The sequence below is a fragment of the Carettochelys insculpta genome, chromosome 2, assembly GCF_033958435.1.
Source record: "Carettochelys insculpta isolate YL-2023 chromosome 2, ASM3395843v1, whole genome shotgun sequence".
In the NCBI taxonomy this organism is placed as follows: domain Eukaryota; kingdom Metazoa; phylum Chordata; order Testudines; family Carettochelyidae; genus Carettochelys; species Carettochelys insculpta.
The window spans coordinates 151,351,532-151,454,650 of NC_134138.1; the positions used below are offsets into that span (position 1 = coordinate 151,351,532).

The 103,119-nt window shown below is 48.0% G+C and overlaps 3 protein-coding genes across 5 annotated transcripts; all 3 read left to right on the top strand.

Annotated features, from left to right (window-relative positions):
- Nucleotides 1–263: 263 nt before the first annotated feature.
- Nucleotides 264–34,832, top strand: LOC142008696 (carboxymethylenebutenolidase homolog). Its single transcript, XM_074985962.1, has 7 exons — nucleotides 264–292; nucleotides 22,464–22,498; nucleotides 22,666–22,888; nucleotides 23,795–23,902; nucleotides 28,612–28,754; nucleotides 30,316–30,407; nucleotides 34,653–34,832. The coding sequence occupies exons 3-7, from the start codon at nucleotides 22,674–22,676 to the stop codon at nucleotides 34,830–34,832; spliced, it is 738 nt and encodes a 245-aa protein (XP_074842063.1). The 5' UTR covers nucleotides 264–292; nucleotides 22,464–22,498; nucleotides 22,666–22,673.
- Nucleotides 34,833–40,434: 5,602 nt separating this feature from the next.
- On the top strand, nucleotides 40,435–57,500 carry LOC142008697 (carboxymethylenebutenolidase homolog). Of its 3 annotated transcripts, none has more exons than XM_074985963.1 (6): nucleotides 40,435–40,661; nucleotides 48,102–48,324; nucleotides 50,748–50,855; nucleotides 54,268–54,410; nucleotides 54,923–55,014; nucleotides 56,921–57,500. In XM_074985963.1, the coding sequence occupies exons 2-6, from the start codon at nucleotides 48,110–48,112 to the stop codon at nucleotides 57,098–57,100; spliced, it is 738 nt and encodes a 245-aa protein (XP_074842064.1). In that variant the 5' UTR covers nucleotides 40,435–40,661; nucleotides 48,102–48,109; the 3' UTR covers nucleotides 57,101–57,500. The 3 variants fall into 3 exon arrangements, with proteins under 3 accessions (XP_074842064.1, XP_074842065.1, XP_074842066.1); XM_074985964.1 differs by lacking the exon at nucleotides 40,435–40,661 and adding an exon at nucleotides 40,668–40,815; XM_074985965.1 differs by lacking the exon at nucleotides 40,435–40,661 and adding an exon at nucleotides 41,019–41,252.
- A 20,063-nt stretch (nucleotides 57,501–77,563) lies between these two features.
- On the top strand, nucleotides 77,564–91,034 carry LOC142008699 (serine/threonine-protein kinase SBK2-like). The gene is given in 5 exon segments (XM_074985966.1): nucleotides 77,564–77,625; nucleotides 77,627–77,669; nucleotides 86,372–86,546; nucleotides 87,516–87,718; nucleotides 88,106–91,034. Coding segments are annotated over 5 exon segments (1,053 nt in total). The 3' UTR covers nucleotides 88,676–91,034.
- Nucleotides 91,035–103,119: the final 12,085 nt, after the last annotated feature.

The window sequence follows — 103,119 nt, forward strand, 5'->3', positions numbered from 1 at the left end:
CCAATGAATCACAGAGGTTAACATGACTCTGCCACTGTCCAACATTAAACAGTGTTAAAGAAGGTCTTGGGTTTGGTACACGGCATGGTTTCCCAAACTGGGGAGCGTGAAGAAATTCCAGGGGGGGCGTGAGGTTACCCAGGCTCCTCCTTCATTCTCCCCACCCCAAGAAAGATCCAGTCCTTCCTTCCAGCTCTCAGCCCCTGCCATTTCACATAGGAGACCCAGAGCAGCCACTATAAAAGCAGGCAGCTGGTGAAGGCCAACATGGAGCTAGCTGCCTCCTGGAAAGGTGAGTGAGTGTGGGTTGGAGAAGTGGGGAGGAGGAGGAAGGGGTTAGATTGGGGACTGGCAGTGCCTGGCTTTGGGGGATGGGAGGGGGTGGGCGGGTGGCTCATGGGCAGCTGTGGTGGCTGGCCTGCAGCTCAGGTGGGCAGCTCATGGGTAGCTCGGGCAGCTGTTTCCAGCAGCGCAGGGTCTTGGGCAGGTGGCCTGGGTGGCTGGCTCCAGGAGTGTGGGACTCAGGTGGTTGGCTTGGGTGGGCAGGTGGCCCCAGCAGCATGGGACTCAGACAGCTGGCCAGCTTGGCCTGCACCAGGTACCCACAAGGTGGGGCCTGTGCCATTAGCCTGGATGGTCCGTAGTTGGTCTCCTAGGATTTCCCAACTTAGGAAGAAAATGAAGCATCACCTTTCACATTAAATTTGTTTCTGATGTTAAATTATGTTTTTATTAAATTTTTGGGCCAGGAAAAGCTGTTTGTGCTTAGTTTTAATTTTAAATAAGATTTTTATATCAAGATTTTGTGTTTATTTCAAATTAGGAATTGATTTTTTTTGTTAAAAGTGGGTTTGGATAATGGTAAAGAAGAGGTGTGGGGGCGCGAGGGTTTCTCAAAATCAAAAGGGGGGTGTGATGCCAAAAAATTTGGGAACCACTGGTATACAGAGACCTCTTGGTACAAGCGCAAGGCTGTCATTACAAATTCTTTTAGCCTTTACTAAAGACATAGGACAGGCAGAAAACCAGTTAAAGTATTTGAAACGTAACATATTCAGTATGGCTTTCATTTTAATAATATCCCTCGTTCTCCTTCCCGTTAGCTGGAGAGAGTTTTAAATAGGAAAACATGCATGTGTTGGATGGTCTCCTAGATGGTAATAGCTGTCCTTTTGGGGGAAAAGAGAAAAAGTTATATGTTATTGCTGTTAAAGTCCAATCCATTTCTGAGGCTTTGTCTATGCCATACAAGGCAGTGGTGTGAATCCCCTGCTCAGGTGCACATCCTGGTGGTAGCTTGGTGAAATCTAGCATGAGACATGTAGCTGTAGTAGAACAGTTCCCAGCAGTGGAGGCTGAGCCATTCCACGTAGGTAGCTATACTCTTTCCAGGGGAGGCTGTGCTCAACGTGACTAAGCCATACCTCCACTGCACTATCTGTGCTGCTGCAGCAGGGGAGGGGAATGCTTTTTGGGTCAGGGTTCAGTATATGGGCAGGGTCTGCCAGAGATTGGGCTGGGGGCTGAGGGTACAGAGTTTGGGTAGGAGGGAAGGTGCAGAGGGTGGGTGGGAGGGAAGGTGCAGAAGCTGGTAAGGGTGGGAGGTCTGAGGGGGCGGGAGGGACAGGTATTGAGGTGACACAGCTCCAGGCAGGTGCCGGGCTCCATGTGGCTCTATGCACTTTCTTCAGACACTGGCTCCTGCTGCGCCCTTTGGCTGTGGTTCCCAGCCAGTGAGTGGCAGTGCCTGCAGGGAGTACTTCCACCCAGTACACAGAGCTGCTGCCTCCTCTCTGCCAGGCAGGGCTTAGGACTCACCCACACCTTGCAGTGAGGTGGTGGTGCTGGCACTCCAGCCATGGTGGGCCCTGCAAGGCTGGGGCACCAGTACTGGCTCATGCTGCTGCTGGGGAGGGGAGCCCTGAGCCTTGTGGTCCAGATCAAGACAAGCCAGGGGCTATCGTTCTCCATCCCTGTGCTACAGCCAAATAGCTACTTTCTTACAGTAGTTTGATGACAGCTAGCCCAAGTATGTGTATGTGAGCAGGGGCTACAATCCTCGCCCACAGAGTAGACATAGCCAGACAGCAGTCACCTGCCACCCCCTCTTGGCTGTGACCACTAGTTAGGTCTAATTTCTGACACAACAATTTTGGTTCACTGATTTCCAGTCCAACATTTCTCGTGTTTATCAGGCATGATCTTAACACAGGCCTTGAATGATAGATTCATGGATTACAAGGCCAGAAGAGCCCACTGTGATCATCTAGTCAGCTGTCCTGTACAGCACAGACCATAAAACTTCCCTAAATCACTTGACTCCAGACCTGGGCCTTTAAGAACACCAAATAGCACGAGATAAGCAATAAAATCAGAAGATCTGGCAACACCAGACTAAAGTTAATGCATGCTAGTCAGAGCCCTAAATTTATATATTCCCCTTTGTAATTAATCTGTGTTGGCGCAGCACTTTGGACAAATTGAAGGTCTAGGTTTTGCTCACTACTGCACGTTTAGCTTTTTGTCACAGGGGACTTATGCTTAAGGACAGTTGGCTCGGTGCCAGGATAAAGCATAAAAGCCTAGGATTGGGTATAGGTGCTGAAACTAGGGATGCCAGGGTTTTCCAGTTTGGTTGAAAAGCTCTGAGCACCCCTACTATAAAAATTGTTCCAACAATTAGGGGTTTGGATGGGTCCTATATGAGGAGAGGTTAAAGAGACTGGGACTCTTCAGTATAGAAAAGAAGATACTGAGGGGGGATATGACAGAGGTATATAAAATCATGAGCGGTGTGGAGAGGGTGAATAAAGAAAACTTATTTACTTGTTCCCATAATGTAAGAACTAGGGGACACCAAGTGAAATTAATGGGCAGCAAGTTTAAAACTAATAAAAGAAAGTTGTTTTTCACACAGCGCACAGTCAACCTGTGGAACTTCTTGTCAGGGGAGGCTGTGAAGGTTAGGACTATAACAGAGTTCAATGAAAAGCTAGATAAATTCATGGAGGTTAGGTCCATAAAAAGCTATTAGCCAGGGAGTTGGAATGGTGTCCCTGGCCTCTATTTGTCAAAGGCTGGAGATGGATGGCAGGAGACAAGTCATAGAATCATAGGACTGGAAGGGACCTCAGGAGGTCATCTGGTCCAGCCCCCAGCTGCACGCCGGATCAACTCCACTAAGTCATCCCAGCCAGGACCTTGCCAAACTGGGACAAAAAAAACATCTAGGGATGGAGAATCTACCACCTCTCTAGGCAACGCATTCAAGTACTTCACCACCTCCTGGTGCAGTAGTTTTTCCTAGTATCCAGCCTACCCCTCTCCTTCTGTAACTTAAGACCATTGCTCCTTGTTCTGCCAGCTGTCATCACTAAGAACAATTTGCCTCTATCATCTTTAGAGCTCCCCTTCAGGAAGTTGAAGGCTGCTATTAAATCACCCCTCAGTCTTCTCTTCTGTAAACAAAACAAGCCCAAATCCCTCAGCCTCTCCTCGTAGGTCATGTGCTCCAGCCCCTTAATCATTTTTGTTGCCCTCCGCTGAACCTGCTCCAGCACATCCACATCCTTTTTATACTGGGGGGGTGTTAGCCGATGGCCAAGGATGTTTGGTGAGGTGCCAGCTATGCCTGTTTTATACCATCCGTGACTTTAACCGCTAGGACGCACTGTCCCTTCGCGGCGGGCAGCCCGGGCTAGGCTGACGGATGCCCCAAGGTCCTAACCACCCGTGACTTTAACTGCTAGAGCTCAGAGCTCCTTCGCAGTGGGCAGTCAATACTGACTGACAGGTGCCCCAATGGCAGCACTAAGAGCCTTTCCACACCCGTGACTTTAACTGCTAGAGCTCAGAGCTCCTTCGCAGTGGGCAGTCAGGATTGACTGACAGGCGCCCCAAGAGTTTGCCCCGTGGAGGCGGCACAACTCAACGCTAGGCTCTTAGTACTCTCACCTAATGGCCAGGCTTTATAGCCAAAACGGCTGAGGTTCTTTAATTGTGTTGGCTGCTTTACAGTAAACCAGAGAAACAAGTTAGGCTTATGCACAAATGGTTACCAAAAATTTATTAAACTAGATTCTAATCATGTGGTTACAAAATTGCTAGTGCCTACTTATTTAAATATATAGATGTTACACACACAAACAAGTTACAAAGCTGAAGCCACAATCCCAAAGAAAGACAACAAAGTATAGAGCTCTATTTCAAAATATGTGTACACTAAAGATAGGAGATCAGGTGTGGGTGCTTCTTACCCTCCTTGCATCTCTCGATTCCAGCGGTGCCAAGCCAGGATCGGTCACTCAATTCCGCGGAAAGACGACTAAGGGACAAGGCTCAGGGACCCTCTTAGCTGCAGAAGCCTTGGGAGGCTGTCACTTATCTGACCAGCAGATAGATAGTGAAAAGCACTCAAAAATCATGGTGCTGTAGGTCCCATACTTATACCTCTGTACTCCTTTATTCTCTTTCTCCTTTCTTATGCCAAATTGGAGCTGGTCTGTCTGGGTGACGCCAGCTCTCGCAAGAGTAGTTTACACTTGCAAGGGAGAGAAACAATAAGTTTCGACTACTGGACATTCCTTTTATTAGGGTAAATATTTTCCCATCTAGGATGCTGGTGTGTGTGCATCACGTTATTTAGTAGGGGCTAAGAGCCATGTCTGTCACAGCTTCTCTGTCTGCTGTGAGCCTAATCGTTGTATATGTTCCCAGAGGCACATTGTAGCAGCACACCTGTGCTTCTCACAGCTTCAAAGGCTGTGCTGGAATTTATGTTAAGTGCCCTGTTGTTTTGGCTCCCTTGTGTTCCCAGCAATGCTGGTCTGAGAAGGGGCTGGCTGTCTGGCTACATTCCACCCCCTGATGCACCACACTACATCCCAGATTGCAAGGTGGCGGTGATGCCAGCACCTCTTGCCCTCCTTGGGGAAATCTAGAAATACCCAACAAACAAATTAGAGGATGAGGGTTCGCGGAATTGGTTAGGATCCCTTTTTAGCTCTAGGTATCTGATTTGTGTGGAGGAAAGAGCAGTTTGAATCAAACGCTTCATAATACATAAAGTTACACAAAAAACAATTACAATAATTAAAATGGTTAAAACAGTATTTACAACCGAATGTAAAAACGGGGAGAGGGAAAATCCCAAGTGTTGAGCTAACCATTGCATCCATGAGGTTTGTCCATTCCCCTCTTCTTTTATCAAATACAATTGTATGGGCACATTGCTGCTTATCTAGGCTGCGTCTACACGTGCACGCTACTTCGAAGTAGCGGCAGTAACTTCGAAATAGCGCCCGTCACGTCTACACGTGTTGGGCGCTATTTCGAAGTTGAAATCGACGTTAGGCGGCGAGACGTCGAAGTCGCTAACCCCATGAGGGGATGGGAATAGCGCCCTACTTCGATGTTCAACATCGAAGTAGGGACGTGTAGACGATCCGCGTCCCGCAACATCGAAATAGCGGGGTCCTCCATGGCGGCCATCAGCTGGGGGGTTGAGAGATACTCTCTCTCCAGCCCTTGCGGGGCTCTGTGGTCACCGTGGGCAGCAGCCCTTAGCCCAGGGCTTCTGGCTGCTGCTGCTGCAGCTGGGGGTCCGTGCTGCATATACAGGGTCTGCAACTAGTTGTTGGCTCTGTGTATCTTGCACTGTTTAATGAAAGTGTGTCTGGGAGGGGCCCTTTAAGGGAGCGACTTGCTGTTGAGTCCGCCCCGTGACCCTGTCTGCAGCTGTGCCTGGCTCCCTTATTTCGATGTGTGCTACTTTGCAGTGTAGACGTTCCCTCGCTGTGCCTATTTCGATGTTGGGCTGAGCAACGTCGAAGTTGAACATCGACGTTGCCGGCCCTGGAGGACGTGTAGACGTTATTCATCGCAATAGCCTATTTCGATGTTGAGACATCGAAATAAGCTATTTCGATGTTGGCTGCACGTGTAGACGTAGCCCTAGACTACCCATTTGTATGTCACCCTGAGTTTCAAAACAAATAGGGTATACTTCTTTAGATGATCCCGTTACATATTCCACAGGCCGTCCCCAAACAGTGCGATGCCATTGTCCCACCCCCCCCGAGTCAATGCGAGGGTTGTTGGTGTACCACGCTGGTCCCCACCGAAAGATGTCGCTTTTGTTCCACCAATCATTTAGGCTGAGTGGTACAAATTCAATTCCCAGTCCATTGGTTGAATTTAGCAAGGTGCACATCCAGCAATTTGTAGCACCAGCAGCTGAGGCGATGGTTTGGATTGCTCCCCGAAGAGGATGTTCTGGTATTGCCAAGGTGACTGGAGCCAACAGAAGGATCATGAGGGCTTGCAGGAACATATCTCTGGTGGGTCGGGTTCTAGCTAAAAAACTTATTTTAAAACCAAAAGCAATAATTATACCTGCTATTATAAGCAATGGCAAATATATTAACAGTTCATAGTAGTCTCTAGTGATCAAACAGGTCTGCTGCATGGTCCATTTTGCTGACAGGTTAGCTGGCAGGTTGCTCGGAACCATGGGACCATTCCTGCAATAAATCACATGGTCAGCCGGTCTTGGATGCGATCCAAGCCTCTGTAATGGTTATTAGCCTTTTATCAGCATTTAAGGCACTCCATATGCCTTTCTCTTTATAGGCGTGCAAAACACAGGTAAAGGTTCCCAGGGCTGGGTGTTTAATCACAACAGTGTCTCCAGGAGCATACTTGGAACTGTGCAGTGGTGTTCTGGCAGGGGAGATAGCTTTCCCTGTAGGGAAGAATCCCCTGCTGATTGGACTTCCTGTAGGAGTCTGTCTGTTGTTTAATCTCTGCACCACTTCGTCCAGTCTGTCTCCCCATGTGCCATCAGTAGGCTTCAAGTGATTCTTTAGCAACCCATTCCAGTGCTCGACCATGCCATTAGATTGAGGTCGATATGGAAGGTGGAAGGTCCATTGGACTCCATGGTTAAGGGTCCATTCCCTTACAAGTTTATTCTTAAAATGCGAACCATTATCTGATTGGATTTCTTGAGGCATTGGGACAATTGCTGTTAAGCGGTTTAGTCCCATAACTGTGGACAACCCTGTTGCCAATCGGGTTGGATATGCAAAACAAATCCCTGAAACAATTTCTACCCCAGTCAAGATGTATTTCCACCTCTGCCTTGTAGTGGGCAGTGGTCCGACATAGTCGACCTGCCAGGTTGCCCATAGTGTTTTCCCATCTCTTAGCCTGGCAAACCTTTGTCCTTCTGCTATATGTTTTCTAGTCTCAGCACAAATAGCGCAGGCTTGCACCAGGTCTCTAGCCTGTCTGTGGGTGATAGGCCACCCCCTGATATGTGCTTGCCGCACTAACTCATCACTTCCTGTGTGTCCTAAATTATCATGTAACCATGAATATAAGCGTTCCCATTCTACTTGTGTGGTAAAGAGCTGGGCAGCTGCATCGGCTAAATTGTTTAACTGTGCAGCTGGGGTATTGTTCCTCTGATGAGCTGAGACATGTCCTATAGACAGGGGTTGTTGCAGGGCATGCTGATATAACCACTTCCAGTATTCCAGTCCCCATACTGGTTTACCTCCTACTTCCCAGTGGTTATTTTTCCAGTTAGTGATCCACTGAGTGGCACCTGCCCACACCGCACAGGAGTCCGTATATACTGCGGTGGCTCCTGCTTCACAGGCCAGTTTAATTGCAGCCAATTCTGCAAGTTGTGCTGACCCATCAATTTCAGCAGTTAGGGGTGCTGCAGAGGTGTCTGCAGGCACTGCTGCAGCTTTTCCCTTCCATTTTCCTTTAACCAGCCTGGCACTGCCATCAGTGAACCATACTCCCTCAGGCTTAGAAGGATCAAATGGGGCAGCATCCTTAATGGGAGACTGCTGTGGAGGTAGGCGGTATTCATCAGGCATTCCTACTTCCCATAGGGATTCCTGAATCATAGTGGGGTTTTGTGCAGTGTCTGCACCACCTACCCTGTGGTGTATGTAAAGTGCCCATCTTTGGATAGTCGTTTTCTGTGCTACACCAGGTGGTAACTCTTTCCCTTCCAACATAGGTTTAATGATTGGAAGAGGAGTGTGAATTGTGATGTCCTTATCCTGAGTTAATTCCTCAGTTTCTCTCAAGGCTGTGTAAGCTGCCAGAAGCACCTTCTCATAAGGCGTGTAGTTAGCCTGTGACCCTTGCCATGACTTGGAACCAAACTGAATTGGTCGTCTGGGAGCAGTGTCACTTTCTTGCCAGAGAGCATAAGACATTCCAGTGGCTCCCACAGTTAGGTACAAATGGAATGGGGCTTCAGGATGTATGGGACCCAGAGCCTGATAGGTGTGTATCTCCCCTAGCAGTTGCCTGAGGGCTTCCTCATGGGCAGGAGCCCATTCCCAGGCAGCACTTTTCTTTAACAAATTGTACAATGGTCTGGCTACAATAGCAAAGCCAGGTACATGTTTTCTCCAAAACCCCAGGGTTCCCAAAATCTGTCTCAATTGATCTTTACTTTCAGGGGAGGGTGCCTGATTTAGCTCTTGCACAGTGTCATTAGGCACAGACCTCCTACCTCCCATCCATACAGTACCTAAGAATTTTATCTCTTGGGAGGGACCTTGGCATTTCTCAGCTGGTAACTCTAAATTAAGGGCTTCTAGTGCTCCTTTGATTTGATTCATAGCCTCCTGTACCTCTTCTGAGGTTTTCCCACCTATTAAGATGTCATCAATGTATTGCACAGTTTGTACATTGGGTGGCAGTATAAGGTCATCTAGGACCTTTGCCAGTGCCCCATGGCAAATAGTGGGTGAGTGCTTAAACCCTTGTGGCATTCGGGTAAAAGTGTATTGTACACCTCTCCAAGTAAAAGCAAATCTTTCCTGGTCAGCTGGTTGCAAAGGGACCATGAAGAACATGTCCTTTACATCTAATACTGCTAGCCAGGGTTTATCCCAGGTTTGTATGGTGTTTACAATATCTGTTATGCTAGGGACTGCTGCAGTTAATGGTCCAGTGTTACTGTTTAGCTTCCTATAGTCTATAGTGAGTCTCCATTTGCCATTTGGTTTCTTGATGGGCCACACAGGAGAATTAAAGCGAGAGTGGGTACGAATTAAAATTCCTCGCTGTTCCAAATCTTTGATCAGGTCAGTAACAGGGCTTATGGCCTCAGCTGGGACATTATACTGCTTTATGTTTGTTACTGTTGAGGGCGGGAGAGCAGGCGTGCTGCTAAGTAAGTATACAGAATAGTGGGGAGGGCTTTCCTCTTCCAGGTGGGTGGCATGAGGAACAGAACTGACTCCAAAAGCCCATCTTTCCCCATTAATCCTTCCCTCCTTTCCTCTTAAAACGTCCATGCCCAGTATGTTGGCATTGCCCAAAATCACCTCATATTTTCGGGGCTGATGGTGGGGTTGCAATGGGATATCCAGTTTTATCTTAACTAATGGGTAAGTTATGGTACTGCCATTTACTCCTGTAACAAGTACCTGCTTTCGGCCAGTAGGTGGCGAGCCCTGAAAACTTTCTCGCTTAATCATGGACATTTGAGCCCCTGTGTCCATTAAGAAAGGAATAATGTGTTTGTCATTTACAGTTACATGTATCCGGGGGTCTTTTGCTGTTGTTTTCTCCTATTTGGATTTAAGCTGGTTTATTAGGAGAGGAGATTGACCCCCGCAAGCTAGTTTCCCTGCTCTGGTAACTCTTGCAGTTGCTGCAGCAGTGGAGTATACAGGGTGTCTGCAGGAGGGGGAGGAGGTGAGAGCTGCGGAGGTGCACTGGGAGTAGCATTAGTTTTCTCCCAGTCAGCTCTTTTAAAGGTGGTTAATAATTTTAGCCGCTCTGTGGGCAGTCCATTTATCACATCTCTGGGATAACCTAAAGCCAGACATTGTCTCCACAACTTGGCTCTAAGCTCCTTTTCCTCCTGGGTTGGCTCTCGCTTGTTTTTATGTCCTTTAGATGGTGCCCCCTTGTTTCCCTGAAGGGAACGCATCTTAGCTTTGCCTGTCAGTGCTCTGATGTCTCCGAATTCTCTAAAGTATGACACCAGACGGTTTAGCAGTGCCCGAAAGGTTCTGTTATGTGCTGCAGCTTCTGATCTAAGGGACAGTGCCATAGCCCTATGATTACTCGGAGCTCCCTTAAGCAGGGGTCTGAGATCATCTACATCTACCTGACCCTCCCATGGACTTTCATAGGCTAAATCTTGAGGGTTTTGGCCAAGCATGCTAATGACAGCCACAGTTAATAGAGCTGTTTTTACCTCATCTATGTTGGTCCAGTGCATTACTGTGGGTTCATCTCGGTCTGCTGGGTAAATTCCTCTTGCCCATCGACAAGCCAGAGACCAAAGTGTTTTAGGGGTGTTCCCCTCTGAATGTTCCAGGAATATTCCTGCACCTAAGTTAAGGCGCTCAGTTTCTTGGGCTGTCAGGGGTATATATCCACCCCCAGTGTCCCAGAGGCGGACCAGCCACTCTATTATACCTTCCTCAGGCTTTTTAGCAAAATCTCCCTGGATTGTTTTTAACTCCATGGGAGTATATTGGCGGGTGGTAATTTTGGTAAAGTGTGTTGGAGCTTTACTCCCTTTTCCCTTTTTACCTCCCTTCTTTGTTTTTGAAGAGGTGGATGGATCATTGTCATCCCCTTCTTCACCCAGCTCTGCCCCACTCAAATTTCCCTCATGTTCTTCTGATTTGTGATGTGTGATAGCTGGTCTTAATTTTACAGAGGGACCTTCCTCCTCAGAGGAGGGGGACTCATCTGCTGAATCCCAAATGTCTCCGTCCCATTCCTCGGGGTCTAGCCAGAGAGCAGTCTCAACTTTAGCCTGGTTGATTCTGCATGTTTTAGTCTCCAGCTTTTCCCTTCGTTCTATCCCTTCTTTCTCAATTAAGGGAAGTAATCTTTTCTGAAGATGCTCCATATCCCTATTCAGTGTTCTTACTCGGGTATCTAAATTCTGGCATTCCTTGCACAGTGTGTCCCTTTCCTGTTGTAGCCTATTAAATTCTATTGCCAGACTATGATAATCCTTACAGGCAGCTTGCCAAATGTTAGTAAGCAGCCATATACAAGCACCTTTTCCTTTCCCTTTCTTCATCTTGCAGGCAGTTCTCCAGTTACAGAAATGCTGCCAGATCTCTGCTGGTTTTCCCCAATATTTCTCCAGCAGTTCTTTGCTCCACAGAGGATTTCCCCATCCCTCTTGGGTCAAACTTTTCTCTAGCTCAGGGAATTCTGTGGTGTTTATCATGACTGGTTTCATTGTGTTACTGTAGTGCAGCCTATATCACAATCCTGCTTCGACTACGCCAAATCTGTTAGCCGATGGCCAAGGATGTTTGGTGAGGTGCCAGCTATGCCCGTTTTATACCATCCGTGACTTTAACCGCTAGGACGCACTGTCCCTTCGCGGCGGGCAGCCCGGGCTAGGCTGACGGATGCCCCAAGGTCCTAACCACCCGTGACTTTAACTGCTAGAGCTCAGAGCTCCTTCGCAGTGGGCAGTCAACACTGACTGACAGGTGCCCCAATGGCAGCACTAAGAGCCTTTCCACACCCGTGACTTTAACTGCTAGAGCTCAGAGCTCCTTCGCAGTGGGCAGTCAGGATTGACTGACAGGCGCCCCAAGAGTTTGCCCCGTGGAGGCGGCACAACTCAACGCTAGGCTCTTAGTACTCTCACCTAATGGCCAGGCTTTATAGCCAAAACGGCTGAGGTTCTTTAATTGTGTTGGCTGCTTTACAGTAAACCAGAGAAACAAGTCAGGCTTATGCACAAATGGTTACCAAAAATTTATTAAACTAGATTCTAATCATGTGGTTACAAAATTGCTAGTGCCTACTTATTTAAATATATAGATGTTACACACACAAACAAGTTACAAAGCTGAAGCCACAATCCCAAAGAAAGACAACAAAGTATAGAGCTCTATTTCAAAATATGTGTACACTAAAGATAGGAGATCAGGTGTGGGTGCTTCTTACCCTCCTTGCATCTCTCGATTCCAGCGGTGCCAAGCCAGGATCGGTCACTCAATTCCGCGGAAAGACGACTAAGGGACAAGGCTCAGGGACCCTCTTAGCTGCAGAAGCCTTGGGAGGCTGTCACTTATCTGACCAGCAGATAGATAGTGAAAAGCACTCAAAAATCATGGTGCTGTAGGTCCCATACTTATACCTCTGTACTCCTTTATTCTCTTTCTCCTTTCTTATGCCAAATTGGAGCTGGTCTGTCTGGGTGACGCCAGCTCTCGCAAGAGTAGTTTACACTTGCAAGGGAGAGAAACAATAAGTTTCGACTACTGGACATTCCTTTTATTAGGGTAAATATTTTCCCATCTAGGATGCTGGTGTGTGTGCATCACGTTATTTAGTAGGGGCTAAGAGCCATGTCTGTCACAGCTTCTCTGTCTGCTGTGAGCCTAATCGTTGTATATGTTCCCAGAGGCACATTGTAGCAGCACACCTGTGCTTCTCACAGCTTCAAAGGCTGTGCTGGAATTTATGTTAAGTGCCCTGTTGTTTTGTCTCCCTTGTGTTCCCAGCAATGCTGGTCTGAGAAGGGGCTGGCTGTCTGGCTACAGGGGGGCCCCAAACTGGACACAATATTACAGATATGGCCTCTGCAGTGCCGAATAGAGCGGAACAACCACTTCTCTAGATCTGCTCGCCATGCTCCTCCTAATGCACCCTAATATGCCATTAGCCTTCTTATCTACAAGGGCACACTGTTCACTCATATTCAGCCTTTCATTCACCATAACCCCTAGGTCCCTTTGTGCTGTACTGCTGCTTAACCAGTCAGTCCCCAGTCTATAGTCATGCTTGGGATTCTTCTGTTCCAAGTGCAGGACTCTACACTTCTCCTTGTTGAACCTCCATCAGGTTTCTTTTGGCCCAGTACTCCAATTTATCCAGGTCACTCTGGATCCTATCTCTACCTTCCAAGCTATCTGCTTCTGCCCCTAGCTTTGTGTCATCTGCAAGCTTGCTGAGGGTGCAATCCAGTCCCTCATTCAAGTCATTAATGAATATGTTGAACAGCACCGGCCCCAAAACCGAGCGTTGGGGCACTCTGCTTGAAACCAACTGCCATCCAGATATTGAACCATTGACCACTACACTTTGGACTCGATCATCAAGCCAGCTTTCTATCCATCTTATAGTCCATGGATCCAATCCACGCTTCCTTAACTTGTGGGCAAGAATGTTGTGGGAGTCTGCGTCAAAAGCTTTGCTGAAGTCAAGGTATATTACATCCACTGACTCTCCCATGTCCACAGAGCCTGTTACCTTGTCATAGAAGTCAATCAGATTGGTCAGGCACGACATGTCCCTGGTGAATCCACGTTGACTACTCTTGTTTATTTTCCCCTCTTCCAAGTGCTCCAAAATGGATTCCTTGAGGATCCCCTCCATTATTTTCCCAGGGATTGAGGTAAGGCTGACCAGTCTATAGTTCCCTGGATTGTCCTTCTTTCCTTTTTAAAGATAGGTACTACGTTTGCCTTTTTCCAATCATCTGGGATCTCTCCCAGTCTCCAAGAGTCTTCAAACATAATGGCCAAAGGCTCAGCAATGACATCTGCCAATTCCCTCAGTACCCTTGGGTGCATTAAATCTGGACGCAGGGATTTGTGTGTGTCTAGCTTTTCTAAATAGCTCCAAACCTCTTTCCCCACCTAAGCTATCCTTGTCCTTGAAGACTGAGGCAAAAAAAGCACTGAGTACTTCGGCTTTTCTTACATCATCTGTCACTAGACTACTGCTTTCATCCAATAACGGCCCTACATCTTCCCTGATCACCCTCTTATTCTTAACATGCCTGTAGAAACCCTTCTTGTTGCCCTTCACATCCCTTGCCAGCTGCAGTTCCAATTGTGCTTTTGCTTTCCTGATTACTGCCCAGCATTCTCCAGCCATATATTTGTACTCCTCCTTAGTCAACTGTTCATGTTTCCATTTCTTATACGCATCCTTTTTTGAGTTTAAGCTGACCAAGGATTTCCCTGGTAAGCCAAGCTGGTTGCCTACCATATTTACATTTCTTACTATGCAGTGGGATGGTTTGTTCCTGTGCCTTCAGTAAGACTTTAAAATATTGTCAGTTCTCCTGAACTCCTTTCCCCTTCATCTTTGTTTCCCAAGGGATCCTCCCCATCAGTTCTCTCAGGGAGTCGAAGTCTGCTCTTTCGAAATCAAGGGTCTGTGTATTACTCACCTTTCTTCCTTTTGTCAGGATCCTGAAATCTACTATCTCATGGTCACTGCAGCCCAGGTTCCTATGCACTTCTATTTCTCCTACTAGTTCTTCCCTGTTTGTGAGCAGAAGATCAAGTCACTTGATCATTGCCTTTGATCCACCCCTTCTGGTAACCTGGCATTGGCCACTGTCAGCAGATGGGATACTGGGCTAGAAGGACCTTTGGTCTGACCCAATAATGGCCATTCTTATGTTTTTATTATGTTCACCATGGACATTAGGACCCCAAATGAAGTTCTGATTATATCCTCCAGACTGTTTAAGGCACGCAGATTTACCACTTGCAAAGTCTAATAAACAGCCCAAAGAGCACTGCAATTCAGTGGGTATCATGGGACCTGCCTTGCTGTTTGCAAGGCTTAGAACTAATGCCTGCTCTGCAAAAAGGAACTGAGTTGGAGGGAACAATAAAACATGTAATGGTAAAATAAAAGAAAACTGGGCCCTACGCCTGCAGAAAGGGAATGCGGATGTGCTGGGAAGGCGTGTGACTGGATCCAGCACTCTTGCTGCTTTACAGGGGGAATTCACTGTTGCAAACCTAGCCGTTTGTTTGGTGCAAGCCTGGCTGCTGGACTTTGGGGATCTCTGGCTGGCATCACTCTGTCCGGTTCCCTCCACAACCTGAATTGCAGGGGAGGAGCAGCTGCTGCGGGAGACTGATCCCAAACTTGCTCCTCTGCAAAGGCTGGGAAGAAAACAGCAGCAACCTCAGAGAAAGAGAGGAGATGTTTGGGGAATGCAGCCCCCAGCTCTGGATTTATAAACCCAGCAGCAGACAAAAGGGAGAGAAACAGAGCAGTTTGCTCCTCCTCCAGGGACTGAGCCAGGGGATAGTTGTTTTTTTTCCCCCTCTCTCTTACCAAATACATCTCACTATTTCCCTCCCAAACTCGCCCTTCCACCTTCTTACTTTAGGGCTTGGAAGATCTGAAAGGAGAGCAGATGGGCAAATACACTTAGTAAAGGGCAGGGAAGGAAGAAGGCTCTTTTACAAATTTCTTTCTCCAAAACAAGTGGAGGGCAGGGGGAGGAATAGATATAAGGACCCCTTGACAGGATTCTGATTTAAAGAGCAGAGGAGCTGGCTTTGCGTGTCAGCAGCGTGTCCAGGAAGTGAAGTGGCAATGGGGGTGGGGCAGGCTGACCGTGCTGTGCCCCCTTTTAGAAATTCGACACCCCTCACTTTGCGGACCCCTGCACTAGAGCATAAAGTCAATTTTAAGGGAGTTAGGTCAATTTTATAATGTACTTGTCTTCACTATAAATATCATTAGCTCAATTTTAAGGGGTCCTAAGGTCGACTTTTCTACTCCAGCTTTTTCACCAGGAGTAATGCCAAATTAGAATTTACCAGGTTGACTTAATGCTAGTGTAGACACAGTGCTATTTAATTTGATTTTATTGGCTGAAGGAGTTTTGCCTTCTCCCTCCTACATGTTTCCCAGGCCTGGCTGGGCTCTTGGCATCTAGACGGAACACCTGCTTTCGTGTAGGCAAGCCGCCGGAGCTGTGTTGTTTTGATTAGGTGTTTTTGAGAGTCCATGTTCAAGGACTGGGAGGATTGATGTGGCTTTTTTAGAGATAGAAGTGCTGAGCCAGTTATTGTAGCTAATTGCAGCTGACTGCTTTTCTCATAATAATGTGCTCTCACTTGGTTATAAAAGCTGTGAGAATAATAAACTCAGGGCCTTCAGACTATAGAACTGTTGGCCCCCTGCTGTCTATGTTCGTCTTTGTCTTTCATCCCTCGCGGTATCGCACCTCTGGGACCTGTCACTAAAAAGAAATACAACAATTGGCCTCCAGAGCTCTGAGTACACCAACGCACGCTTTCGAAAGGCGATCGTCTGGAAGATATCCTCAGAAGAGTACCTTTTGAAAGAGTGCATCCATGCACCCTAAAAGCAGCTTGCTCTTTCGACCCGCTTTTTCGAAAGATTGCGTCCACACACAAGCAGCGGACCGCTCGTCCGATCTGCTCTTCTGAAAGAGAGCGTCTACACAGCCAGAGGTGCTTTTTTGAAAGAGCAGAGCAGGAAACACTGCGGACAGGGTTGCATGGCGAACAAGCCCATCTGGGGCCTGCAGCCAGCTGCTCCCTTAGAGGACCCCTCCCAGGCACCCATGCTCTGCAGATGCTGAGGGCTGCCAAGGTTCCCGAAACACAGCAGATCCCATGCACCGGCAAGATGGAACCGCAGCAGCAGCTCCTCCTCCATGAGCTGGCCATCATCGAGGCCCTGGTCGCCCACCTGGCCCTTGTCCTGGTGGCTGCCATAGACCTCCTCCTGGGGGCAGTCCTCCCTGCTGGGGTGTTAGCCGATAGCCGGGTAATGAGTGGTCTGTGAGCCTAGTTACATCTGAGTCTTTGACTGCTAGGACTGATGGTCCCTTTGCAGCGGGCAGCCAAAATGGCTGATGGATGCCCCAGAGATCCACCCAAGTCTTTAACTGCTAGGACAGACTGTCCCTTGGCAGCTGGCTGCCAGTGCGGCTGATGGCTGCCCCAAAGGTTGGTGCAGAGAGCTTATTCCACCCGAGTCTTTAACTGCTAGGAAAGACTGTCCCTTCACAGTGGGCAGCCAGGGAGGCTGACAGGTGCCACAGGCGTCTGTCCGGTGGAGGCGACACGACTTAGCGCTCAGCTTTTACTGCACCTTACCACTGACCAAGCTGATATAGCCAAACGGCTGAGGTTCTTTGTTTTGTGTTCGGCCGAGTTACAGTAACTGGAAGGAGTCAGGCTGAAAGCTTAAATGGTTACTATTTATTAAAAGACAGATATCAAATCTTAATGGTTACAAGGTTATTGCTCTATCTTCTTAATTACTAGTAGGATGATACATATGACATGTCAATTAGATTACAAGGGAAAAGTTACCCATCTGAGGACCAGACGCCTCAGCCTAAAGAGCTCTTACTATTAAATGTGCACAAAAGTACATTGCAGGTATAATTCTCACCCCTGTGTCCTTCGACTCCTGGCATAGCCAAAGTCGTTCACCGAATCCCTCGGGAAGAACAGTACGAGGAGGGCGTCCCCTGGTACCTCAGGAGGCAAAGACCTTACCCGACCGGCAGGTATAGGTAATTGGAGCTCAGTTGGAGGGGGCTGCCGGGCTCCTTCTTTATACCCCTTGGGTCACGTACACTCTTCCTTATCTAACGGTACTAATTGTACTGGTTCGTCTTTGTGACACCAGTTTTTACAAGGGAGTTGCAACTTAATTTACACTTGTAAGATAGAGATAACTAAATCATTAAGACAGGACATTATTTTTGTATGGGCGGGAGATTCCTCTTCTGGGACGATGTGTGGGCGTATCAATTATCAGTACCAGCCAAGGGCAGTTTGAGGCCCTGTTGTCGTCAGCTAGACTGTTAGCACTCTTATCTGTGTTGTTTTGTTCAGGGTCAAGATGAGACGGCACATCTGGGCTCTGAAGCATCAAAAGACTGTAAGAACATAACATAAGAACATAAGAATGGCCATACTGGGTCAGATCAAAGGTCCATCCAGCCTAGTATCCCGTCTGCCGACAGTGGCCAATGCCAGGTGCCCCAGAGAAGGAGAACAGAAGACAATGATCAAGTGATTTATCTCCTGCCATCCATCTCCTGCCCTTGTACTGAAGGCTAGGGCACCATACTTTACCCCTGGCTAATAGCCATTTATGGACCTAACCTGCAAAAATTTATCGAGCTCTTTTTTAAACCCTAATAGAGTCCTGGCCTTCACAGCCTCCTCCGGCAAGGAGTTACACAGGTTGACTGTGCGCTGTGTGAAGAAAAATTTCCTTTTATTAGTTTTGAACCTACTACCCATTAATTTCATTTGGTGTCCCCTAGTTCTTGTATTATGGGAAAAGGTAAATAATTTTTCTATGTTCACTTTCTCCACACCATTCATGATTTTATATACCTCTATCATATCACCCCTCAATCGCCTCTTTTCCAGACTGAAAAGTCCCAGTCTCTCTAGCCTCTCCCCATATGGGACCCGTTCCAAGCCCCTAATCATCTTAGTCGCCCTTTTCTGAACCTTTTCTAATGCTAATATATCTTTTTTGAGGTGAGGAGACCACATCTGCACACAGTACTCAAGATGTGGGCGTACCATAGTTTTATATAGGGGAAGTATGATATCTTTTGTCTTATTATCGATCCCTTTTATAATAATTCCTAACATCCTATTTGCTTTACTAACTGCCGCTGCACACTGCGTGGATGTCTTCAGAGAACTATCCACTATAACTCCAAGATCCCTGTCCTGATCTGTCGTATCTAGATTTGACCCCATCATGTTGTACGTGTAATTTGGGTTATTTTTTCCAATGTGCATTACCTTACACTTACCCACATTAAATTTCATTTGCCATTTTGCTGCCCAATCACTCAGTTTGCTGAGATCTTTTTGTAGTTCTTCACAATCCGTTTTGGTTTTGACTGTCCTGAACAACTTGGTGTCATCTGCAAACTTTGCCACCTCACTGCTTACCTCATTTTCTAGATCATTGATGAACAAGTTGAACAGGATCGGTCCCAGGACTGAGCCTGGGGAACACCACTAGTTACCCCCCTCCATTGTGAAAATTTACCATTTATTCCGACCCTTTGTTTTCTGTCTTTTAACCAATTCCCGATCCATGAAAGGATCTTTCATCCTATCCCATGACCGCCTAATTTACGTAAAAGCCTTTGGTGTGGGACCGTGTCAAAGGCTTTCTGGAAATCTAGGTATATTATGTCCACTGGGTGCCCCTTGTCCGCATGTTTATTAACCCCTTCAAAGAATTCTAATAGATTAGTTAGACATGACTTCCCGCTGCAGAAACCATGCTGACTTTTGCCCAACAATTTGTGCTCTTCTACGTGCTTTGCAATTTTATTCTTTACTATTGTTTCTACTAATTTGCCTGGTACTGATGTTAGACTTATCGGTCTATAATTGCCAGGGTCTCCTCTGGAGCCTTTTTTAAATATTGGCGTTATGTTGGCCGTCTTCCAGTCATTGGGTACCGAAGCGGATTTAAAGGATAGGTTACAAACCACTGTTAATAACTCCGCAATTTCACATTTGAGTTCTTTCAGAACCCTTGGGTGAATACCGTCTGGTCCTGGAGACTTGTTACTATTCAGCTTATCAATTAACTCCAAAACCTCCTCTAATGTCACTTCAATCTGGGAGAGTTCCTCAGATTTGTCACCTAAAAAGGCTGGCTCAGATTTAGGAACCTCTGTAACATCCTCAGCCGTGAAGACTGAAGCAAAGAAATCATTTAATCGCTCCTCAATGGCATTGTCTTCCTTAATCGCTCCTTTTACATCTTTATCGTCCAAGGGCCCCACTGCTTTTTTAGCGGGCTTCCTGCTTCTAGTGTATTTAAAAAACATTTTACTATCATTTTTTGAATTTTTGGCTAGCTGTTCCTCAAAATCTTTTTTGGCTTTTCTTACTACCTTATGACACTTAATTTGGGAGTGTTTGTGTTCCTTTCTATTTTCCTCACTAGGATTTGACTTCCACTTTTTAAAAGCTGCCCTTCTCTCTCTCACTGCCTTTTTAACATGGCTGTTAAGCCATGGTGGTTCTTTGTTAGGTCTCTTACTGTGTTCTTTTATTTGGGGTATACATTTAAGTTGGGCCTCTAGTATGGTGTCTTTAAACAGTTTCCATGCAGCTTCCAGGGGTTTTAGTTTAGTTACTCTACCTTTTAGTTTCTGTTTAACTAGCTTCCTCATTTTAGTGTAATTCCCCTTTTTGAAATTAAATGCCGGAGTGTTTGACTGCTGCGGTGTTCTTCCCAACACAGGAATATTAAAAGTTATTATATTGTGGTCACTATTTCCAAGCGGTCCAGTAACAGTTACCTCTTGGACCAGATCCTGCGTTCCAGTCAGGACTAGATCGAGAATTGACTCTCCCCTTGTGGGTTCCTGTACTAGCTGCTCCAAGAAGCAGTCATTTAAGGCATCAAGAAATGTCATCTCTGAATCCCGTCCTGAGGTGACATGTACCCAATCAATATGGGGATAATTGAAATCTCCTACTATTACTGTGTTTTTTATTGTGATAGCCTCTTTAATCTCCCTTAACATTTCAGCATCACTATCACTGTCCTGGTTAGGTGGTCGGTAACATATTCCTAATGCCATATTCATATTAGAGGAATGAATTGTTATCCATAATGATTCTACGGAACATTTTGATTCCTTTAGGATTTTTGTTTCATTTGATTCTATATTATCCTTCACATATAGTACCACTCCGCCACCCGCATGACCTGTTCTGTCTTTCCGATATAATTTATATCCCGGTATGATAGTGTCCCACTGATTGTCCTCATTCCACCATGTTTCTGTGATGCCTATTATGTCAACTTCCTCCTTTGATATGAGGTACTCCAGTTCACCCATCTTATTAGACAGACTCCGAGCATTTGTGTAAAAACACTTTAAAAAACTACCACTATTTATATGTCCGCCTTTCACAGACGCCTTGGATTTTTTTATATGCGATTGTTTCACATCTGATCTTGCCCATATATTATTTCCCATGTTCCCTATCTGACTAACTTCTAGGGCATCCCTATCTATGGAGCCTCGTGTCAGAGAAGTCTCCATCTGATCCACGTGCTCCCCCGCACCAATCGGCTTTCCCCCACCTCTTAGTTTAAAAACTGCTCTACGACCTTTTTAATGTTTAATGCTTGAGATAAGCACATCTGTGCTCCTAGGCCTCTAGGACTGTGCTGCTTCTTTGTGCTTTGTGCTCTGAGGCACCTAAGAGGGGCATGATGGAGTAGAGCAGGGGGATTCTGTCTGGCTACATGGGGTTCCAGAGCCCGTTGACCTGGTACTATGCCAGGGCCCCCCAAGTGCCCCGGTGCCTGTGGAGCCACCCCAGCAACTCCGATTGGTGGGAGCGCCTGGTGCTGAGGGACTGGGTCGACGCCAGATGGTACCAGAACTTCCAGATGAGCAGGCTGACGTTCCAGCAGCTCTGCCACTGGCTCTCCCCTGCCCTGAGGCATCGGGACACCCGCATGAGGCCCGCCCTCCCCCTGGAAAAGAGAGTAGCAATCACTATCTGGAAGCTGGCCATCCCAGATAGCTACTGGTCCATAGGACACCAATTCGGGGTGGGAAAGGCCACCATTGGGATGTTCTAATGGAGGTAAGACATGCTTGGGTCAGGAGCCCACCATGGGGAGGGGGCAGGGGGCTCCTGGAAATCAGGGACACTGGGCTGTTGGGGGATGGGGGGTGGGGGCCCAAGAAGAGGGAGCCTCGGGGGAGGGATCCTGGCACAGCCTGGCATGCCCTTCTGGGAGTGCCCACCCTCTGTCCCATGTAGGTCATGAAGGCCATCAATGCGATGCTGCTCCAGAGGGTTGTCCGTGTAGCGGACCTGGACGTAGCCATAGCCGGGTTCCAGGGGCTCGGTTTCCCAGATTGTTTTGGCACCCCGGACGGGATGCATCTACCCATCCGCACCCCAGAACACAGCACTGGGACCTATGTCAACTGCATGGGCTACTGCTCGGTAGTTCTCCAGGCGCTGGTGGACCTGAGAGGGGGATTCCAGGACATCTGCATGGGCTGGGCAGGCCAGACCCCTAACACCCGCGTGTTCTGGAACTCCAGCCTCTGCTGCCACATGGAGGCCAGAATACATGTCCCCTCACAGGAACTCTTGGTTGGGGACCTGACCATGCCCCTCTGCATGGTGGCAGATGCTGCATACTCCCTGTAGTCCTGGCTGATGCAGCATTACACCAGCCACAGTCTTTTAATGCCAAGCTCAACCAGGCCTGCAAAATGGTGGAACAGGCCTTCGGGTGCCTGAAGGGGTGTTGGCACTTCCTGCTCATGTGGCTGGAGGTCAGGCTCTGGAACGTCCCTGAGGTGGATGGCACCTGCTGTGTCCTCCACAATATTGTGGAGGGAAAGGGCAAGGCACTCCCCCCTGGGTGGGTGGCTGAGTCCAACCCCAGCTATGAGTACCTGGCCCCCACCTCAAGCCGCCAGGCCCACCGGGTCTGTTTCTCCTTTCACACCAGTGGAAATCGGGAGCAACTGCTTTGAACTTAGTACTGTCGCATAAGGTTAAAAAGGCATGATATTAGAAATAGGCCCTTTAATATTTAAGATGTACAGGTCATTTGATAACTTTGCTTTAAAAAAAGCTTTCTTTCTTCATTTGCAGGTTGCTGACAAGACTGGCTGGCACCTGTTCAAAAGGTTTCTCACTTCAGAACACTAGCATTAAGTTTTAATTTTCCCTTTCAGACAGAATATACTAAAGCTACTCATAGATGTTGTAACATCATTCAAGACAGTATTTTCTGCAAATCCAATTTGTACTTAATTTTATGCTAATTTTTTTATTTATTTCTATGTTACTTTAGCTTTTTAAATGGCTTCAGCTGTTCCACCTTTCCTATATGATATCGGAAAAAGAACTAATTATGTGGACCTTGGACATGAAGAGCAAGTGGGGCACATGAAGGCATATGTTTGCAAACCATCTTCTGACACAGACAAAGCTGTGGTTGTGGTTCATGACATACTCGGATGGCAATTCCCAGACATTAGATACATAGTTGATCTAATAGCATCTGAGGGATACATGTAAGTATTGTCTTCATGATTTCTTCCCAAAGAAATGTTCTTGGGTTCACCAAATTCAGATTTCCAAATTGAGTTTTCCAAATACAATGAGAAATCACGTCATTTCAGTCTGAATTACTTGGCTTAGAACAAAGGACACATAAAAGTGATACCTCCTTGACCGATCCAGTTGTAAAATAGGTTCTCTCTCTTCAGGCTGTCAAGATTCTTAGAACATGGCGGTGACCCAAGCAGAGTTCTGAGAAATGTCAAGGCAAAGTGTATTAGCAAATGCACAATCAAAAGGTTGCTCTGTTTAAGTGTCAAGCAGTGTAGATGATTAAAAGAAAAAAATGGTTTTAACTAAAATTTCATTAGAAATACTAACAAGAAACGTATATTCACGTTAGGTTGTAAACGTTTTCTTTACAACAAAACTTCTTTGCATCTAGACAAAATGACAATATTTCTTTTAGTTTGCACTTGCAAAGATCTAGCATGCGGGAGAAAAAAAGCATAGAGATGAAAAGTTCTTTTAAATGCACAGGCCTTTGGATCTGTTTTTAAACATAAGGTGACAACGCATCTGTTTATTTTTCTATGGAAACACTATTTTTCTGACAGAGAGACAAAGTGGATGAGGTATTACTTTTTATGAACCAACTTTTGTTGACAAAAAGGGACAAGCTTTTTTCTTCCATGGACCTCTTCTTCTGGTCTGAGAAAGATATTTGGTCTTACTGAATTTTACAAAGTAATTTTCTGATGACTGGAATAGCATTATGATTGAGAGGTGATAATGACACTAACCATAAGGGTGGCCATTATGGGGCAAAAAAGGGATGAATGACTATTCAGATGTACATAGATTTTCCCTCTTTCTATTGCCTTGACCTAAAAGTTGACTCACTTTTATTTTTCATACAGAGCCACCTGCCCAGACTTTTTTGTGGGGAAAAAGCCTTGGACATCTGCTGATCACTGGGCTAAGTTTAGTGACTGGTTAAAAGATCGAGATCCAACAAAAGTGGACAGGTAAGATGTATATTTATGCTGGCACTTTCAAAGCTTCTAAACATGCCTAAACATAAATATATGGACTTAATGTAGCAATTAAAGAGCACTTACATGCCTTTAGGCATCTGCATGGCCTAGCCCAGATGTAGATAGATCAAAGCTAGCTTGGGTAATAACAGCAGCGAATCTGTTGCAACACAGGTGGCTGCACCAGCTGGCCCTGCCTGTCCTGGACCCGGGGTATATATTCAAAATAGTCCCCTTCCATATTGGTTTCACTACTACTGTTATTCAAGCTTGCTTTGATCTATCTACCTACGGTGTTGCAATCACTTCTCCAGATTACAGAGCAGACATAGTCTCAGAGGGTAGCCGTACTAGCCTGTAGCTTCACAAATAACAAGCAGTCCTGTAGTTTCTTAAAGATTAACAAATTTCTTAGGTAATGAGCTTTTGTAGGTAAGACCCAGTTCTTCAACCTGTGTGGGAGACAAACACAACAGGAGTTAATGGTTGAAGAGCTAGGCCATCCCTGGGCATACTAAGGCAGGAGAGCTGCTGCACCATGTTCTTCCTCATGGCTTGGTCAGTGTTGACAAACTCTGTTGAAACGCTCTGTCGACAGAAAACAGCCACATGCTCCAGCCACTTTTTCAACAGAACACACCCCAGAACCCCATCAGACAGGGTCGCATGGATGGCAAGCCCTTGCAGGACCACCAGCCTGGCACACCCTTAAAAGCCCCCCCACCTCCTGGTCCACGTTCCCTGGCCGTGCTGAGGCTTGCCTGCCTCCTTGAGGGAAAGCAAAGCTGTTGCAGGGCTCCCCAGCCATCTGTGAGAGACCCAGATCTTTCCTGACTACAATCATACCAGAGTAGCCCCAGGCTCACCCTGGACTGTCGAACAGTGACTGCAGGCACTGCCAGTGATTGTGCCAGCCATCTTCCTGCCAGCTGGCCAAGGAGCACACTCATGGTGCCACAGTGCCCCGCCTGCCCTTGCCCCCTCGGGTGCTCAGGCAGGTCTGGAGGTTCCCCACCAGCTCCAACTGGTGGGACCAGCTGGTCATGGGGCAATGGGACAACCAGCAGTGGCTCCAGAATTCCTAGATGGGCAAGGAGACTTTCATGGAGCTCTGCAACTGGCTTCCCCACACTCTCAGATGACAGGACATCACCAGGAGAGAAGCCACTCCAGGGCACCTCCCATGGGGGCATCAGGTCTGCAGCCCTACTCTGCCCCCACCCTCCTGCCTTTTCCCCCTAAGCCCCCCCAGCTCATCCCCAGTTGAGAGGGATGTGGGGCTGGTGAGAACGGAACTTTCACTGAACTGTAGATGAATGTAACTCAAATAAGCCTTCTTCACACTGCAAACTATTTACATATGTACAGTGTTGGGGGAGCTTGGGACATTAATCCAGGGAGAGAGTGGAGGGCCATGAGCCTACGCGGAAGCAGGACCCTAGCAGCATCGGCTGCAGGATCGCCTCCTGCCATGGGTTGGGGGGTCCCCGTTGGGGCTGGGAGCCTGGAGAGGTGTGGGCGTGGCCAAGGTGGGGTCGGGCTCAGTGGGGGGGAGTAGGGGGTAGGTGGGGAGGCCTGGAGGGGCAGGGGGGCAGGCCATGGCCATTGCCCACTGCAGGGCCTGCAGCACCACCTAGAGCACAGGGTCAGGAAGGGCAGGGGTGGGAGGGGGAGCAATGGTGGCAGGGGAAAGGGGGGCCACAGGCATGGATGCTTGCGCCACCCCGGCCTCCCAGATGGCGAGGAGGTGGTCGATTCTGGCCAACCACTGGTCCGAGGCCAGCGCCTGCTCCTGTCATCACTCCCAGTCCTCCTCAGCTGCTGCTCCTGCAGTTCATTTGGCACCGGGGGCTGTGGGGCTGCCTGAGTGGTGAGGAGGTGCCATCCCGGTGTGACACCACTCCTGGGCTGGCCAGCTCCAGGACCAGGATGGGGCTGGCTGGCCCTGGCAGTGTGGTGGGGCTGGCCCGGCTCTCGGACAGTGCAGCTGTAAGGAGAGAGGGTAAGACAGGGAGTCCTTCCTGCAGCACAGCTCCCAAGGCCCCATCCGCCCCCACGAACAGCAGCCCCCACCCCCCCAGGGCTGTGGGACGGGTTGTCCCAGGAGGGCCTGCCTGTGCCCCCTGAACAGCGGGTCCTGCCGTACAGGGCCTTGGGGTGTCTCAGGGACTGGGCTGATCACTGTGCCCTCCCCATGCCCCCACCCGATGGGCTAGTGGCCCGGAGGCGGAGTCCAGCCACAGAGGGGTCCTAGCATAGGTTGCAGGTGAGCCAGATGCAGCCTGACCCTCCCCATGCTCCCCATGTGTGTGGCCCCTGACGCTGTCCATGGAGGACAGACGCTGTCACCTGTGGGCATGCCTGCATGCCAGGGGTGCACTTCTTGGGGGAGCATCTGGGGTCCAGCGAGGGCTCATGTGGGTGGCCTGTTCACAGCCCTGGTAGGGGCAGGCACTGCCACCCGGCTCTGGGGTGTGCATCATGTGGGGTTCTTACTGGACCGTCCCCCAAAGAAGTCCAGTGACACCCTGGACGACATGGCCTGGCTCGACGAGGCTGAGCTCAGGGCGATCACCAGGGTGCCGTCTGTGGACTCCAAGTCCAGCGTCAGCTCCGGCTCCAGCATGGTCCCAGGCTGGTCCCCCTCCAGCTGTGGCTCTGGCTCACGATGGGACAGCCTCTGATGCAGTGCCCAGGGAGTTGATTTGGGGAGCTGTCCTTGGTTTGCAGATGGCTGTGCAGCTCCTTGTAATAGGGGCAGCTTGCAGGAGCTGCCCTCGATACCTGGGCCACGTTCCAGGCCCTGGCATGGCCTTGCTGAAGCTCTTTCACCTTGGCCCGGACCTTCTCCATGGTCTGGGTAGTGTGGCCATGGTCCCTGAGGCTGCTGGCCAGGTGGGCGTAGCCAGGAGCATTCTGCCCATGGCTGCGGGGTCTCTGATCTGCTCCTCATCAGCCCAGAGGCTGATGAGGTCCCAGATCTTGGGCTCGGTCCAGGATGGAGCCCTTTTCTTTGTGGTTTGGGGTGGCTCCTGGCCCCTCTCCAGCAGCTTCCTTGATGGCCCTGGGGTGTCACAGGGCTGCTGGCTCACTGCCATGGCCTAGGGAGGTGCTGCAGCATTGCTGTGAGGGTGTGGGTGCAGAGGGCATGTTGCTGGCCTGTTCTCAGGCTCTCAACTTCCTGGCACGGGGCTTCCACGGTGCCCTGCACCTTTAAAAGCAGCTGGAGGCACAGAGCGTAGAACTTTAATCATGATGGAGAGGGCACCTCCCAGGTCCAGCTGGCCCGTGTCATGGACGACCTCTCTGTCAACAGAAGGGCCCCCCAGATTGTCTATACAGCTTCTTTGTTGACAGAAACTATCATCACGGCTTCCTCAGAAGTATTAAGTCTCCTCCTGAGCCAGGGCATTTCTGTCCCTTCTTCCTGATGGACTGCAAGAAGAGTACGTAGCATGAGAGGGGATTGATGGGAACGGTAGTTTTCTGCTCATTTGATTCAATAGAATGGGATGGGAAAAAGGTTTCAGTTCTCTGTGTCTCCCTCCTGGAGCCCTGCCTGGTGGTGCTTCCAGATAGATTTTATTCTGTAGGGTTTGGTGCCAAATGGCAAGATACAAGTCTATGTTTGGCTGGACACTGTGGGACTGGATTTGCAGTTGCCCAGCGGGGCCCAGGGACGCCATGGCTGAAGTAAAGGGTCTTCCGCTTGGTGGAAAGTCTTATATTTATATGTCTGCCAGCTACTTCCTCCCTGTTTCTTCCTTTGCAATGGCCATGTCCTTTTCAAGAGTAGCCAGAGTCTGCTTCTGGAGAGGTCTTGTGTCACAGTAGGGTTCTTGTGGGGAGGTTCATCTGGTCTCCTTACTGTGCTTAAGGAAAGTGATGTAGGGAGGCACATCTTTGTTATGGACAGACATACAGATCTCAACCATCTGTCTGAATGACACTACAGGCAGGACAAAGAGTCTGCTGTGCTGTTAGGATTGTAAGGGATGTGGCTTGTGCTTGCCTGGCAAATGCACTGCTGGGATTTGCTCTGTCACATGTGGAGCTGCAACTTTTGCCGCTTGGTGATAAATGCCTCACTCTTCTCTGAAGTGGGTCTCAGGAGTAACAGTGGGGGAAGATTATGCAAAAAAAGAACTGTGAACAATATACACCTGCACCATGCTGCCCAACACTCTCATCTGGAGACAGATGGTAAATAGTCCCAGAGGGGTAGCAGTGTTCGTCTGTATCTTCGCAAAACAAAACAAGCAGACCTGTAGCACCTTAAAGACTAACCATTTTGTTTGTGAGGGAATGAGCTTTCATGGGTAAGACCCACTTCAGCAGGAATCTGATGAAGCTCAGATCCCTGACTGACAACCAGTGATGTAAAACGGTATTCTGTTTGCACACATTTACACTTGCTTGCATGTCTTTTTCTTTCTTGTTCCTTTCAGCACGTGATTAATGCATTGTACTTCTGCTGAAGCAAATGTTTCACTTTAACCATATGCTTAATTGCTGTCCTGTACAGTGATACTTTTCTGAATTAGGGCCATGGTTACTCCATATTTATGAATAGCAGTGCCTAATCTGGAGTTGGAATAATTTTAAGCAACAATTTTATGTACTTTTGTGTTTTCTTTCTAGATTTTCAGATAACAATTTTACTATAAATTTCTTAGTTCACTTTTGTTTATATGTCTTAGGGAAGCTGATACTGTCTTGAAGTATCTAAAGGAACAATATGGTGCAAAGAAGATCGGCATCGTTGGGTTCTCCTGGGGTGGAATGGCTGTACATCACCTGATGCTGAAAAATCCTGAATTAAAGACTGGGGTGTCCCTTTATGGTAGTGAAGAATGCACGTAAATTTGAGCAGACTCACTTGATTGTATGGAGTATTTGTGATGTTGTTCTATATTGATTTCTATAAGTATTCAACTTCTAGGTGACCTGTATATTTAAATATAACTGTTTATTTCAGCAATGTAATTCAATATGGTCCCACTAATGGGACAGGTCATATTTTAGATGTTCACAAAACAGAAAATCTCATATTTATTTTTCATTGAAATGTCATCACTGGCTCTACAACTACTTTGAAAATTACCATCTTTCTTTTTCTCAAAATCTTTTGTTCTTCATCAGAAGAAAATTTGTACTAATCTGTGAAATATACTAAAACCTGATCTACACTAATGCTGTGAATTTTTCTAAGTTACACTAATTAAGTTACATAAGTTATGTAACTTAAATGAGCGTGGCTTATTTTGACTTAAAATAGTGTCTACACCATGCTATGTCAGTGGGGGAGTGCTCTCCCATCAACGTACTGCTAAACTGGCACACAGTGACACAGATATAGCCTGTAATAAAGACTAGCCCTGAGAAACAAGCCTTTCCTGATTCCATGTGACTGGCTCTGTGCTGCAGCAGGGTTCTCTGCTCTCTCTGTTGCCATGGCATAATACATACATCCCAGAGCACAAGCGAACAACTTGGGATATAAAAAGGGTCTGAAAGAGGGAGGAAATCCATTGTTCATGTGCTGAATGCCCATCTGAACATAGTTTGTAGGGACATTTTAGCATTTCTGATGGTTAGGCAGGATACTGGGCACAGATGATATCAGAGAGGACTTCTGTTGTCTATCCCGAGGGGGCTACATCCACAGGCTTTTAGGGAATTTCACAGTGTAGAAGTTATGTTGGTTCCTTAATACAGTAGCAACCAATGCTTTCCTTCATATTGGCTTGGCAACGAAGCTACAGTGTTTCCTTTTGGATATGAACCTAGCCACATTTATGCATGCCTTTGCCACTGCCAGTTTAGATTGCTGTAATATGCTGAATGTCCGTCTGAGGACCATTCAATTTCAGTGACTGCAGAATGCAACTCTTACCTGCTTAGTGGTGCTTCTCACTCATTGGCACACCACAGTCGGAACCAACCCCAGAAACCAGGTAGATACAATTGCCACGATTTGCTGATTTGTAAAGCCCTATTTAACTTGGATCCCGTCTCTTACATGTCATCTTTCTCTTTATGCTCCATCCCCATTTTTCGGATGTGTACAGGGGCTGCTGACTCTAAAGTCTGCTGCCTTCACTGGTCCCAAGAACCCACCTTTGTTGACACTCAGTATATCTTGCAAGGACCGTTAAGTGGAATATGCAATGTTTTGCCTGCTGGGTTGGCTTGAGGCTAACTGAGCCTCCTGAGGTTCTCTGAGCATTTTTACACACTTTCTCTGTGAGATTTTAAAGCTAATCTACGTGTGTACATGGCATTTGTGACAGAATATTTTTATAATGAAAAATAAATGTTGCTGAAGCCAACAGAGGTTTCTTGTTTAAATTCACAACTTGAAAGATGTGTCATTTGATTTAAACTCTCAAAATGTTTTATAGGAATAATCAGGGACTCTGATGACAGATACAATTTGCTGAACCCAACATTTTTCATTTTTGGGGAAAAAGACCACACCATCTCATATGATCAAGTAAGTGTTTCTCTCAAAAAGGTTTTTTTTTTCCTTCCCTCTCATGCTTTTATCTTACCAGGCAGAATTCTAGCTATTGAGTATAATCTGTGTAGGCCTGCCAGGAAACCCATGGGGCAGTAGGAGAGCAGAGCAGTAGATGTTTTCACCTATATTTTATCTTGTCCTGGAGCTTACAGATAAACCACTTTCAGAGAGACTGAAGAGAAACATGGTGGGACCAAGGATCAGCCCCCTTATATCATGGCAAGCAAGGCTGAATGTATCCAGAGAGATGCCAGGATACAAACTATAAACTTGGCTATTCTGAGGTGGCCGGGGAGGGGGGAGGCCAAGGAGGCTTCTGCTCCAGGGGCTGGCAATTCAAAAGGACCCAAGGCTCCTGTCCACCCCGCTGTTACTGCGGCAGTGGTGGCAGCTGGAGCCCCAGTGTATTGGGGGTGTGGCATGGTCTCGGAGATGCTGATAGCTGCCTGCCCAGCCCTGCCCCTTCTGCCCAAGGCCCCGCCCCATCCAGGACCACAAAGCCCATTCTCCCTCCCCTTGCCCAGTAGCCTGGCATTTCTGCTGGCCTCTCTACCGGACACAGAGGTTCAGTTCTCAGCCCCACCTCAGAACTGATTGTGGGCAGATCACCTGTTCACCTGTCTGAACATAAATCCCGCTGCCTGTCCAGTGACAGTGGTGGTACAGCACTGCTCGCATAGTTTATCCTAAAGGAATAATCCATAATCGAGGGAGGACTGGCAGCAGGGCAGTCTGAAGTCCCAGTTCAGGAGTCCATCTCCATTCAAGAGAGCTTCTAAACACATGTGCTTTCCTGAACCAAGGCCTCCAAGAGGGTTCTCTGTCTCTGAAATTTGTTTCTCCCCTGGATTTGCAAGAGGCTGGATTTGGGTATCCATCCCGACACTCTGTAAGACAGTTGTTTTCCCAGATTTTTCCTGGGGAGTGGGAATACTGGACAGGATGAGCTGGAGTGAATGAGCTGCAGGCCTTTGGGAACAATGTTTAGAAGACCTATTCTTCTCAGATGTTCTTGTACATAAAAAAAATCTAAATGCTATACAAATACTGCATTAAGAGAACTTTGAAGCTGTAAATGAAACACTTACATGACAGGAAGTGCCAAAATTAAGGTTGTATGAAGAACGCTGACAACCTTATCTGCATTCACTAGGTTACAGGATCAAATCCCTTCAAGCATTGGTATTGACTTCATTGGGGCCTGGATTTCGCACAGACTGTTTAATTATATAAGCAGTACATTATTTTTGTTCAGCAAATATTCTCCCAGAAGCAGGGATATTGCTTAGCGAAGGAAGAAGCCAACCTATATTTATTTTAATAGGCATTAGTTAAATGTGTGGACCTATGTCTCAACCTATGCACTGATTGAACAACTCCTTCATTTACTACACACTGCCCAATTTCTAAGGTGAAGGACCCAGTATTCTTCCCCAGTTTCATTCACTATAAAGTGCTGGCTTCCACCCTGCAAAATGAGTGAGGCTTGGGCTCTTTGGAAAATATGTAATTACATAGAAAAAGACAGCATTGTAGTGCAGACACACAAGAGGGAACAACTAAGGTTGCACAGGCCATACTACCTTTATTTTTACGTTGAGGTGCTTTTATTACAAGTGCTTTTGAAATTTAGTTTCTTTATAGAAATTCCTACATTCTTAAAAAAAGAAAGAACAAAAAGTCACCAAAGAGCTTCCATCATGCGGAACATGCTGAAAGCACGTCTCGGGGTAGCCGAGTCAGCAGTGCAACTCTCTGTCCTGCACTGAGTGAGGTGGCAAACCCTAGATGGTTCCCTATTTACACTTAAAAAAAACAAAACAAACTACATGAAAAGACTACTGTGACTGCAAAGTGAAGGAAATTTACAGTTTGTCATACAACCTTAATTCAGACCATTTTTGCATAGGAATTACAGTACATTTTTAATTACACCAACACATACTATTTTGAGACCCTCCTTTCTGTTCTTTCCAACAGACCTTCCAAATTCTGCAACGAATTAAACAACTGGTTCATTCACTACCCAGCCCTGATTTTTCCCCAGAGCACAGTTATTTTGTTTACTGAATAAGCCATGGGTCATGCTAATATAGTTGGAGGTTGTATCATGATGTGTATGCACAAAAAGGCTGAATTAAGATAGCAGTGGGAACCCTAATTTCTGAGCTGTTGGTTTTGCAACCTTTAACTTTAACATGGGGTTGTTTTTTATTTTAGTGGGTGGATGGGTAGCGCAAATGGCAGAACTCCTTCACAGTCCTGCCTGCTTACATACTCACCTTCACAGATGATACTGCACAGGCATCTCAGAACTAAAGTTAAAGATGAAATTCACCTCCACATCTTGCCCATGCCTGGGTAGCTGTGGGTACAGCCACACCTCCTGCTGCAGATATGATTCCCTGCTCGAGGAGACATACCCACATTAGCGCTTGTTGAAGCACAAGACTTCTCAGTGTTTAGACGGCTAACATTCAGCTTTATTGAATTCAATAAGACAACAGATGAGCCAAACTGGACACCAGTAAAACCAGGTCCAGCAAGGCTGCTTGATGCAGCTAACTCTGGTATTTTATACCCTTACACAAACAAGCCCAGTGTCAGAGGCAATTAGTTAGAGAATCGTAAATCACTTTTCAAAGAGAAACCGTTATCAGCAAGGAAGAACAGGTACAAAGGAGCTGGATTCCCAACTCCAAACAGTTCATTAACACATTCCGTAGCGCTCATCCTCCTTGCCATTCCCAAATAGGTCAAGGGAAGTACAGGCTCTTGTACGCGTGCAGAAGTAAGGGATGTGAAATGGCTTCTGAGCTAGCCTTTTTAAGGCTAAAAGGGGGATATACAAGATGGTTTCCACACTGATCAAGCTCGTGCACTAAAAGCAGACTGTAGCTGTCACTATGGGAACAGCCGGTGGGTCTCAGGCAGGACTGTACGCAGGGCAGCTAGCCCTTCCCACTCCTAGCACTGCTGCAGCTACGTTTTGTGTTGAGCACACTAACTTGTTCTGAGGTAGTGTGTGCTGCCAGCCTTTGACCGGGGCTGTAGCCCAGGGTGATGTGCTGACAGGGGGCACATTTGATATGACCTTACCTGCAGCCAGCCCGCTGGGTTTAAGGAGGGAGCACTGCAGCCAGCCCAGCCAGGGTCAAGGAGGAAGGGAGAGAACAAACCAAACCACCCAAGCTGCAGCTTGCAGCACTTACTCTCTCAGGCCAGGTTTACAATAGCAGGTAAAACTGATTTCAGATATGCAAATCCAGCTACGAGAATTGCATAGCTGGAGTCGACTTATCTAAAATCAATGCTTGCCACTGTCCACACAGTGGGAGGTTGACGGAAAAAACTCTCCTGTTGACTTCCCTTACTCCTTGCAACTGCCAGGAGCACTGGAGTCGATGGCGGCACCATGACAGTGCCATTTAGCATGGCCCCACTATGCCTGCTGAACTGAGGCCCAGAATACTGACCGCCAGTGCATCGATCTTCCCCTAAGTGTAGGTGTACCCTCAGGTAACTTCCCCAATGGGTGCCAGGGAGGGTTCCCACTCTCCCCGTTGAAGCCATGTTGGGAGTGGGTGGGTCAGCCTGTGCTGGAAGAGGCTTGGGACGGGTGGCTGTAGGTGACGGGGGAGGGGAGTTGCAGGAGGAGTGCATATACAGATTTTGTATGTGTGTTCCGGCTGACTGGAAGCTTTGAGCAGCCCTGCTGTCTGGGTGTGAGTTAGTGTAACAAGTCCAGGTCCACTTCCTCTCCACTTAGACCCCTGTTTGTCAAGGAAAGGGCTTGCTCTTTCCCCTGGCACTGCCAGCAGAACTGGAGCACATATTTAGCTCTGCACAGTGAGCACCAATAATGGAGGTGTTGCTTGCAGACTGCCTGCTCCCATTCCAGCCGTATAAACCTGACTCACAATAATAAACTTTGTATTTGGTAGAATGGACCCCACAGATACTAAAACTTAATATACTAAGGTCTTTCAAGGATATGAGAGGAAATTGACATATCTGTTGCAGAGTCATATTCTAAAGGTGAGTATTCTTATTACATATGAGCCTGTGAAAAGAGTTTGGGTAATTGAATCTGGATTGGGTGTTAGATAAGTAGAGAAGACACTGTCCACATTTCCCAGAAAGCAGAACAATAGACAATTTGGGAGCTGACAAACAAAAATTAAAATCAGAGTAATAGAAGGATGTTCTGTTTTGCAGATCATCTTACTAGAGAAGAATCTGAAACAGTACTGTCAAGTTGAATATAGAATCAAAGTTTATCCTGGACAAGTTCATGGTTTTGCAGAGTTAAAGCCAGAAGATATGAAACCTTGGGATAAACCTTACATTGAAGAAGCAAGAAGGGATATGATGAACTGGCTGAAAGCACACATTTAACAGAAACAGAAGGCTGGCTGGTCTATATTTGGGAATTTGAGAGTAGCACCTGACTGAATTATATTTTACAGGAAATATAAAGGTCATGTTCCTGTAAGTTTGAAAAAAAAAGTCAGCACTATTTGTGGAGAATTTACAATAATAAAAAATAGTAACATTTAAATTTGTAGTTCTTAATGTTTATCACCTGATTTCACATGGAATCAATATTGAATGAGGAAATCGTTAAGCATTAAAAAGTAGTTCAAAATCAGTCAACCTGCTGGAGAAAGTTCCCCTTTTTGTATTGGGCATACTATTTTCATAAACATATTTTAATTACATTTAATACTAATGAAGTCGGTCATTCACTGAGCACGTGGACTTCTTTGACCTATACCAGGGGTCTGCAACCTGTGGCTCCTTACGGACTTCTTTGTGGCTCCCAACACTATCATTGCAAAGTTTAAAAAAAAAAAAAAAGCCCTCCTGATTATTTTCGATAAAATAAAATAAAATTGTCTAAAAGCTCAACAATGAACAACTCATATTTAAATAGCAAATGATACGTTACCTCAAAACGTTGGATAACTCTCCCCAGCATTCTCCAGAGAGAGAGAAGGTTTGGGAGTGAAAGTCAGGAAGACAGTAGTACAAACACACACATAAAATGTGCAGAAATGGAATATGTAAAAAGTTTGCGAACGTCCTGCAGTAAACATGTATGGCATTACAAATCATTGTGTGGGTGCTGTTTTTAAAATAGGGGTTACAAAAGGTATGGTTTGAGGTTACTTATTAAGGACTGTTTCATATTCATATGCATTGTGACTCTCGAATTATTGAGTTTTTTACCAAGTAGGAAAAAATGCCTCTTCTTGATATTTTGGTTGTCAACCCCTGACCTATACGATTATAACAACAGCGGCCATACATCTTAATTTCATCTGCATGGTATTTTCTATTTGATGTTCCAAGAAGTCTGTTTTGGGTCACCGTTGATGTCCTGTTTTTTTCTTTTAATCAAAGCATTTTTAACAGCTACAAAACATTTATTCAAGACATATTGTTGTCCTTAGTAGAATTTGATGTTTGTCTAACAGGAAGGAGCAGTCCAGCCAAATATGGGGAACAGTGAGCAACTGATCTAAAGAGATTAACCAAATAATTGTAGACTGTCAAAAGATATTGGTTTGCAAACATAAAATTACACCAGTCAAGTGTTCACGATAAACTCATAAAGCACACCAAACTACTGGAAAAAATTCTTCTACTCTAAAAAATATAACCATGTCATGGGCGTGTCAGAAGCAAGAGATACAGCAAAAGTGCGCTTTTAAAACAATTCTGTAAAAGGATTTTGCATCCTTAAAAACAACACTTCAAAACTTCCTGTTGGCTGGCTTTTCTGTGTGAGTTCATGGGAAGAAATAGTAACTGTCTGGTTTCATCCACATTGTTGTTAAGGCATTTGATGCAACCCATGAGATACACAGCTTGAGCACCTCGACATGTGCCCCTCCCCCTCCTGAATAGGCTCACCATGCAGGGCTTTCATGGCCTCTTCCCAGGTGCCCCTTTCTAGCCATCACTCCAAACATTCCCTCACTTGGACTGCCCTTGGTTTCGGAAGAGCAGACTTCGACTCCCTGAGAGAACTGATGGGCAGGATCCCCTCGGAAGCTGATATGAAGGGGAAAGGAGTTCAGAAGAACTGGCATTATGTTAAAGAAGTCTTATTGAAGGCACAGGAACAAACCACCCCAATATGCAGTAAAAAAAGCAAATATGGTAGGCAACCAGCTTGGTTTACCAGGGAAATCCTTGGTCAGCTTAAACTCAAAAAGGATGTGTATAAGAAGTGGAAACTTGGATAGATGACTAAGGAAAAGTATATAGATATGGCTGAAGGATGTTGGGGAGTAATCAGAAAAGCGACAGGACGATTGGAACTGCAGCTAGCAAGGAATGTGAAGGGCAACAAGAAGAGTTTCTACAAGCGTGTTAACAATAAGAGAGTTATCAGGTAGGGTGTGAGGCTGTTATTGGATGAGAAGGGTAACCTGTTGACAGATAATACGGGAAAGGCTGAAGTACTCTTTGAAGGGGTTAATAAACATGCAGACAAGGGGCACCCAGTGGACATCATATACCTAGATTTCCAGAAGGCCTTTGACACGGTCCCACACCAAAGGCTTTTATGTAAATTAGGTGGTCATGGGATAGGAGGAAAGGTCCTTTCATGGATCGGGAATTGGTTAAAAGACAGAAAACAAAGGGTGGGAATAAATGGTAAATTTTCACAACGGAGGAGGGTAACTAGTGGTGTTCCCCAGGGGTCAGTCCTGGGACCGATCCTGTTCAACTTGTTCATCAATGATCTAGAAAATGGTGTAAGCAGTGAGGTGGCAAAGTTTGCAGATGACACCAAGTTGTTCAGGACAGTCAAAAGCAAAAGGGATTGTGAAGAACTACAAAAAGATCTCAGCAAACTGAGTGATTGGGCAGCAAAATAGCAAATGAAATTTAATGTGGGTAAGTGTAAGGTAATGCATGTTGGAAAAAATAACCCAAATTACACGTACTACATGATGGGGTCAAATTTAGCTACGACAGATCAGGAAAGGGATCTTGGAGTTATAGTGGATAGTTCTCTGAAGACATCCATGCAGTGTGCAGCGGCAATTAGTAAGGCAAATAGGATGTTAGGAATTATTAAAAAAGGGATCGATAATAAGACAAAAGAGATCATACTTCCCCTATATAAAACTATGGTACGCCCACATCTCGAGTACTGCGTGCAGACGTGGTCTCCTCACCTCAAAAAAGATATATTGGCATTAGAAAAGGTTCAGAAAAGGGCGACTAAGATGATTAGGGGCTTGGAAAGGGTCCCATATGGGGAGAGGCTAGAGAGACTGGGACTTTTCAGTTTGGAAAAAAGGCGATTGAGGGGCGATATGATAGAGGTATATAAAATCATGAATGGTGTGGAGAAAGTGAATATAGAAAAATTATTTACCTTTTCCCATAATACAAGAACTAGGGGACACCAAATGAAATTGATGGGTAGTAGGTTCAAAACTAATAAAAGGAAATTTTTCTTCACACAGCGCACAGTCAACCTGTGGAACTCCTTGCCCGAGGAGGCTGTGAAGGCCAGGACTCTATTAGGGTTTAAAAAAGAGCTTGATAAATTTTTGCAGGTTAGGTCCATAAATGGCTATTAGCCAGGGATAAAGTATGGTGCCCCAGCCTTCATAACAAGGGCAGGAGATGGATGGCAGGAGATAAATCACTTGATCATTGTCTTCTGTTCTCCTTCTCTGGGGCACCTGGCATTGGCCACCGTCGGCAGATGGGATGCTGGGCTCGATGGACCTTTGGTCTGACCCAGTATGGCCATTCTTATGTTCTTATGTTCTTACTCAATGCTTTTTTGCCTCAGTCTTCACAGACAATGTCAGCTCCCCGACTTTGGCACTATGCAATGCAGTATAGTAAGGAGGTGGGTAGCCTTCTATGGGGAAAGAACAGGTTAAGAGCTATTTAGAAAAGCTAGATGCACACAAATCTATGGGTCCAGATTTAATGCATCCAAGGGTACTGAGGGAACTGGCAGATGTTATTGCAGAACCTGTGGCTATTATCTTTGAAAACTGGTGGAGATAGTGAGAGGTCCCGGATAACCGGAAAAAGGCAGATGTAATGCCCATCTTTAAAAAAGGAAAGAAGGACAATCCAGAAAACTATAAACCGGTCAGCCTTACTTGAGTCCCCAGAAAAACTGTAGAGGGTATCCTCAAGAAATCTATTTTGAAGCACATGGAAAAGGGGGAAGTGATCAAGAGTAGTCAACATGGATTCACCAAGAGCAAGTCATGCCTGACCAAGCTGATTAGCTTCCATGATGAGGTAACTGGCTCAGTGGACAATGGGAGGTCAATGGATGTGACATACCTTGACTTTAGCAAAGCTTCTGATACAGTCTCCCACAATATTCTTGCCCATAAGTTAAGGAAGTATGGATTGGATACATGGACTCTAAGATGGATAGAAAACTGGCTGGACAGACAGTCCCAACGGGTAGTCGTCAATGGCTCAGTGTCTGGTTGCAGTCAGTTTCGAGTGGAGTACTCCAAGGATCAGTTCTAGCACCAGTACTGTTCAACATCTTTATTAATGACCTGGACGAGGGGATATATTGCACCCTCAGAAAATTTGCAGATGATAGTAAACTAGGGGGAGAGGTAGATATGTTGGAGGGTAGGGATAGGGTCCAGAGTTGCTTAGAGAAACTGGAGGATTGGGCCAAAAAATCTGATAAGGTTCAACAAACACAAGTGCAGAGCCCAGCACTTAGGATGAAAAAATCCCAAGCATTGTTACAGGGTGGGGACCGACTGGCTAAGTAACAGTGCAGCAGAAAAGGACCTTGGGATTACAGTGGATGAGAGGCTGGATATGAGTCAACAGTGCGCCCTTGTAGCCAAGAAGGCTAATGGCATATTGGGGTGCATTAGGAGAAGCATTTCCAGCAAATAAAGTTATTATGCCCCTCTAAACGGCTCTGGTGAGGCCTCATCTGGACTATTGTGTCTAGTTCTGGGGCCCCCAGTATAGGAGGATGTGGACACATTGGAGAGGGTTCAGCGGAGGCCAATGAAAATGATTAGGGGTCCGAAGCACATAACTTATGACGCGAGGCTGAGATTTGGGCTTATTTAGTTTGCAGAAAAGAAGAGTTGGGGGGTGGATTTGATAGCAGTCTTCAACTTTCTGAAAGGGGGCTCTAAAGAGGATGGAGAGAGGCTGTTCTTAATGGTAACAGATGACAGAACAAGGAGCAATGGTCTGAAGTTACAGAGGGGTACGTATAGGTTAGATATTAGGACAAACTATTTCACCAGGAGGGTGGTGAAGCACTGGAATGTGTTACCTAGAGAGGTGGTGGAATCTCCCTCCCTAGAGGTTTTTAAGTCCTGGCTTGACATAGTCCTGGCTGGGATGATTTAGTTGGGGCTGATCCTGCTTGAAGCAGGGGGCTGGACTACATGGACCTCCTGAGGTCCCTTCCAGCCCTAGTACTCTATGATTCTATATCCCACACACCTGGGTGTGGTTAACTGTCCCATGTACTGGTCCCTAGATCACCTTCTCCAGCCTAACCTGAGAACCTTTAACTCCAGCTGCAGAGGCGCCTGCACTAAGCTCCACGGGTCCCAGGTTCTAGTCTGCCCGTGGGCACTTACAAAAGCAGCACATTTCTCACAGGTGCCCTCCTAATGCACCCCCAGGCAGCGGGTGCAAGACAGCCGTGCCGGGAAGAACTCGCGGGGGGCTGGGCAGTGCCAGTGCCGGCCTGGTTACCTCACCTGGCTGCTGGAGGGGTTACCGGGGGAGAGCCGCTGCTGCGGGCGGGAGGCTCACCACCGCCTGCCCCTGCGCCGCCCCGGGATGGGGTCAGGAGCCGGGCGGGGAACGTGGGCGCCTTCGGCTGCAGCCACCACACACGTGCCTTGGTGGGCTCTGGGCCGGCAGCGGGAGCTGGGCGGGAGAGCGCCCCCTAGCGGCGTGAGGCCCCGCAGCAGCGCTGCCCCTCCGCCCGCCAGCCGCCGCAGCCCACGCCCAGCTCAGGGGCTAGATGGCGCCCGCACGGCGGAAGGCCCCGGGCTCTGCGGGGTGAGGCTGAGGCTGCAGACGGCCCTCGCCGGGCTCCGTCCGCTGGCCGCAGGTCTGGGGTAGCCAGGCGCCCGCAGAGAGCGCGGCTCGGCCCCTCCCCTGCTGGGCCTGCCCGGCGCCGCCAGGGGGCGGCTCTGCGGGGCGGGCGCTGGACGTCGCGGCTCAGCGGTGAGTCTTCCCCGGGACGCTGCTGGGCGCGCCGCAGCGAGGCGTCCGCCGCCGTCGAGCCGGGGGCAGGGAGGGGGCCCGGTCCCGCCTGGCTGCCGCTGTGATCTCCGAGCCGGAGCCAACACCATCAGCTGCCACCAGGGGAGGCCCACAGGTGACCTTCCTCCCTGCACCCAAGCGCAGTAGCGCCGGCTCTTGTCACTGGGCCCTGGGGCTCGCCGGCCTGGCCTGATCGCCCGCGAGGTGCCAATGGGCCGGGGGCAGGGGACGTCAGACTTCATTGCACGGTGACAGCCCCGCACGCTGCTAAGAGAAATTAGTGCCTGGCCTCCGGGGGTGGGGGAGCGAAGCCCGAGCCCACTGGGGCCGTGTGCAGGACCCCCAGGTTGAGGGCCTATAACCTGCCCCCCCTTAGCCTGGGCACGGGCTAGAGTCTGACCTGAGCCGTGGGGCCCTCATACAACTGGGCGCAGCATTTGAGAACTGCTGCTCTGGAACAACAGCAGAGTGTGTCTTATGGATTCCCTCCCCACCCAGCAAATACCTCAGGCATTTTACTAACCATGGCAAGGAAGTGGCATTCCTAAGAAGGTGGGTGTTTCTGTTTCTGAACAGCCATGGGCTCAGCTCCTGTTGGCATCTAATGTCTCCTTCACTATTTCCTTCCATCTTTCTCTGTCAATGCTGAGTGGCTTAGTTTCTGTAGACTAGCTCCTTACCAGTCTACTACATCATCTACCCTTTCTGTGTGGATTAGTAACAGAGAGGGAGCTGTGCTAGTCTATATACTATCAAAACAAAAAAGCAGTAAAGTAGCACTTTAAAGACTAACAAAATAATTTATTAGATGAGCTTTCGTGGGACAGACCCACTTCTTCAGACCGTGGGTTTTGCCTCTCTTATTCAAACCATCCATTATGCCGAATACCAGGGTCTCGATTTTTTGTTCATCATTCATTCTGCAAATATGCCCAAATAGCTGTAGCTTCCGTTGTATAACCTCCTGCAGTAGGTTCTCTTTCAGCTGTATTTTCCTATATAATTCCTCATTGGTGACCTTCTGCATCAATCCTATTCTGAGGATCTTTCTATAACAACTCCTCTTGAATGCCAATAAAAATCTAGAGAAGAAGGGAGACAGCCAGCACCCCCACACTGCCGTCAGTCCCAACTTCAGACTGGTTTCCTGTTGGCAAGTTCTCTTAAATTAAATTAAATTAATTTAAATTAAAAAACACATCTATGAGATATAAATATAATATCTGTCATACAATCTTTCATGCAATGGAGTCCCCACAGCAGCCCAGAGTGACTTTAAAAAAACAAACAAACAGACGAAAAATAAAGAATGTTAGAAATGTGACAGCTGCCATCTTGGCCACTACTGCAGCTCCAACATAGGTGATGTGGCAGGGTGGTTCTAGGGGGGCACATGCTCTTCCACGCCAGGCGTGAGAGTGGCCAGGGGGATGACTAGCAGCTGGTGGGACTAGAGCTTCTTGACAGCCAGGGGCCCAGTGTGGGTGGCCTGGTGCCCGCAGGGGTAGTTCAGCGCCCCTGCAATCACCAGCAGCCGTGGAAGCAGAGCAGCGTGGTGCTGCTTGGGGGAGGGAGGGGACTATCTTGGAGCTAACTGATGGGAAGTGTAGCAATACAGGTGGAGGAGCAGAGTGAACCCTACTGCTGCTATTAAGTAAGGACGGGAGGCCTGGCTCCCTGCTGCTGGCACCAGACCCTAGCCCCACTAGTCCCCTGGGCTTCATCGCTCATGGAAGGGGGAAGAAGCAGAGCAAGGGCAGAGCAGAGGCAAGGCCTAGGGCAGAGAGGGGTTGTCCCAGCCCTTCCCTGAGCTGGGGAGGGTCATGTGGCTGGTGGCTCACCATGTTCCCCTTCACCAGTCACCCCTGCACTCCAATAGCAGTAGTCTGTACAGCTTGAAATCAAGTCCCATGCTCTGTAGCTGTGGACTGAGTACAGAGGAGGAGGTGTATCTTGCACTGACCAGGAAAGATACATAAGCTGATTTTTCAGAAGAGCTCACTGGCAGCTTCTCCAGCAAGGAAGTTAGCTGTTTTTTCTAAAACCAAAGCTCTAGGAAGTATTTTGGTAGATTTCCATGTCCTGTATTGTAGGGGATGTCACATGGCGTGATCACATTAGGACCTTCTGGCTTTGGAATGTATGAGCCTGTGAAACCTAGTTGTGCTGTGAGGCCTAAATCCTTCTGCACACACTGGCCAGATTTAGTGCAGAGGATTCCCCCTGGGTATTTGGGATGAGGCAATTATCACTCACACTAGATTGTGAAGCAGTAATAATGTAATGTAATGGCTGCTGTAGCCCTTAAGAAGTCACTCCCGTGTCCCAGCTCTGCAAGTATTAATGGATCTGTGCAGTATAGATCCATTGGTCTCTTTCCTCCCTACCAAAACCTGATGCGTGGGCAAAGTCAGGAAGCTTGCAGGAAGTGTTCAAACTATGTATGTGTTCCCCCAATTGTGTTCCTTTCTCCATACACCATTTTTGATTCAGACAGGATCAGGACTTGCCCGTGAGATTTTGTTTACTATGTTGTCACTTTGCTGTGGTTGCAGCAATGAAAAATGGGAGCTCAAGGCCTGGAACCAACAAACATTGCTCCATTTCCACATCACTTTAGTGCCATTTAGCAATAGAGGGAATCACACTGGCTCCCATCCTGTCCAAAGTACTCTACCTCTTTCAGAGTTGGATTTGTCTTGTGTATCCCCAGCTTTCACCTCACTTAAAAACTACTTGCTTACAGAATTTGGCATCAAATACAAAAGTATCACTGCATGCAAATCCTGAAAATTATTTTCTCTTTTTTTTACTATATAATTATAAATCAGTCAGAATATATTATACTTACTTTTGAGTTTATAGTATGCAGAGCAGTATAAACAAGTTATTGTCTGTATGAAATTTTACTTAGTGCCAGTCCTTTTCTGTAGTCTTTTGTAAAACTAGGCAAATATCTAAATGGTTTGATGTACTCCCTGGAAGACATCTGCATACGCCCGGTTTAGAAGCACTGGGAACTGGACTTAAGCTAATGTTAAAAGTTCCAATGTTTCATTAAAAGCCTGTGTATGTAAAGATGCCTTGTTCTGAGCTCTACTGACCACTAAATGTGAGGTCTGCTATAGCATCTTGGGGGAGGGGGGTGTATTCTAAAATATAGACCCCTTCAAATTATAATTCGCCACTGTTTGTCTCAGAGAATGAAAGTATCTCCTCCAGTCTGTTTTATTCCATGTATATTCTTATACCACATTCATCACTCTAGTAGGGGGTAAACAACATGTAGTCCACAGGCCAGATCTGTCCCACCACGGTCTTTTGACCCTGCAGAAGCCTCAGGCAGGCTCCCTGCCTACCACACTCCTGTATGGGATTCCTGGCCCCTCCTCTGCCCCCAGCACAATCTTGCAGCTTCCATTGTCAGGAAACCTGCCTCTGGAAACTACTTGGGCTGTGCTTGTGGTTCAAACAGCCCACAGAAGCACCCCCACCCAAAGGGCATACCGTGTGCAGAGATCATATAGCTTCTAGAGCTGGCCACTCTGAGTGGCATGTGGGGGCATGACAAGCAGAGTGCCTGTTTGAGGTCCCAGTGAGCTCCTGACTAGGAGCCAACTAAGGTAAGTGCTTCCCAGCCAGAGCCTGCATCTGCCATTGTAACTCCCTGCCCCAGTTCACAAGCCAAACCCTCTGCACCCCCATCCCAGGTCACAATCCTTTCCCAAACCCTGCATTCTCTCCTGAACCCCGATCCTCTTCCCCTGGTCACAGTTCCCTCCTGCCCTAGGTCACAACCCAAACCCCTTACTCCCTCCTGCGTCCCTATTCTAGGTCATATCTCCCTACCAGATCCCGCACCACCTCCTACATCCCTTCTCCAGGTCAGAATCCTCTTTTGCATCCATATCCCCTCCCAGACCCTACTCCCCAGTTTCCTGCTCCAGGTCACAACCCAAACCCCTGCACCCTCTCCTGCACCCCAGCCCCAAGTCTCAACTCTCCTCCTTCACCTAAACTCCTTCCCAGACTCCACATTAACTGGACCCCAATCCCCTACTCCTCTTCAGCACACAGCCTCCATCCCAGACTCAGCAACTCTTCCATTAATATCATGGACAAGCTCGGGTCTTGGCCACTTGCCAACTTCCTGGAGCAGTCCCCTGTCAAAACGTATTGTCTAGCGCTGCTGTAGTGCTGTAGAGCCTTCTAGTAATGCATTAAGCAGTGTAACTAATATCTGTCATGAATAGTTACAGGGAGCTGTGTTAGTTTGTATCTTCACAAAACAAAATAGCAATCTTGTAGCACTTTGACTAATAAAGTTAAAAATTAATACTATAAAGTGCTAGTTATTAACTATTTAACTATTTTATATATAAACTATATAGTTTAACTATTAACACTAATACAGTGTTAGTCTTTAAAGTGCTACAGGACTGATGTTTTGTTTTGTGAAGCTACTGATCAACACGGCTAATTTTCTGTGATTATTCACCATGCAAAGCACTGCATTTAACCAGTTGGGATGGAAATCCATGAACTATATGAAAAAACTAACACAGATCCAGACAAACATCATCTTTCTCTCAATTACCTTATGCATTACAAAGACAGCTTCCCCATCTTTGATAGTCGTAGTAATCTCAGGCAAGTCACTTAATAGACACCTGGAGTAAATAATTTTCTTCCCCTTCTTCCTACCATGGCTGCACGCCCAGCTGTTTTGTCAGTTTTCATATAATTTTTTGTTTGTTTTTTGTTTTCTATCTCTCTCATATATATTCATCATGCCAGTTCATTTTCACCACTATTTCCAGAAGTAGGTCTGCCCCACAAAAGCTGATCACGTAATAAATTATTTTGTTAGTCTTTAAAGTGCTACATGACTAATATCTGTCATGGGTTTGCTCATTCCAGGAGATATCCACAAGGTGGACCCACAGATCATGGCTGTCACTACTGGGCATGAGGAGAATCTCAGAAATAGCTGGTATAATCCAGCTTTAAATATAATAACTAATCCTTTGCACTGTAATAGATAGGCAATATAATATAATATGGCCAAGGGGATCTTGGCAGCTTTCTGCACCAGCTGAAGCCTCTGAATCTTGTTTACTTTTAAACCAAGGCATAGGACGTTGCCCTAACATAGCCAGCAAAATGTAGCGTTCAAGACTCCCTTCAAAACACCATGGTTAATGATCATCAGTGACCTGGCTCTGGCTAACAAATACCGCCCTGGGCTTTGTCTATTTACTTCATTTTTTCATGCTCATAAAAATGTTTATTTGCAAGATTGACCATGCCAAATATTCACTCCCCAAAGCCTGACAAATGATGTTTCCTTTGGGATATTATTAGAACTTGATAAACCAGCTAGCTCTAAAAAAACAACTTGTGAACTGTAGCCTGGGGGTATTATGTACATGGTATTCACAATAAAACAAGATTCTTTTCTACCATGGAAACAAATAGATGTAGTGATGTGCCATGCTACTAAACAGAATCCACTCTCCTGAAGTCAGCACTAATTTCAGAGGACTGGAGTTAGCTCATGGAAATAATTTATTATTTGTTAGTTACATGTTAATGAGTCAATTGGTTTAAATTCACATTAAAATGAACTTCATCAAACCAAAGTATAGCTAACAAAAGATACATCGTGTGCAACCGAGAGATATATCAATTAGGAAACAACATTAAATGGATGCTCTCATGTCAAATTTGGCCCTCGAAGCCAGTAAACTTTTTCCTCCTCTGCCTTGCAGAGCAGCGCTATTGCCAATAGGCAGGAGAACCTTTGAAGTGCCCCCTATCAAGCAACTTGGAGTCTGTCTTCAGACTGTTGTGGGGATTGTAGTTTCTTCATAATTGGTGGCTGCTACTGCTTTGGATGTTAGTTATGTGCCCTAGCCTGCTTCACCTGTTGTTGGCCAGGGTCTGATGAGAAGGTGGCCTGGGGCGGCAGGGTTACTCTGTTTCTTAGAGTAGTGCCACAGGGGCAGTAGGCTGAGGGAAGCCATGATGCGTAACACGGGTAAGAATGAGATGAAGAAGTAAGCGTAGGAAATAGTCTAGATTTTAGGATTGCCATGACTCCATCTAACCCAGCTCCAACTTGGGTGGAACAAAGGTGCGTGGGGATGAGTGTAATGTGGCCTCCCATTTACCTCTGCCAAAGCAAGATCTCAGCAAAATCCGTTTCCCATTTAGTTTTGTTTGTTGAGTGGTAGTGGTCACTGAGCATTTGCGTGGTGAGGTCCACGTTTGTGGACTGACACGGAAACACAGCTCAGGTTCATTTTCCCCCACCCCCAACCTCCCCACCACTCCCAAAAGGCACCAAGGCCCCTCTGGGCCCTACTGCTTCCTCTAAGCCATGTGAACTTGGAAAGGAGAGACCCTGCTGAGAGATGCCGACTAGAGACAGTTGGAAGGCAACACACAAGTAGGTGCAGAAGGGATCTTCAGACACTGCTAATGTCATGAGACTTTTTTTTTTAAAAACCACCTAATTTGAGTTAGGTTAAAAGTGTAACAAACCTTCTGGCTCATTACTGGGTACCTAGTACTCACCCTGATTGAGCAGAAGGGAGGGGATCTAGTCAGATGAAGGCTCTGGAATGTCTTGGGTACATGATCAGAAAGTTACACGACGAAGTTTGAAGGGTCCAGATGTGTGAGTAAAGGCAGCAGGCTGGCTGCTAGCTTTGTGGAGGGAAGGCTGGGCACCAGGCAGAATGACAGCTGGGATTGAAGGTTTGTCATACGACTCCCAGAAGCAGCAGCATGATACAGGGCCTCAGCCTACAGGCAGCAGGAGAGAGAGGACAACATATATGGGTGGCCAACACATGGCATGGAGGGATCTGAATGAAACAGTGGACTGCCCCAGGCTCAGAGCAGGGCATTGTAGCTGCTAAAGTGAGTTCACCTAGGGTATTTATTTGTGCTCCCCCCCCCCCCCCCCAACACCATATAGCTGTCTCCTGCACACTGTGACTCCAGGAGTATTTTTGAGGACCCACTGAGGGTTACTGTCTTGTGAGCAAAGTGGCTTTTCTCATGTCTCCAGAATATCCCATTGCAGGAAGGGGATTCAAAGTAAAGGGGGCGAAGCGGTGTCCCTATCCAATACTGAACAACATACTGGAAAGGAGAAAAGCCTCTCGCAAAGAGGACTGGCCAGTTCAGTACTCAATGAGTGGCCCCTGTACCATAGAGACTGGTGCATGGAGCATCTGTAGCATACGCCTTTGAGCTCCTGGTTCACAGTGTGCCCTATTAGCAGGCATCTAAAGGGCTCTGTGTATGATGGCATTCACATTGATGCTCTCTCGTCGGGCCAGTTACAGTAGCTTAAGATACATGATTTTTTTTCCTTTAACTTTGCCTCAGGTTTCCAGATGGCCAATGAAGCGAGACCTTGCCCATGTGACATTGGAGACCGGTTGGAGTATGGCAGCCTTGGGCATGAAGTGCAAGTTGAGCACATCAGGGCATATGTTTGCAAACCATCCGCCAGCACGGAGAAAGCTGTGATTGTGATTCAGGATATATTTGGGTGGCAACTCCCAAATACTAGATACATAGTCGACATGCTTGCAGCTAATGGATACATGTGATTATTTTTATTGTTTTCTTCTGAAACAGACGTTCTCAAATTCACTAGGCGCAAATTTTGACCTGGTCTGTGATGTTTTCCATACACAGAGAATGACATATTTTAGAACAAAGAATACAAAGGAATAAAAAGTGGACTCTCCCTGGAGAAACTACAGTGTACAATAGGTCTCCTCTGGATAGACTGCAGCGGTTCTCAGAACATAATAGCTGCACACTCCTCCTTTCCCCTGCTCCCAGCTAGAAACAGCATGTCCCAGTTTTCCGAGGTGCATAGGAGCTGAATCCAACTGTGGGGTACCCATCTGTAGCAAATTGATGTGCTGTACGCAGGCAATTACTGTGTAATTACAACCATACCTCAGGAGCTGGGACTTGAATTCAGCTTCAGAAAAGTGGGCCCGTGTCTTTTCTAATGGTCTGACTTCTAGTGTTGGCCCCTTTCAGTGGCTGCAACCCACTGAGGAAAATGGGTTTAAAATTAATGTCAGCTAGGGACAATTGTTAGTCTTAAAAAGCTGAGGTCTGGTTTTGGAGCTAGTACCTACCCTGTAGACTGGCTGCAGTTTAATAAATGATTGTGTCAATCAGCCAGGTAAGAATTCGCTGCTTGAATTCTGGGTGTGCTCTAGAACTGGTCTGTAGCTGGCTATCCTTCACCCATTAATTTCCGATGGGGAGATAGGCTGATGTTTGCACCTCAGCTGCAAGATGTGGGAGGGAGTGGAGGGCAGGCAGGCAGTTCTTGGCTCTCTTTCCTGTTGGTAACTGGCTGACTACACAAAGGTGTGAGTAGGGTGGGAACACAGTGAATAATATGGCTGAATGGACTGCCATATTACCAGCTAGTGGCAGGAACACAAGAGTTTATTTTAAATGTCCTCCTCCCTCCTCTCCCCCAGAGCATGACTGCATGAGGAGGCCATTGAGAGTGAATTTCAGGGTCCTAAGGAAAATGCCCTGAATTATCTCAGCAGGCTTGCTAATGTAGAGAGGAGTCTCTTCAGTATTTGTAATGCAGTTTTGGATGATAAATTCATTCTCCAAGCATCAGTCTGATTTAAGTGTTATTATGTAAACCTCAGGTTTAAATCTCATGTTGGTCGTGTCTACATTAGCCCCAAACTTCGAAATGGCCATTTCAAAGTTTACTAATGAAGTGCTGAAATGCATATTCAGCGCTTCATTAGCATGTGGGCAGCCGCAGCGCTTCAAAATTGACGCGGCTCGCTGCCGCGCGGCTCATCCAGATGGGGCTCCTTTTCAAAAGGACCCCGCCTACTTCGAAGTCCCCTTATTCCCATCTGTTCATGGGAATAAGGGGACTTCGAAGTAGGCAGGGTCCTTTCGAAAAGGAGCCCCATCTGGATGAGCCGCACGGCGGCGAGCCGCATCAATTTTGAAGCGCTGCGGCTGCCCACATGCTAATGAAGCGCTGAATATGCATTTCAGCACTTCATTAGTAAACTTTGAAATGGCCATTTGCGTGGCCATTTCGAAGTTTGGGGCTAGTGTAGACACGGCCGTTAAGATAAATAATGCGGGGCCATCTTTTGTCATCTTTGTTTAAACAGTACTTCCCATTAAAGGAGGACTTCTGTGTAGGCCCTGACGGCATGATGATGCCCACAAAAGCTGAAATTTGGACCATCAGGAATTCACTATTTGAGTTTGCCCATTTATTTTATTCAGGCATTCCTTTGAAGGCCAGTTAATTAAAATTTCATTGTTTCTGCTACTGCGGCTCCTTCAAACCCCAGTTTAGATTGGGTCCCACTGTGCTAGGCATTAAAACACATTGGCCGCTTCGACACATGCCACTTTCTCCAAAAGTGGCATGCTAATAAACTCCCCGAAATATGCTAAGGAGGCACAGATGCAAATTCCCCGTGCCTCATTAGCATAAGGTCACATGATTTGGAGTCAAGAAGACGCTCTTCCGGACTCCAAAACAAGGTGTAGAAGCGCGGCCCCCAGGGATCTTCCAGAAGGAAGTCTTCCTTCCAGAGGCCCCTTCTTCCCAACAATATTTGGGCTGTTTATTAGCATGCCACTTTCGGAGAAAGTGGCATGTGTAGGAAACGGCCATAGTAAGAAACTCTTGTCTTCCCTGGTAAGTTTTCAGTCTAAATACTCAAGACAAACAAATAGTTGGAAAAAAGGAGTATTTCCATTCCCATTGTCATGCAAATGAGTTTATGATTTAAACATTAAAGGAGTATTGTTAAGAAAATCTTATTTGTATGTATTTCAACTAATTCTTTATAATATAATGAATTATTATTCATATTTAAAAAGGAAAAATATTGAGAGGAGTGAAATCACTACCATACCACAGATAAATAGAAACATTCCTTGTTTTAAAAGACCACAAAACATCTCGGAATTTGATAAGTGAACTTATCTTGAATTTTCATACAGAGCCATCCTTCCAGACTTTTTTGTGGGAAAAGAACCTTGGAATCCTTCTGATGACTGGTCCACCTTTGGTGAATGGCTGAAAACTCGAGATGCCAGAAAAACAGACAAGTAAGATGTCAGGGGGTTGGATATTACACCCATTGTGGAATCGAGTGTTCTTCTCTTTGGTTTGAAATTGGGGTGCAGCTAGCTTATCATCCTGATGGTGATCTACCTTTGGTGGTAGAAGAGATGAGGCAGCGTTTATTATACAGGTTGAACCTCTGTGATCTGGAACTCTGTCTTCCAGCAAACTCTGTAATCTGGCATGGTTTTAGCTGGCTGGATAACCACTTGTCATGAACATGGCCAAGTTTCCTGTGGTCCCATAAAGTTTGTTTACAGCTACCAGTCCTGGTTCTCGGTGTTCTGTGCTGTTATTTAGCTGCAGTTTACCCCTAAATGTCTTCTAAGAGCCCAGTAAGCAGTGGAAGTGTTGGTAATGTGCTAGAAAATATCAACTTTTCATTGTCTGGCAAATTCTCTCGTCTGCAACCGGTCAGGTCCCAAGGGTGCCAGATGAGAGAGGATCAACCTGTACTCTCTTGCTTTCTGATGTTGATGCAATAGCTGCTTAACATTGCATCCATCAGCTTCCTCTTCCAGGTCACCAGGGCTGATCAATAACCAGTGAGGTGAAGTTGGAGAGGAGACAGGCAAAATGCAGAAGGCAGAAGTCTCTCTGAGTCTGACCCATTGAAACATATTGACATTTTAAGATTATATACCTGGGCTGTGTGGAAAGTTTCCTTGGTTTCCTCCGTAGTCTGTGAAAAGTCTCAGACGGCATAACTGTCCCAGCTGGTTGGCGTCTCAAACCTTCACTGCCTAAGTGAGTTGATATGTACTAGCAGGGTCGCTGACCTTTTCCAGATTTGTGACTCTTCCCTTCATGCAGTACACTTGACACTTTTGAGAGCTAACTTACAGTGACCATCAGTTTAATCATTGTTCAGTTAATGACATTCCCTGAAGACCAATATCCTCTCTGATTTTTTCCATCTATGTGCAGAATGAATTTTGTTATGTGCACCAAATGGAGCAGGTGCGCACCCCAGTAGAAACAAAAAAAAAACCAATATATAACATATATTTTAAAAGTTACCATAGGGATAGTTATTCCAGCCAGGACAGGCAGAGCCATCCCATCCATAGAGTGAGGTGGGATGGCTGCTCCAGGCCCCGTGCTTTTGGGGGTCTCGCGGCAGCTGCCCCAGCCATCCTATCAACAGGATGGGGGGAGGATTACCTGGCGCAGGGAGGCAGTGGCCGCGAGTGGGGGCAGCAACAAAGTTTCCTCTCCTCGGCTTCCAATCACCTTGCGGGCAGCGCAGGAGGCAGCCTGCTCCCCTCCACTGCACCGTGCCTTCCCAGCCCACTAACCCCTGCTTCTCCATGGCAGTGAGCCTTGAGGGTGTGGCACAGTGGAGGGGAGGAGGCTGCTGCTCGCATAGCATGGTTAGGGGAGGCGAACCTCTCCTGCTACTGCCTGCCACTGCTGCGCCCTGCCCTAGGTAATCCCAGGCTGGGTTGGTTGAGATGGGGGTCAGAGGGTAGGATGAGGGTGGAGCTGGGGAGGGGTGGGGACTGCAGCTTGGAGAGTTGCTCCAGGCCTTGGGGCGGCCCTGAGGGCACGGCAGGCAATGTAGAATTCACTATGCAAAGAATTAAATGGCAGCATAAGAGGGGAATAAAAATTGTAACTATATGGGCCTGTTAAAAAAAAATGAACTGGAACCCTTTGAAAGAAGTACGAAGTAGTAACAAAAGCAACAACACAAGTATGTTGGGAGATGAGTGTGAAAGACTGCATGGGGGGTAATGGGGAGACAGGCACACAGGAGCAGGGAATGAGAGAGAAAGAGACACCATGTACCTTTAAGTGTGCTGCCATTTTAAGTATTTAGGCATTCACCTATCTGGAGCTTGCTGGTTCAGACACAGCAGCAGCGTAAAACAAGCTCTTGGTCTCACTCCTGAGCCCTGTGTCATGCCCCACTCGCGCGCTGTGGAGACAGAGTACAGGGTGGTGAGGTAGGGAGACAAACACCCTGATGTCAGTGTTCCCTCCCCCACTCCTGATCTGCAGGAGGCTCCCAGGAGCAGCTGGACAGGGACTAGGGATGTAAAATCCCATTTAAGTAGTTAACCAGTTAATTGTTACGTTTAGCTGATTAACCAATTAAATGCTCAGGGCTGCTCTGACCACAATGGGAGAGCCCCCTGCATGCCAGGCTCCCGAGGCCGCCGCGAATGGGGGCTGCTGTTCTGGGCTGGGCGAGCCTCTACCCACAGAACTCCCAGGGCTGCCATACATTAGGGCTGCTGCAGCCAGGCTGGCATGTCCCTGCCTGTGGTGGGCCCTGCTGGTTAGCCATAACCAATAATGAGGCTTACCAGTTAACTGGTCGACAGTTAACATCCCTAACATGGACTCCACGGCAGAGGGCAGGAGCTGTGTGGCAGTGGTGGGAGAGGAACTTAAAGCCTGGCGCGCAGCATGGAAGGAACTTAGAAGGAAAGTGTTCTATCACGTTTCAAATACTATTATATGAGATAAGAATTGAGCATCTTCACAGATCAGTTTTAATTCTTCTGCCTTTGAGATCTGTAGCATAAGAAATTACTCTATTTCCACACATTATATTGTATTATTCATAATCAAAACAAAAAGCAGTCAAGTAGCACTTTAAAGACTAGCAAAATAGTTTATTAGGTGAGCTTTCGTGGGACAGACCCACTTCTTCAGACCATAGCCAGACCAGAACAGACTCAATATTTAAGGCACAGAGAACCAAAAACAGTAAGCAAGGAGGACAAATCAGAAAAAAATGATCAAGATGAGCAAATCAGAGAGTGGAGGGGTGGGGGGGGTGTCAAGAATTAGATTAAGCCAAGTATGCAGACGAGCCCCTATAGTGACTCAGAAAGTTCCCATCCCGGTTCAAACCACGTGTTAATGTGCCAAATTTGAATATAAAAGCCAGCTCGGCTGTTTCTCTTTGAAGAGCTGTGCAAAAGTTTTTTTTTCAGTAACACACATACCTTTAGGTCATTAATAGAATGCCCCATTCCATTAAAATGTTGACTAACTGGTTTGTGGATCTGGAGTGGTTTGATGTCTGTTTTGTGCGCATTAACCCTTTGTCTAAGGGTGTTAGAAATCTGCCCAATAATAATAACAATAATACAGAAGTCTGTCTGTATTATTCATGTCTTCCTCTTATTTGCCCCCTTCTACATGAACTAATTCCATCAAATACTCATCTTTTTTTGGAAATCAAGTTATAGTTGCCAACCTGCATTTTAGCTTATCAGCCCCTAATCTTGGCCCGTAATATCTATCTTTAAAAAAAGTGTGTGTAAATTAAAAACCCAGAAAGAGAAGGTGAGGAATTTTTTATGTGGTTTTGTGTGGTCACATTTTCAGGGTGTGTTTCTACTGTCTGTTCCTCAGTTCACTTTTGTTTATACATTGTAGAGAAGCTGATGTTGTCCTGAAGTATCTAAAGGAGCAGTGCAGTGCAAAGAAGATTGGTGGTGTTGGGTTTTGCTGGGGTGGAATTGTCGTACATCATCTGATGATGAAATATCCTGAGTTAAAGACAGCTGTATCCATCTATGGTAAGTGCAGAGTGCATAGTTCTGACTAAGGTTGCCAAAATGCTTTTTTGCATCTTGAGTTGGCAAAGAAGTGGCGACATTTCCTTTCAGATAGGGACCTGCTTTGCTCAGTGTGCTTTTTCCCATAAACTGCCATCAGCTGACTTTGCCTTGCTTACAGTACTTAAGTACCACATTGTACTTCTCGAACTGTTTACTCTAGACTTTGCTTCCCAAGACCAAGCCTATTGATACACAAGATATCTTTCAAATCTTATTTATTCGAATACTCAGTCTTTTGCTTCAGGGGTTAGTTCAGAGGAGATTTAGTCTCGATGTCTCAAAGGGGTTTTTAGCTATGCTGTAAATTGTGTGATTTTAAAATTAATGTAAACCTAGTGTTTGGTGCAAAAACATTTGAATAGTGAAGCACAAATGAATACTGCTAAAGCAAAAAGAAGTTGTGTGTTTGAATGTAGATTTCACCTTGGAAGCTGTACCATTTTAAACACTTTTTTTGAAATATTTCCCAGGAATAATCAGGGACTCTGAGGACAGATACAATTTACAGAACCCGACATTTTTCATTTTTGGGGAAAATGATGATGTCATTCCTCTTGACCAAGTAAGTTGCTTTCTAAATGAAACCTCTGCTAGGAAGTATTTTCTTTTTTGGAATGTAACCCATCCCATCAGCCTTGGGAACTGAAACACAGAATAGCCTGGTGCTAGTGCATGAGAAGCAGAGAGCAAAAGAAGAAAATGGAGGTTGACTCACTTTGTTTTCATTGCCTAAGCTGAGCCAAGAACCAACAAAATTAAAACAAAACAGAAAATGTCATCTTTAAAGTTCTGCTTGTTTCCCCTCAGAATGGGTATCAGTAACACAGTTGACAGCTTTTCCCCACATCGCACCCCTCCTGTGAGATGTCATAGGAATTTCGATCCTTTGGGGTTCATGAGGCTGCACCTGCTGTAACCGGGAGTGGAGCCTTCTCCGAGCAGACTCACCTGGCTATAGAACTCACTTTCCACCTTGGTTCGCCAAAGCTTAGAGTTGGGATACTGGAAGACTCATCTGTTTTCCCAGGCGTTCCTTACTGAATAGGGACTGAGATGTGGACAACTAGATGAAGGGTGTTTGGTGACACTGACTGGAGACTGTTTTTTGTTGCTGTTTTTGTGATGACATTTGTGTTCTGTGGACCCAGCCTCGTATACTACACATAGCTTCGGTGGTGAGTGACGTAGTTCTCTTCTCAAGCCTCATTCACCATCAGATCCATGTGCTGAAAGAGACTGAGGCCTTTTAGGTTTCAAATAGCATTTTTTCCAATTGAAAACTGTATTATGGTGCATACGTACAAGGGAGTAAAGTTACAGTTTCATGGGCAACCTTAATCTGGATTTCCTAGCTTTAGTGCACTTTACTCTCTAGCTATAGTTATTTGAAAGTAAGGCTGTTTGTTTGGAAATAGCAAGACTTTTTAAATAATAAAAATAAAATTACCCTTTGTGCAACTATTTTGTAGACTGCCCTGTATTAGATGGGTGCTTAGTAAGGCAGTGGACCCTTGTCTCATTACATAATTTCCACTGAACTTCCAGTTGAGGCCGTTTTCCTTGTTGTCCTGTACTCACACTCTTACAGGGGAGGGAATGTACAAGACTTGCTTTTTCCAACAGGGTGAATTAACCTTCTTGGTGCCAGAATAAGACCACTCCACCTTGTTACCATTAGTATGACAGTTCAGTAGGTTCTGAAGTTTTCACAAATGACAGTTTCTGTGAGGAGGCTTGTCAGCCTGGTAGGGAGTCTTGGGCCTGATCCTGTGCTCTTTGGTCTACTTGAGAAAGAACAGGCAATGCAGATTGTTTGTCGAAATTTGATTTGAAGTTTGTTTTCTGTTTCCTGTGCATACACAAGTTACACTGTAGCAGCCAGTCATTCATTGTAATACAGATAATTAAGCTAAAGATAATGTGGGTAATACTGTTAGTTTCCTGCAGTATCTTACATTGTTTATCTTAAGGATAACTGTACTGTTTGCATATGTAATACAAAGCAATTAGAAACTTGAAAGATAATTAACATCTACAAGCTAATTTGGTTACATTGTTAAACTTCTAAAAGGATGTTGGTAAACACAGATAAATACACTCAGCATCAACTCTATTTCGATCACTATAAATGAACAGATAAATGATTGCTAATCTAGTATATCTCTTTGAAATTCATATACAAGTACATTGTTTTGAGTACAGTTATAATGCTGCCTGTTGTTATTGGACATAAACAGGTCAGCTGATCTGTCAGTATCACAGTGTAATTTTATAGAGTTATATTTTAGAAAGAGTTTTCTTCTGCAGCTAAAATAACCCTTATTAAAACATTGGTCTGAGTGTGAGGTTATCAGAGAGGGTGAGGCTACATCACATCTTCAGGTAGTCAAATAGTAGAAAAGATGAGAACTGGCAAAATACAATAAGGTAAATCAGTATCACTTATGAAAGAATGTTATGTATTTCAGGTCACGTTGCTGGATCAGAAGCTGAAACAACATTGTAAAGTTGCATACGAAGTTAAAATTTACCCTAAACAAACTCATGGTTTTGTACATCGCAAGAGAGAAGATATTAATCCTGAAGATAAACCTTACATTGAAGAGGCAAGAAAGGACTTGATCAGCTGGCTAAATAAATATATTTAACAGAGATATACAGCCAGACCTGGAAAACAAAATCACTTAATATACTGTGATAATCACTTGATTAATTATATGTCGGGGGAAGAGCATCTGATTGTTTTAGGGGTAAATAAATATTTGATCAATTATATTTTAGGGAAAACACAAGGGTCATATTAATAGAAATTTGACAATATTGCAGAGACTGACACTAAAATGACCTGTACATTTCATGTCGTCTGTAACAATTTCAAGCTGAACTGTTTTAAACAGTTCTCAGATTTAATTTAGTTTAATATTGTTATAATGTGCTGGGGAAAGTTCTCCAAGTTCCTTGAGATTTGTCTTCTTTACAGTGAGGGAACTTCCTACTATGCAATTGTCTACTATGATTGTTATTAATAAAGAAACTTTTATTTTATAATCTTGTCTACCTTTTTGTAATTTGATGCACTGTTTTCTGTTTCTGACGTTGGATATAATGGTGAGAAAAGAGCAGTGTGGTGAAATAAAAGGATTTCTTCCTAGGGGAGTCTCTGTGCATAAGCACACAGCATCATGTTATTGTATGTTAATATTTTTGTGTCATTTCAAAACAATACAGAAAATCATTTAACTGTATTTTTGTCTGTGCTAGTTCTTATTTCCCTTTCCCCCTCCTGCTTTCCATTTTTTGCTCCTTAGACTTCAATCCTGCAAAGAGATCAATTTGCATGAACTGTAACAAAGGTAATTTTAAAGAAGAATCTGAGTCTGGGTAAGGTTCTTCATAGGTGGATACCTTTGCTGGCTTGGTGCCTGATAGCGTGTATATTTTAGTTATTGCTATTACAGAAGAATTTTGATGACCGGTGAGATGAGCACCCCATTATCAAATTTCCCCCTAATTTTTTTTGTTATATTCATAGAGGCATGTGTGGACGTGCACCACCAATAGACACTCGTGCTGCCAGATGTGGACACTGCTAATCAGCAGGGCAGCATTTGAATCTCTCCTGGGTGACTGCCCAATGCACAGCTTACTGGGAAAACTGCCTGTTTTGCTATTCATGGTTCCTATGCAGACACAGTCCCTGCCCCAAAGGGTGTGTCTACACTACAGCTGGGAGCGTGCTCCCAGTCCAGGTAGATAGGATATGTAGTAGCTCTGATCAAGCCAGAGCATTAAAAATAGTGTGGTGGTTGTGGCATAGGTGACAGCATGAGCTAGCCACCCAAACTCGCACCATCGGGGTTGGGCAGGCTTGTACTTGGGCCACTAGTCTGATTTGCTTCCTGTGGTGCAAAAGCCACTAATAAGTTGAGCAGATTGGCTCAGGCAGAGCTGGGGTGCTTGTCTATCCAGGCTGAGGGTCACACTCCTAGCTGTAGTGGTGATATGCCCAGAAAATTCGCAGGCCGATTAAACAAGACAAAGGATAGGAGAAAGGGATAGAAGTATCTGGGCTGGGACCCCTCCACCAGATGTAAACAGGCTGTGGGACAACTGTAATACTATTGTGGGTTAGTAACAGAGAGTAAGCCGTGCTAGTCTAGATACTATCAAAACAAAAAGCAGTCAAGTAGCACTTTAAAGACTAGCAAAATAGTTTATTAGGTGAGCTTTCGTGGGACAGACCCACTTCTTCAGACCATAGCCAGACCAGAGTCTGTTCTGGTCTGGCTATGGTCTGAAGAAGTGGGTCTGTCCCACGAAAGCTCACCTAATAAACTATTTTGCTAGTCTTTAAAGTGCTACTTGACTGCTTATTGTGGGTTGTTTCTCACAAGGCCTTACTAATAACAAGCCAGAAGCCCCGCAATTCAATGGAGTTACACCAAAGTAAATGAAAGAGAAAACAGGCCATATATTTAGGAAAAAGGGTGTGTGGATTATACACTGTATTACAGAACCTGTCAATCTTGTGACTAAGCAAAAAATAAAGCTAAAATTGGCACAGCCTTTGTTTGAAATGAAAAGGTAAGATAGCTGAATATGCATTTTGTTAAGTAATGGAGATAAAATTGTGATTCATTAACCAAGGTCTGGCAATAAAAGTCCAGATTCAGCACAAATGGCAAACAACTTCATTGTCAGGGCTTGTGCAGTCTTTCTGAAGTTGGACGAGTTTTAATTAAATCCCCCTCCAAAGAAAAGACTTGCTAATTTTTTAAACAGAACTGAATCAACTACTCAGCCAAGCACAAGACACCAAAGTTAGTATTTAACCTAATTAACACATTTAGGTGGAGGGGAAAGTTTCAAAGTACACATAATTAACTGTTAGGAAAGCCAAACAAACTCAGGGAGCTCCAACACCATGGCACAGGGAAATGAAACTGCTTCAGATGAGGAAGAGGTTTTATATAGGCTGTCCTGTTGTTGTTTTTTTTCATTTTGAGTTGTCTTTATACATCTAATCCATTGAATAGGGTGTCAGCTGTATTTCAGAACACACTGTGGAACAGAAACAACTTTTTTCAGTGATTCAGAAACCAAACAAACAAATGAACAAACAAAAACAAAAACAAAACCAAAGAAATCCCAAATTAATTTCAGTCTTCACAATCTCATTCTGGAACTCTTCCCCCCGCCCTCTTCCCGATTATGTAGATAGGTACCGGGGTAGTAGAAGTCTGTGATTTAGCACATAGTACTGGTTTCTTATCGCAGTTAGAATATGCTTTCACTAAGCTAAATGATTTTGTTAATGTGTCACTAAGATATTTGTTAAAACTCTATTGTAGAAAGCCTTATATTCAAACACATTAGCTTGTAAAAATCAACTGTAGGCTCCCCTCTAGTGTAGACTGATATCAACTACTGTGTTAGAATAACAGGTTTAGGTTGCATGAGTCCAAACTTTTGAGCTTACACTGAGCTCTCAGCAATCACTAAGGCCTAGTCTACACCAGGGAACACAGTTGATCTCAGATACGCAATCCTAGTTAAGCCATTAACATAGCTAAAATCAACATATCAAAATTGACTTTCTGCCCTAGTGCAGACTGGGGGCTCTCTGGGCTTGCACCAACACCCCTTACTCCACACAATAGCGTGGAGTAACAGAGTTGATGGCTGAGCCCAGAGAAATCAATTTTGCCACAGCTTCACAGATGCAGCAAAATCAAGCTCCGGATGATCGATAACGGTGTGTCAAATATGCGGTAAGTTTAGACATACCCTAAGCCTGAAGGTTTGTCGCTCTCATCAACAGAAGTTGGTCCAAAAAAGATGTTACTCCACCCATCTTGTCTCTCTAATAGTCTCTGACAGATATTGTTATAATGGCACATCAAGAGCTAGTAAGTCAGCTCAGTTAATCAAAGTCCTATTGGAAAGTCTTGTTAGATAGCTGAAAATATCCTAGCCACAAACTATTTGGGCGGTGATTTTGGTACCAGCACTGAACAATGGATGCTTCAGTACAGATCCCTACTAATCTACTAATCAAATTATGGACAGCTTGTTGCCAAGTGTTACTCTAAAGTTAGAATTTAAAAACACAGATAATTAATAAAAATGTGAATTTGATTTAAAATATCTTCGCAAGGTGATAAATCATAGCCTTCATTCACACAATAGACCACAAATACACTATGCTGGTAATAGTGTTCCTAATTTCACTGGAAATTCACTGCCATGTTAGGCTCTTGGTCCCAGATTTTTTACAATGTTTAGGTTTTGCTCCACTCAGTATTACAAGGCCAAAATAGCTTAGATGGGTAGGTCCCATATTTAAAAGTGATATAGGCACTTAAAAGCCTTTCAGTGGGAGTTAGGTGTGTAAAGACTTCTGAAAATCCTGCAAGGCACTTACCTGAATATTTATGTATTTAAATTTTGCCCTTAGTGCCTTTCATTTCAAACTAAACAATTGAAGTTACTTTTGCCTTGGGGAGTTGTATGTTTCTTCTGGTTGTAGAATATGTTTCACTTCTAGGCTGGTTAGTTATCAAAGGCTACCAACCTGATGTAACCTGCAGTGTATCAAGCCATAAAGGGTCATGTTGTTTTCATTTAATGTTTATTAATTATTTCCATGTGATTATTTTTTGTTGCTTGTATCTGTGAATGTACCTCTAATTATTGTCAGCACACCTAGAGTCCTGTTTTCTTAGTGCTATATAAATGTAAATAAATAGTAAAAATACTATGTAAATTGCCTAGTGATTTGCATCAATATTTCTGAATATATTTAAAGTAAAATCATAGATATGTGTATATAAATAATTGTGAATTTTATATGTATCTTTGTAGCCTGCAATCTATGAAGCTTTTATAACAGAAAAAAAAGTGAAATGCATTTTTATAGTTTGATACAATATGCAGATTCATATACCATTTCACTGATAATAAAGGCACATGAAATTCATCACAATTGTGTCACAACTGTTTGGTCTGTGTCAAAATTAGATCTGTAGGCTTTTTCAGTGGGGCAAAATGCCAACACATCCAAGGCTCAAGGTAATATATACTGTTTTCATAAAAGATTGACCCAAGCATGGATTTTGGACTGCAGTTGAATCAGATATCCCCACAGGTCATGGGTTTTTTGGGTCAGTGTTTCAGTGTATGTCTACAGTGGTCAAAGTCAGGTGAGTAATTCACCACCAGTGCAGCTGCACCAGGGATATAAGTGATGGACATTGTAGTATAGCTATCTTACCCAGAGCTAGATAACACAGTGATAAAAACATTGGGCTATGACACAGACTTGTCCAGTGTTGTAACTCTTGAAACTGCACTGATGGGGAAATAGATATGTAACCCACACACCTAGGTGTGGTTAACTGCTCCATGTAGTGGAAGTCGATAATGGCAGCATGGAAGGGAGAGAACCCTGCTACCATAGACCATGATACGAGGGCCTTGTTTATATCGTGGACATCTCACTAAAGCATCAGCTTCAGGAAAGAGGGGGCAGCACCTCCCTATCTCAGGTGTCCACCCCTTTTGACAATAGGTGAAAGTTTCTATTTCCAGGGTCACCATCCTCTTCAAAGCAGGAGTGACACTCTGAGTCCAAAATGAGCAGCAGCAGCTGTCAGCTGTTATGGGAAGAACAGGACATCCTAGAAGTTAACTGATGAGCTGAGATATTTCAGCATTTGCTGCACACACAAGGAGGCCCTCAGGGAGGTTCAACCTAGCATTTGCTTTTAACTGGCCCACATTCCATGTATGCTCCATGCTGTCAGAACTGTTTCTTTCATTGTTTAGTATAACAATAGACATCTGTTCCATATGCAGTAATGTAGCTGCAGAGCAGGATCTAATCTGTGCCAGAAGACAGAGCAGGCTGCTGTTCCAGCTGGTTCCCACATGAGCAGGGTAGTCAGACAGCACTAGACTATTTGCTACATAACAGCTTGGAGATATTTTAATGTAATACATTGCCAAAGACCTGACTTAGACTGAATAATGTGATGTTACATTTGCCATGTCAGCTTATTCTGTTGTGAGTGTTTGTTGTGTGTCATCTGCAAATTCACTTTCCCGGTACTAAGATCAGAAACTTCTCATTGTCAGACAAAAGACAAATCATGGAGCGCATGGGTCCTTCTCCAGGTAGCTGAGTGCCCTCACTTCTGTTAGTCTTCTCAGCAACATGTGGCTAGATCACCATTAAGTTACAGGAACAGTTGGGAACTCTGCCCCTCTCCCCCCCAGCTCTCAGGGTCCTAGAAACTGGGTTTCAGCACCGACCAAAAGCCCACTCCACAATTAAATAGCCCTTAGCCAGAGTCCCTTAGCCTAAGTCAGTTGGTGCAGGCCAGCCACAGGTTTTTAATTACAGGTGAGACATAACCAGCTGCTTGGAGTGTTAGACTGAGTGTGGAGTTTGACATGCCCCATTCCCAGCCAGAAAACCAGAGACATCTGAGCTTCAATAAGAGGGAGGCCAAGTCCATAGAGCACACTGTGGCTTCCCACCAACACTGAGAGAAGGCCAAACAGAAGGAGTCCAGCCTCATCAGTGGGAAGCCAGCTTTACAGAGCCCAGAGTGATGTGCACATTAGAAGCCAAAACTGGTGGGGGGGGGCATCCTAATTTCAGGAGCTCATCGAGGTCTGAAGGGAGTGTGGAGAAAACCTTTTCTGAGCAAGAGTGCTGTCCAGGCAGCAGTAGAGCCTGTGGGACTCAAGTTTGAGGAGCACAGTGAAGTTCAGCAGAACCCCGGAGAATCTCCAGACCCTTCTGTGGAGGAAACCCAGGCAGAAGAGTCCTTCTATGGGGGAAGCCAGGTCAGAGGAGTGCAAACAGACCATAGCCTGGCATTCAAAGGGCATCAAATCCTAGAGCAGAGTCTACGGTACAACTAATTCCCTCTATATGGGAGCCAGGTCAGATACAACTGGGAGACTAGGTAAGCCCCACTCAGGAACCAAAGCCCTGCAGCTATGGGAGATTTCAGCCCCAACAAGGAGGACCTAATTGGGTAGTGTGATTTGGAATCAGATAAAGTGAATTAGATAGTGCAGGTGATACCCAGAAACAAATGAATGAGCCTCAGGATTTTGCTACCAGCAGAATAAAACCAGAAGGAAGGTAGCAAATTGTCATCCTGGTATACATTGGGGACAGGCAAGCTCAACTAAGGTGAAGCCTTCACAGAAGCCCCATAAATGTGGCAGAGCTCCTGAAAGTATGCAGCTCCATCAATGGTTACCCAGGCCTAAAGGAAGGGTACCCAGGCTCCAGCTGCCCCACAAAGCCCAGTGGGTAACCAGCACGTCTGAGAGGTTTCCAAGCCTAGCAGGCCACATTAGCATGTTCTATACATCTGCATAATCATCTGTGAGTTGCATCTCATTTTGTTGTATCTTTTTTGAGTCTCAGGGGGGTGGAGCTGTATTTGTGGGTAGAATTTGGAACAGCACCGTGTAAGGGGCACAACTCACCACCCTGCTGCCTCCTACTGGTCACGTGGGAATTAGCTCTTCCAGTCTCCAGAGCGCCCTCTTCTGGCTAGTGTCTCACCTACTGTTGCTTATCTGTTTATTCTCCATCATATATCAAGACCTGCATACTTCCCTGACCACAAAGCCCTTCCCTCAGGCTACTGCCCCACTGCAGTGCCCCACACTCTGGGGTCCTCCCCTCCCAGGGAACCCCAAACCCCCTGTATCCACCTTGCATCAGTGACCCAATGCCAGTCTTAATCTAGCTCCTTAATTCAGGGGCAAACCACAGTCTGAAATGGCCACTCGTCATTGGCAAGGGGTTGGACCTTTTGCTGACCTGACTGCCTCCCTCGTACTCTCAGGCCTTGTCTCAGGCTCAGCTACCCGGGGCTTTCCTGGCCAGAGATCCCCTGGCTCACCCTGCCTTTCCCTAGCACTGCTTTGTCCATGGTACCCAATTCTAGCCAGCAGCGAGGCCCCTCTCCCTCCAGGGCTGGAGCAAGAGTATGCTTATGCTGGCCAGCTGTCTCTTTTACACAGCCCTCCTGGGCTCTGACTGACTGCCACAAGCTTACCCCTGATTGGTTCCCAGGGCAGTTTTTAACCCTTTTAACCCTTTCTCTACCAGGGCACGGCAACTGTCCTGTCACACACAATGACTCCTCTTTACCCGAATTGAGCCCATTTCCCAGAAGGTAGGGAGGTTGTTAGCAGGCAGAACACCTCAGGACTCATTCCTTTCCCCATGGGGTAGAATGCAAAACACAAACACTCCAGAAACATTATCACCATTGAAAAGGAAAAGGGAAAGAAATGGACGTGTTCTCTCCCTGTCACCCTTTCACTGGGGCAGCTCCTCCTGCAGCCATCTGTCACATCTGCAGAGCCACCTGGGCTTTCTCAAACAGCATGTCCATCCAAGAGAATCCAGAACTCACTGCCCTGCACAGCTCCAGGACCACGGTAAAATAAGAATGACCTATAATTTGGTGACAATCAGGAATTTCGACAACGGGAACAAAATGACCCATTTGTACTGCATGAGTGTGACCCTTAAATTTACCAATAAGCCTGATGCTATGTGATCAAACTCCCCTCGGCAGGGGGTGCAAAGTTCAGAGCAGCTAGGCCAGAGTGCAATACTCCTTAAAACATGGATGGTCTCTGACTCTGAGTAGCAGCTGAAGTCCCATTCCTCCAGCTTTTGTTTTGTACGATAATTGCTTAGTTGATGATCACAGAACCAGCTGATGGGTGCATTGAACGATTCCCTGTAAAGCTCTGTGATTTATGTGCTAATTCAACCATACTCTATCTGGCACACACTTTTTTGTGGTTTAAAATATAGATTGTCTTCTCAGGTTTGTGGTAAATATAGCTCCTCTGGCATGCAGTCTTAGATCTGCCCTCGGGGAATTGTATCAAATGCTGTTTCAGTTAATGAGGTTAGTAATTTATGACACTAGCACTGCAATGGGATACAGGAAATCCATCCGTTTAATGCCTGCTCCCATTAAGGAGAGGGAGCCTTTGGAGGGGAGAACGCATCCTAAGGAGTAGGAGGGGTCAGCTGCATTCATTCTTGATGACACTACGGGGTATATATGATATGGCAGCATGCAGCACGCTTGATGTGTCCAGAAATCCAATTCCTCCTCTTTGGTTAGACCCTGTTTGGAGCAGTGCTGACTCCCTCTGACTTATGACTAGGAACAGCCTTCCTGACAGCACTTATTGGGAAACAGATTTGTTTGGGAAACTGCAACTTCTGGTCCCTTGGCTCCCTGTGATCCTGGCTGATAACTTTGTCTGGTGGGTACCTCATGGAGTCAGCCTTAGCTGGACAGGCTGTGTTTTCTCCCAAATGCCTCTGCTGAGAGTTCAGCACACTATCTCCTCCCTTCAGTGATGTTTCTTAGGGACTGATATCTCAGAACAACTTTATTCCAGTGAAAATCATAAATCAGGAGAGAAAATGGACTGACAGGTAAAGGCTGCTGTGTCTGCATGTCTCTGCTCCTCAGGACTGATAGGGCCTGAAGCAGAGGTCACAGTGAGTATTGAAGAGGCAGAGTGTAAAGCTATGCTTGACACTGGATCTCAAGTGTCTATTATATTTCAGTCATTCTAGCAACATATGCTTAGGCACCTGCTTATACAGCCACTGGCTGGCCTTGGCCTGTGTGGCCTCAGCATAAATGAATACCCCTACTAAGGGTATGCCATAGCACAGCTGGAATTTCCAGAGGAGGTTGGTGGGGTTAGAGAAGAGGTAGACACAGTTGCCTTAATATGCCCTGACTCCAAAGTGACCTCTGATGCATCTGTAACTATAGGGATCAACTCTAGTCTCTTCAAGGTACTGGTGGACTACTGCAAATGACGGGCTGGTGGACCAATACTGGAGTACCCTGATGATTCATGCACTTCGTGCTGAAGCCTACAGAAAATTGAGAGCAGTGAAATGGAGATATCTGAGCTAGCACTGGGAGCATTGAGATATGTGGGTGTTAACCCCCTAAGTATGCCTGCATGGATGGAGCGAGAAATACATGTTATAAATGCTAAGGCTGAAAGGCAGTAAAGAGGGAATAGCAATGGTAGAGCAAACAGCTACAGGAGAGCTCCCTGAAGGAGTGCTGGTTTCCAATGGAGTCATAAACCTACCTGCCAAAACTCAGGAAAAGGTGGTTGCTAATTAAACAAGCTGTGATGTTGTTACGAAGTATGAGCAGAAGATAGCAGACCCCTTTGAGCCTGAAACCATTGTAAGACCCCAGTGTGAAACTGAAATTCTCGTAATAGAGCTTGCAAAGTTTGACTTTGGAAATTTGTCACTGTCAGAGGAGTGGAAAGATCACCCAAGGAAGAAACCCTGTAAAAGATGCAAGGTATTCTCACTGCATGAGTGGGACAGGGAACGTGCAAAAGGCATAGAGCATAATATCTTACTAAGTGATTGCCGATCCTTCAGGGAGAGGCCTAGGATGGTTGCTTTCTCAGAGATGGAAGATATCTTCAGGGAGAGGCCTAGGATGGTTGCTTTCTCAGAGATGGAAGCCATGTGACCACATTTGTCAAAACAATATCTCAAATAGCACCATTGAAGAGTTCTGCAGCCCATACACCTCACTGATGGTAGTGGTATATTAAAAGAAAGGGAAATCCAGATGTGTATCAACTACTTCACCCTAAACAGCCATATGTCAGCACACCATGTCTCAGCTACAAGATTTATTAGACTGCTTTCTGGGAAGCCAGTTGTTCTCAGGACTGGATCTTTGAAATAGATAGCACCAGATCTCTCTCTCTGGGAATAGAAGATAAGAGAAGACAAACTTCCTCTGGGTTTTTTATCAGTTTGAATGTATGCTTCAAGGGACTTCTGGAGCACCTGCCACATTCCAATGTCTTATGTGAGACATGAACATATTGCAAATGTTAGTTTTTCTGGATGACTTGATTGTATTTGGAAGAACTTTGGAGGAATATGAAGAAAGACTTCTTAGCATGCTTGACAAGTTGGAGGTCTATGGACTGAAGTTTTTCACTGATGAATGTCTGTTTTGCAGAACATCAGTGAAGTATGTAGGTCACATCATGTCCCAAGACGGTATGAGTACTGATCCAGATAAAATAGAAAGACTCACTACATGGCCATGCCCAAGAAATTATAGAAAGCTTAAGATCTTCCTTAGATTTAGTGGCTACTGTTGCAGGTTTGTAAAGAATTGGGCTTACCATTGTAAAGCCTGTGAATGATCTTACCAGGGAATACCCATGCAACAAGAACTAGGGTGACCATTACTCCCTGTCCCATATTTGGGAAAGGGAGATGAAGGGCGGGGGAGCAACTCCTCCCTGCTCCACTGAGCCTCCAGGAGCTGGGAAGGAGGCAGCAGCTGCCAGTGTTCCTTCTGGCTTCCCCAAGGTGTGAGGAGCTGGGAAGTGGGTGGCAGCCACTTCCCAGGCCCAAATCTACCCTTAATTTTGCACATGCTTACATGCTGTCCAGCCAGCAGCTGCAGCTGCGTGCCAGTAGGGGGCCAAATCCTAGGCAATTAGCGCCTTTTAAAAAATAAATTGGGATGCCTTCCTGGCACCAGAAATACAGGGCTGTCCCGCTCCAAATGGGACAGATTGTCATCCTACCTATGACAAAAGGTAAGGGGAGACCCACAGGACCCATTGAACAGAGCCCTAGAGCCCTTTGGACCACAGTGGAATGAGAGATATGAAAGGGCTTTTCAAGAAATCATTAGCTGCCTAACTCATGCTTCTGTGAGCAAGGCATTTATCCTAATTACAGATGCCAGTTTGGAGGGGTTAGGAGTGGTCCTATGTCAGAAAGTAGAAGGTAAACTTAAATCTGTGGCCTTTGCCGGCTGAGGTCTGTCTGACAATGAAACTCACTCTCCTATCCACAAGCCTTCATAGCCTCGAAGTGAGCCATCATTTAGAAGTTTTGTGACTACTTGTATGGTGCTAGGCTTCAAGTATGGACAGACAACAATCTGCTGACATAGGTGTAACCAAGTGCTAAGATGGCTGCTGCTGGGCAGAGATGGATGGCTGCCTTGGCTAGCTAAGAGTTCAGCATTCAGTACCAAGCAGGAAGAAGCAATGTAGACATGTATGCGTTGTCCTGAAATCCTCATCTATCAGAAACTGCCATTATTCCTACAGAGCCAATGACAGCTATTTGCAGTGAGAGTTGTTCAGAGCCAGAGGCCCATGAGAACCTTTTGGTTGTGTTGCAGAAACTCTTGGCCTGACCCCTGAAAGAGTGCTACCCATCACAGTGAACTATATTGTTTTGTACCTGTCTCTATTGCCCACACTCAATGCTGCTGAAAGTCCAGCTGCAAGATGCTGACATTCGTGACACGCTGCTTGCAAAAATAGAAGAGCAAAATCCTGTTGCAATTATTTCATCTATCTCACCAAGGGTAGACTATTGAGGAAATGGAGCAAAATAAAACAGGTACAGGTACAGGGACTGCTGCACTGGATCACCGTAGATCCTTTACAAAAATCAACAAATACACCTGGTGCTATCAAAAGAGTACAGAGCCACTTGGGCCCTGCATGATAATGTTGGACATTTGGGAAAAGAGAGAACCCTGGAACTTATTCATGGTAGGTTCTATGGCCTAGGGCATACACAAGAAATGCGAAAAATGTGTTGGGTGAGTTCAAAGGAAAACTCCATCCTCTAGAACAGTGTATGTGAAGAATATTACCAACCACAAACCTTTGGAGCTGGTTTGCATTGATTTCTTGTCTTTTGATGTGGACAGGAGGAATGTTGGATACATTTTAGTAGTGACTGACCATTCTATACAGTATCTGCAGGCATATCCCACCGCGAACCAGAAGACCACCCTCATTGTTCGGATATTGTAGGAGAAATATTTTTCAGCCTATGGATTCCCTGATTGGATGCACTCTAACCGTGCCTCTTCCTGGCAACCCTCTCCCCTTATTAACATTGAGACAAGTGTGGGACAATGCACTTGTCCCACCAAACTTCCCAGACCTCCTGGAAGAAAACCAGGCCTGTAATGACACACCTAGATTGGAGGGCAGAGGGGACATACAAGAGGAAGGTATTCCTTGTGCCCAGGGCATTCCAGCACCAAAGCAAGAAATGTAGGGGCCTGTACCAGTAGCAGGGGTATCCTCAAGTGAACTCTTACCATCCCTAGCCCATGAAAAGTTCCCTCTGCCCCACCATGCCCATGCTCAATAGGCGTAAGAGGATTATAAGGTCAATAAACAGACTGACTTATGAAGCACCAGGAGTAGTTAGTGAAGAAGTGATACACTTAGCTCATTGGCTCTTGGCAGCCATAATGCATTTCCCCAGCCCCTTTGAGGAGAAATCATCAGTTGGTATAACTTGGAATGTGATTCTTAGCTGGGAGAAAGATGTAAGCAGGTCTGAATGATCTCACTCCTGATGGCTAGCTGGAAGCGAGAGATATGTCAGGAGCAAATGGTATGTACACGAACACACCCATTCTAACTAGCTATCCAGCAGACGACAATTTTGCTTAAAGTAATCAACTTTGGCTGGTGTTGGGTGGCAAATCATTTTGGCACTGAATGCACGGATAGTAAAATGCTGCTATCAATACCGTTGTCATTATTGTATGAAGAAAGGGAAGAAAAACGGTGCTTAACAGCTCCCAAATGAGAGTCAACCTCAGCTGAAACAACCTCACTAAGTGAGGGGCTAGAAGTAAGAGGGGTAGAAGGGGCATCCAAGCCCGGTACGTGGACTACCCTCAAGTGTTCCTGGTGTGATTGAACTTGTTGCTTCATGCAGTTCAAAGACTAAGTAGGCTTATTTAGGAGCCTCTTTGTTATTTTCACTGCTCAGTGAGAGCAGAATTATTTGTGGTGGGACTGTGTTTCTGCTCAACCCGCTAAGAGCTAAAAAGCACTTACAGGCTGACCTGCGGAGATCAAAGCAGAAAGGCAGGTGGCAGCAAGTAGGAGTGGCCAACAGAAGCAGAAAGCAGGTGTCTAGCAGGAGCTCCCATTCAGCGGATAGGAATAAGGGGATTTCGAAGTTGGTGGGGTCTATTCGAAAAGGACCCCCGTCTAGACGAGCCACACAGCAGCAAAACGCAGCAATTTCCCAGAGCCACGGCTGGCGGCATCCTACTGAGGTGCTGAATATGCATTTCAGTTCCTCATTAGTCATCTTCAAAATGGCTATTTGCATGGCCATTTCAAAGCTTTGTGCTAGTGTAGATGTAGCCTGTGAGTGTAAGAGCACAATGGGGTACAGTAAAGAAGCCTTTGGTTGTAGAACTCAGGAACATGAGACAGAGGGTCCCGCCCCATGCACTCACTGTTTTATGTGGATGTCCTGCTTAGTTTTATGGTTATGAATCCTGCTTGTGGCATTTTCCCCAGTTATTTGTGAGTGACTTCTCTCATTTCAATAAAAGTTTCTTTTCTATACTCAGCCTTTGCTTGTGAGCGGGGAAGTATTGCTTCTCAGAGGCACCTAGGGCAGTGTTCCCTGGAAGGTGTGTGCTTGTGTGGCCACTCAGGAGAGATTCCAATGCTGTCCAACTGATTAGCGGAGCACCCACAGCTAGGGCTGCGTCTCTCCTGGTGGTGCAATTCATACATGCATCAGTGCACATAAAAATTTATTCCACACAAAGACTGAACTGAGTAGAGGGAACATTGCCTAGGAGTGGTGTATACTTTACCCAGGATACTGGATGAGGGCTCAAGCTGCTTTTGTGTTATATTGTTGAAAAAGAACACCTAGATATTGAACTTGACCCTGGCTGCTGCTGCTGGCTTCATCTGGCAAGTAGACTCAAAACTTCAAAGAAAGAGATGAGCAAGAAAGAGCAGGTTAAAATGTGTGTGAGTTTTTCAAAGCCTGTTTCATGTGATTAATTAGCTCTTTGTGGCAGAGAGGAATCTGCTGTGGGGTTTGTAAAGTGCCTGGTGTACTGGGGACAGCTGTGGTGTGTTTGTGTGTGTGGCACCGGTGATGTTATGAGCAGATAAAACTTTAGAGTGTGTGAAAGAAAAGAATGGCAGTGGCAGGAAAAACTAGTGACAATCCTCTCCTACACTATGCACAGCCATTCTGTGTCTCATCACCTAGCTGCTGGAGCCCCCAGATTAGCAATCCCTGGGCCACTCTGCAGAGGTCAGGGTCCTGAACATTAGGGGGCCATCTGGGTCAGGGGAGATGGGCGGGAGGCGTTCTGGTGGAGCAGGATCCTGACTCACACTGCATGCTGTCACTGACTTCAGTGGGGGTGGGACCTTGCCTCCAGCTTCTGGGAAGGGGCCAGCAGATTCCAAAGAGATGGCATATCGAAAGATGACCTCACAGCACAAATGGCCTGTGCAGCTGGCGGCAGCAACTGAGAGCCCTACCTATGCTTGGGTGCTGGGTGATCACACAGTCCCAGCCCTGCTTTCATGGGAACAGAGTAGCAACCCCCGTCTGCACCACTGCCTGGCTCAGCCTGGCCTCCTGCTGGGACTGGGAAGGGGTGCTGGCAGGTCAGAGATTTATTAATAGCAGGAGGAGGGAGAGAGATGGGGGGAAGCCAGGGGAATCTCTCCTACCCTAGCTTCAGGGCGCCAAGCAGGCAGGGCATCATGGGGCCATGGTACTTGTGCAGAACGGCCAATAGCGTCATTCTATGCAAATTCTAAATAGTTGTTTGCATATATGTAAATAGGTCACATATTGCCATAAACTTCATCTTAAAAATAAGGATGTAATTTTAGTGCTGGTGAAAGACAGCATGAAAGTCTTGCTGAACAAAGTCCTCGTTCCGAATGCAGGGTAGCCTTCCCTCCATATAGCTCTGTCCCCCGCCCTCAACTCTGGTGTTGGGGGGGAAGGGGAGCATTGTCACAGGGGTTCACAAGGGCAGCTTGTTCTCCACAGCCCAGGCAGTTCCTGGTGTCTCCACTCGGTGTGCTTGTTTGTGCAGCGTGAGAATGGCAGTGAGTTTGCAGAAATGAGATGAGATCCAGCAAAAACTCATTTCACACTGGGATCACAAAATGGCCGGTAGCTGGGAACAGCTGTTAGTGCTGCTGCACTGGGCTAGATTCACACTGGGGAATGGCAGATAAGAGGTTGTGTAGCACATTGGAGTTGTGCTGGGAATGTCACGCCTGTTAGATAGAGGCAGTTTTCTGTTTCTAAAGGGGCAGAGTTAAGGTTCTCCAGATAACTGTACATTTTTATCTTGTCACTTTGTGCTTCACTTTGCAGCCTTAATGTTTTTGTAATTTTGTTTGTGTGCAATATTCTAGGGGTGGTTTTAAGTCACACACAATGGTCAAGACACAGTCTATTAGATGTAACTATAACAACTTCTTTGTCATGCATTATCAACACAGAGCCTTTAGTATTGACTGTTATCTGGAAGCCACAAAAGTGAGTACGTTGGCTGGTAGCTGAAGAAGGAGGTTATCGTGGGTGGTGAGAATCAGGTGCTGGATCTGGGATGTTGTTTGTGAGGACCCCCGGCGTGGATGTCCACCCTCACTAAGCTGTCTGACAGTTCCCGGTTGTTCCAAGGGCAGTATCTGTTGCTGCTGTTGCTTTTGCAGTGTAGCCGCATGTTTGGTTCTTGAAGATGTGTATGTCCACTTAGTATTTTGATTGCTATTGCTTTTCTGACCAGGAGGTCCTTAAAGGGCATTTGCTCACCAATTTGATGACATTTGTTGTTCCTGGTGTAATGGGAGATCCTGTGAAGGGTGTCACCTTCTCCCCCGGTGCACAGAAGGTTGCGTGGACCTTAGACAATGGACAGCTCTTCCACACATGGAATATTGAAGAATCACTAAATTGTGACTGTAGTGAGGCACAAACTGTGCAACACCTCACAGACCGCTGCCCCATTCATACCTTTACAGTGATAGCATAAAGGGGATCCACTTAGCTACCCCAGAAGTATCAGAATACCTTTCAAATCGCAAAATTCAATTATGATCTCAGCCCATTGCTTTCCAAAAGGCATAAGAATGAAAATGGATTTTTTGTTGGTGCCTTTGTTTTCCTGAGCAAGGCATGAAAGAGATGGAAGGTGGCAATCATTAACACGTTATATCTTAGCCAAACACAGTAGAATTTAACAAGGCAAAGAAGACCACTTTAATTATAAGATCAGGGACTCATTCTCATGTTCCTCCACCAATATTATATATGCCATTATGTGCCAGCAATGCCCTTACATTGGACAAACTGGGCAAACACTTCGCCAAAGAATGAATGGACACAGAGCAGACATCAGGAGTTTCAATACACATCAGCTGACCAGTGAGCATTTCAATGGAGTGGGCCATTCTGTTAAAGACCTGAGAATATGCATCCTACAACAAACAGACTTTAAAAACAGATTACGTAGGAAGATTTGTGAAATGGGGTTCATATTCAGATTTGACACATTAACACTTGGTATAAACAAAGACAGCAAATATCTCACGCATTACAAGCACTGCTTCCCTTCCTTTGACATTTGTAATGATTTCAGGCAAGATACAACATCTCCCACCCCTCAAACGCCTCCTTCAGTCCTATGTGTTTGATTTGTCAGTTTTTATTGCAATTTTTTGGACCTCTGTGCTATGTATCTGGGTCGGGACTGGAACTTATATAGATCTGAAGAAGTGGGTCTGTCCCATGAAAGCCCATCACCTAATAAATCGTTTTGTTAGTGTTTAAAGTGCTATGTGACTGCTGTTTTGTTTTGTTAGAGTACAGACTAAGACGGCTACCTCTCTATTACTAAGCAAAGAAGAGGCAATGTTGTGGCTCATGGACGTTTCTGCAGTAAACTAGCAAAACTCAGCAGCACCAAAGGCTGGCAGTGGGGGAATGGATGGGAAAACTTCTCAAAGAGAGGCGTCTTTTATAACAGGAAATTGTAGGCAACCTAAATATAAGGGACATGAACAGACTCCCTGCAGAATAATTCCTGCCCTGCCCAGGGCCTATCAGCATGATCTGATTGCAGGTCCTGTTGACCTACCACACAGCGGTCTTCCAGTTCAGCCATAGGAGCAACGGTTGGCCAATTGCTGTTACCCAGCTGAAGAAGAAAACACAGCACACATTTTGCCAGTGGGATACACAACTCTTCTGAGACAGCAGACGAATGATGTGTGTTAGGATTCCTGTGTTATGGTGATGACTCCGAGTGAAGAATGTGCTCTAATGGTTGGAAAGAGTAGTGTTAGGGCCATTCCTTCTGAAAGGCAGCATGACCCAGTGGCTGAAACTTGGCTTTGCCATGTCAGAAAGCTGGGCTCTGTTTCCAGCTCTGCCTGTATGGACTGTGTCCAGTCCACCCGTTATCTGAGTGTGGAATGGGTGCATGCCAGGGCAGATAGATGTGTGAGGCCTGAATTGGTGATAGGGGTTGTGGCAGTGCACAAATGCTGTTCCCACTCAGTAGAGGAACTGGGGCTAGAACTGCGTCTCGCGACCTGGCTCCCAAATACTGCACATGGCATTTCTGCTGAGCTGCAGGAATGCGTGACGAACCTGCTGCATGTATGAATGTTATACAGGATGCACAGCATTCAGCAGCTTTGCCCCTGGCTGCCACACGCTGGCCCACTGACCTGCCCCTCAGCTTGTCTGGCATTGCAATGGCAGCTCCGTGGAAACAGGAGGACATGGGGAAAGGGGAGGGGATGGTACTGGAGGCAGGTGCATGGGTCTCACAGAGCTCCTGATGGACACTGGACTAGAGCTCCGTTGGGCATGGCTTGGAGCTCCAAGGGAAAACCTGCTCCCCACTGACAGCATTGCTGCCCCTTCTCCCTGCCAGCCCTGCACACCCAGCTGTGTTCCCTGCTGCTCCTGCCCCAGCATACATACTGCTCCCTGGCAACCTGGAGTGCTATTCTCCCATGGAGTCCCATCTATCGTCTCCTTGCCCGTCACTCTAGTAGAACCAGTAATGGGACCGTTTGCCTACAGGCCAAGGGCTGAACAGCCATGGAAAATGAGGAGTGGTGCTAGAGCAGGTACCTCCAGGTGTGGGCAGCTGCATGCGGAGGCTTGTGCACCTTCTGCCCTGAGACATGCCAGGGCACCTTCTCCAGGAGCTGCTGAGCTGGGTTCTCCCCTGCTCTGAGTGGCACCAGCACTGCTACATTCCCCCTGAGAGTCTGTGGGAGCTCTTTGGCCATCAACCCCAGTGCACCATGCTTGCAAAGCCCAAAGCCATGGCTGCAACGGGCTTTGCAGTACATCCAGCTCGGCCCTGAAGTACAGGGACACTCCCCACTCTTGGGTCTGCATGAGCTTCCCCTCCACAGCCATTGCCAGCTGCCAGGAAAGAATTAGCACTGGACAGTGGTGGATTTAGAGTCAGTGGGGCCCTGTGCTCACTTGCATGTTGCCCAACCCTTGGGACCCAGCCAGGAAAAACATTCTCATCTTTTCTCCTCCCCCATTTTTCATTCTTTTTTCTTCATTATCCTCCTATATTATAAGGTCATAGGAAGTACATAAAAATAACATAAGGGACCTTGATTGGTTTTGTAGTCTAGCTTTTTCTTCCCCCCACAGACTACTTGAAAATTACTGAGGGTTTCGGTGGACCACCTAATGGCTGTTCCAAGTGTTGTTTGTACTGTTAGCTAAATATTAGAAAGTGCTTTGGAGAACAACGCTTTATGAGAAAAACAAAACAAAAAAAAAACCCAAAAAACCTTAATAACCTTTTCCTCAGTTCACCTGAATGGAGTTCTTGGCCCATAATTTGAGAATTTATGGTCCAGATGAAAACTGATATTTGCATTACACTAATGTGAAAAAATGTGTACAAATAAAAAGTATACCTGATGTGCCTTGATGGTTGTATTATTTTCCTTAACATAACATACAGGATAGCATACAGGGCAATCAAAATCAGCCTGGGCAGAATGACATGCATGAGAACTCTCTCTGGACAGAGAAACAATTGATCAAAATCACATTCTCTGATTGCTCGCTGTGGCCAAATCCTGTTCCCAATGAAACCTAAAGGAGTTTTGCTATTGATTTCAATGGTAACAGGTTTTGACGTTTGGAGAGGGAAGAACAAACCCATTCAAACAGGGGCTGTGCTACTTATACATTCAGAGGTATCAAAGGCTGTTGACTCATGAGAAAGTCGGCAGACATCTGATTTTTGTCCATCGCAAGGGAGAAATCCACAATCAACAAGGCAAGAAGAGTCTCTGTAGCAGTGTGACCAAAGGGTCATTTGCTGCCCGGACGTCATAATGACGTTCTGGGGAGAAGTGCTGTGCACTTCCACAGGAGGGTGTGGCTCTAAAAAGACCCTTCTCTGGCGCTATCCCACTGCAATGACCATGTACAGAATCTCTGTCTTTGCAGCATCGCGGAGGGTAGGAAGCGGAGCAGGGTGCGTGTTGGAGGAGGGATACAGAAAGGAGCTTATATGGTATTCAGTGATCACCCCGGCCTGGTCTAAATACAAACTTAGGTCAGTTTAACTCCATCAGTCAAGGCCTGGAAAAATGTCATGCCCCGTGCAGTTAAGCAAGCCTGAGCCCCTGTGTAGCCACCGCTTTGTTGATGGAAAGAATTCTTCCATTGACATAGCTATTGCCTCTTGGGAAGTGGATTTACTACAGTGTGGGAAGCTCCCCTCCTGTCTCTGCAATGTGTCCCCATGACAGCGCTGCAACGGCGCCGGCTTTGTTCTGTGTCAGGCTCCAACTTGCAACTGGCTGTGCGCAACAAGTGCTTTGCAATGCCTTGCCAGGCAAGTTCAACCCTTAAAGGCACAGATCCCCAATTCCTCTGACTGCGTGAGCCCTAAACTCCAGGTGCCCTTCTAGCCCTGAGCATCCGTGAGGTCCTGGAATTAAGACTCAGTAGGTAGTACTGGCCCCATTCCAAGCGCTGTGGGGGCAGAGGGCTCTGTATCACCCTCCTTCCCATGTGCCCTATCAGATAGATAACACACCAGACACCTCCCCTCTGATGTCACCTTCAGAGCAGAAGCAGCAAGTCCCCCAGGGCCCAAAGTATGGGGAGGGGGCGGAGCGTCACGCTTAGCCCCGTAATGCCTGACAGCCCCTCCAGCTGCGCAGCACAGATTGAGCTGACCCCAGCAGCAGAAGCGGGAAGCAGGACAGCCTGCAGCATTCAATACTGTGCTGCTGGAGAAGGTGAGAGGCTCGGGGCAGGCAGGGGAGGGGGGTCATGCAGCCCAGTCACTGTCAAAGACAACAGCTAGGCACACAAAGGGGCTTGAGTAGGTACTCCCCACGTCAGCGCCGGAAAGCAGGGTCAGTGCACTGCGCAACATGGAGCCCAGCAGTTCCAGACATCTGGCAGCCAGTGCCATCTGATCAATGTTACGCGGCTCTGCTTGGGGAGGGTGTTATGTGGGTTTATTGGGTGAGATCATTATGTAGTTCTGTCTGGTGAGATATTTTAATAGCTCTGTCCTGGTGAAATTGTTGCACAGTTCGACCCTGGATGGTTTTGTCTGGTACGATTGTTAAGTAGTTTTGTCAAGTGAGATTGTTGTAGAATTCTGTCTGAATGAAAAGGTTGCACGGGTCTGTCCCAGTGAAAGCATTACTTGGTTCTGACCAGTGAGATATGGACTGGTTCACTGATTGGTCTTAAAAAGGCGATGATAGATTATGAAGACAAAAGAGACCACTGTGATCATCTAGTCTGATCCCCAGAACCTCCTTGAATTAGTTTCTTAACTGGAGCATATCTTTGAAAAAAATCTTTCAATATGGATTTTAGAAGTGCTAGGGTTGGAGAAACCACCATAACCCTGGTAAAATTGTTCCAGTGGTTGATTACCCTCATTATTAAAAATTAAAAATAAATTACAATACAATACAATACAATAAAAATAAAAACTACACCTTATTCTGAGTCTGAATTTGTCTGGCTTCAGTTTCCAGCCATTGGATCATTTTATGCCTTTGCCAAATTGAAGATCTTGTCACCAAACCATTTCCCATATGAATATTTACAAACTGTAATTAAGTCACCACTAACTTTCTCACTGATAAACTAAATAGGATGAGTTCTTTAAGTATGTCAATATATGGCATGTATTCTAATCTTTTCATCACTCTCATGGATCTTTTTTCAGTCCTATCCAGCATGTCAACATCCTTTTTGAACAGTGGACACCAGAACTGGAAAAATAGCAGTCAGATCTGTGCCAAACACAGGAGTAATATAACCTCTCTACTCTGCTCTAGAGTCCTTTGTTTATACAATCAAGGACTGCAATTGCTCTTTATGGCACAGTTCTGCTCTGGGAGGTCACATTTAGGTAACTGTCCTCCAAGACGCCCAAGTATTTTTCAGAGTCACTGTTTCCAGGATAATGTCCCCATCCTGTAAGTGTGGCCTACATTGTTTGTTCCTATAAGTATGAACACATATTATTTGCTCATACCCAGCTTACCAAGCAATCCAGGTCACTCTGTATCACTGACCTGTCTTCATTTGCTACCCCCCAAGCTCAGAGTCATCTGCAATCTTTATCAATAATACTTTGAAGTTTTCCTGCAAGTCACTGATGAAAATGTTAAATAGCAGAGGGTCAAAAACTGATCCATACAGGCCCACACTACAAATGACCCTCTCGATGATGACTCCCCCTTTACTATTACTTTTTGAGACTTACCAGTTGGACAGTTTTTAATCCATTTAATGTGTGCCATACTGAATTTGAATCAGTGTCATGTTGGATTTGTATGAATAGTTAGCAGCAGGGAATAATAATGGAAAGAGTGTGGTTCTAATGGGGTTCCATGGGAATGGTCCTAAGATGACACTGTTCAATATTTTTCTCAATGATACTGAAATAACTATCAAATCATGCCTAATAAAATTTGTGAGTGACTCTAGGACTGGCAAAAGGATGAGTAAAGACAAGCACAGGGCAGTGATACAGACCTCTGGATTTCCTTGTAATTTGGTCCGATTCAAACGAAATACAGACCTGGGCAAAACAATACTGGTGAATGGTATCTCCACCAAAATGCACTTTTGGGATATCAAAACTAGTGTGAATTTAGGTTGAAGTTGGTTAGTAATTTTGTCCAGAAAAGAAAAGGTTTCATTTCGATATTTCATTTTGAAGCAGTGTTTGGTTTAAATTTAGCTATCTACAAAATACAGAACACCAAAAAGGTGAAAAACATCTTTAAACGATCCGCAACAAAATGAAAACAAAATCATTTTGGGTCAAAAGAAATGTTTAATTAAAATTATAATTTTTGCTTTGATAGAAAACCCCTCAAGTCCCACAGTTTTGATCCAAACAGAACCAATTTTTTTTAATTTAATGTTAATAGTTTAGCTCCTGAGCCCCAAATTCACTCGGCTCCATTTTAATACAGCCAAATGTGAAGATATATACCTAGGAGCCAGGAATACAGGCCATACCTACACAACTGGGGACTGTATCCTGGAAAGCAGTGACTCTGAAAGTGAGTTAGACAAGTATCAGAGAGGTAGCCATGTTAGTCTGTCACTTCAAAAACAACAAGAAGTCGCAGAATCACAGGGCTGGAAGGGACCTCAGGAGGTCATCTAGTCCAGCCCCCTGCTTCAAGCAGGATCAACCCCTACTAAGTCATCCCAGCCAGGACCTTGTCCAGCCAGGACTTAAAAACCTCAAGGGATGGAGAATCCACCACCTCTCTAGGCAACACATTCCAGTGCTTCACCACCCACCTGGTGAAGTAGTTTTTCCTAATATCTAACCTACACCTTTCCCTCTTCAACTTCTGACCATTACTCCTTGTTCTTCCATCTGACGCCACTAAGAACAGTTTCTCACCCTCCTTTTTAGAGCTCCCCTTCAGCAAGTTGAAGGCTGCTATTAAATCACTTCTAAGTCTTCTCTTCTGTAAACTAAACAACCCCAAATCCCTCAGCCTATCCTCATAGGTCTTGTGCTCCAGACCCTTAATCATTTTTGGTGCTCTTCGCTGAACCTGCTCCAGCAAATCCACATCCTTTTTATACTGGGGGGCCCAAAACTGAACACAATATTCCAGATGTGGCCTCACCAGTGCTGAATAAAGAAGAATAACTACTTCTCTAGATCTGCTTGAAATGCTCCTCCGAATGCACCCCAGTATGCCGTTAGCTTTCTTGGCTACAAGGGCACACTGTTTACTCATATCCAGCCTTTCATCCACCATAACCCCTAGGTCCCTTTCCATTGTACTGCTGCTGAGCCAGTCGGTCCCCAGCCTGTAACAATGTTTGGGATTCTTCCGCCCCAGCTGCAGGACTCTACACGTCTCCTTATTGAACTGCATCAGATTTCTTTTGGCCCAGTCCTCCAATTTATCCAGGTCACTCTGGAATCTCTCTCTACCTTCCAAAGTATCTACCTCTCCCCCTAGTTTTGTGTTATCCACAAACTTGCTGAGGGTGCAACCCAGTCCTTCATCCAGGTCATTAATAAAGATGTTGAATAACACTGGCCCCAGAATCGAGCCTTGTGGTGCTCTGCTTGAAACAGACCACCATCCAGATATTGAGCCATTGACCACTACCTGTTGGGCCCGACCATCAAGCCAGCTTTCTATCCATTTTATAGTCCAAGGATCCAATCCATATTTCCTTAACTTATGTTCAAGAATGTTGTGGGAGACCGTATCAAAAGCCTTTCTGACAGACGAAGCAGGTCTTTGCCCATGAAAGCTTATGCTCCAAAATATCAGTTAGTCTATAAAGTGCCACAGAACTTCTTGTTGTTTTTATAATAGACAAGTAATTTAACATGAGCGCCCAATGAAATGCTATGGGAGAAAGAGCTAATTAAATCATTAGATGTAAAAACAAGGCAATGGGATTTAGGAAGGTGATTTGTATTGGAGTTGGAAATAAAGGAATATGGCATTCAGTTCTGGTTTCATCATTTAAAAAAAAAGGTTGAAAAACTAGAGATTTAGTAAAAGAGCCACAAAAAAGATATGCAGACTGGAGAAAATGCCTTATGCCTGGTATACTGAAGAAAGTTAAGTTGGTTTAAGAACAGTGGTCAGTAACATGAAAATCTATACCCATAAGTGGAATTGTTAAGAAAGCTGACCTAAGTCCCTGTGTAGACAGTATTAGGTCAATGGAAGAATTCTTCTCTTGACCTAGCCATTACCTCTCGGAGAAATGGATTATATATGCTTGTGAGGGAACCTCTCACATCAGCGTTGGCAGTGTCTACAGCTGTGCAGCTGCAGTGAAACAGCTGTGTTGCTGAACCTTTTTAAGTGTAGATAATCACTTAGTGTGAAAGACTTAAAGAACCCAATCTGTTTAATGTATCAAAAGAAAGACTAAGAACTGAGTGATTACAGTGTAAAAGGGCTTTCACAGAAGAAAAAAAAAGTTCTAAAGGACTTGTTAATCTAGCGTAGAAAGGTATCAAAAGAACCAGCTGCAGGCAGCTGAGGCCAGACAAATTCAAACTGGAAGTAAGACATACATTTTTAACAGAGGGTCCTGTGGCACCTTATAGACTAACAGAAAACTTTTCTTTTAGTCTATAAGGTGCCACAGGACCCTTTGTTGCTGTTACAGATCCAGACTAACATGGCTACCCCTCCGATATTTGACATTTTTAACAGAGAGGGTGATTAATTACTGGACCAAAGAATCAAGGGAAGTGGTAGAGTCTCCATCTCTTGAAGTCTTTAGATCAAGACGATACACATTTCTGGATGATAAAAGGAAATACGACATATTACTTGTGGAGGACATTTTTCACAGAAGGATCACACTGTAACCAAACTCTTAGTCCTCGTCCTCAAAAGAAACTTGCATAACATCGTCAAAAGGTTAGCCTGGGAATTTAAATTCTTAACTTTTCCAGACTCTAAAAATCATGGTCTTAATACAGATCCAGGATTTATGGCTCATTGCAATGCTGGAATTCTGCCCCTCCTCTTTTTTGTCCTATGAGTGCTGGAGTGTTTAATGAGCCCCTTCACTTTGACTAGTCCCTTAAAATATGTGTTAACTATTTATACTAAACAATTTGTTTCATGTTGTACTTAGCTGTAACACTCTGAGGCCCAGTCTACACCATGGCTACATTGACATTATAGATCTCTGTCAACAGAAGTTACTGCTGGAAGACCTCTCCTGGAAAAACTTCTGTTGACAGATCATGTCCACGCACACAAGCAGACTGAAAGAGCTATCTGCTCTGTCGACAGAGTGCCTGGACTTCCTGGTCGCTCTCTCAACAGAACGGCCGACCAGAGCCTCAGCAAATAGGGGTGCCTGGTGAACCAGAAAGGCCCCCTGGAACATCTACATGGCCTTTTTTGTTGACAGAAACTGTCAATAAAGGCGTCAACAAACTGTCAACGCAGCGGAGAGGCAGAAGATTGATGGCAGAAGTGCTGAGTTTTCTCGATGGACTGTCGACAAAACGCATTTTGTGTGCAGATGCTCCAAGAGTTTTGTCAGCAAAACTCTCTAAGGCAGATGTAGCCCATAAAATTAGGCTGATTTAACTACGTTGCGCAGAGGTGTGAAATCTACCAGGCAAACAGCACCAGGTTAAACCTGAACCTTGTGATGCCGGGCAAGAGTGGTGCAGTCCCACTAGAGCTGATGAGAGCAGCACTTCCAGAGGCAAGCCCAGCAACTCTGGAGACCTACTGCAGTAGAGGCTGGGCAAGCTGAGGACCTGATACTGCAGGCCCTGTCCCTAAGGCAAGAAGGGCCCAGTGCTGCAAATCCTTGAGGGTGTGTGTAACCTGAACTTCTTTTGGTAAAGTAATTTCCCTGCATACGGGCCTGTGTCCCCCAAGTGACAGTGTCACATTCCCTGGTAGATCCATTTTCCTGGGATAATCACAATAATTTGTTTCCCACACTCTGCACCTGCTCATCCTCACCAGTGAACTCACACCCTTCAGGGAGGACTCCTCACCCGGGCAAGGGCTGCAGCTGACACTGAAAGCAAGCAATGCTGAGTCTCGGCTCATATGATAGCGTCTGGGGGGGTCCTGACAGCTATCTGATTAAATGGGGACCAGGAGGGATGTGGTTTTTTGCATACCTGACTTAGGCCAGGTTCCCAGAGATGCTCTCAGTTGTTTTCACTGAGAAGCCAACCCCTACTGGGGATGATGACCCCATCACCCTGGCCCTGAGCTCTAGCACAAATCTGGCCCTGACTGTTTTCCCCAGCTCTAGCAATTTCATGGCTAAATCCCTGGATTCCAGAGCTCTGGCCTAATTTTGTACAGCGGGAGGTGGGGGAAGGATGAAGGAAGCACAATGAGCTTTGGCTTCCGATTTAGAAGAGAGGTTGTAAGCTTAAGAGAAAAGGCTACATGTCTGTTATTCCTGCTTATTCTCCCAACCCTGCACCTGCCCAGAGAGCAGCATAACACCCCTCATGCAAAAGAGGCACTATTTTTCAGGGCAGTGGTCCCAGTAGGCCAGTGGAGCTCTGAGTTCTCTGACCTACCAGCCCAGTGTGTACCACGGCCCAGCCAGGTGACTAGAACTGCTGCCTCAGGTAGGGACACAGTTAGCTCAAGCTATAGAGGCTGGACAGTGCTGCTGGCTCAGGATCTTTGCCCACTGAGATGCTGTGACTGGGGTTCATTATAGAGGACGCAGGTGGTGCTGTGCCAGGCTGTTGTAGGTAGCGGGTATAGATCCTGCCCCCAGAGCACCTTGAGAGCACCGAACTCTCAGGGTGGAGCAATAGCAGAGCTGGAGGCCTGGGAGGAAGGCAGAGCCTAGAGATAATCACCACAAACAGCACAGGGCAGACTCAGGTGCATAGCGCTGCACCAGCTTCTGAGAGAGGACTTGGAGCAGGGCACAGAGAAAGGGAACAGAATTACACAGAGCTCTCTGGGGAACCTCGCATGAGAGTGAGCTGTGAGTTAACCCTCTGAGGATCCATAGGTAGGGGAGGGGCATCTAATCACTGTACAGTGATGCCCAAACTTCTCCTCACACCCATCAGGAATGATCTGTTCAGGGTTTAGTTGCAATGGGGTGAAGGGGAGGCGCTCCATCAGCCCAGAACAACTCATCCAGTAGGGTATGGCCCACGTGCCACTCTGTGTCTGGCCACTGGCCTCAGGCTGGCAGAAGCCATTGCAGCTCAGGGCGAAAGCATGGGACAGGCAGATGTTGTAGGGGACCTTGGGCACAGCAGGTCCAGGGCTCAGCTGCAATGACTGAAAAAGAGGCTGCTGTACATGGACAGAACCTATGGCTCTCTGCCACCTGGGCCACCCCCAGTAAGACCTGGTCAAGGCTAAGCAGTCCCTGGGGAGGGCACCCTTTAATCAGAAGGGATCAGTTTCTGGTCTCTGGAAGTGGGAAGTGTCTAATGAGTTGGGGGTTGACTCTGCTTCCCTCTCACCCATAAAATGGGTCTGAAACAGCCAGACTCCAGGAGGTCTTGCCAGGCTCAGAGTCAGAAGGAAAGCGCAGCACTTCTGGGGGGAGGGCTCTGCTCACTCCCAACCCCGGAGAGGCCAGGGCCCATGTGCACCACAGCGGGCAGGAAGGGATGAGTGTGGAGTTGCAGGTCAGAGCAGTGCCACAGCCTTCCCAGCTGAGTGGGAAGGTGCTCTGCTCAGCACACATACAGGGCTGGCTGCCTGAAGATGCTGTGGGCTGCCATGCACAGCCACTGGCCCTGAGAGAACGGGGGGATATTTTTGTACCAATTTTTTTATTCAGCCAAATGTGCAGATTCAGTGACATTTTGTGTCTCCGTGCCAGGTTCACCACAGTCTTTGTTTTTAGAAAAAAAGTCTGAATGAATTGAAAGGTTTTGATTTTGAACTTGCCATTGAACTGAATATATCACTTCTCCCCTCAGCTCGAGGCCCAGGCTCCCTTCAGTGTGTCATGAGCGGCAAGAGAGCTCACTGGGTCCGAGAGCGGATTCCTCAGGAGCCGTGTCAGGGCTGCACAGCGGCAAGGGGTCCCAGACCCCTCTGGTGTGCTGGGGAGCCAGGTCTTGCCCTTGTCACACTGTGCCTCTGGATGGGATCCCTGCCGCACAAATGCTATTGGCATATGAGAGGCACTGTGTAGGGCAGGCGTGTGTTTGGCCCTTACGTAGCATCTGCAATAGGGGGGACCCATGTGGGCAGGGTTTCCCCCCCACCAAACATAACTGCATTTACAACTATGCCCAGCACCAGGGCCTAGCCATGTCCATACCCTGTGGCTCTGGTGGGGATCTGGTGGCATATGCCCGCAGGGTGCAGTGAGTGCCCCATCCAGTGAATAACCTGTCCACGCCTGCATTAGGTGGCGGGAGGAATCCCAGAAACGCTCAGCCAGGCTGCTGGAAGGGCTCGCACCCAGCACCGAGCCTTACTCTGAGCCAGCGGGATCCTGTGACTGGGCGGGAAAACAGGCTGGTGCATTCGGGCCTCTAGCCATGTGCAGCAGTAATGGCACAGACCTCATGAGGCGCTGATCTTGCCCCCTCCCACAGGCCTGGGCTGGGGAGGCTTACAAGGGCTGTTCCTGGAGACAGCATTTCTGGCCTGTCTGAAGTGAATGGGAGTCTCAGCTGTATCCCCTCTGGGCTGTGCCATTCCACTCAGTCTCTGTGCTGTACCCTTCGCCCAAGACAAACCAAAGAGGGATCAGGTCACCAAAGCCAGTTTTCCCCTCCCTGGCTGCTTCGTATCTACAGTGCAGGAGGCTGCTGGGCTGACAGGGAATCCCTGGTGCTGGGCTCGGCACCACTCCCAGCATGGCCTCCCCCAGCTCCCAGGGAGCACGTAGGGATGGGATGGTGTCTAAGGCGCCAGGCCTGGCTCCTTCTGCCTAGTCTGAGCTGCCCCTGGCTCAGCCTGTTGTGTGTCTGCAGGACTCAGTGATGGCCCAGTGCCCAGGAGCAGCTGCTTTGGCTCTGCTGGATGAGATGCTGGAGATCACAGCCCAGAGCCTCGTGCGCACGGAGGTGGCTGAGCACTACCAAGTCGTCCGGGAGCTGGGCAGGGGCAAGTATGGCCATGTGGTGCTGGTGACCCACAGGCAGAGAGGTAAGGAGCTCTCATCCTCTTGACCCTGTACACCACCCAGCTTCTGCCGACTGCTTCCCCTGCCTGCCTCAGCTCCTCTCTCCCACTGTCTCTGCTCAGGATAATGGTCCCATGTAAATTGGAATCCCTCCCTCTCGCTGCTCTGGATCAGACCAAATGGGTCTCAATGGGTCCATCTAGTCCAGGGTGACCATCCGTACCACAGCCCCATACTTTGGGTGTCAGGAAAGTGTCCTGTTTTATTTTAAGAGGGGGGCTAATTGCCCCATATTTGCACAGCTGCTGGGAGTACACGGGCATGGCTGCCGCCTGGTTCCTGGTCTCCACAGCGTGGGGGAGCCTCACCAGCACAGCTGCCACCTGGCTCCCTGCTGCTCACAGGAGCCAGGAAACTGACCAGCACTGCTGTGCCTAGCTCCTGGCTCCCCAGTGCTTTGGGGACCTGGCAGCCAAACTGGCTTGGCCGGCTCCCTCCGAGCCATGGGGAGGCCTAGAGGAGTACTGGCGTGGGGAGGTCCCCTGTGGGGACACAGCCCGTTCCTGGCACCCCAAGGTATGCAGCAGCTGGCAGCCTCAGCTGCCCCCTGCAGCCAGAGAGCACCACCTCCGCCCAGCAGGGCAGCCGCTGCTTGACTGAGGGTGACCATCTGTCCTGTTTTGGCCAGGACATCCTCCCTCCCCTGCAGGCCCCAGGTTGTCCCGTATTTAGCCTAGGGGAATATGGTCACCCTAATCTAGTTTGGTATCCCTCATCCCCTGCTGCCCCAGGTCAGAACTGCAACTGACTGGCCCAGGAATGGCCATCCTCTTAACCGACTGCGTGCACCTGCCCTAAGAATCTGTCCAGAGATTTCCCTCTGGCACTGAGACCCACAGTTCCATGCCCCAGGGCTGCCCAATGCCCTGCCTGTCAGGCCATGGCGTGAGCTGCTTTTCGAGGGGAGCCTAACCTCTCTCCCTCATTCTCAGGGACCCCCATGGCTCTTAAGCTGCTTCCCAAAGCTCACACCAAGCTGCAAACCTTCCTGTATGAGTACTGCGTGGCGCTCTCCCTCGCTGCCCACCCTGCCATCATCGGCATGTTTGGCATTGCCATTGAGTCCAGCCAGCACTATGGCTTTCTCTATGAGCCAGCGCTGCACAGAGACCTCATCTCCATCATCAAGCCACGGGTGAGTGCAACCCTGCGGGAAGAGGAGCTGGAACTCCACAGCAGTCCAGCTCTAGGAGAGGAAAAGAGATGTGGGGCCTTCTTCTCCAGGAGGCACTAGCTCTAGGGGACTAGCTGCCTGAGGGGAAGGTGGGATGGGAAAAGCGAGACAGGGCACCCAGTCTGATCCAGCCCAACCTTGTGGGACTGGCTGGCTGAGGGCAGCAGGGAATGGGCCATAGAGCATCGTCCCATTTGGCTGGTGGGACGACTGCCTCCTGAGAACGTCGTCTCCAGCACTGGAAGTGCCAGAGGCTCCCCTCGTGCAAAGCTGGCTGGGGCATGACTGTCTGTCTGGGCTCTCATGGTCCTGTGAGTTGCTACATCTCCTCTCTCTGTCCCTGGCCAGGATGGGATCCCGGAGGCAGCTGCCAAGCAGTGTGCCAAGCAACTGGTGAGTGCCCTGGAGTTCATACACAGCCGGGGGCTGGTGTACCGAGATGTCAAGCCTGAGAACGTGCTGCTCTTTGACCCGGAGTGCCGGCGCATCAAGCTAACTGACTTCGGGCTCACCCGACCCAAGGGCACCCGGCTCAAGCTGGTGGCTGGGGTGATCCCCTACACGGCTCCAGAGCTGAGCAGCACAACCAATGCCCAGGGCCTGCCCATTGATGCCAGCCTGGACGCCTGGGCCTTTGGCGTGATGCTCTTCTGCCTGCTGACCGGCTACTTCCCATGGGAGCAAAGCCTGCCAGCTGACCCCTTTTTTGAGGACTTCATGCTATGGCAGGAGTCGGGCCTGGATGAGGACCTACCACGACACTGGAGGCGCCTGACGACAGAGGCCACCCACATGCTGCGGAGTTTGTTGGCACTGGATCCTGCCCAGCGCAGCCCTGTCAGCCGGGCCCTGAAATATGTCAACTGCCCCTGGAGAGTGGAGAACTGCCATGGGGAGGAGCAGGCTGTGGTGCCCTAGAGAACCTTCACTGAAGGAGTGAGGGCCTTCTATAGGGTGATCCAAGGCCCTGCCGTGTGCCTCCAGCAGGACAGGAATAAATTGGAAGGGGCAGTCAAAGGAACAGCTGTGGCACGTTCTGTTCTGAAGCATCGAGCTCCAGCTCCTACTAGGCACCAATTTTCCTCTGGGTGTCACCCGCCCTACAGGTGCCAGTTCCCACTGGCCACTGATTTCCAGTGGGTGCCAAATCCACCCTGGCCATTGATTTCCCAGTTTGTGCCACTTCCCCCGCTCCCACCTCTTGCCCAGGTGTTGATTCCCTCCAGGCACTAAGTCAGCAATGGGAGGCACTCCTGCCCCGCCCAGCCCTACTACCACACCGCTCCCTGACAAAGGTCTATCTCGTTGTGTGCAGCACATCCCCAGGAGCAGTTTCAGTGCGCTGCAGCCATGGCATTGGTGTAGAAATAGAGACTATTCATCGTTTAATCCCCCTCTGTGGCTCCTTTTCACTTGCAGTAAAACCTCCAAGCAGAGCCGGTATGGTGGGTGAGAACAAGTTCAATGGGCGTTCTTCGTGCTTGGGGGTGCCACCCAGGGTCCACTGCAGGGTGCCAGGACAGGTGCTGGGGAGCCAAAGTAGCCAGCTGATAGGTTATAGGTCTGGCAGTAAGCAGGGAGATGAGTACTGGCGGGGGGGATAGCAAGAAGTTAGATGAGGGTGAGGGTTGCCAGGTGTCCAGTTTTTGACTGGAATGTCCACTCAAGAAGGCGGCTCTGGTCAGCACTGCTGACCAAGCCATTAGAAATCTGGTTGGTGCGGAGCAGGGAAGCTCCTTACCTTGGTCCATGTGGCTCCCCAGAGATGGAGACATGTCCCTTGGCTCCTAGGCTGAGGGATGGCCACAGAGGCTCCACACACTGCCCTTTCCCTGCACCAAGTGCCAGGAACTGCAGCCAATGGGAGCTTCAGGGCGGTGCCTGTGGGCAGAGGCAGCTCAGAGAGCCACCTGGCCATGCTTCCACCTAGGAGCTGAGGGATGTGTCACCACTTCTGGGAGCCACCTGATGCAAGTGCTGCCCAGAGCCCACATCCTGAATGCCTCCCACCCCACAATTCCCTGCCCCACCCCTGAGTCCATTCCCACCTTATGAACTCCTCAGCTGATCAGGAGCACCTTCCCCCATTCCAAACTCCTCATGCTCAGCCCCACTCCCTGCACCACCAGCCAGAGCCCTCAGTTCCATTCACCCTGATACCCTGCCTCAGACCCAAGGGGTGAAAGTAGAGTAGATCCCAGTTTACGCAGCGGCTGCCTTCTCGCAATGCCCTCATAAGTCAAATTTCAGCACAACTCGGGGGAGCCAGGAAATTGATGAGGGCTCCAGCCCTGGTCAGTTTCCTGGCTCCAGTGAGTGGAGGGGAGCCAGGGACCAGGGGGTAGCCTGGCTTCCGGCTCCCCTCTGCTTGCAGAGCCAGGAAACTGAATAGGGCTGGTGCCCTCATCAGTTTCCCCGCTCCTGTCAGGGCGGCACTCTCATTAACCCAAGACACACGCAACTCGGTTGCACGTTTCTTGGGGATTTACTGTAATGTTTTAAAGTGCAGAAACAAGTTTCTTGGCCTCTCCTCTTAAAGCCTGTGCATGGAAAAAGCCTTGTAAAGCACTGAAACCCCACGCAGGACATGCCAGTGTCTGGAAGCGGGGTCCACACAGCATCCAGCTGGTGGTGGGGAGGAGGCCAGCATGCTGGCCACATGGCGGGTTGTGGAGGGGAGACAGCACTGTAAAAGGTAAAGCACAGAAAACAACTTTCTTGGTATCTCCTCACGAATCCTTTGCAGTTGCATGATTGCAGAGGGATGGGGGCAGGGGGACCCAAGGAGCCTGCCAGCAGCATGGTGGGAGGGGAAAGGACCAGGAGAGCACATCAACCACATGTTGGTGGGGTGGGAGGGTGAGAGCCCATCAGCAACCCTGGTGTAAAGTTTCTCCAGCACACCCTGGGAAATCTTCCCATAAATGTTCACTTTTCTTTTGCTGGTTTGTGGTTTGCTCAGCACTGATTCATCTCCCCCCTGCCCCACCTGCCCCAGAAATGACATCTTGGATCTCCTGATGGCTTCAAGCTGGAGCTCTTTTGTGACCCTGAGAACTCTGAGAACCCTGAGAACTCATGGACAGATGCCATCACTCCTGAGGTGCGCTCCTGAGGTCTGCTAGCCATGCTGGCCAGAAAGAAAATGAATTCAAATTCCTGGGCTTTCGGTTACCTACTCTCTGCACACCTGGAGAACCCCAGCGGTGAAAGCGGCCAGAATGGATGCATTGGGGGGCATTGTGGGATACTTCTGGAGGCCAATAAAATCCATTTAAAATAATGCTGTTTCCACACTAGCATTAATTCAACCTTTGAAATTCAAACCTGGCATTATTCCTCCTTGAAAAGGCTGGGGCACAAAAGTCAATTTTAGCACCCCTTAAAAATCTACCTACTGATATTTGCAGTGAAGAGAGTCGCATTATAAAGTTGAGCTAAGTCCCTTCAAAACAACTCTTGCTCTAGTGTAGACATAGCCAGAGGAAAATAAAATAAAATAACCGATGTCTGGAAGCTGAAACCACACAAATTCAAACTGGAAATGCAGCACTTTTTCTTAAGCCCGTGACAGTGATTAATGAATTGACTACATTATTAACAAAACAGTGAATTCTCCATCTCCTGGTTTCTTCTGTGTTAGGTCCTGTGTGCCTGGTAACAACATGAAAGAACTTCATGATTACAAAACGAAGCTGCCTCTTTTTAAGAGAACTTTTTTCAGTGAGACTACAAAGAGAGAGCTTCTAGACATATGCACAGAATGACTTTCTGGGGCCTCTCCCAAATTCTTCCTTGCTGCAATCTCTTCCTTCCTGGTTGCTCTATCTTCTCTTTTAACAAGAGCTGCTACTGTTTTGTCTTTGTGCTATGTGCAAGCATTTGTGACGTGCTGGGACCAAAGGTTACTAGTACTATGTGAGCTCCATGGACGTGAACTTCATCGCCATCCCAGGACAGCACGCTAAGCCTCATAGTCCTTCTGGGGTGCTGGTCTTCAGATCAGCCTCCTTCTTCCCATACACTTGCTTCTATCCAGTTGCTGGTCTGCTCTCTCTGTAGGTTGTTGTTCTGTTGGTCCACTCTGTAGCTGACATACCTCGTTTCTGACTGTCCTATATTAGACCAGCTGATGGCAGAGACTCTTTCTATGATTGTCCTTCTGCTCCTGGCCTTGGGCTTTTCTGCTGGCTCCTTCCAACTATCTGGCACTCTATAGTTGTCTTTGATTTCATTCCTGCTGCTGTTCTGAGTCTGTAACTACCTCAGATGAACTGATTGAGGCTTTTGCCTTAATGTTGTCCAGGTAATCCACCTCCCACTAGCTGGAGCAGTGACCTAATGTGATCATGTAATTCCTATAATTACAAATGAACAGGTCTGTTTTTGCCTTTTCCCAGGGTTGGACAGGGATTTCATAGGCTGTATGGTTCTCTTCTGTTGTTGATCACATGGGCATTGTGAACAAAAGCCTTGGGAAAACTTAGACCTCATCTACTGTGTCCAGTTTTGTTTTCAAAGTCTGCTTTTTGGTGACAAAACAGTGAGAGCATATTCACTGCGATGTGGATTTTGCAGGGAAAAATGCCCTGTTTCGGTGACAAAAAACTTCCACCCCTCTAACGCAGACATTATTTTCCCCCTCCTTTTCTTGGTGACAAACATCCATGGTGGACACCACCCCTGTTTTTGTCACTTTTATTGACCTTTAGGAAGCATCGCACAATGCCCATGCTGACTATTCTGGCCAGCAGTTTGAACTGTGCTGTTTTGTGCCCAGGTAAACAACAATCTGGCCCTGGTCCTTGCAAGCCCTGGGAATTTTAAATTCCATTTGTGCTTGCTGGCTTGCTGTGGAGAGGGCTTATTGTGTCTTCCCAGCTGACTGCGGCTGGCTTTTGCACCAATCACACTCCCTCTTCGATCATTGCAGAGCTGCTGGGTCTGAGCACTCTAGAGGGGGAAGAGTCTGTACAGTCACAGCTTGACTGACCCATAGGAATGAGGATATGTACAGACATGTTTCTTGAGGCATGTGCAAAAAGGGCTATGTGATGGGGACGCTTCTCAGTGCAGAGTGAAGATAAAGGACCTGAGATGTCTGTACCATAAGGCCAAGGAGGCAGACCATTGCTCCAGGGCCACATCTGCCATTTCTGCAAGGGACTGAACGCTTGCCTCAGAGTGACCCTACCTCCACCACAAAGAGCCCTGTGGGCACTTTGGAGGGCATAGGGGCAGGGGGAAGGGGACCTAACCCAGAGAAAGAAACTATTGATGAAGAGGTGGAGTGAGGTGAGGCTGTGGCCCTACCCATAGGGTCTCCTGGTGGGGCAGGGAGCCAGGAACTTTTCTCTATTCCTGAAGTGCACAGCCAGTCTCCGCAGTTGCTTTCTGGAGATCAGGAACCAGGAGAGGAGATGCAGGTTAAGGGCTGTGACTTATGGTGGGTATAGAGAAGTGGGAGGCTGGCTGTGTTCCGTGAGCCAAGCGAGTGGCTGTGTTTCTGCGGGACTCTTGCCATGGGTGGCACTGCACTGTGTTAATTACGCTGAACTCCAAGTGTGATAACATTTCTTGTTCTGTAAGTTTCTTAGTGACTTCCCTTCAGAAGCACTTGGCCACATTTCTCCATGTTTCATTGCCTCATCTGCTTACAAAGGCTGCTGGGATTACATTGCAGCTGGCTCCAGACTCCCATCTGGAATCAAATTGCTTGTAGACCTAATAGCATAGAGTCAAATATGGCAGTTGAATGGCTGGCAGCCTTTTTCGGCAGTGAGTGTATCCCGAGAGTCTTTGGAACTGCTAAAGCAGGGGTGGACAGTCTCTTTGGCCTGAGGGCCACAGCGGGTAGGAAAATGATACAGAGGGAGAGCAGGGAAGGCTTGGGGCAGGCTGTGCTTTCACAAACAGCCAGGTATGGCCCCACCCCCACCCCATCAAAAGCCCCGTGCTCCCCCCCCTCAGCCCCCAGGTTTTTCTACCCTGTATCCAATCTCCCCTGCTCCCCACCCCCTGAATACCCTCCGGGATTCCCACTCTCTGTCCAACCCTTCCCATCCCTGACTGCTGCCCTGGAACTCCTGCTTCCTATCCAAAAGTCCTAAAGTCACGCTGCAGACGCTCTCCTCTTTGCCGGAAGCCTATGTCTTCCATCACAGCTTGTATAGCAATGTTTTTCTTCATCAAGTAGCTGCAGTATTGGGAAGTAAGAGTGGTTCCTCATGCACCTTTACTATTGTTGCTGATAGGCTGGGCATTGTCCTTTCTGCTTCTTGGACTGCTTTCCATAATATATATCCAGACCTATGATACCTGCTTTCTTGGTCAGCTTGTCTTTGCCTTTTTTCTTGGGTTACTTTGCTTGAGCCTGTATACTTGCTCTGCACTGATGGCAGTTGCTGTTTTGATCTTTCCCTGGACAGGTCAGCTGCCTTTGTTATGTGGAGGTATTTCTCTAGGATTAGATCTGATCTTTCTACCATCTCTATGTAGGATGGAATCACATGGCCCATAAATTATGCTGTCTCTAATGGGAAATCTTTAATGTCTCCAGAGTTAAAGGTGGATGCCAGAGTTCTCAGCCCTGTAACCTAATATTGACTCCCTCTTCTGCTTTTTGGCTCTTGGTAAATGACAGCTTCTGTTTACAGCCTCATTCTGTCTGGAATCAATGTAGTCAACATACTTCTTTATCACCAGTTCTAGCCTTTTGGGCAAAATTCTTAGCAATAGTGTCTCACTACCTCTCATCTTGTTTTTTCCTTTTTTTCTTTTATTTCCAGTGAGATACTAAAGAAGCTGTACCTTCCTTTTCTCACCTTTGACCCCTGTGGTCTGTTTTGTGTACAGACTCAATTCTGGTTTTCATGCTTGTGTGAGACTTTTTGGTTGAAATCCAGCATTCTCAGTGGTCTGAATCCCTCCATGCTGCTGCTGCTCTATGTGTTGTTTGCCTGTTAAAAATACTCTTTGCTGTAAATTTCACTACACTGACCAGGTCAGCAGCCACCACGTTTCATGAACTACATGCATAAACAATCAGGATCAGACCTCCTGAGGTCCCTTTCAGCCCTAAGATTCTATGATTCTATGACCATGTTACGGGCTCTAAACGAAACTGGCTCTTTATTAAAAGAACTATTTACACAGGTGCTTCAAAAGCAGCTGCCATTGTAAGCATGCGCAAATGCTGTGTGCACTGACTGACTTCTGGTGGCTCATCCAAGTTCTTCCCTCCCGCAACCTGTGCTTCTCTTTCCAAGTTTCAAGGAGGCTGCTCTCACCAAATCCAGGACTGGCTGCCCCTTTCTGAGAATTATGCAGAAATTATGCTTAAGTCAAAGAAGTTATTGGGCTTAGTGCAGGAGTAACTGGGTGAAATTCAATGTTATGTGGTACGCAGGAGGTCAGGATAGATCAATGCTACTCAACCTTTTTTTATAAAATGCTCCTTTTTCAAAAAAAATTATATGTACCCTCTGACTTCTTGCATACACATAAGGGTATGCATACCACCAGATGAAAAGCATGGTCCTAAGGTAATCTGAGACCTTCAAAGAAGTGCCATTCAACCAGTCTAGATTACTGTACCCTTTTCAGAGTCAGACTTGTTTTGCAGACCACCAAGTTACACCTCACTTAAAAACTTACACCTCACTTAAAAACTTACAAACATGCAAAAATACCACAGAAGACCACTACTAAAAACTTGCTGACTTTCTACCATATTATTGTCAAATAAACAAATCGCAATAAAAATATTGTACTTACATTTCAACATCAGGCATATAAAGCAGTACAAAAGCCATTGTCTGAATGAACTTTTAGTTTGTACTGACTTTACTAATGTTTTTTATGTCGCATGTTGTAAAACTAGGCAAATATCTAGATGAATTGATGTATCTACTGGAAGATCTGAGTGTGTCCCCAAAGGTACACATATCACTGATTGAAAAAAAGATGGCTTTAAAGGAGTCAGTGGTTAGAGGAGTGGCAGATGGGAGTCAAGACTAGTGTAACCCTTCTGTTAATGCCAGATGCCTGCCAGAAGGGCCGGGTTCAACTCTTGTGGGGTTTTCCTATCAAGGATACAACCAACCGGCTCGAGCCCCCACCCAGTGGCCTGGGACAGTTTCACCCCCGTGCTGGGTGCCTGTAAGGCGGTTCTCCCCCCCTCCTCGCAAGCACAGAGTCTGAGATAGAAATGGCTTGTTTAATGACCGTAACCTACCCCAAGGTTACAGCGACAGATGCAGTATATCTCAGCACAGAAGAGACAAAACCCCTTTTTCCCAGATACCATCCCCATATGCAGTAGAACCCAGTCTCTTGCTGGGGCTCTTGGCCCTTTTCCACACACACACAGTTACAGGGTGTACCCTCTGCAGTGCAGTCCCAAACTCAAAGCCCACAGATACAGTACCAGGGCAATACTAGCTGTCCACTTGTCTGTAGCCTCCCCTTGCTGTCACCAGCCATCTCCCAGTCACCATCGTCCCTACCAGCCGCCCGCTGGTCCTGCTGCTGTCCGCCAGTCCTAACCCCACTGCTTGAGACTGCCCTAAGGCAGAACCCTGTGATTTCAGCTCTGTGTGGCCTCAGCTGCCACTCTGTGATTTCAGCTCTCGGTATCTCTAGTGGGGGGTTTCACAAACACCCTAGTAGCCAGCTCTATCTTTTAACAGGTGGGGAGGGTTTGTCAAGCCAGGCTTATAGCTATATGGCCAAGACATAGGCAGGGCCACAGCACTCAGCAAACTAGCTCAACCAGTACCCCTCCCCTGTCTCTCACAATGCTTTAAACCAGGGAGCCCTGTGTAATCAATGTCTTACACAGCTAAGGCGACTGCCCTGTCCCCCACAACAACCCAGAGCATTGGTGAGATCTCACAACTCCCGCATTAAGTGTCAGCTTAAATTGTGATTTTACAACTACATGTTTACAATAGACCAAATCTCATGGCTTACTTGCTACCCATTAGGCTTTGCCTGAAAAGGTATCACACATGCACACCTTTTGCATTCTCATGCAGATGACCTCTGGGAGACTCATTCCTCCCAGCCTTCAGCAGCACTGCGTTCTCCTGCTCCCCATTCCCCACACTACCAAAGACAGGGGAACTGCTGCTGCCCCCCACTTGGGCAGCCCACCTCCTCATCCAGCAGCTGCTGCATCCTCACCCCCCAGGAAAGGTAAGGGGCTTCTGAAAGCAGCGGTTGGGCCCCCTCCACAGGCCTCCTCCTGTGGAGTGGCCTGGGAGGGGTGAGTTTGGGCAGAGCCCTTCCTTTCCACCGGGGCTCCAGAGGGGTGGCTGCATAGCCAGGGGTGGGGTGTTAGGGTGTGCCCCTGCCCCACCCCTGCAGCCACCCCCCCCTTACTGCCCCCCCACCCACACCCAGCCGCCGCTGGGGGCCCCTCCTCCACCTAGGCCCCCTTCTAACCAGCTGCCCCTTCCTTCTCCCCCTGGTTTCCTGAGGGCTCTGCAGCAGCTGCTGTGGGCCCCCCCCCCACCCTCAGGTGCACGTGGGCACCCCCACCCCCCTATTTCCACCAGGTTGGCTGTGCCCACGCCCCCTCCCACCCCCCTTTATTTTTCACTTCACCCAAGCCCCTGTGCCCCCCCACGCATAAATTTTACTCCCTCACATCCCAGTGCAGAAAAGGAGCCATCTTACCATCTTGTGCTGGGAGCAGCGGCCATCTTAGGTCTCACCTTCCCCTGACCTCACTGCCCTTGCTCTGCCCTTCCCCCACCTGACTGGGTCCTCAGCCTGGCCAGTGGGGGAGGGGCAGCCAAGCCTCCACCCTTCCTTCCCCTCCACTCTCCTCCCCTCCCCCGCTCTCTCTTAAAGGCCCCACGCCCAACAAACCTCCCCCATCTTACAAACCCACCACCATGACCCCCACACCCGCCGGAGGGTCGTCCAGTGACCCCCTCCTCCCCTCGTCTTCCACTGTCACCCCTCCCACCCCCGAAACGGCGGCCCACTCATCCAGGGCCGCCCAAGACTCTGCCACCATGTCGGCTGAGGGCGCAGGCACAGGCTCTGGGGCTCCCACCACCTCCACCGCGGCGTCCTCCAGCAACCTGGCCCTGAACCCACCCCCCCAAAAGGGCAGGAAGGGCCAGGGGAAAAGGAAGGGCAAGAGCCCCACCCGGAAGGCTAAACCCCCCGCGGCGGGGACTCTCCCCCCGGCTGCCCAAGCACTCGACGCAGCCTCCCCTTGTCCCCCTCCCCCTGCTCCCTCCACCACCCCTGGGGGCCCCAACATCTCGGCCCCCAGGTTGTATGCCCAGGCGGCGGCCGCCGCCCCGAACCCTGCTCCTTCCGCCTCCGCCAGGACTACCATCCCTGACGGTCGCGGCCTCTTCCCCGCGCTCACCAGGAGGCACGGGGTCCGCTGCCTCCTGGTGGCTGCCTTGCCCCACGTGGAAACCTACGTGCGGGCGTTGGCACGGGTGGTGGGGTCCGCGGCCATGGTGGCGGCCTCCCGGATGTTCGGGAAGATCGTCTTCTTCCTGGCTTCGGAGGCCGCTGCCCAGGAGGCGGTGGAGAGGGGCCTGGCAGTTGGGGGCGTGCACGTGCCCCTGGAGCCGCTGGAAGACCTGGGCGTGCGGGTGGTGTTCCCGTCCGTCCCGCCCTTCCTTCCCAACGCCGCCCTTCTGCCTTTCCTCACCGCCCTGGGCCGGCCTTTGACGGTCCTGAGTCCCCTCCCACTAGGCTGCAAAGACCCCGCCCTCCGGCACGTGCTCTCATTCCGCCGGCAGGCCCGAGTCTAACTGCCGCCGGCGGCAGCACAGGGCGGGGTGGCCCAGGAGGGGACTATACTGGTGCCCTATCAAGGGGCCCAGTACCGGGTCTTCTACACCCTGGGGGAGGGCCGGTGCTTTGGGTGCCAGGTGGCGGGGCATGTCCGGAGGGATTGCCCCCTGGCCCGGCACGAAGAAGAGGAGCCAGGGACCTCCTCCGACCCGGGGGGCGTCAGCCACGAGACCGGCGGCGCCCTGACCGTGACAGGCCCTGGGACCGCCCCTCCTCTTTTAGGCCCGGACGGATCCATCGCCGCTCGGGCGTCGGAGGGCACCCGGCAGCATGGTGCCGGGAGAGAAGAAGTGGGCGCCGGCGCCGGCGCCCGAGCGGGCACAAAAGCCGGTCCCGTGGAGGAGAGGGAGGCAGGGCCAGCGACAGGACCAAAAGAGGGCCCACCCCAGGGCGGGTCGCCCCTCTCCCTCGCCGCCCCACCCCCCTCCTCCCTCCCTCCCTCCTTGTCGGCCCTATCCCCTGGCCCCTCCTCCTCTACTGCCCAGCCCGCCTCCTCGGAGGGCTGGGTATTGGTGGGGGGAAAAAGGAAAAAAGGGGGTGCGCGCGTCCGGCACCCCACCCCGCCGGAGGACGGGGTGGAGGTGCCGTGCAAGGCACCCAAGAGATCCGCCAGCCCCGTTCCACCTGCCGAACCCCCGGCTACCAACCATCTGCCGGGGGCGACGGAGGTTGCCGCCGCGGCGGCAGAGGAGACTAACACCCCCTCGGCCCCAGAGCCAGAGCCAAAAGAGGCCGAGACGACCCTTCCTGCTCCCGCGCCCTCCTCCGACACCCCTCCGGCCGCTACCCAGGCGGCTGTAACAGAGCGCCCGGAGGAGGTGAGTCCCGGCCTCGCCCTCCTCTCGCAGGAGGTCGAGGCCCTGGGCCTCACCCCGGTGGCCCTGGATATGGAGGGTCTGCTATTGGAGGCCTGTGGGCCGCCCATGGACTCTCCACTCCCCCTCCCACCCTCCCCCTCTCCTCCTACCAGCGATACCCTGACTGCCACCTCCCTCTGCCCTGAGCTGTCCCAAGGGGCAACCCCTCCCTCAACTAGGGACAAGCCCCCGGCGGAGGTCGGCCAGCCCCCGGATGCCTCAGGGGAATCAGGACTCCCCTTGCATCCTTCCTTCATCCCTGGAACCAAAAACCCCGACACCCTCCCCCGCGACCTGCCGGCGCCTCCCGCTGAGAGTGCCAGCACGTCATCCTCCACCCTGCCATTGCCTGAGGAAGCCCCCATTCTGGAGACCCCGTTGGCCCGTATTTCCGCCCTTGCTCCCACCTTGGCCTCACTGCTTGCCACCCCCGCCATACCCTCTCCCGGCCAATGCCCTGCTCCAGAACCCGAAGTCCCGCCCCCTCCAAACCCTCCCCTTCCTCCCCTCCCCCCACCCCCTCCTTTCCTTCCCCCCCACAACCCAGCCCTACCCCCACCGATCTCTACCCCCCCTTCCCCCATCCCTCCTCCTCTTTTCTACCCCTGCCCAGTCATACCTGCCCCCGAGGTCGTAACCCCTCGGGAGGCCCCTCTTGCACTGCCCTCTCCCAGCACTTCCGGGGCTGCTCTCCCTCCGCCGCCCCCATCCCTCCCAAACTCAGGCCCCAGTCCCTACCCCAACCTCTTCTCTGGCCGAGGGGCCCAAAAGAACGCAAGGCCGACGGGTTCTCAAGACCCCGAGACCTCGGCACCCCACGCGCTGGCGGGTGAGACGCGCCAGTTCTTGGAGGACGTTCGCGGCTCCAAGAACAAGGTTACTCTTGCCCTCCAGCACTGGGGAGACTTCCATTCTGCCCTGGAGTCCGCGAGGGCCCTTCTGAGGGAGGGCAAGGGGACCAGGAAGAGGGACGCCGCGGTCTACCAACGGGCCTGTGGCTTCCGTGACGCCCTCGTCACCTTTGGCGTGGCTCACGGCTTGCTGCGTGGCCCCACGGGAACCGCCGGCGCTCCCTCTGGCGAGGATCCTCCCCAGCCCTCCAAATGGCGCCGTTCATCTTTACCACACTAAACGTCAGGGGCTGCGGGTCGGGTCTCCGCAGTTGCCGAGTGCTCTCCTTCCTCCGAGAGGGCGGGTACTCGGTCACCTTTCTACAGGAGACCCACACTACTCCGGCCGCCGAAGCCAAGTGGCGGCTGGAGTGGGGAGACGGGGTCCACTTTAGTCATCTCTCGGCCCAGCGGGCCGGGGTAGTGACCCTGTTCTCCCCAGACCTGCAGCCCGAGGTGCTGGGGAGCGTCGAGGTCCTGCCGGGCCGCCTGCTGTATCTCCGGGTGCGGGTGGAGGGGCTGCCTCTTCACCTTGTCAACATCTACGCCCCGACACTCGGCCCGGAGAGAACCCCCTTCTTCCGGCAGGCGGCGGCCTTCCTCGACACCATCGATCCTCGCGAGTGCCTGGTCCTCGGCGGGGATTTCAACTGCACCCTCGAGGAGCGGGACCGCACGGGGACCGAGAAGTGCCAGGCCACTGCGGACGTCCTCAGGGAGCTCATTAACCGTCGCTCCCTGGTGGACGTCTGGCGCAGCCACCACCTGGACGAGGACGCCGGTTTCACCTACGTCCGGGTGGTGGGCCATAAATCTGCACACTCCCGGTTGGACCGCATTTACATCTCACAGCACCATCTCTCCCAGGCCCACGCCTCCAGCGTACGGCCGGCCCCCTTCTCGGACCACCATCTGGTGGCCGTGAAGGCTTCCCTCTCGCCGGGGAAGCGGGGGTCGGCCTACTGGCATTTTAACAACAGCCTGCTGGAGGACGTGGGCTTCGTGGCGTCCTTCCGGGAGTTCTGGCTGGCCTGGCGCGAGCAGCGGCACGCCTTTCCCTCGGCATGGCGGTGGTGGGACCTGGGAAAGGTGCGCGTGCGGCTCTTCTGCCACGACTATACTCGGAGGGCCAGCCGGCGGCGGGATGTGTTGGTGGGGCAGCTGGAACGGGAGGTCCTTGAGCTGGAGAGGCGTCTAGCCGCCGGCACCGGAGATCCATCCCTCTGCGGCACATACCAGGAGAAGTGGGACGAGCTCAGGACCCTCGACGCCCATCGGGCACAGGGGGCCTTGGTGAGGTCGCGAATCCAACTCCTCCGGGAGATGGACCGCAGCTCCCACTTCTTCTACGCCCTGGAGAAAAAGAGGGGCGCCCAATAACATATCCTCTGCCTTCTGGCGGAGGATGGCACCCCTCTTACGGATCCGGTGGAGATGCGCGAGAGGGCTCGCGCCTTCTACGCCGCCCTTTTCTCCCCGGATCCGACCGACGCCGACGCCCGCAGGGCGCTCTGGCACCAACTCCCGTCGGTCAGCACGGGCGACCGGGACGGGCTGGAGCTTCCTCTCACTCTGGCCGAGCTCTCGGAAGCCCTCCGTCTCATGCCCACCAATAAATCCCCAGGCATGGACGGGCTGACCGTGGAGTTTTACCGCGTGTTTTGGGAGGTCCTCGGCCCAGACCTGCTCGGCGTCTGGGCCGAGGCCCTGCAAAGCGGGGTGCTCCCCCTCTCGTGCAGGCGTGCAGTCCTCAGCGTGCTACCCAAGAAGGGGGACCCCCGCGACCTCAAGAACTGGCATCCCATCTCACTCCTCAGCACGGACTACAAGATCATTGCCAAAGCCATCTCCCGTCGCTTGGGGTCCGTGCTGCAGGACGTGGTCCACCCCGACCAGACCTACACCGTCCCGGGCCGCACCATCCTGCATAATTTGTTCCTGGTCCGGGATCTCTTAGAGCTTGGGTGTAGGGACGGCCTGTCGTTCGCCCTCCTGTCCCTGGACCAGGAGAAGGCGTTCGACAGGGTGGACCACGGGTATCTCCTGGGCACCCTGCAGGCCTTTGGCTTCGGACCCCGCTTCGTCAGGTTTCTCCGGGTGCTGTACGCTGCCTCGGAGTGCATGCTCAAGCTCAACTGGACCCTGACCGCTCCGGTCAGCTTCGGACGGGGAGTACGACAAGGCTGCCCGCTCTCAGGACAGCTGTACGCCCTGGCCATCGAGCCCTTCCTCTGCATCCTTCGGCGAAGGTTGACGGGGTTGGCGCTTCCAGAGGCAGGGCTGCGGCTAGTCCTGTCGGCGTACGCTGACGACGTGCTCCTCGTGGTCCAGGACCTGGGAGACCTGGCGCGTCTGGAGGCTTGCCAAGCTATCTACTCGGCAGCCTCCTCCGCCCGGGTCAACTGGGTCAAGAGCTCTGGCCTGGTGGTCGGGACCGGATGGCAGACGAGCCGCCTCCCACCCGCGCTTCAGGCCATCCGGTGGAGCGTGGGTCCACTGCTCTATCTAGGTGTCTTTCTCTCCGCCACGCATCCCTCTCCACCGGAAAACTGGCAAGGCCAAGAGAGCAGGGTCGCTGAGCGGTTGCGGAGCTGGACAGGGCTACTCCAGTGTCTCTCCCTCCGAGGGAGAGCGCTGGTGCTGAACCAACTCGTCCTGTCCATGCTCCGGCACCGCCTCAGCACCATGGTCCCACCCCCCGGGTTCCTGGACCAGCTCCAGAGGTTAATCCTGGAGTTCTTCTGGCCAGGACTGCACTGGGTCCCTGCAGGGGTACTCCATCTCC

Bases quoted from the DNA above. Each gene is read 5' to 3' on its own strand.
- LOC142008697 (XM_074985963.1), top strand. From the start codon at position 48,110: ATGGCCAATGAAGCGAGACCTTGCCCATGTGACATTGGAGACCGGTTG. The intron at 50,856-54,267 runs GTAAGATGTCAG...TATACATTGTAG, and splicing joins GATGCCAGAAAAACAGACAA to AGAAGCTGATGTTGTCCTGA. The intron at 54,411-54,922 runs GTAAGTGCAGAG...AATATTTCCCAG, and splicing joins GACAGCTGTATCCATCTATG to GAATAATCAGGGACTCTGAG.
- LOC142008696 (XM_074985962.1), top strand. From the start codon at position 22,674: ATGGCTTCAGCTGTTCCACCTTTCCTATATGATATCGGAAAAAGAACT. The intron at 23,903-28,611 runs GTAAGATGTATA...TATATGTCTTAG, and splicing joins GATCCAACAAAAGTGGACAG to GGAAGCTGATACTGTCTTGA. The intron at 28,755-30,315 runs GTAGTGAAGAAT...AATGTTTTATAG, and splicing joins GACTGGGGTGTCCCTTTATG to GAATAATCAGGGACTCTGAT.